Here is a 135,790-nt window from a genome sequence, read left to right as displayed (position 1 = left end):
GGCATGAATGTTTATAGAGGTACTATTAATAATCACCAAAAAATAACAAGAGAAATAGCCAAAAATTAGAAACAACACAAATAGCCTTCAATAAGTGGTAACTCTTATACATCCATGCAATGGAATATTGTAGAATCTAGGTTTCGGGTAAACAAGTGTTAACTGTAAAATTCTTTCAACTTTTCTGTATCTTTGAAATTTCATAATAAAATATTCAAAAAAATTTAACTGAAATCCTTTCCTTCAAACAAACAAAAAAAAGTAACAAAAAAAAAGCCTTCATGAATCCAAGCCAGCAGCTCTTATCTGAAACTGAAGCACACCACATGCTTTCCACATTTGGTAAGAAGAACAAGGTGACATAAGAAAATTAATCAGGGGAGAACCTTGCTGTCTTTCAGATAATTTGCAGAGCTTTGCTTTATTGTTTACCAGAAGAAAAAGTCACTCATTTCTCAGAAGACGAGAATCAGCATTTCTAGACTAGTAAAAAGAGCCAGTTACCTATTCCTTGATTTATTTGTAAAGTTATGTGGGCAGGTGCAAAGAAAAAAAGAAAAAAAAGAAAAGAAAAAAACAAGTACAACCATATTCCAGGAGCCCTTCTTTTATTTCCCAGGTTGTATGTTGTGTATTTTATCAAGGATATAGCAAAGGTCCTTTTGCTCTACCCCTCCTTTCCCAGTGCTCCAAATCCTATCCCTGTCTCTTCGTCATATTAAAACCTGAAATCCATTTATAGATCGGAGCCTTGAGATATGGCTTTGATCCCTGCTAGGTAGGAGGTAGACTCTTTAGTGCAAATGCAAGATCTAAATGCATATAGGGTGGATTTGAGTGGGATGAAAGTCTTGTGGGGAGACTGCTTAAGTTCTTTGGGTGTCTAGTGAGGAAGGAGAGAAGATGAGGCACATTTCAATGATTCCCACATTTATCTGTACAAATAACAGGAAAAGGCTGCTGCATGTAATAATTTTTTTTATCTAAAGTGAGTCTCTTGTACAGAGCATATGTAGACAGGATCGTGTTTTTTATCCATTCCATCAATTTTGTCTTTTAGTTGTGAAGTTTATTCCCTTAACATTTACAGTAACTGCTGGCAAAGAAAGGCTTACTTTTGTAATTTTCCTTTGTTTCCATTACTGCCTTTTTTGTGATTCACTGTTCTTTTTTCCCCTAGTGTTGATTTACTTCTTGTTTCTTTTCCTCTATGTTTTTAAATGGTTTTGTTGTAGTCACTCCACGGATTGCAACTAACCCCTTAACTATAGCAATCAGGTTTGAATTAACAAAAACTTAGTTTCAATAGTATTAAAAATACTGCTGCCTTGGGGATGCTGATGAGGAAGGATGACTTGAGCCCAGGAATCTGAAACCAACTTGGGAAACATAGGGAGACCCTGTTCTACAAAAATTAAAATTTGGACATGATGGCTCATGCCTGTAATCCCAGTTACTAGGGAGGCTGAGGCAGGAGGGTCACTTGAGCCCAGGAGTTCCAGGCTACAGTGAGCTTTGTTCATACCACTGTACTCCAGCCTGGGCTATAGAGTGAGACCTTATCTCAAAACACACACACACACACACACACACACACACACACACACACACTGATGCTTTATAGCTTCATGCCCTCTTTATGTTGTTAGTGTCACAAATTGCATCTTTACACATTTGTGTGCCTATTAAGATAGATTTATAATTATCTATTTATTCACTTGTCTTTTAAATCATAAAGGGAAAAAAATAGGATTTACAAACCAAAAATGTTCAATGTTACTGGCTTTTATGCTTACGCATGTGATCACAACGTGAGTAAATCCCACTGATCATGATATGTAATTCTTTTTCTATATTGCTGAATTTTACTTGTTAATTTTTTGTTTGTTTGTTTGTTCATTTTTTGAGACAGGGTCTAGCTCTGTTGGAGTGCAGTGGAATGATCACAGCTCACTGCAGCCTCAACCTCCTGGTGTCAAGTGATCTTCCTACCTCAGCCTCTGGAGGAGATGAACCACAAGCACGTGCCACCATGCCTGGATGGTTATTTTTGTTGTTGTTTTTTGTTTGTTTTTGAGAAAGAATTTCACTAGGTTGCTAAGGCTGGTCTCCTGACTTCAAGGCATTCACCTGCCTCAGCCTCCCAATGTGTTAGAATTACAAGCATGAACCCTCGTGCCTGGACTTGTTTGTTAATATTTTTAAAGGACTTTTACATCTATATTCATGAAAGATAATCGTCTGTAGTTTTCTTCCTTTTCCTCATTCTTTCTGTATTTTTTTTCTCTTTTTTAAAAACAATTTTTGTTTTATTTTGTTATCAAGGTAGTTTTAGCTTTGTAAAATGAATTGGAAAATACTCCCTCTTTCATTATCTGGAAAAGACTGTGTGGAAATGTGTTAATTCTTCCTTAAAATTTGGTATATAGTTCCTCAGTAAAACCATCTGGGCTTGGAAATTTTTTTGGAGTTATAAAAATAATAATTCAATGTTATTACTAGTTATGGGATTATTCAAATAACATATTTTGTATTAGGTAAATTGTGATAATTTATGTTTTCCAAGATAGTGGTCCATTTAGTCTAAGTGGCCAAATTTATGTATATAGACTTTCTTCCTAGTATTCCCTTATTATCCTTTTGCTTTCTGCAGGGCCTGTAGTGATATCTTCTGTTTCATTCTTCATATTAGTAATTTGTGTGTTTTCTCTTTTTTGTCAGTCTTGGTATGCATTTGTCAATGTTATTTATCTTTTTAAAACACTAGCTTTTGATTTCATTTTTTTCCATTTTTTCCAATTTCTTTGACTACTCTTTGTTATTTCTTTCTTTTTGCTTAATCTAGACTTATTTTATTCTTAATTTAGGTACTTGATGTAGGAGTTTATTAATTTGAGACTCTTCCTCTCTTTTAATCTATATATGATCTTTCCTTTCATTAACAATTTTGTAATCTGGAGTAGACACCTTACACCAACCAAAGACCCCAGCTGACTTTAATGAAAAGCTAGGATTGAGAGGATAGTAGATATTGGTGACATAAAGGAATTGAGGGTGCCACAGCAGAATAGCATGAGCTTTAGAGGCACTGACAATACAGTTGGGAACTCCAAACTGATACATGAGATAATGAGTGCCTATTACAAGAATACCACTAAGTGTTAGCTTGAGTTGGTCCAAGCTCTAGTGGTAGCAGGAGGAAGGAAAAATTGAGTGAACAATCACAAGAAGGTGGTCATTTCTGGTGAAAGAGCCCTATCTGCCTGACAGAAGATCTTTATATAGGAGCAGGGAGAAATGGGGTTGATGAATTAGGGTGGGGCCAGATATAAATGACCTGAAAAATCAGAAAGATTTGTACTTGATGCGGTAGACTGATGGGTTGACATTCACTGAAAGTACCATATGAAAGAAAAGGCAAGCTGCATCCATGTTAGGTTTCTGCCCTCATTCCTCTAACAAACTGGTAACAAACTGGTTGGCAGCTGCAACTCCCCAGGCATGGTAGTTGGAATAAGGCAAGGCAGAGAGCCATCTGCATAGGAGAAAACATACCCAGAAAAGTGGTGGAGATAGGAGTAAAGAAAAAACAGAAAAACTAACTTATGGAAACCTAAGAACTCCAGGATTAGGGGATCAGATATAAAAAGATAATCTTTCTAGAGGAAAAGAGTAGTGCTGCAAACACACAAGAAATAATAAGATCAGGTTTTTTGCAGAGCTATTAATGACTGATTTTATACCTTATGTTTCCCCAAATGCTTAGTACTCAGCCTCATGCACTGATGATGTTCACCACATTTAAGCAGGAAATAAGCGATTTGTTTTGATTTAGCTTGCATGATCCTCAAGCTCATAAAATATGATTAAGTGATATAATAACACCATCATAAAATTGGTTATTGAGCATCTAGTACATGCCAAGTACTGTTACTAGACTAATAAAAAAGCAAAATAAAACTCTTGTCAGTGGGAATGCAAGACCTTGACCAAAATAGTTCTTAGATGTTTAATACCATGTACTTTTAGGGTAGGGTATATTCCTTAATCTTCCCAGAAAGATTAATAGTGTCTGTAATTTCAACTTTCAAGAGCAGATACAATCAAGAGAGGCAGTATTGCATAATAGTTAAAAGCATGTACTTCCAAGTTTAGCTGCCTGTGTTTAAATCTCTGCTGTGCCTTACTTTCAGTTCAATTGTGGGAAAGTTACTTACCTTCTTCTCTCTCTGCATTACTCAATTATCAAATATAATAACAATACTACCTACCACCCAGGTTGTTGTATTTAACAAATTAATATAAGTAAAATACTTCATTAGCTCCTGGCACATTTTAAGCTTTTGGTTAATGTTAACTGCCATTATCATTATTACCCAGCCTCTCTTAAAAATCTACTTTTATTGATATTGGTTATTTATACCAGTTAGTTGCATATAGCCCTTAAACAAAAGTCTTATTGACTATAAATATACTGTTCTTATAGCTTTATGATAACTACTATCGTCCCTCTGTCCCTCTTGCTTAGCTGAGATGAATACACAGAGATTTTCACAGGCTTTGGGGTCCGATTGCCTGGGTTCTAAACTAAGTTCTACTTTATACTAACATTGTGAGCCAGAACAAGTTATTTCAACTCACCATACCTTGGTTTTCTCACCTGCAATCAGGAATGATGTTATCTACCTCATAGGGTTGCTGTGAGGCTTAAATGGGATAATGAGTGTAAAGTATTTGGCACAGTGCCTGGCACAGAATAAGTGGCACACATTGTAACTCTGGAAAGGGAGAGAAGAGAGGAACTAAAAGTCTCTCCTCCTGCTCAGAGTAGGAGCTCTGGTGTGGGTCAAAAATAAAGCAGAGTTCTGGAGTCCATAGAGCCACACAATTAGACCACCCTGCTAGGGTGGAGTATAGGAAATATAAATAGAACTGGTGTAAGGCAAACAAACCCTTGCTTTCTTTTGGCTCTCTTGGATCCCTTCTTTTCTGCATAGTTTGCTCTTTTTACTCTTTCTGATCCCAAAGGATCAGAATGGTGCAGGAAGACACCATTCCCCAGCTCGTGAAAATTTGAGCAGGATCAGGGTGCAGCTCAGGGGAAAGGAGACAGAGAGTCGGTGTTGTTCATCTAGATCTTATAAAAATGAGAAGGAGAAAGAGGGGGAAAGGGAGTTTAAAAAAAGAGATTAAGAGACAGAGAGAAAACATGAGCACTTTTTTCCATGTTCTCACTTATTTTCTCCTTTTTGGCCAAAATTTTAAGATCCATTGAACTAAGATATGATGTGAGATGAGCTTGCTTTCTTGTGTGGACCCCAAGCTAGATGGGAAAAGGAGTCTTTGGCAGTGTTAAGAGAGTTCCCTCAGTGCTATTTATCTCCTGGATACTATAGAGATTTTTTAAATGGCCACAAATTCATTGTCACTCTTGCCATCAAGAAGTGGGAGCTGGTTGCCATGGTTAAATGGTGGTAGGGTCAACTTGACCTTATTTCAGAGATGGAAGAACAGAAAGAGTAAAATCAACACTGAGGATAAAATTAATACTTTATTCTTAAGTGATCCTGTGAGGAGGAAATGTCAGGTGAACCGAGATCAGTTTCTGAAACGATCTGTATTTCTCTTAGTCTTGATAATTTACCTTTGTCCACTCTAGCTCTGGAGGGAAAACTTCAAATGCTGGTTTCTTCCCACCATCAGCACAGCTGCCTTCTCCTGTAGTTTCATGCGGGCTCACTTTGCAAAACTGGAATGGTGACAACCATGACCACCTCATCTCAGAATGCCTGGAAGGGCCACTGGGGTTGGGGCAAACTGAAAGGAGGAATTGGAAATATCCAAGGAAGCCAATGTTTACCACCTGGTTTTCAATCACAAACTTCATTAATCTGAAGGAACTTGAGCTATTTATATTTACAAGGAGGCACTCAAGGTCAAGTGTTCACTGTTAATTAGAATCCTAGAACTTTGGGACTTAAAAACCTTCAGAAGCCACCAAGAGATTCTGGTTGAATCTTTCATTTTGCTCATGAGAAAACTGAAGCTCGGGGAAAGGAAGTCACTTGGATAAATTTATTAAACCACAGAGTGGCAGAAGCAAGGAAAGAAATCTGGTTTTCCAAGTCTAAATCCAGAGTTATTTTTACTACATCAGTGCCTCACAGATTTCAATATGCACACAAATCATTTGGGGCTCTTTTCTAAAAGGCTACTAAGGAGAAACAAAATTGACGTACCCATACCATCACATTTCTTCTTATCTTTTATCTTGTGTATGTTGATTTCACCATTTTTCTTTGAGATACACACTGCTTGCTTTTTTTTTTTTCATTTTTCATCTCCTTATTACCCCTGCTTTCATTTGTCCATTTTTACCCTTGTCTTGGTATTAGCACCAGTAATTGACAAAATAGGCACAAGAGAAAAGATAAGAAATGTGACGGCATGGCTAACTCAATGTGCTTTTCCTTCATGGCCTTTTGCAAAAGGTTTATTAAAGGTGGAGGTAGAAACTGGTTTCAAAACAAGCTTGGGGGTTATTTCTGGATTTCCTGTCCCCTGTATCCATGGAAAATCCAGAGCATGCAGTATGAATATATAATACTGTGCCCAGTTTTATTCTGTGGTTTGGGAAAACTGGTCACATTGCTTTGTAACCACACCACATATATTTAAAGGCTATAGCTATGCAGTGGAGTTTCAGTCCAAATGATTCAAAAAACTACCTCAATCTTTTACTTTGTCTGTAGAGTTCTGGGTGATAGAGAGAACTAGATAAACAGGGAAACTCATGACTTCTATTTAAGCTAGCCAGGACGCTCACATTAAATGGGATTATTTTTCTTCCCAATTTTAGAAGATAAAAGCTCACATGGAAGCTACTTCTCTTCCTTCCCAGCTCTACGACTCATGTGACATTGCCTTAGGTAGTTCACTTCCTTCTCAGGGCCTCAGTTCCCTAATTTGTAAAATGAAGGACTGGACTACTTCCAAAGCTCTTATATTCCAGTTACCATCTTCATTCCTTGAACATGGTAATTGGTGCACAAGATAAAGACAAGATAAGAAATCATCTACTCTGACTATGTTCTCTTACTTCCTAACATAGAAGGGGCACACAGATTTTCATCCACAAGGACTGAAGCAATGATGCCTTTTTTGGTTATCCTTTAGTTACCCAGAAAAATAAACCAACCAGAACTTTTCCCTTAGCCACCAAGTGTTCTGGTAACCTGTGTTTTCCCTCTGAGAAGCTTTTCTGCCAGTGTCCTTTATGCTTGTAGGTGACAAGAAGCAGGACTAGGGGTAAGAGTGGGAGTAGCTGGAGTCTGGACTCAGTGGGCTGCAGAGTAATTGACAATCATGTATTCTTATTAGGTTTCAGGAATGACCTTGGCCATTTATGAAATATAACTGATGCCAGAGAATGCTTAGCAGTTCTTCAGAAAAGATTTACATTAAAATTCCTGCATTGCCATTTTACAAAAGAGAGCAGAGGGAAGGGAAACATCAAGCTAAATTTGACCCCCTCACCTTATAATTCCGACCTTCGAGGGTTTCTTTGGTGAAACAGTGCTATGCCTTTCTTGTGCATAGCGGGCACTCAATTTTTTTTTTTTTTTTTTTTGAGAACTGGCTTCAATACATCTTGCCTAAGAAGAAAATAAAAAGCAAAATTATATGATGATATATGGATGAACCCAAAAAAGAAAGAAAGAGAGGGAGAGAGAGAACAAACAAATCCCAGAGAGGTCACAGGGTCAATCTTTCACATCTAAGGAAGTAGAAGCTTGAGCCAGCTCAGGCAGAATTGGCCATGTGATGTTTTTAAAAGTCCATATAAGGAAATCTCAAGCTTCAGCCTGTCAGTACGGCCAATTCTGCTCATGAATTTTCTATTTCGCTTGATACTTCTGTTTTCTGGAGTTATAAAAGGAGGAGTGCTTCTTCTTAATAAACTTCCTCTTCCACAGCGGTATGGAAAGGAAGCATAGTTGTAAATAGGAGTGTTTTTTTTTTTTTTTTTGAGACGGAGTTTCGCCCTTGTTACCCTGGCTGGAGTGCAATGGCGCGATCTCGGCTCACCGCAACCTCCGCCTCCTGGGGTCAGGCAATTCTCCTGCCTCAGCCTCCTGAGTAGCTGGGATTACAGGCACGCACCACCATGCCCAGCTAATTTTTTGTATTTTTGGTAGAGACGGGGTTTCACCATGTTGACCAGGATGGTCTCGATCTCTCGACCTCGTGATCCACCCGCCTCGGCCTCCCAAAGTGCTGGGATTACAGGCTTGAGCCACCGCGCCCGGCCCGTAAATAGGAGTTTTTAAGTGTGGCAGAGCAAGCCCAGAAACCTGGATTTTCAGCCTAGGTTATGTTCTAACTAGCAGAGAGTGTCCTTGGGCAAATAGTCCTTCTACGGCATTTTATTTATTAATCTGGAAAATTAAAGAAGGTCAGAGTATAAAATCTCTACATTCTCTTCAGCTAACCCAAATATGTATTGCTTTTCTTTTTCAACTTTTATTTTCGATTTGGGGGTACATGTGCATGTTTGTTACATGGGTGTATTGCATGATGCTGAAGTTTGGAGTACGACTGAACCCATCATCCAGGTAGTGAACACAGTACCCAATAGGTAGTTTTTAAACCTTTCTCTCCCCGCTTATAGTCCCCAGTGTCTATTGTTCCCGTCTTCACGTCCATATGTATCCACTGCATATTTCGTTCTTGAAATGTTTGTGCTGAAGCACCCTGGAATTTGATTTCCAAGCAACTAATGCTGCCATCTTGTGGTCAAAACAAGTTTGTCTTTTAGTTCTAAAGATGGCTCTCCAGCTAAGACACAAATGATGACGTGCATTCATTCAGCACGTTATCATCGCTGTATGTATGCATGTATATCTATATATGTATATCTGTCATCTGTTTATCTATATCATCTGTTCATCTATGTATCTATTTTTCTTTCCTATTATTAATTTTTTTATTGAAGTATAACATATATATAGAAAATTGCACCATTAATAAGGATGTTAAATTTTCACAAATTAAGCATATCTGACACCCAGATCATGAAACAGGACATTATCAGATCGATCCCACAAGCCCCCTTGTACCCTTTTTTAGTCACTGCTCCCCACCTCCCACCCACACAATGAATTTCAGAAATGTAACATTGAGCAAAAAAAGGCCAGATATAAGAGTTAATACCTGCCCCCTTCCCTGGGTTATCACTATCCCAATTACTAACAGCGTAGATTCATTTTGCTTCTGTTTGTATTTTGCAAAAATTGAGTTCTCTATGTATTTTCATCTGGTTCCTTTTGCTCAAGTTATGTTTGTAAAATGTATCCATATTGTTGCATATAGCTGTAGATCACTCTTGTTGCTGTAGAGTATTCTTCAAGGGACTCTTAAAAATTGGTCTCTGGTGGCTGGACATGGTGGCTTACGCCTGTAATCCCAACAGTTTGGGAGGCCGAGGTGGGTGGATCACTTGAGCTCAGGAGTTTGAGACCAGCCTAACCAACATAGTGAAACCTCATCTCTACTAAAAATAAAAAATTAGCCGGGCATGATAGCATGCACCTGTAATCCTAGGTAAACTCAAGAGGCTGAGGCAGGAGAATCGCTTGAACCTGGGAGGCAGATGTTGCAGTGAGCTGAGATCGTGCCACTGCACTGCAGCCTGGGCGACAGAGCAAGACTCCATCTCAAAAAAAAAAAAAAACAAAAAAAACAAAAAAAAAACAAAAAACAAAACAAACAAAAAAAAAAAACGCCGGGCGCGGTGGCTCAAGCCTGTTATCCTAGCACTTTCGGAGGCCGAGGTGGGCGGATCACGAGGTCAAGAGATCGACACCGTACTGGCCAACATGGTGAAACCCCGTCTCTACTAAAAATACAAAAATTAGCTGGGCGTGGTAGTGTGCGCCTGTAGTCCCAGCTACTTGGGAGGCTGAGGTGGAAGAATTGCTTGAACCCGGGAGCCGGAGGTTGCAGTGAGCCGAGATTGTGCCACTGCACTCCAGCCTGGCGCCTGGCGACAGAGTGAGACTCTGTCTCAAAAAAAAAAAAAAAAAAAAAAAAAAAAGGTCTGTGATTAAATAAAAATTTTTTTCAGTATGAAAGTAATGTTTTGTGCATGGTGGGAAAGTTTTTTTTTTAAGTTACCCATAACCTTCTTCCCAAAGGTAGATCAACCATCATTAATATTTTGATTTATTTCATCTCAGTATTGTTTTGATATATTTTTACAACAATTAAGATAGTTGCATATAGAATTGTATATATACATTTTGTTACCTTAATAGTAGAATGCAAACATATCAGTGTGTTATTAAAAGTCCGCATGGATGTAATTTTTAATTTATTTTTGGTTTTGGAAGTCATTTTAAATAAATAACATTCGCTTACATTTGAGGTGCTCAAAATATTTTTTCTTTGTTTTACTATAAACAAACCCAGTGAACATCCTTAATTATAAAATGTTTTATGTTCTTTAGGTTGTTTCTTTTTAATACAACTTCAAAATTTAATAAAAATACTAAAAGTAGAATTTTGGGGACAAAGCTTTTAGAAACAGGAGACAGCTTCAGTTCGGGCCTACGATGCAGTCAGTGATAAGACACAGGGGGAGAAATTGGCACATACTGAGTTCCTAGTATACGTCCCAGCCATTGTACAAGGGGCTTAACTGGCAGTCTCTCATTTAATTCCCTGAAAAACTCTATGAGGTACATATAATCTGCTTTTTGGATGAAGAAAAATCAGAACTCAGGTTAAGTAACTCATCCAAAGGTGCACAAGGAGTAAAATGGCAGAACCGAGATTTGGACCCTTGACTGTCAGGCTACAAGGCTTGTGATCTTTTGACTCCACCACACTGCCCCTCAGAGTGCAGTTTGAATGATACAACGGAAATAGATCCTCTTCTCCAGTTAATCATCTCCACGAGCCTGTCACAGTTCTTAATAAACTGTACATGTTATCTGGGCAGGGCAAACTTCTATTTTTCTCAGCCATTACATTAAAGCAAGAGTATCAGAGTGGCTTTGATCTTCTAGCAAGGCCTAAGAATCGAAGTTGGGCCCCAAGAGTATGAGCAGTGTTTGCCTGAGAAGAGGAAGAAGCTGTTTCCCGCCTATGTTTGTACTTTTTGAATTTTCTCTACAGAAAGATGGAAATTTCCTTTTTTTCTCTTTTCCGTTCTACTAATGCATCCGAGTACTCAGTCTTCCCTGCCCCATCTCTCTGACTTTTCCCCAACTTAAATGTTGTAACCAGCTGGTGCACTACTAAAGTTCTCATCTCTCCTTTCTGCAAAAACTAAAGGCTCATGGCTGGGTTTTTGGATATCCTTTGTGGTCATTCCAGCTGCTTTCTAGTTCCACTATTCCTTCCTCTTCCTCACCTCCTGCGAATTACATCTTGTTTATTTCTCCAGATTCCATTCTGTTATCTGCTATAACTATTACTATTACTAATACTATTATCCGCCCCTACCACCAACTAATCTCCCAGGTTACCTGCAGCCACTTTGGGAAGCAGAGGGTAGAGTCCTGAGAGAAAGAAATGAGAGAGAGGAAAAAAAAAAATGTCAGCTAGGGACGGGCATGGTGGCTGCCTGTAATCCTAGCACTTTGGGAGGCCGACGCGGGTGGATTGTCTGAGCTCAGAAGTTTGAGACCAGCCAGGGCAACATGGCAAAACCCCATCTCTACTAAAATACAAAAAAAAAAAAATTAGCCAAATGTGGTGGCATGCATCTGTAGTATCAGCTACTTGAGAAGCTGAGGCACAATAATTGCTTGAACCCAGGAGGAGAAGGTTGCAGTGAGCAGAGATCATGCCACTATACTCCAGCAAGAGAGCGAGACTGTGTCTCAAAAAAAATTAAAAAGTCAGCTCAACGCAGTTGCTGCATGTTAGATAAATGTCAGGCAGCTGGAGAACAGCATGAGCACTAGAAATGACTACGATGAACACAAATGCCAGCCTGCCGCGCTTTGCCTTAAGTCTGAGACATGAAAGCAATGTTAGTATGTCCCTCCTTGTTCTGAATTGTCCAACAAGCAAAGCCTTTCCCAGATAGCTGTACTTCCCTCTGCCAAACTGACACCAAACTAAAGATGTCCCTGCAACATCCTCACCTTGATGCTAAAATTTGTAAGAAGTTTGGGGAACTAATTAGCATCAGACTCCTATTATTTTGAAAAATTATGCTAGAACAATTATACATCCATATACAGAAATAAACAATACATCTCAATCCTTATCTGATACCATATATTAATACAAAAATTAAAATGGATTATAGACCTAAATGTAGGTGCTAAAACTATAAAGGTCTCATAGGGAACCATAGGAAACATAAGAAACTTAACTCTTTATTACCTAGAGTTAGTCAAAGATTTCTTAGATACGACAAAGAAAGCGTAAGCAACAAAAGAAAAAAGTAGAAAAACTGGACTTCATCAAAGTTTGTTTGGCACAACAACATATTAGCCTAGAACAAATAGATAAATTGTGAGAAACACACAAATTACCTAAACAGAATCAGGAAGAAATAGAAAATCCAAACATACCTATAACAATTAAAAAGTTCGAATCAATATTAAAAAAAAAAAAAAAAAAAAAAAAACTGCGAGAACAGAAAAGTCCGGGATGAGATGGTTTCACTGGTGAAATCTACTAAACATATAAAGAATTAGGCGGGCGCGGTGGCTCAAGCCTGTAATCCCAGCACTTTGGGAGGCCGAGACGGGTGGATCACGAGGTCAAGAGATCGAGACCATCATGGTCAACATGGTGAAACCCCATCTCTACTAAAGGTGCAAAAAACTAGCTGGGCATGGTGGCGTGTGCCTGTAATCCCAGCTACTCAGGAGGCTGAGGCAGGAGATTTGCTTGAACCCAGGAGGCGGAGGTTGCGGTGAGCCGAGATCGCGCCATTGCACTCCAGCCTGGGTAACAAGAGCGAAACTCCGTCTCAAAAAAAAAAAAAAAAAAGAATTAATATCAATTTCTCTCAAACTCTCCCAAGAAACAGAAGAAAAGGGACCATTCTATGAAGTCAGTTTTACCTTGATACCAAAGCTACATGAAAACATCACAGGAAAAGAAAACTACAACTATCTCATGTGAATATAGGTATAAACATTCTCAATAAAATTGTATCAATCTGAATTCAATGGCATGTGAAAAGGACTATACATCATGAGCAAGTGGGATTTATCCCAGGAACAAAAGGGTTGTTTAGTATAAGAAAATTAATTAATGTAACATATCACATTAAAAGAAAGAAAGAATAAAAAACACATGATAATTTCAATTAAGAAAGGAAAAACATTTGAGAAAGTCCAGCCACCCTTTTTTGATAAAAGCTCTCAAAAAATTAAGAATAGAAGAGAACTTCCCCAGCATGTAAAAGTCATTTACACAAACCCACAGCTAGCATCCTCCTCAATGATGAAAGACTGAAAATAGTCCCTTAAAATCCGGAGCAAGACAAGGATGCCTCCTTTATTACTGTTAGTCAACGTTGTACTAGAAGTTCTAGTCAGATCAAGTAGGCAAGAAAAGAAATAAAAGGCATCCAATTTGGAAAGGAAAAAGTAAAATGATCTCTTTGCAGATGACATGATCCTATATATAGAAAATCTGTTGGGAGGCCTAGGCGGGTGGATCACGAGATCAAGAGATCGAGACCATCCTGGTCAGCATGGTGAAACCCCGTCTCTACTAAAAATACAAAAAATTAGCTGGGCATGGTGGCGCGTGCCTATAATCCCAGCTACTCAGGAGGCTGAGGCAGGAGAATTGCCTGAACCCAGGGGGCGGAGGTTGCGGTGAGCCGAGATCGCGCCATTGCACTCCAGCCTGGGTAACAAGAGCGAAACTCCGTCTAAAAAAAAAAAAAAGAAACAAAATCTGAAAGAATCCACCAAAAAACCTACAAGAGCTATAAACAAAGTCAGTAAAGTTACAGGTTAAAAGATCTACAAACAAACAAAAATTCAGTTGTATTTCTATACACCAGCAATGAAAAGGAATTTAACAAAACAATTTTACTTACAATAGCATTTTAAAAAATAAAATATTTAGAAATAAATTTAGTTCTTTGTAAATTCTGGATATCAGCCCTTTGTCAGATGAGTAGACTGCAAAAATTTTTTCCCATTCTGTTGGTTGCTGATTCACTCTAATGACTGTTTCTTTTGCCGTGCAGAAGCTGTGGAGTTTGATTAGGTCCCATTTGTCTATTTTGGCTTTTGTTGCCAATGCGTTTGGTGTTTTGGTCATGAAGTCCTTGCCTACTCCTATGTCGTGAATGGTTTTGCCTAGATTTTCTTCTAGGGTTTTTATGGTGTTAGGTCTTATGGAGGGGAGCACTACACACTCGGGTCTGTTGGGGGGAAATGGGGGAGGGACAGTGGGGTGTGGGGAGTTGTTGGGGAGAGATAGCATGGGGAGAAATGACAGATACAGGTGAGGGGAAGGAAGGCAGCAAACCGCACTGCCATATGTGTACCTATGCAACGGTCTTGCATGTTCTTCACATGTACCCCAAAACCTAAAATGCAATAAAAAAAGAAATAAATTTAATCAAAGAGATAAAAGACTTGTACCCTGAAAACTATAAAACATTGCTGGAATAAATTAAAGACCTAGTAAAATGAAAACACATCCTGTTTTCAATCATTAGAAGAATTAATATTGTTAAGATGGCAATATTACCCAAAGAAATCTACAGATTCAATGCAATCTCTATCAAAATTCCAATGACCTTTTCATAGACATGGAAAACCAAATTTTAACATTAGTATGGAATTGCAAGGGGCCCCAAATAGCCAACACAATTTTGAAAAAGTAGGACAAAGGTAAAGGATACACTTTCCTATTTATTCAGCCATCTAAAGACATGAAATACTGATACATGCTACAATGTCAAAGAACCATAAAAACATTACAGTAAGTGAAAGAAACAAGATATAAAAGGTCACATATCATTCCATTTATCCGAATTGTCCAGAATAGGTCATCCATAAAGACAGAACAAAGAATGATTGACGCCAGGGGCTAGAGAAAACGAGGAGTAGAGGTTCCTTTAGAGACGATAAAAATATTTTGTTACCTAAATGTTGCCCAGCATTTTAAATGCACTAAATGTCACTGAATTGTTCACTTTAAAATTATTAATTTTATGTTATGCGACTTTCACCTCAATAAAACTAAGTTTAAAACTTTTGTGCTTCAGAGAATACCATCAAGACAGTGAAAAGACAAGCAACAGAGTGGGAGAAATATTTGCAAATCATATATCTGATAAGGAACTTCTATCCAAAGTAATGAAATTTTATGGCTCAACATTAAAAATATAAATAACCCAATTAAAAATGGGCAAAATATTTACAAGGCAGTTCTTCAAAGAATATATGCAAATACCCAGTATATGAAAAGATGTTCAACATCAGTAGTCATTAGGGAAATGCAAGTCAAAACGACAATTAGATACCATTTCACACCAGTGGGATAGTTATAATCAATCAAATGAAAAAAAAAACAGGAAATAGCCAGCATTGACAAGGATGTGGAGAAATTTAAACCCTTATACATTGTTGGTAGAAATGTAAAATGATTCAGCCTCTTTGGAAAATAGTTTGGGAGTTACTCAAAAAGTTATACATAGAGTTACCATAAGACCCAGCAGTTCTACTCCTAGGTATATACTCAAAGAAATGAAAACATATGCTCACAAAAAGTGTAATGTACACATGAGTGTTCATAATAGCATTATTTGTAGTAGCTCCAAAGTGGAAACAACCCAAATGTTTAATCAATTGATGAAAGGATGGATAAAATGTGGTATATCCATAAATGGAATATTATTTACCTTTTAAAACACAGTTCAAGTCTGTAAAGTCTTTTCTAATTCTTCCTCACTCTGACCCTAGGGATCACTGATCACCCTCTCCTTCATGCTCCCACAGTATTCCATACATGTGTCTATAATGTTTTGCTGTATTCTTAAGAAGTGAAACTATCTACCACCACACAGTCTTCTGCTTAAATCAACATGATTTTACTCTTCTACTGTCTTCATCAACATAACTTCACTATTCTAGGAAACTTTTGCTTAGGAAACTGAAAGTTGCAAATCAACTTTATTGTACACTCCAGGGACTTGCTGAAGAAACGATCAACTCATCAGGAACATCAAGCAATAGTTACATGCAAAGACTCTTTGAACTCCACTCCTCAAAATCCTTATGTGCTGAGTCTACCAATCTTAAACTACTGTGTCATGATTCTTAATCAATTATAACAAAACCCCCTTCCCATTGAAAGACCTGCCTTAAACTTCAAAATTTATAAATATCCCAAATTCGCCTTCACCATGTGTAGACACTACTAAAGTCTGTTGAGGTAGTGCTACCCACTACTGCAAAGAGAATAAACTCAGCTTTGTCTCATCAACAGTTTGTTTTGGTGATATTTTGGAATAATAAGAAATCAATATTTATTTACATATTTATATCTCTCTATTAAATTTCTAGTTCCTTTAGACCACTGACTATGTCCACTTCATTTTTTCATTCTCCATATCTAACATAACCCTTGGAATATTATAACAAATTAAGTAAGAATGATATTGAATTAAAAAATGTGAGTGGCCCTGGAGGATTCCAAAACACTTTGGAGGCTACTGAAATAAAACAGACTTAAAAAGATGAAGGCTTAAATGAGGGCAGCACGCATGGAGAAGAGGGTGAAAGAGATTTAGAAGGTAGAATTAATGAGACCGCATAACAAAATGTGGTACATAAAAGAAAGAACAGAATTAAAACTGACTTTGGGGTTTCTGTCTTGGGTGACCGGTAGATACCATAATTCTTTTAATGTGGATTATTAATTTGGGAGGAATAACAAGTGTTAAGGCAAGATAATAAAGTTAACTTAGACATTTAAGTCAAACTCAATAGTATTTTCATACTTGTCTATTGCCATTCTGACTGCTTTCTGGTCCTGGTTTGACTGCTTTTACACACTTGATCATTATGTATGTGCTTAGCTCTCTCATGTTTAAAATGAGACTAAGTGATGTCTGAGTATTATTCCTTCTCTAATAGTCTTGTATAGAATGATGATACAGACCACATCTCATATTTACTGTGAATCAGTTATACAGGAGAACAACAGAGGGCATCCTCATATTAAAGGTAGACTCAGAATTTTAAAAAGCAGTTCCAAGAATGGATCATCATCATTCTCAGGCTGTAATGGATCTTTAAAAAAATCTTATCTTTGTAAAAAAATTTGTAAAATTAACAAAATAAATTTACATAAAGGTTTTAAAATAAATGGTTTGTCCTCACTATAGTTATGTAACCTGGATAGGAGCTAGATAATCCCACTTGATGAATGAAGAAATAAGCTCCGAGAGGCTAGCACAGTTTCCATGCTACCTGCCAGATGTTCATTTGAAGAAGATCTGAGAAGAGCATTTCCACAGCTACCTCTATAGGGGAAACAAATGACAAACGCATAGACAACTAAATTAAGGATATAATGCCAAAGAGAGACAAGTGCTAGAAAAAATATAAATCAGGGTAAGACTTTTTGTTTGGAAAGGGGAGTACTTTTACTTTAGATAACAGGGTCACTCAAAGCCTTTCTGAGAAGGTGACATTTGTGCAGAGGCCTGATTAAGGAGGGAAAGAAGCATTCCAGGTAGAGGAAGTAATGAAAAGGCCCTGAGACAGGAATGAGTTTGATGGCTTGGAGGTTAAAAAAGAAAAGAAAAGAAAAAAAACCAGTATGTCTGGAACAGCATGAGTAAGCGTGGGTCTAGTGGGCTATGGTAAGCAGTTTGGATTCTATTTCATGATAGGAAGTCAATGAAGGGTTTTGAGCAGGACATGGACAAGATCCATGTTTAAATCACCACCCTGTTTTGTGGGAAACTTGACTGACAGTCACATGAGTGGACGATCAGTTAGAAAGACAGTTAAGAAGGCTAATTAGGAGGCTACTGCAATAAACCTGGAAAGAAGAGATGTCGGTTTAACTAAGACAAGAGGGGTGGAACTGGGAGGAGGTAGTTAGATTTGTGATACGTTTGAAAGATAAGCCTGTCAAAACTTGCTAATGCAGGCTGGGCACAGTGGCTCAAGCCTGTAATCCCAGCACTTTGGGAGGCCGAGGTGAGTGGATCACGAGGTCAAAAGATCGAGACCATCCTGGTCAACATGGTGAAACCCCATGTCTACTAAAAATACAAAAAATTAGCTGGGCATGGTGGCGCGTGCCTGTAATCCCAGCTACTCAGGAGGCTGAGGCAGGAGAATTGCTTGAACCCAGGAGGCGGAGGTTGCGGTGAGCCGAGATTGCGCCATTGTGCTCCAGCCTGGGTAACAAGAGTGAAAGTCCGTCCTAAAAAAAAAAAAGAAAAACCACTTGCTAATGGGTCAGATGAGGAGCAGGACATAAAGAGAGGAACCAATGGTGATTCCTAGATTTGGGGCTTAAAAACACTTGGCCAAGCAAATAAGAATAAGGATGGGGGCCGGGCGCGGTGGCTCAAGCCTGTAATCCCAGCACTTTGGGAGGCCGAGGCGGGTGGATCATGAGGTCAAGAGATCGAGACCATCCTGGTCAACATGGTGAAACCCCATCTCTACTAAAAATACAAAAAATTAGCTGGGCATGGTGGTGCGTGCCTGTAATCCCAGCTACTCAGGAGGCTGAGGCAGGAGAATTGCCTGAACCCAGGAGGCGGAGGCTACGGTGAGCCGAGATCGTGCCATTGCACTCCAGCCTGGGTAACAAGAGTGAAACTCCGTCTCAAAAAAAAAAAAAAAAAAAAAAAAAAAAGAATAAGGATGGGTTTTGGGAGTGGTGAGGCTGGAATCAAAGGTCTGTGCTACATCTACATGAATATACTAAAAACTACTGAATTGTACACTGTAAACGGGTGAGTTGTATGGTATATGTATGAATTATATCTCAATAAAGCCACTGCCAAAAATCAGTATTTGTTAGACCTATTAGCTGCTTCTTAGCCATCTAGTAAGCAGCTGAATACGTAATTGTAAAGTTCATGGGAAAGGTTGAATCTGGAGATACAAACTTGGAAGTCATCAGTATGTTGATGGCATTTGTTTTTAGTTATCTACTGCTCTGTTAAAAGATACCCTAAAACTTAGTAGCTTAAAGTAACAATAAATTATTACTTCTCATGGTTTTGTGTTTCTCATGACTTGTGTAGCTGCAATTATCTGGAAGCTCAGCTACAGCTGCTACATGCGTGTCCGGGGCCTTGGTGCCGGCTCTCATCTGGGGTGTCCCAGTTCTCCTTCATGTGGTATCTCTTTCTCTCCATATGGTCTCTTATCATTTACTTATGTACTACAAGCTTCATATATGGGACTTGGCTCACAAGAAAGCAAAAGCAGAAGCTTCTAGCCCTCTTAATGCTTAGTCCTGAAATTAGCACTTTCTAATTTCACTGCATTTTAGCATATTCTATGGTTCAAAGCGAGTTACAAGGCCAGCCCAGATACAAGGAGGAGGAGAAATGGACTTCACCACCTGGTAGGAGGAACAAGGTACACATACAACCATGTGAGGAGTTCTTGGTGGCCATCTTTGTAGCATCACAGTATCTAAAGTCGTGAGATTGCAAAAACAAGCAATGGGAAAAGGATTCCCTAGTCAATAAATGGTGCTGGGATGTCTAGCTACCCATATGCAGAAGATTAAAACTGGACCCCTTCCTTACACCATATTAAAAAATCAACTCAAGATGGGTTAAAAACTTAAATTTAAAACCCAAAACTATAAAAACAGTGGAAGATAACCTAGACAGTACCATTCAGGACATAGGCACAGGCAAAGATTTTATGATGAAGAGGCCAAAAGCAATTGTAACAAAAGCAAAAATTGACAAATGGGATCTAATCAAATTTAAGCACTTTTGCACAACAAAAGAAACTATCAACAGAGTAAACAGACAACATACAGAATAGGAGAAAATTGTTGAAAACTATGTATCTGAAAAAGGTCTAATATGCAATATCTAGAAGGAACTTAAGCAAATTTACAAGAGAAAAATAATCTCATTAAAAAGTGGGCAAAGGACATAAACAGACGCTTTTCAAAAGAAGAAATACATATGCCAACCAGCATATGAAAAAAGTTCAATATTACCGATTATTAGAGAAACACAAATCAAAACTGCAATGAGATACCATTTAACACCAGTCAGAATGGCTACTATCAAAAAGTCAAAAAATAACAGGTGCTGGCAAGGTTGTGGAGAAAAAAAGAGTGCTTAAACACTGTTGGTGGGAGTGTGAATTCGTTCAAACATTGTGGAAGACACTGGCGATTCCTCAAAGACCTAAATACAGAACTATCATTAGACGCAGCAATCCCATTATTGGGTATATACCCAAACGAATATAAATCGTTCTATTATAAAGACACATGCACATGTATGTTCATTGCAGCACTATTCACAATAGCAAAGACATGGAATCAACCTAAATGTGTATCAATGATAGACTAGATAAAGAAAATGTGGTACATATACACCGTGGAATACTATGCGGCCATAAGAAAGAAAGAGATCACGTCCTTTGCAGAGACATGGATGGAGCTGGAGGTCATCATCCTTAGTAAAGCAGGAACAGAAAACCAAATGAATCTGATTAATGGAAATTTTATTCCAGGAAACAGCTTTACTTTAGTCTCAGCACTTGCTTATATGATTTTCGGAAACTGTACTTTTCACTTTAAAGTAATCTTCAGGGTCTTTAATGATCTTTTCAGCACTGATCTCTAATTCCCCATTCTCTTATCTGAAAGTAACAACAGGAAACCTAGTTTTAATAAACATCAACAGAGGAAGAAAACAAGCCTATTAATTTTGCTTTTTCTGTTTTAAGGCAAGAGCTTCTGCTCATCCAGGATGGAAATAAGAGCCTAGACTAGGAAACTTATGCTTCATTGGTGACTTAGGGCCTAGGGATGGAAGGGTCCAAGGTGAGTAGTCCAAACCTATTTCCTCTAGGGCCTAAAGGGAAAGAACTGTTGTTTGGGTGATAAACTCAGCCTAGTGATTTAACAATAAGTAACAGAGAAGGAAAAGATCCCTAAGGGAGGCAACATGGAGTCTGAGAAAGAGCCTAACTTTCTAAGATAAGCCTCTGGGGCAACAATCTACTCCTATGTATATTCATCCTCCAACACACATGCCAAGCCAAGCTTGGTGAGAAACACACAGCCCTGTCAGTCGGTGCCACAGAATCATTAACCCAGAGAGGAAATTATAAACACCAGTATTCAAACTAAACAAAAATGTCATTTATTCATTAATCAAACAAGCATTTATTGAGTGCTATTCTAGTTGTTCTTTAACCATAATGTACATCAGAAATTCTTTTCCCAGCCTGTCTCCTTTCATGCATTGACTGCCTATTATCAACCTTCCTGAACATGGTTGCTATATAGTTAGAATTCATTAGTAGTCTGGGATTGGCTGCCTTATATTGTTGGTTTATTTTTTGTATCAATTAAGATACTCTTCACTGTAAATAACAGAAAATTCAACTCAAACAGGCTTAAACAATACTGTAGAGTATTCATTTCCTATTGCTGCTGTAACAAATCACTGCAACCCTTAAGACTTAAAACAACACAAATTTGTTGTCTTACAGTTCCAGAGGTCATAAATCTGAAATATATCTTTCTGGAGTAAAATCAAAGTGTTGGAAGAGCTGCCTTCCCTCAGGAAGGAAAATTCCATTCCCTTCTACTTTTAGCTTCTAGAGGCTTCCCACAATCCTTGGCTCATGGACATGTATCACTCTTACCTCCGCTTTCATTGTTATAATTCCCTGTGACTCTTGACTCAACTGCTTTCCTGTTATGAAGACTTTTGTAATTTGATTGGGCCCTCCAGGATAATCTTCATTTGATCCTTAACTTAATCACATCTGCAAAGTCCCTTTTGCCATGTAAGAGAATATATTCACAGATTTCAAGGAAGACGACATAAATATCTTTGGTGGGCCATTATTCTGTCTACCATATGTAGTTTACTGGATTACATATGGGGGGGTCCAAAGTTAGAGCAGACTTTGTAGTTGGTTGATTTAAATATTTAGAACTGTTATCAAGAACAATTCATCACCAAACAAATGGACAAAATTTAGCTGGGCATGGTGACATGTCCCTGTAGTCATAGCTATATAGGAGGCTGAGGCAGGATGATTCCTTGAGCCAAGGAGTCTGAGGATACAGTGAGCTATGATTGTGACATTGTACTACAGCCTGGTGACAGAGTGAGACCCTGTCTCTAATAACATAAAACATAACATAACATAATATTAAAAAATAGGAAAGAGTATCTAAATGGTCAAAGATCTTGAATAAACATTCCTCAAAAAATATATAAAGAAGCAGTAAATGCATGATAAGATGCTCAGCATTACTAGTCATTAGGAAAATGCACATCAAAGCCATAATGACATACTACCTCACAACCATTAGGATGGCCACTCTCAAAACAAGAAAAAAAACCCAGAAAATAACAAGTGTTGACAAGCATGTGGACAAATTGGAACCCTTGTGCATTGTTGGCTGACATGTAAAATTGTGTAAAATGTGAAAACTGCCATGATGATTCCTTTAAAGATTAAAAATGACCCAGCAACTCCACTTCCTTGCATATACCTCTAAAAAAATCACAAGCAAGAACTCAAACAGATATTTATGCATCTATGTTCATAGCAGCATTATTCACAATAGCCAAAAGGTGGAAGCAACCCACCTGTCCATCAACAGATGAAGGGATAAACAAAATGTATATTCACAAAATGGAATATTATTTAGCCTTAAGAAGGGAGGATATTTTGACCCACACTACATCATGAATGAACTTTGATGACATTGTGCTAAATAAGCAAGACAGAAAATGACAAATAATGTATGATGTCTTTTATATGAAGTGTATAGTATAGTCAAATTCATAAAAACAGAAAACAAAATGGTGGTTGCCAGAGGCTAGGGGAGTTGGAAATATGAGAGGTATTAATTAATGAGGACAGAGTTCCAGTTGAAAAAGATAAAGTTCTGGAGATAGATGGTAGTAATAGTTGCACAACAATATGGATGTAGTTAATACCACTAAACTGTACACTTAAAAATGGTTAAGATGATAAATTTTGTCAGGTGTGTTGGCTCACACCTGTAATTCCAGCACTTTGTGAGTCCGAGGCAAGCGGAACATGAGGTCAGGTGTTCGAGATCAGCCTGGACAACATGGTGAAACCCCCGACCCTACTAAAAATACAAAAATCAGCCAAACACGGTGGCAGGCACTTGTAGTCACAGCTACTCAGGAGGCTGAGGCAGAAGAATCACTTGAACCCAGGAGGCAGAGGTTGCAGTTAGCCAAGATCGCACCACTGCACTCCAGCCTGGGTGACACAGCAAGACTGCATCTCAGAAAAAAAAGAAAAAAAAAAAAAAAGATAGATTTTATATTCTGTGTATTTTACCAATAAAAAAAGCCACCAAGGACCCAGATTCTTTTTCTTCTTCTCCTTCTTCTTTCTCCTTCTTCTTCTTCTTCTTCCTCTTCTTCTTCTCCTCCTCCTCCTCCTCTTCCTCTTCCTCCTCCTCCACCTCCTCTTCCTCTTCCTTCTTTTTCTTCTTCTTTCTTCCAGAGTCTCATGCCGTCACCCAGGTTGGAGTGCTGTGTTGTGATCAGGGCTCTTCTACCTAGATCTCCGGGACTCAAACAATTCTCCCACCTCAGCCTCCTAAGTAGCTGGAACTACAGGCATGGGCCACAGCACCCAGTTTTTTTTTGTTTGTTTTTTTTTTGTTTTTTTTTCCTTTAATTTTTTTTTTGTAGAGACAGAGTCACTATGTTGCCTAGGCTGGTCTCAAACTTCTGGTGTCAAGCGATTCTCCTGCCTCAGCCTCCCAAAGTGTTAGGATTACAAGCATGAGTCACTGCACCTCGTCCAGATTCTTTTTTATTACTACACTCTGTTATCTAGAGTATCCACTGCTTTCTAAAGCTAGAATCTCCTCATGGTCATGATAGACTTGTCAACAGCAATCAGAGCCATATGTTTTCTTGCTTACAATCAAGGGAAGAGCCTTTCTCCTAAAACCAAAGGCAGTACTCCAAAAGCGTCCAATACACCTTTCCTTGAATTTCAGGCAGGTTGAGTATCTGAACCATAGCTGGTAAATGAGATAAATTTATCCTCAGACCAATTGGGCTCACCCTTTGAGTTGAAATCAGTTCTCCAACTTGCATTGCTGCAATTCAATACAAGAGGAAGAAAATGAGTCTTGGGGAGTCAACTACAATATCCACTACTTCCAATTTACAACTTGTGTAGCAATCTCAACTCAAGTGCACAGACTAAGATACAAAACCTCTGTGCAAATTCAAGCTATCCTTCCAGCTCCTTCACAGCTGTTTTATTCAAGTGACTGCAACAGTTTTCTGCATTTCATTTCTGATGACTCTTGAGATTTCATCCTATTGCAACAGGAAAGGCCACATCTATGGGGGACAAAGGGAGTGAGTAGAGAAGGCATCAAAAGAGGCCACATTTATATTTGCTTCCATATGTAAATGTGGATGTGCCTGAGAAGTGCCTTGAAAAGAGGAATTCCTGGAGCTAAACCAAGAAGTGTTGAATCAGAACCTTATGTGAAAATTGTTATTTCTCTTAATGAATTTGTATCTTAAGAAATTTCCTAGGCAATTCTGATATTGAGCCATGGAATATGCGTTGAGAAGCTTTGGCCTTACCTTTACTCAGAATTGCCCTCGGTGCTATCAGTAGAGTAATAAAGATGATATGGATCACACTGTTGAGGAGTTTACAGTCTATTTGAGAGAACAGACAAATATAACAAGACAAAATAGGTGCTGTAGGGGAGATATGAATAGAATTCTATGAGGCTGATACTGCTACAGGGAGTCAAAAAGCTTCACAGAGTTTTCGGCTATAGTGAGGTAGAATTACAGGGGTGCATGCACATTGAAAAGAGAAAAAGAGAGGAAGGATTTCAATAATTCAGACTACCAAGAAGACTTAGTGAGTCGCAGAATTATGTGAGCATGAGACGGCAGAAATATATTTGCAATTCTCCCACAGGATCTCAGTTCCTCACTTTTGCAATTTTAGCATCTCGCCACACTGCTCTGAATGTGATTCTAGTGCTTAATGATACATATTTTTATGTACATATTTATCTACAAAGTTGTATAAACAAAACAATGCAATTTGGCCGGGCGCGGTGGCTCAAGCCTGTAATCCCAGCACTTTGGGAGGCCGAGGCGGGTGGATCACAAGGCCAAGAGATCAAGACCATCCTGGTCAACATGGTGAAACCCCGTCTCTACCAAAAATACTAAAAATTAGCTGGGCATGGTGGTGCGTGCCTGTAATCCCAGCTACTCAGGAGGCTGAGGCAGGAGAATTGCCTGAACCCAGGAGGCGGAGGTTGCGGTGAGCCGAGATAGCGCCATTGCACTCCAGCCTGGGTAGCAAGAGCGAAACTCCGTCTCAAAAAAAAAAAAAAAAACAATGCATCATGTACTTTGGGGTGTTTCATACATATTCCAGGGTAGTTATGACTATATGTAGTTAAATATTATATTGCTGCCTTTAACCTGAATCCCACATTCCCATCCTTCCCTCATCCTGGCACCTTAAACAGCAGTTTTAGAGGAGGAGTGGCAGTTATCTAGATGGAAAAGTGGACAGAGAGATTCCAGGCAGAGGAACCAAAATTGTTAGCCTAACACATTTAGGGTATAGCCACCAGAAGTTCAGGAAGGCTCTCAGAGGATGTATGAAGTAATATGGCAGGAGAAGTGATCAAGCTGGCCAGATAGAGTCAGATTAATAAAGAAAATGCTAAGAAATTTGTCCTTTAAACAGATGAAAATGAGAGCCAATGAAGGAGTTTAAATAAGTGAATGACACATTCTGCCTGCACATTCACCACAGTATGGATGAGTTATACCATTAACTTATTCCCTCTCCCAAGAGTGTTTGCATCACAATATTTAGCTGTGATCGTAGAAGAATGGCCTTTTCCTGCTAAAGGTATTCCAGGTATCCATTAATCTAAGCCAGAATTTCTTCAGAAGTAAGGAGGGCTTCACATTGCTCCTGATGTTACATAGCGGAGGGGGGGGGTTGGGGGGGCGGCGGGGGGGGGGGGATATTTAGTCTCATACTTTTCAGTTCCTGTGCTCAAAGATCAGCACTCCCTTGGGCTTCCTGTTTTTGTCTGAAGCATAGTGAATTGTAACAGTAACATAGGGAATTGTAACAGTAACAATTCCCTAGCTGAACAACAGCAATAACTTAAATGGGCTTCCTGGGTTCCTCTTAGCTTTGCAGAGTCAAGTCGCTGAGTTGGCTGAGATCTGGCACTTAGAAAATCTGTAGAATGATTTCAGAATACAGCATGGGCTAAATGGGTCCCTGGGCCTGAGCCAACTTCCCAGAGCTCTGGTTCCAAGAGTTACTGTTTGCAGGATGCTGGCACTTACAATCCCTTGAGGATGGTATATTTTAAGAGCTAGTAAAAGCCTAATCTGAAATTTTGGAGGTTTATTCATTACATTGTGGTCAAAAATTATGCTTGCTTGTGCCCTGATTATATCCAAATCTCTTATCAATTGACATGGCAGAAGGTAGAGATAAAAATACAAATAATTACCAGCTCCCATTCACTTCTTCTGCCTTTTTTTTTTTTTTTTTTTTTTTTTTTTGAGATGGAGTTTTGCTCTGTTGCCCAGGCTGGAGTGCAGTGGTGTGATCTCAGCTCACTGCAACCCCCACCTCTCAGGTTCAAGTGATTCTACCTCAGGCTCCTGAGTGGCTGGGATTACAGGTGCATGCCACCATGACTGGCTAATTTTTGTATTGTTAGTAAAGACGAGGTTTCACCATTTTGGCCAAACTGGTCTCGAACTCCCAACCTCAGGAGATCTGCCTGCCTCAGCCTTCCAAACTGTTGGGATTACAGGCTCCCAATCACTTCTAAATGTTCATTCTCCCTTTAAAAATATGTCACCAGGCTAGCAGTGGTGTCACGTGCCTGTAATCTCAATGCTTTGGGTGACCGAGGCTGGAGGATCACTTCAGGCCAGGAGTTTACGACCAGCCTGGGCCACATAGCGAGACCAAAAATAAAGAGACAAACATGATGCTATGCACCTCCCTACTTGGGAGGCTGAGGAGGCAGGATCCCTTGAGCCTAGGAGTTCAAGGCTGCAGTGAGGTATGATCTTGTCACTTCAGCAAGACTCTGTCTCTAGAGGAAAAAAAAAAAAAGATGTTACCATCATTTCTATATCCTGATCGAGCATAAAGTCATAGTATTTTGTGGCTGAAAAATATTGCATGAAGTCATTTTGTCTATCCCCCACCTGTAAGTAAAGCTAGACTTAAAATCACTCCACACTGCTGAGTATCTAGTCATTTCTTAGTGATCCAGTTGAAAGTTTAACAATCTTTACTACCAATAATGTTTGCAATGTCTCTATCCTAAATCCCCCTAGCTGCAATTTAATCTTCTGTTTTTTTAGTCTTCAGCGGGAAGCAAGTACATTGTACATCTTCCAGTTGCTAACTGGTCATATGCCATCCCTGTGGGTTATCTTCTCCACAGATCTCATTCTTTTAAACATCCCTCACCAATGTTATGTGTTATCCCATTAATTGACTCTGTTAATCTTGTAAAAACTTCAGCAAATCATCCTTGTGTCTCATAAATTGAGTAAATATGACTGATATGGTTTGTCTGTGTCCTCACCCAAGTCTCATCTTGAATTTTAGCTCCCATAATCCCCAGGTATCATGGGAGGGACACCATAGGAGGTAATTGAATTATGGGGGCAGATTTTTCCCATGCTGTTCTCCTGATAATGAGTAAGTCTCGAGAATAGGTCACAAAATTTGATGGTTTCATAAAGAGCAGATCCCCTGCACATGCACTCTTGTCTGCCGCCATGTAAGACATGCCTTTGTTCCTCCTTTACGTTGCACCATGACTGCAAGGCCTCCCCAGCCATATGAAACTGTGAATCCATTAAACCTCTTTTTCTTTATAAATTACCCAGTCTTGGGTATGTCTTTATTAGCAGTGTGAGAACAGACTAATACAATGACCAACAACAAAAAAGAAAATTCAAAAATATGAGAACATAATGGAAAAAGGGTGAGTATAAAGGGAGTTTTTTCCATTTCTATTATATATACCATTGATGTTTCATATGATATTTAGTGTATGTTATAGAATATATGTAACACATGTGCACAGTAGAAAACTTAAAAAACATAAAAGAGTATAAAGAAGGAAAATAAAAATCTTCAGGAACCTGATCATCTATTCCTAAGGGTTAGAATTCTCTTTCTCTCTCTCCGTCTTTCTTTCTCCCTCTCTCTCTCTCTTTCTGTCTTTCTCTGCCTTTCTCTCTCTCTCTTTCTCTCTGTCTCTCTCTGTCTCTCTGTCTTTCTCTCTCTTTCTCTTTCTCCATGTGAGTGTGTGTGTTTCCTCAAACAAGGATCATAATCTATTTGTAGTTATATATATTGCTTTGTATTTCATGGGCATTTTCCATATAATTATCCACTCTCAAAATAGCACTTCTTAGAGGCAGTACAGTTTTCCACCTTATAACTATAACTTAGCTCACTTAATCACTCCCCCATCACTGGGCATTTAAATGGTTTCTAATTTAGCACCACTTATATTAATTCATTCTTGCCTCACTATAAAGAAATATCTGAGGGCAGGTAATTTACAAAGAAAAGAGGTTTAATTCGCTCATGGTTCTTCAGGCTGTACAGGAAGTATGGTGCCAGCATCTGCTCTTGGTGAGGCCTAAGGAAGATTACAATTATAGTGGACAGCAAAGGAGGGAGCAAGTGCATCCCACGGTGAGAGCAGGTGTGAGAGAGAGCATAGGGAAGGTCGCAGATTCTTTTAAACAACCAGATCTCACATGAACTAAGAGCAAGAACTCACTCATCCCCAAGGAGATGGTGCTAAGCCATTCATGAGAGATCTGCCCCCATGATCAAATCAACTTCCACCAGGCCCCACGTTCAACACTGGGAATTACATTTCAACATTAAATTTGGAGGAGACAAACATCCAAAGCATATCATTTTGCCCCTTGCCCCATAAATCTTATGTTCTTCTCATATTGCAAAATATAATCATCCCCTGACAATAGTCCCCAAAACTTTTCGACATCAAATCATCAAATCTAAAATCCTAAGTCTCATGTGAGACTCATCTCCTTCCATTTAAGAGCCTATAAAATCAAAACAAGTTATTTATTCCCAAGATACAATGGTGATACAGTTATTGGGTAAACATTACCATTCTAATAGGGAGAAATCAGCCAAAATAAAGGGGCTATAAGCCCCATGCAAGTCTGGAAGCCATCAGGAAGGTCACCAAACCTTAAAACTTCAAAATAATCTCCTTTGATTCCATGTCCCACATCCAGGCCACACTGGTGCAAGAGGTGGGCTCCCAAGGCCTTGGGCAGCTTCACTCCTATGGCTTTACAGGGCTTAACCCTCATGGTTGCTCTTACGGGTTGAAGTGGAGTCTCTGTAGCTTCTCCAGGCTCAGGATGCAAGCTGTTGGTGGATCTACCATTCTTGCCTCTGGGAGGGCAGTAGCTCCCTGCCTACAACTCCATTAGGCTGTGATCCAGTGGTGATGTTGTGTGGGTCCTCCAACTCCACATATCCCTTCTGTACTGCCTTAGTAGAGGTTCTCTGTGGGGATTCCACCCCTGCAGCAGGCTTCTTTTGGGCACCCAGGCTTTCTTATATATCCTCTGAAATCTAGGGGGAAGGTGCCAGGCCTCCTTTACTCCTGCAATCCACATACCTACAGGTTTAACACTACATGGAAGCCACCAAGGTTTCTGGCTTGCACCTTCTGAAGTGGTGGCCTGAGCTATACCTGGGCACCTTTGAGCTGAGGCTGGTTCTGGATAAGCTGGGATTTGAGGAGCAACCTCTTGGGGCTGCATAGGTCAACAGGGCCTTAGTCCTTACCTCTGAAACCATTATTTCCTTCTAGGCTTTTAGGCCTGTGATGGGAGGGGCAGAAGCCAAGATTTCGGACATGATTTAGAGGTCTTTTTTCCATTGTCTTGGATAGTAGCACTTGGCTCCCTTTTAGTCACAATGATCTCTCTAGCAAGTGGTTGCTCCACAGCCCACTTGAATTCTTCCACTTCCACAGGGCCAGGTGGCAAAGTTTCCAAACTTTTATGCTGTATTTCCCTTTTAAGTATATGTTCCCATTTTAAGTCATTTCTTTGCTCCTGTATCTGATTATAGGTTGTAAGAAGCAGCTAGGCCATCTCTTGAATGCTTAGAAATTTATTCCACCAGATAAACTAGGTCATCATTTTTAAGTTCAAACTTCCATAGATCCCTATGGCATTAAGACAATGCATCCCTCTTCCAACCTTTGCCAATTACCCAGTTCCAAAGCTCTTTGCTAGGGCTTACCAGGGGTGACCTTTACCCAAGTTCCCAATAACTTCCTTATTTCCATATGAGACCTTGTCATCCTGTCACTGTCCGTATTTCTATCAGCATTTGGTCACAACCATTTAACCAGTCTCTGAGATGATCCAAACTTTCCCTCATCTTCCTGTCTTGTTTTGAGCCCTCCAAACTCTGCCAACCTCTGCCCATTACCCATTTTCAAAGCTGCTTCCACATCTTTAGGTATCTTTGTAGCAATGTCCCACTCCTCAGTACCAATTTTCTGTATTAGTCCATTCTTGCATCACTATAAAGAAATACCTGATGCTAAGTAATTTATAAATAAAAGAGGCTTAATTGGCTCACAGTTACACAGGCTGTATGGAAAGCATAGTGCCAGCATCTGCTTGACTTCTGGTGAGGCCTCAGGAAACTTACAATCATGGAAGAAGGAAAAGGGGAAAAAAATGCATCATATGGCGAGAGTAAGAGAGAGAGAGAGAACAAACAGGAAGGTCCAAGTCTTTTAAATAATCAGATCTTGTGTGAACTCAGAGTGAGAAATCACTCATCACCAAAGGGATGAAACTAAGCCATTCATGAGAAATCCACCTCCATGATACAAACACCTCCCACCAGGCCCTACCTCTAACACAGTACATAATATTTCAGCATGAGATTTTGAGGGATGAACATCCAAATCATATTACCATTACTAAATAATACTATATTAATATCCTTTTACATAAAACTTTGTTTACATTTCTGATTTTTTTCAGAAAGAAGTGCTATATATAAATACATACATATATATATATATATATATATATATATATATATATACAGTTTTATGATCTCCATAATCTGTGAATCTGTGATTGATTCAAGCTTTCACATCAGATCTCTGGATAATTTTTTTGTAAGATGAGTTACTGAATGAAGTATTAAAACTATAATCTAGTAGAGGAAATTGGTTATTGAATATATAGTTACAGGATAACTATAACTCAATGCTACAAATTAGTTTGGGTTGATGGAGAAAGGAGCAATCAATTCTGCTGGGAACTTTGGCAGTGGTCTGGTCCTCATGGTTTTTTGCTTATTTCCTTAGAAATATAGGGATCTCAGAGTCTCAATAATCCTTGGTCAGTTGGTGTTTCATACAATATCATTTTAACTTTAGTGTGATTTCTACTATTGTTCTTGAAATTTTCATTCCTACAGTCAAGCAAACTTGACATTATTTTGCCCACCCCCCCCCAAGAAATATATTTATAATATGGAAGTGGGAGAAAAAAAAGGGAAACCAGATAACAAGTATTTCTAGTACAATGGCTGCTCTCCAAGAGGAAAGGCCCTGGTTCAGTCACATCAGTCCAATGCTGTTGTGTCCTTGAACATTACTGTGATCCCCACCACCAGTTAACTGTCAATTAGCTTCTGAGGTGGCAAAAAAAAAAAAGCTAATGTTCAGAAGAAAGGACATGGAGAGATTAGAGACACTTTCCAGTTGCCTAATTGACAAAGCAGGGCTGTGGAAAACTACAAACAGCCTGTAAGAGGGCATTAAAAAGATATTCCATATATCAGGGTACAGAAGGGTTCTGAGAGGGCACTCAATGTCTGTGCCCAGTATTTCCACAGCTTTGCAGAATCGCAACTAAACCAAAGAATCCCTCTACCAACTGACTTTTCCTAGAAGAAGACAATAGCTAGAGGCTCGGAGTAACAGAGGTAATTTGTGACCACAAGTTTCTTTCTAGATGGGAGCCAAGGGGCTATGAGTGAAACCGCTAACACCTGTTAGGAAGTTCATTGGCCTAATGCCTTCAAGAGCTGTGGATGGCCAGGGCCCTTAAAGCAGATGGACCAGCAGCCAATCATCTGATAAAGCTGACATTGGATCCTCCACACAAAACAGATTTTTTTTCCAATGTGCTTTAAATACTATCTAGCTTTCTGAAAAGGCTCAATCCATTGGAACAAGAGGAGTTATAACTATGATTTTAATACAGGCAGTCCTCAGCTTACAAATGAGATGTCTTCCAAAGATTTAGTGACTTGGAACTGAAAACCCATTTTCCCATAGATTTAATGCTATACATTAATTCTCAAGTTTCAAATCTGCCCATTTAAAAAAGCCTATTAATCCTCCAGTATAGCTAAGGTGTAATACTATAGTATCAGTTGGAATTCTCGCTTCTGGTTAATAGGGGCCATGTAATACAGAAGGGAAGAGGAGAAGGCAAAGAAAGAGGAAGAGATTCCACATTGCCTTCCCCTCCCTTGGGAATAGTGCTGGCCTGCTTGAGACAAATTTTCAAACATGCCACATGGTTTCTGAAAAACACTCACTTCCCTTTCTGTACAGTTTCCAGGCCTTTTAGACTATCCTAAGTCCCAGAGCTTGACAGCTTCCCAAACTCCCTTAGCATCTCCAGTCTCCTACGGCTTTCAAATCTCCTATTCGCCCTCACCCTCCATCAAGTTAATATTTCCTTGCAGACGTCTAAAACCTAGCTCATTGACCTTTATTCCCAGCCTATTCTGCTTTCTGATTTTCCAAGCTCTGTCAGTAGAAATAAAATTCTTATTCATTTAAATTAAAAAGCCCAAGGTCCCTCTTTGACTCTTTTTCCCCCTTTCTTCATGCAGCTTATCAGTCAAACATCTTGGTTGATTCATCTTCTGGAAAGTCTTTGTATATCACCATCCTTGTTTAGCTTTTCATCAGTATAAGGGATTCTTTTATAGCTACATTTTGAGAATCAGTATACATAATCTTATTTGAACTATAGCAGCAGCCTCCCCGACTTACTTCATTGCCCGGCTCCTCCCTTCTTCCCCTTGCTAATAAAGAAAGCTTTGTATGACATAGCCTTAATCACCTTTTCTCTCTTTCCCTTAAATCTGTTAATAGTTCTCCCAACACCTTATAGCTAGTTATCACATTTAGTTTTCACAACTCAAACATGACAAATGCCTCTATTCCCATTTTGGAAATTAGAAACATTATTTACTGGAAATCACTGGCCTGTTTAGTGACTCAGCCTAGATTTGAACTCAGGTACATTTGTTTCCAAAGTCCATGGTCTTTTTCCTCCATATCATATCACAATATAGTCCAAATTCCTTTTGTTGGTGATCAAAGTCTTCCATGATATACCTCCATTACTTTTTCATTCTCTCTCACACCACTCCTCCTTCTACCCACTCTGTTCCCATGTGTAAAGACTACTTGCCACTTTTCAAACATACCCTGTACAAGTGTACCTTGTAGACATTGCAGATTTAGTTCTGCACAGCCACAAGAAAGCAAATATTGCAAAAAAGAGAATCATGCAGTATTGGTTTCCCAGTGCATGTAGAAATTATGTTTACATTATAATATAGTCTATTGTGTGCAATAACATGTCGAAAATGTATACATACTTTAATTTAACAAATACTTTATTGCTAACAACAATCTAAGCCTTCAGAGAGTCATAATCATTTGATGGTGGAAGGTCTTTCCTCAGTGTTGATGGCTGCTGACTCATTAGTATGGTGGTTGCTAAAGGTTGGCGTGGCTGTGGCAATTTCGAAAAATAAGACAACAGTGAAGTTTGCTGCATCAGTTGACTCTGCCTCTTACAAAATATTACTCTGTAGTATGCAATGCTGTTTGACAGAATTTTATCCACAGTAGAACTTCTTTCAAAATTAGAGTCAACCGTTTGATAACAGAATACTGTAAGTATACTTAACAACAATTTATTGTATACTTCAAAGTAGCTCCAGAAGAGGACTTGAATTGTACCCAACACATAGAAACGACAAATACTCAAGGTGTTGGATACCCCCAAATGCCCTGATTTGATCATCACACATTTTATGCATGTAGCAAAATATCACATGTACCCATATAAATATGTAAAATGTTATGTATTGATAAAAAATTTGAGTCAGTTCTCTCAAACCCTGCCACTGTTTTACCAGCTAACTTAATGAACTATTCTAAATCTTTTGTGGTCATTCCAGTAAATCTATACCAGGAGTAGATTCCATCTCAAGAAACTACTTTGTTTATCCATGAGAAGCAACTCCTCATTTATTAAAATTTAATTGTAAGACTGCAGCAATTCAGTCACATCTTCGTACTCAACCTCTACTTTTAGTTTTCTTGCCATTTTCACCACATCTGCATTACTTCCTCAACTTGAAACCTTGAACCCTTCAAAGTCATCCATGAGGGTTGGAATTAACTCCTTCGAAATTCCTGTTAATGTTGATATTTTGACCTCCTCCCATAAGTTATGGACGTTCTTAATGATATCTAGAATGATTAATTTTTTTTCCAGAAGATTTTCAATTAACTTTGCCTATATCCATCAGAGAAATCATTGCCTGTGGCAGCTATGGCCTTATGAAATGTATTTCTTAATAAGACTTAAAAGTCAAAATTACTCCTTGATCCATGTGCTGCAGAATGGATACTGTGTTAGCATGAAAAAAAATATTAATCTTTTTGAACATCTCCAGCAGAGCACGTGGGTGACTAGATGCACTCTCAAGAAGCAATAATATTTTGAAAGAATGTTCTGAGCAGTAGATCTCAACAATGAGTTTAAAATAGTAAGCCATGCTGTAAACAGATGTGCTGTTACCCAGGCTTTGTTGGTTCATTTATAGAGCACAGGCAGAATAGATTTAGCATAATTCTTAAAGGATTATTGGAGTGGTAAATGAGCATCTACTTCAAACTTAAATTCACCAGCTGCATTAGGCCCTAACAAGAATTGACCTGTCCTTTGAAGCTAGGCATTGATTTCTCCTCTCTAGCTATGAAAGTCCTAGATGGCATGTTCTTCCATTAGAAGGCTGTTTTATCTCCACTGAAAATCTGTTGTTTAGTGTAACCACCTTCATCAATAATCTTAGCTAGATCTTCTGGGTAATTTGCTGCAGCTTCTTCATCAGCACTTACTGCTTCATCTTTCACTTTTCTGTTATGGAGATGGCTTCTTTCCTTGAACTTCATAGACCAACCTTTACTAGCTTCCAATTTTTCTTCTGTAGTTTTCTCTCCTGTCTCAGTCTTGAAGAATTATGGGCTTGCTCTGGATTAGTCTTATGGCTTAAAGGAATGTTGCGAGTTGTTTGGTCTTCTATCAAGGCCGCTAAAACTTTTCCTATGTGAGCAATGCAACTTGTGTTAGTCCATTCTGACACTGTTGATAAAGACATAACTGAGATTAAGTAATTTATAAAGGAAAAAGGCTTAATTGACTCATATTTCCACATGGCTGGGGAGGCTTAAAAATTATGGCAGAAGGCAAAGGAGGAGCAAAGTCACATCTTACATGGTGGCAGGCAATAAGAGCATGTTCAGGGCACGGATGTTTATTGCAGCACTATTTACAATAGCAAAGACTTGGAACCAATCCAAATGCTCATCAATGATAGACTGGATAAATAAAATGTGGCACATATACACCGTGGAATACTATGCACCCACAAAAAAACGTGTTCATGTCCTTTTCATGGACATGGATGAAGCTGGAAGCCATCATTCTCAGTAAACTAACACAGGAACAGAAAACCAAACACTGCATGTTCTCACTCATAAGTGGGAGTTGAACAATGAGAACAAATGGACACAGGGAGGGGAAAATTACACACCAGGGCCTGTCAGGGTGTTGGGGGCAAGGGGAGAGAGAGCATTAGGACAAATACCTAATGCATGCAGGACTTAAAATCTAGATGATGGGTTGACAGGTGCAGCAAACCACCATGGCACATGTATCCCTATGTAACAAACCTGCATGTTCAGCACATGTATACCAGAACTTACAGTATTTTACAGTAAAAAATAAAAAAAAAATTTAAGAAGTAAAACTGTTTAAAAAATCCTTGAAAGAACAATAAAAAGCAAAAAGAGCATGTGCAGAGAACTCCCCTTTATAAAATCATCAGATCTCATGAGACTTATTCACTATCACAAGAACAGCTTGGAAAAGGCCCACCCCCGAGATTCGATTAGCTCCCATCAAGCTCCCATGCCACATGGGAATTATGGAAGTTAAAATTCAAGATGAGATTTGGGTGGGGACACAGTTAAACCATATCAAGGATATTTAGCTTTCCTGTCATTCATGTGTTTACTGGAGTGGCACTTTTAATTTCCTCTGAGAACTTTTCCACTGCATTCACAACTCGGATAACTGTCTGGCAGAAGAGGCCTAGCTTTTGGCCTATATCAACTTTCAACATGCCTTTCTCACTAAGGTTATTTCTGGCTTTTGATTTCAAGTAAGATGTAAGACTTCCTTTTCCTTGAACACTTAGAAGCCATTGTAGGGTTAGTAGTTGGCCTAATTTCAGTATTGCTGTTTCTCAGGGAATAAGGAGGCCTGAAGAGAGGGAGAAAGATGGGAAAATGGCTGGATGATGAAGCCGTCAGAATGCATACATTTATCTATTAAGTTTACCATCTTATCTGGGTGTGGCTTGTGGTGCCCCCAAAAATTGCAATCGATAACATCAAAGATCACTGATCACAGATCACCATAATAGATATAAGAATAATGAAAAAGTTTGAAATATTGTGAGAATTACCAAAATGTGCCACAGAGACACAAAGTGAACACATGCTGTTGGAAACATTGTGCTGATTGTAATGTTCAATGCAGAGTTGCCACAAACCTTCAATTTATTTAAAAAGCAGTATCTGCAAAGTGCAATAAAGTGAAACTCAATAAAACAAGGCATGCCTACATTCTACTGCCTTTGACCATGCCTTTTTCTTAGATGTTGAATCCTTTCTTTATCAAGGCCCAACTCAAATGGTACTTCCTCCACACAAAGCCTTCCCTCTCCCAACCCCGTGCACTTAAAAATATTCTCAAACACTAGCTAAAAGCTCTCATTTTTAAAAATTACCACACTACTAATATTACTCTAGTTCATGTGACACATCAATTTTAGTTTGTATTACAGTTATTTGATTGGGGGCTATCATCCCAACTACTACTTTAATGTTGAGGACAGGTACCCAAACTTTTAACCTTCAGTCCTTGCAAGTAAAGGTGTTGAACACCTCTCAGTCCATGAGAGGTGTTCAGTTAATGTTTAATAAATGAGGCCGGGCGTGGTGGCTCAAGCCTGTAATCCCAGCACTTTGGGAGGCCAAGGCAGGTGGATCACGAGGTCGAGAGATCGAGACCATCCTGGTCAACATGGTGAAACCCCGTCTCTACTAAAAATACAAAAAATTAGCTGGGCATGATGGCTTGTGCCTGTAATCCCAGCTACTCAGGAGGCTGAGGCAGGAGAATTGCCTGAACTCAGGAGGCGGAGGGTGCGGTGAGCCGAGATTGCGCCATTGCACTCCAGCCTGGGTAACAAGAGCGAAACTCTGCCTCAAAAAAAAAAAAAAAAAAAAAATTATTAGTGGAAATTAAGATTGCAAGGTAAAATAAAGCTGAATGTCATCATGAGGAGTTTTTGTTTGATTAGAACTAACCCAGAGTAGTTTAATCAGAGGAGAGCCACAACAAAAACTGTGTTTTTAGAATGACTAATAAAGATTCAAAATGCAGGTTAGAAGAGAGCTGTGCTGAATAAAAGTCTCATCTCTGCTATGCATTAACTGTGTGACATTGATAAATTTCTTTAAATGTTCTAATGGATACATTATAATCATACTTATTTATGGGGTACAATTTGATGTTACAATATATGTATCTGTTGTATAATGATCAAATCAAATACTTAACATATATTCATCACCTGATTTATTTATCATTTATTTGTGGTGAGAACATTAAAAAACCTATTTTGTGGCTATTTCGTAAAACACAATAAAGTATGTAACTATTCACCATAGTTATGCTACTGTGCAACAGAATAGCAGAACATATACCTCATGTCTAATAGTAACTTTGTACTCATTGGCCAACCTTTCACCCTCCCCAGTCTCTGGTAACTACTGTTCTACTGTTTTATGAGACTATTTTTGTTGTTGTTTAGATTCCACATGTAAGTGAGATCATGTGTTATTTGTCTTTCTGTGTCTGGCTTCTTTCATAATGTTCTCCAAGTTCATTCATGTTGTCAAAAACGATGGGATTTTTATTTTAATGGCAGAATAGTATTATATTGTGTGTATATATATGACATTTTCTTCATCCATTCATTTGTTATTAGACATTTAGGTTAATTCCGTATCTCAACTACTGTAAATACTGCTACAATAAACATGCAAGTAGAAGTATCTTCTACGCTGTTCATTAATAATTACTATTTTTTTTTCTCTACATTGACACCTACCCTGCTCTCTAACCTGCCCAGAATATCTACCCAATTGGTTCTCAACAATGTCTATAAACCAGAATTACCCAAGGAATACATTTTTTTTTTTTAAATCTAGATAACCCAGTCCTATCCCAAATCTACTAAATAAGAGTTCCTGGATATAGGGTATGGGTAGTCACATATTATGAAATAGTTTTTTCTATGAGTTTTGAGGCATAGCTGAGGTTGAAAACCACTGCCTTAGCCTCAACTAGATGAATTTTATCTTTACAAAAGTTCTGTGAGATATGTACTATTCCCATTTTACAGATGAGGAAACTTGAGGCTCCTAGCATTTCCATGATTGGCCAAAGGTCACACAGCTATGAATTTGCTAAGCTAAGACTTAAAACCAGACCAATTGCTTCAAAGGACGTACCATTTTTATTCATCACACCAATGAGCTGTGCATAATTTTTCTCAGTGCCCTGATATAAACCTCTTTCAAACCAAGTGTCTTGCTCTAATAGTTTCCATCCCTCTCTTGGTCTTTAGTTCCATCATATTGATATTTTTCTACTTTTAAAAATCTATCCATCATTTTCCTGGATAGAAAAGATGGAAGCAACATAGGTACTGAGTAATTCCATAGTCTCCCTATATTTTTTGCCATTACACTATCACATTATCAATCTTAATCCACAGATATATACTCTCCTTTTCATGTGACTGTCTGCCACCTGTATGTCTTCTTTTGATAAATGTCTATTCACATCTTTTGCTAATTTTTAAATTGGATTATTAGATTTTTTTCCTCTTGAATTGTTTGAGCTCCTTATATATTCTGGTTTTTAATCCCTTGTCAAATTGATAGTTTGCAAATACATTTTTCAATTATGTGGGTTATTTCTTCATTTTTTATTGTTTGCTTTGCTGTACAGAAGCTTTTTAACTGATATGATCCCATTTGTCCATTTTTACTTTGGTTACCTGTGCTTGTGGGACATTGCTCAAGAAATTTTTGGCCAAATCAACATCCTGGAGCTCTTCCCCAAAGTTCTCTTGTAGCATATTCACAGTTTAAGATCTTAGATTTGTCTTTATTTTGATTTGGTTTTTGTTTATGATGAGAGATAGGGTTCAGTTTTATTCTTCTGCATATGGATATCCAGTTTTTCTAGCACCATTTGTTGAAGAGACTGTCTTTTCTCCAATATATGTACTTGACACCTTTGATTTTTTTTAAGGTGGATCTTTATTTTATTACTACTATTATACTTTAAGTTCTGGGGTACATGTTCAGAACATGCAGGCTTGTTACATAGGTATACACGTGCCATGGTGTCGAAGACAGTGTGGTGATCCCTCAAGGGTCTAGAACTAGAAATATCATTTGACTCAGCAATCCCAGTACTGGGTATATACCCAAAGGATGATAAATCATTCTATTATAAAGGCACATACACACATATGTTTATTGTGGCACTATTCACAATAGTAAAGACTCTTTTGTTGAAAATGAGTTCACTTTAGATGTATGGATTTATTTCTGGGTTCTCTCTTCTGTTTTGTTGGTCTATGTGTCTGTTTTTATGCCAATACCATGCTATTTTGGTTACTATAGCTCTATAATATAATTTGACAATAGGTAATGTGATTCCTCCAGTTTTGTCCTTTTTGCTGAGGATAGCTTTGGCTTTTCCGGAGCTTTTGTGGTTCCATATAAATTTTAGGATTATTTTTCTATTTCTGTGAAGCATATTATTGGTATTTTGATAGGGCTTGCATTCATTTTATAGATTGTTTTGGGTAGTATGAATATTTTAACAATATTAATTCTTCCAATCCATAAACATGGAAAATCTTTCCATTTTTGTTTGTCCTCTTCAATTTATTTTGCCAGTGTTTTATAGTTTTCATTATGGAGATCTTTCACTTCTTTGGTTAATTCCTAAGTCTTTAATTTTATATGTGGCTATGTAAATGGGATTACTTTTTTGATTTCTTTTTCAGATTGTTTGCTATAGGCATATAGAAATGCTACTGATTTTTTTATGTTGCTTTAGTATTCTGCAAGCTTACTGAATTTTTTGTATCAGTTCTAATAGTTTTTGGTGGAGTCTTCCAAGTACAAGATCCTATCACCTGCAAACAAAGATAATTTATCTTCTTTTTTAATTCAGACACCCTTCATTTATTTCTCTTGTCTAATTGCTCTGGCAAGGACTTACAGTACTATGCTGAACAACAGTATTAAAAGTGGTTATTACAATTTTAAAATTACACTTTTAATCAACTCCCTCAATTTGCCAATGAAGAAACTGAGGTCCAGAGAAGTAAATTGACTTGCCCGAAGTCATACCGCATATAGTAAATCAAGATCTAAAATTAAAATTTTCTCATTTGAAGTCCAATCCTCTTTCTAACACATTCAATATGGTAAAGATGGAAAACAGCACCATGTTCAGAAAGTTCTGGAGAAAACCCTGGTTACAAGAGAGAATAATAATATTAAGAGTTAATATATCTTGAACAATTACTGTATGCCAGGCTCTTTTACTGCTTACTTCTGGCTATGCTCTAGCTGTTTTAGAGTGGCTTCACCTGAATTCAAGTACTACACCTGCATCACTCACATGTCTTTGAGTGTCTCTGGAGCACATCCAGGCTCCTGGCCTCTTCGCCTCCACTTCTGTTGCCGTAATTCAGGTCTAGATTATCTTTTTCTTTAAATCACAGCTTTATTGAGATATAATTTGCGTATCATAAAATTAATGCATTTAAATAGTGCACATACAAGGGTTTCTACTATATTTACAGAGTTGTACAACCATCCCTACAATCTGATTTTAGAATATTTTCCCCATGCCCACTAGCAATCACACCCCATTCTTTCCTCTCTAAAGCCTGGGTAACCACTAATCTACTTTGTGTCTATGAATTTGCCTTAGACACAAAGTAGATTACGTGGACATAGGGAGGGGAGCATCACATACTCGAGTCCGTTGATGGGGGTAAGGGGAGGGATAGTGGGAGGCAGGGTTGGGAGGGATAGTGTGGGGAGAAATGTCAGATATAGGTGATGGGGGGATGGAGGCAGCAAACCACCTTGCCATGAATGTACCTGTGCAACAATTTTGCATGATCTGCACATGTAACCCAGAATCTAAAGGAAAAAAAAAAAAAAAGAAGAAAAAGCATGCAAATAATACTTTTTTAAAAAAATAAATGACTCACAACTGTAATCCCAGCACTTTGGGAGTACAAGGCAAGCAGATCACAAGGTCGGGAGTTCATGACCAACATGGTGAAACCCTATGTGTAGAAAAATACAAAAATTAGCTTGGCATGGTGGCGTCCACCTATAATCCCAGCTAGTCAGGAGGCTGAGGCAGGAGAATCTCTTGAACATGGGAGGTGGAGTTTGCAGTAAGCCGAGATCGCATCACTGCACTCCAGCCTAGGCAACAGAGTGAGAATTTGTCTCAAAATTTTTTTAAAAAATTAAAAAAATAAAAATAAGAATAATGCTGCCTACTTAAAAGCTGGACCAGTATGTCTCAATGGAGCTACAAACTTTATGCTAACCAAAACTACCATTGTATACTTCTAAACACCCCCAGGAGTGTGGTAAATGTTCACTGAGAGCCACTGATAGTCCAATGTGGCTTGAGTACAGGGTATATGGAAGAAGTGGCAGGCAGTGCCTAGCTAAGGAGCTTCAGTGCTATCTAGTAGTTAGTCCTCTTCCAAGTCTACAGTTCATGGACTAAGGTCTCTTCCCTTGAGAAAATCTGCTACCTCCCTGTAAACAGAACCTTTCCACAAGATCCCAAGTGTTAGCCTAAGATAAAAAGCCCTCAAAAATTAAAGTCCTGCGCAATTCCATCTCTCACCATTGCCCATCCTGTGGAAGGCTGACCATCATACCAAGCTGTGGCCAACTGAAGTGAACAAATTTGCTACAATCATAAATACACAGCTGGAATATGCAGTTCTATAGTGAACAAAATGGGTCATTAAGCATGCATTAGCAGCTGGTAACCTACACTTTAAAACTGCTGTTAACCTCCTGATAAGACATTTTAAACACTCAATAAATAAAAGACACCCTTAAGAATGGTGTGAATGTATTTGTATGTTCTGAAGCTCTCAAAGTGAGAATGATTTAGTTTCATCAGTGTTTTTAATCCTTACAACTCCTACCTTTTCTACATTTATCCACCACTCATTTAAGAGAGGCACAAACATCCTCATTCTCATTTCTGAGAAGCACTCTCAGGAGGGAGTTGGTTAACAATATTCAAATAACAACATTTCAACATGCGTAGGGATATTGATTGGGAGGTAGAAGTAAAGGTCTTCTCCCCAACTCTCAAGGTCAGCCAACTCCAGTACAGTCTAAGCAGCAATAATGTTTTCTGGGCCTTGGGAGAAGGAAATCTGTGGGCTTTGAACAAAATAACAGCCACACTGTTACCTTGGTTAGGTTGTGGTCTGAGAGTACTCAGACAAAGCTCATTATCCCAGTGTATTGGTGAGAGAGTTTAGTGAGGTTTTTAGCTGCTTCTATTTTAAAGACCCTTTCCTGAATATGTTGCAATTATACTGCAATCAGTCTACCTTCTCTTTGTGCCTCCATCTCATTCACAAATTAAAACAACATTTTCTGGGGACTAGTTTACTCAAAATTGTAATTATTGCTTCATTGATTGCAAACCATGAACCACCCACTTCTCTTAAATGCAGACAGCTGGGCCATCTGTTCCCTATGAATCATGTAAACAGAGAAGACTTGACAGAAAGATTTAAACACTTTCCAACCTGGTTCTGCCTTATTTCAAAAATGCAATCAACTGTCCAGAGACTTAACAGATGTAATAGTTAAGATTTGACCTGCCAACCTGATCCTCTCGTGTAACATAGAAAGTTCTGGTTAGACAATGAGGCCAAAGCCTCCAACCTTGTCATATTTGTTCTTCCTGCTCATTTAATTAAAAAGTTTTAAAAGTTATATGGAAAATACACAAGAAATAAAAATTCTAGCAGTACAGAATGGTACAAAATGACAAGTAAAATGCTCCCTTTCTGCCCCTTGCTCCCAGATAAATCCCTTTAGACATTTGACTTTTCCATTTTTAGTACTGTTGATTAACTAGAGCATCTAGTTCTTAGTTTATCAACTTTAATCTGTACTGAGACTTCCCACTAAGAAAGATGATACGTTTGGCTCCCTCGTCCTCTCTCTTGATGTGGCCAAGACCCTAACTCATTAATACTACCTCTCCTTTTTTTCCCCTTGAAATTTTTATTATAGCTTTTAATTTTTATATTGCTTGTATAAACTTCAAATAATACACGTAAGCCTTTATTTCTTAATCCATTTGCTTGGTTTTTATTTTATTATGTTTTAATGCAGTCAAATTTAATATTTTCCTCTTTATAGTTTACATCTTTTGCTTTGTGGAAGAAATCCTTCCTTGCTGCAAAATTACAAAAATATTCTCCTATGCTTTATTCTAAAAATTTTGTCTTATTCCACTTAAGCCCCTAAACCATCTGGAATTGATTTCTGTATAGAGTGTGAAGTAGAGATCCAATTTGACTTTTCCCATATGGATAATCATTTGCTTCAGCACTGTTTATTAAATATTCCAAGCTTGCCCTACAGTTTTGCAATATTACTTCTGTTATATATCAAGCGTTATACACTTTCGATAAAAAATTTGTCTCTAGAACTTGTATTCTGTCCCCTTGGTCAATTTATTCAATTAAATTGTATTCCTTGGGGTCACCACACCCTCTGACTCTTGGTTGTCTCTTTCTTAAACTGGGGATAACGATATCTTACCCTAAGTACCTCAGAGAGTTAGTGGAAAGTCAAAGGAAATAACACATGCAAAGACACTTTGACAAATGGAAAGTATTATTCCAGTTATGAAATCATAACATGCTAGCATTAAAGTTATTTTAGATATCACTTCTTTAAGTCCTTTGTATTTACAGAAAAGGAAACTGAGGTTTAGAGCAATTGAGTAATCTGCTCACATGGAAGGTTTCATTATTATGCTCCTAGAGTATGCTTCCTGAGGCCTCAGGCTAAAGTAAAGTGCATTTTATCTGATCCCACTAAAAGATCAAGTCAGGGACTTAATCTCCTAGGTCTGTCTGTTGGATACTGTTTACGTTTTCCCCTAAATATGATGTAATCGCTGAAGTTTGATACATTACTTCCTGTGCCTAATGGCCAATTTCAAGGTTGAATGGTACAAATGCAATCTTGCATAAGTCACCTCTGATTTAACAGCAGAAATTGATATACATCACAGCCACTTAACAAATGACATCTATCCAGTTGGTGTCTGTCACACAGCTATTGTATGTTAAATGTAAGGAACAAATTAGGTGATTTATATTGCTACTTTATGTAAAACAAGGACATATATTTATAAAAACTGGCCCATCTACTAATTGGCAAACACACTTGAACAAGAAGACAAAAGTTTGATTTAAACATTAAATAGCAATAAAGATAATTAAAAAAACTTTCATTTTCATTTAGTTAGAAAAAAATATGTCTCAGTCGATGACTGAACTTGGGGAGATAGTCTACAAGCAGGAAATAACTATTAACATACGATAAAGTGTGGTTATAAAAGCATTATTTTTTTTACTGTTAAATATGTCATTTACAAAGAAAGATTAAGCATGCCTATAGTTTAAAGATTAATACTAAAAGATAAAGCAACCATTTCTGTATCTATCACTCAGATTAAAAAATAATATATTAATGCCTGAGAGGCCCTTGGTGTACCCTCTGTAGCACCTCTAAACTCCCAGGGGTAACTACCACCCTGTATACTATGCTAATTATTCCCTCACTTTTGTTTATAATTTTTCCTGCCTATATATGATTTCCTAAAAAATGCATTGAATAATTCTGCCTCGTTTTGAAAATTACATAAAAAGGAATCATACTCTTTGTATTCTTTTGGCATTATCTCCCTTCATTTGCATTGGAAGTTAATTGGCTGAGCCTTAGAAACTTTTTAAAAAAATTTAGCTATGTGATAGGAAATAGAAAGAAGAAGAAGAAAGGAGAAATAAAAATAGTGAAAGAAAGAAAAACAATCATTTAAACAGTGTTGGTGATTTTTTCCTCCATCTAGAGTTGTTAAATAAAATGTAGGACACAAAGTTAATTTTAATTTCAGATTAAAAAATCAAAAATTTAAAATATAATTACTACATTTTCATACTAAAAAATTATTAATTGTTTATCCAATATTCAAGTTGAACTGGGCTTCCTGTTTTGTTCTGTTTTGTTTATTAAATTTGGCAGCCGGCCGGGCGCGGTGGCTCAAGCCTGTAATCCCAGCACTTTGGGAGGCTGAGGTGGGTGGATCACAAGGTCGAGAGATCGAGACCAACCTGGTCAACATGGTGAAACCCCGTCTCTACTAAAAATACAAAAAATTAGCTGGGCATGGTGGCACGTGCCTGTAATCCCAGCTACTCAGGAGGCTGAGGCAGGAGAATTGCCTGAGCCCAGGAGGCGGAGGTTGCGGTGAGCCGAGATCGCGCCATTGCACTCCAGCCTGGGTAACAAGAGCGAAACTCCGTCTCAAAAAAAAAAAATAAATAAAATAAAATAAAATAAAATAAATAAATAAATAAATAAATTTGGCAGCCTATCCTATCCCATTCAATGAGCCTGCACCCAAGGTGAATGAAGGTATGGAAAAATGTAACTCTTGTTTTTTTAAGTATTTTCCAGTATCATGTGACAGTGTTATATGTAAGTCCAGTGCTCAAACATAGAAATAGTAAGGTTTTCCAATGCTGGAGGGAAAACTGACTTACTGGGAGATACGTTGCTCTCTAACATGGCACCTTCCTCAATTATTTTTGAAGGTAATTTTGATTATGCACAATTATATCAGGAGATGCATTCGGTTACTAGTAACAGAGACCTAACCACAACATTTGAAAAATCAGATTTCACTTCCTCATATGGAGGAAGTCTAGAGATACGCAGTGCAGGGATGATGTAATGGTGTCAAATGTTATCAGAGACTCAAGCTGTTATCTTTCTGCTTTGCCATCCTTAATGCTGACTGCCATCCTCAAAGTAACTTCATGTCCATTATGGCTGCTAGAGCTCCAGTCATCTAGTTTGCATTCCAAGCAGGAATAGAGGGCAATAGGGCATTCACCAGCATTCTGTCCAATTTTCAATAGCTTTACTGCAAGTCTTTCCTAAGAAGATCCACTTAGATTCCATTAACCATTTCTAGATCAGAAATATAGATTTTGATAAGCACATTACTATCCAAAAAAAAAAAAAAAAACCTTCAGGGTTGGGTCCTGTCATTAATGAAGAAAAGTAGATATTGGGTAGGCAATTAGTAGTCTCTGCCACAGTGATTTTTGCCTTATCAACTGAATTAAAACCCAACTCCCACGTAAGATAGGACTCCACTATTTACTATTTACAAGGAAAATTTCCTAAATTTTCATTCATTGCCTTTTTGGATCATAAAGAATCAGTCCAATATTAGCATGTTAGAAAAACAATGAACAAATCTGTCTATGTATTTGACATGTATTTTATTCCAAACTACTACACTGCTATAAATAAGTAGCCCTTTCATTTAAATACTACACAAGTAATATACTTTGAAATGTTTAAGTACTAATTATTGGCACTAATAAATTCAGCCAATCTAAGAAATACTTTAACTTTATCAATAAATCTTAACATCAAGTTTAGTACCAAGAAAAAATATTTAAAGGATCTTATAAATAATCCATGTACAGGGATAATTGTCATGTTTCCTAAACTGTTTGGAAGATGATCAGAGGTATGCACGAGCTGTGCTGCTTGTTTGTCTGACATAGAAGTGTGTTGGATACTATACCTAAGCCCTTTAATTCATTAGTAAACTATCATATCCATTTGTGGGTTTCCAGAATCCTTATTTACTCCCAGGGACATCATTCAGTCCTTTACCTTCACCTGAAATGTGTAGAGTGATGCACTGTAAATAAAAGACAAATGCATTCATCATTTAAGCAGTTACAGAAAGAGGTAAGGAAAGAAATTGAAATAATGAGGTAAAACTTAATTTTAGAGCTATTTGTATATTCAATTTACTAATGATTTCCTGCATAAGCAAGAGTTTTTTCTATAGCAAAACTAGATACTCCATAGTATAACTGCTGGCTCCCTAATTCCCATCTTTTCCAAGTGTAAGAGCCAGTTCTGGAAACAGGATTACCAACTACTCCATCATGTTCTCCCCCAGTAGCCTCCAAAGCAAAGTCCAGGAATAGAGTTGTGAGCATCACTGCAGTTCAGTACTTAACTCCTACTTCCACACTCAGATTCACCAGCCTGCACAGGTGGCTGCACATGCTATGTACTCCAACTACGCAGCTATATCTCACTATTGTCAAAGAGAAAAAAACAAAAATGGCATTTGCTTCCACACATTTTTACCTTGATTTTATGAGATTCCCTCAGCCTGGAGTATTCTTCCTGCATCTTTACCAAACCGGACTCATTTTCCAAGGCCCACATGAATGATTAACTCTTTTGTAAAGCCATCCCTAATTTCCTTAGGCAGAACTAACTTAACCCTCCTCTATATTTTCACAACACTTTGCTTAGCACTGATAACTCTGTCTAGCATGAATTTCATTCTGCTTTGTATGAAGAATGTTTATAATTGTCTCTTCGACTAGACTGTGAACAATTTGTGATAAGGGGGCAGATGTTAGTTCATCTTTGTTCAAGACATAGACTCTCTCAGCCCTCATGGCTCTTTATTCTAAGTAGTCTTCATCCCATTAAATTATTTGGGGAAAAGGTAAACAGTCATTCTTTTTTCTTATCCACCACAGATAAAACATGCATTGATTGAGTTAAAAGTCCTTCAAAGACCTAATACACCAGGAGCCAGTGTTATATTTAACAAAAGAGTAGGTAGGTGTGGTGGTTCATGCCTGTAATCCCAGCACTTTGGGAGACCGAGGTGGGTGGATCACTTGAGGTCAGGAATTGGAGACCAGTCTGGCCATCACGGCAACCCCATCTCTACTAAAAATACAAAAATTAGTCAGGAGTGGTGGTGCATTCCTGTAGTCCCAGCTACTTAAGAGGCTGAGGCAGGAGAATCACTTGAATCTTAGAGGTAGACATTGCAGTGAGCCAAGATCTTAACACTGCACTACAGCCTGGGGCAACAGGGCAAGATCTCATTTCAAAAAAAAAAAAAAAAAAAAAAAAAAAAAAAAAAAAAAAAAAAAAAACAAGAAAAGACTATCTGTGCTTCATCCAATTGAATGTTTGTATTGTAAGCCCAGAAAGCCCTCCTTAAGATGTACCACTAAAATCTAACCTAAAAACTGTATTATGGAAGATCTCCAGTGTACTCCTTAGAAAACATTAGCCAACCACCACTAAAATCTATGCTTATGTCTATTACTTATTGCTCAAAATCTGTTCTTGTTGTCTTCATGGAAAAAAAGGGAGATTTTAAAATGTGTGGAGCATAGCTTACCCCATGTTATCAGCCAGCTTCATAATCAATTGGTGTCTGGGCTCAATCCTAGAGGTGAAGTTAGATGAGTAGCCACATATTTCCAACACACAGTTGTTGGGAGGGCCACTATGTTGATGTGGCTCTTATTCCAGTCTGGTAGGGCTCAAGGGAGGAGAAACCTACCCAGTCATAAATTGCGTTTCCTTCTTTCATTATTTCAGACACATCCTTGCAAAAATCAAACCTCTAAAATAAGCACTTTGAATCAGTTTAGTCTACTGTCTGGGCCCAGTTGGGACTCTGGAAACATAAGTTCTACAATGAATATCAAGGTATTCACACCTACAGTCCTTTTGGCTGAATAACAGAAGAGACTGGATGGGGAGGTGCAATAATAAGAAAAATGTTTAGCAGTCTCTGCTTCTTCTTCAGCCAGGCTACCAGACAAGCCTCTAAGTCCCCAAAGTGATTTGTACTCAGTGTCACTTGTGTTCCGCAAACCAAACCTCTTTTAATGCGGTGAAGTAAAAAGATGGGGGTGTTTGAAATTTGATAAATCTGAGCTTAAATCTTGGTTTTATCATTTATGGAAGCTGACTACGTGAGATTGGGACATATTATTTAAGATTCTTGAAGTATTTATTTTTCAACAGTAAAATGAAGTTGTCTACCACACAGGATTATTGTAATGCAACACTGAAATGATGAAGAGCTCAGCACACAGGAAGCATGCATTTAATAGTAACTGTAATCCATGATAATGAGTTGTCAGCAAAGGCTGATGGGTAACAGAGAGTCTTGCCCCTTGAGTATTTGGTACAGTTTTGGATTTTTGCATGAATTAATAGGTCACATTTTTCTCTAATAGCTATGGAATACTAACCAGTGCCTGTGAGGTTAAATTCCAAGTGGTTTGATTTTTTTCTAAGAGCTTCACAGTCTTCATTCAGCCTCAATCTGAAATCTGAAATTCCCTTTAGTTCCAGCTTACAGATCAGAAAAACTGAAAGCCTTTTATGACAATTAAACTTTTACGGAGAATTAAAGAAGAATCTGGAAGCAGGTTTTGTTATAAACAAAAAGAAAAAATAAACAATGATGAAGATATTGGGCCATAGAAAAAGGCTAACATCAAAGAGTAGGGATGAGTAAAATCAGAAAAAGAAAAGCCCTATGTATAAGCTTGGCCTATATCAAGACTCTTAGGTAATAATAATTATCATTATTAAATATTATGTGTCCTGTACTGTTTTAAGCCTTTACATGGATTGTTTCATGAAATAACCCTCTTAGGTTATTACAATTACTATTCCAATTTTGTAAATGAAAATACTGACGCACAGAGAGGTAAAGTAATTTTCCAAAGTCATTTATTGGCAGAATTAAGATTTGGATAGAGGCTAGCTGGATCCTGACCCTGTGATTTCAAGCTTCACTACGATATTAGCTGACATTTGATAAATGTTGATGGAAAAAGGTGCAAGACATAGTTTTTGTTTGTTTGCTTTTGTTTTTTCGAGACAGAGTCTCACTCTGTCACCCAGGCTGGAGTGCAATGGCATGATCTCAGCTCACTGCAACCTCTGCCTCCCAGGTTCAAGCAATTCTCTTGCCTCAGCCTCCTGAGTAGCTGGGATTACAGGTGCGTGCCACCACACCCAGCTAATTTTTGTATTTTTAGTAGAGACGGGGTTTCAACATCTTGGCCAAGCTGGTCTCAAACTCCTGACCTTGTGATCCACCCACCTTGGCCTCCCAAAGTGCCGGGATTACAGGAAGACACAGTTTTAAGCACTTCTCATTAATTATCTCATAATGATTTTTCAACAATCCTTGGGAGCCAATAACATTATTAACCCTATTTGACAAATTAAGAAATGAATTCTCAAGGGGTGAAAGAAGGGAAATAACTGAGTGTGGTGGTCCGTGCCTGTAATTACAGTATTTTGGTAAGCTAAGGAGGCAGGATCACTTGAACCCAGGAGTTACAGGAGTTCAAGTCCAGCCTAGGCAATGCAATGCATTGAGATCCTGTCTCAAAAAAAAAAAAAAAAAAAAAAAAAAAGGAAAGAAAGAAAGAGAAAGAGAGAGAGAGAAAGAAAGAAAGAAAGGAAGAAAGAAAGAAAAGCAAAGAAAGAAAAGAAGCAAAGAAAAGAAAGAAGCTATGATTCAGAATTAAGTTACTTGTCCAAGTAACATAGCAAGTCAGTGACCCAGCCAAGATTCAGAACTGTGCACAAATCGTGCAGAAGTATTTCTGATGTTGGATTTTATTGTATTTGGAATATTCACAAATATATATATATAATATATATAATACATATATATTATATATATATAATGAGATATACTGAGGATGGGACCCAAGTCTGAGCATGAAATTCATTTACATTTCATATATACCTTATGCACATAACCTGTAGGTAATTTTATGTAGTATTCTAAATAATTTTGTTCATGAAATAAAATTCTGTGTTAAGTATGCATGTGTACAATTTTCCACTTGTGCTGTCACGTTGGCAATCCAAAAATTTTGGATTCTGGAGCATTTTACATTTTTGGATTAAGGATGCTCAATCTGTATTAAGCACATCTAACAGATGAGAAACTGGTGACCGGTGGCTGAGGTGCCACAGCCACTCAGCAGAAATAGGTTCTAAATTCAGGGTCCCTAAATTTTTATTTGTGCTAGGCTACCTGACCCCTTACCATAGAGACTGTCCTGTGGTTTAGGACTTCAGTTTTCAAGGCCTTCTGTAGTTCTCCCTCTTTGTCAAATAGGTAACTCAAAGGCACATTTTTAGTCTTTGGGTATTTTTTTTAGTCTTTGGTTATTATACAACAGTTTGGTGAATTATTTGCTGCTCTTTCCTGGTATTCCAAAGCTAACAATTTCTAAAGAGTTGATCTAAGAAAATTATAAGAAGTAAATAGCCTTAGAGTGTTCCTCTCTAACCCTTACCCTCTTCTTCTTCAGGACTTCCAGGAAATATGTTGGCAATCAAAAGAAACTGAATAATTTAGCCAGGACCAGGTAACAAATTTCCTTGAAACTATTTTAAAAGTGACAGATGAGTACAAGTTCCTGTAAAGCACATGTTATTTCTTCCTTAATTGCTGCCTAACTAAAAGCAAACAATACTGAGAATCTTTCTCTTTTTTTGAGTTGTGGTCTCGCCGTAGCACAGTGACGTGATCATGACCCTTTGCAGGCTATAATGCAATGACATGATCATGACTCACTGCAGTCTTGAACTCCTGGACTCAAGGTATCCTTTCACCTCAGCCCCTGTGTAGCTGGAACTACAGACACGTGCCACCAAGCCCAGCTAATTTATTTTATTTTATTTTTGTAGAAATAGAGTTTTGCTATTTTGTCCAGGCTGGTCTCAAACTCCCTGCCTTAAACGATCCTTTTGCCTCAGCCTCCCAAAGTGTTGGGAATACAGGCATGGGCCGTGGCACTCAGCCAGTATTGAGAATCTTATCTCCAAAATGCACTACCTCAGATGGCAGAAGAGGTTGTACATATGCCTATTAAATTGGCCTGCTGAAACCTCGTTTGCTCAATATTAATTAAGAGATGCTAATATAACCCAGCATCTGTAAACAAGCCGGTAAGATATCTGTGGATACTGGGATAAGTCTTTCCTATTTTTATAACCCTTATAGTTTAAGTAGTTTATGGTACTTTTAAAAACACTGTAACTTAGCCTTCTAACATACCCAAGTTATAAGAAAGGGGCAAATCTTTAGTACTTCCTATTTGAATTTTAAAAAATTTAGACACAACAATATTAAACAAGACAGGTTTCCAAATATTCAACTCACTCCTATGTCCTTAAACTACACAGAGGGTCAACATAGCAGAACTGATTCTAGGTAAAAATACATAGGTGAAATTTGTCTCTGGGACTTTCTGCATTTTTCTTTACCCATTCAGCAATTTTCATGCCCTTTCTGTGATTCTCTCCTCCTCTGCCCAAATGGCGTAATGCTAAAATTCTTGAATTATGGCTTCTAATATGGATCAAATCTATACTTTGTGACTCCTTTTCCACATCTCCCAATCTAGACATTACCTGAGCTTCATTCCAAAGGACTTCCTACAAACAGTGTCATGTAGGAAAGCAATCAGATGACCTGACAATCCCACTTCTGGGAATGGATGTGACAGATATAAATTACCAGGTGGTAAAAACAGATGTAGGAACATGTAAGGGTAGAGTGACCAGCTGTCCCAGTTATCCCAAGACTGAAGAGTTTCCTCGCAATGGGACTTCCAGCACTTAAACCAGTAAAGTCTCAGATGACCTGAAACAAATTGGCAACCCATGGAGTATTGTTTATAGTAAGTAAACAACAGAAAAAAGAAAACTAAATGTTCATTAATAGGGTAATACTTGAGTAAATTATGAGGGGTAATTTTATAGAATTCTGTCCAACTACTTTAAAATGAGGTAAATATTATATATTGAATAGAAAAGATGACTACAGGAACTGTCAAATGAAAAACCAAATTATATAATGTGTCTAGTATGATACCATTTTGGTGAAAACATTCTAAAAAGACAATAAGTTAGAAAAGTAACATGATCGGCTTTACACCGTAGACCCAATCCTTAAAATGAAAAGAAAGTAACCTGGCATTTAAAAAATCCATTTTTGTATTGGATAACACAGGGATGACTCATACGTTCTGAGAGGTCATTAGGGCAATAATCAATAGTTCTATTAACTCGTGTCTAGGAATGTGGAAAAATGTATCCCAAATATATGAAAGAATAGAGAAATCTGGAATAACAGAATTATAGTGTCATGTTATACCAGAAAACATGTGAGCTTTCAAAGACGAATGTAAAAAAAAAAAAATAGAATGAAACAAACAGGTATGATTTTCCATTTCTTGTAAAGTAGCCTAAAAAAAAAAAAAAAAACAAATACAATGTCCAGTGATGGACATTTTAAATAAAAACAATGTAGAGCTGTTTGGATTTGATGATGGAGTGGATCTTTGATATAAACAAGTTCACTGTATGTTATATACAGAAGTAAATAAAAGTGGTTAGAAAACTTCAGTGAGGGGAATACAGTCAGTGCAGAAACTGAATTTTGTGAATGAAATATGTCGAGGACATATCCAAGACTTTGGGGAATTACCAATATCTCAGGACGTATTTCCCTTGAAGGTTAAAGGTCATTAATATACAAAAAGAAAGAAGAGTAGAAATTAACTACACCAAAAGAGTACAGGTAGCTCTTGATGATTAATGGGAATACAAGCTATTTTGGTTATTCCTTAGTAATCCTTTTTGTTTTCCAAATTTATCTAGAAATGGAATATTGTCTTTTTATAATCAGAAACAAAAAGCATTGAGTCAGCTCCTATCCATCACTGGAGGGAACATAAGGAAATGGGTTGTTCCAATACAGTGTAAATTAGCAACCCCTCTTTAGAAAGCAATTGGTTGCATCAAAAAATTTTTAAACTTGAATATCTTCAACCCAATAATTCTACTTTTCTGTACAGACATATATAAGGACAAACATTGTAATTTTATTATAATAGCATTTTATTTTACTATTGATGAGCAACCTAGTGTTCATCAATAGGTTATTTATTATATAAATTAAGGTACATACATGCTTAGGAATGAATGGAAGACATTTTTTAAAACAAGATATTTGTGCATGTCATGACACAGAAAGCTGTTGATATAATGTGGTTGAATGAAAAAATGCAGAACAATGTGTGTGTAATCTTATTTTTGTATCACACGAGTACACTTACATGTTCATAGAAAAATTCTAGAGACTAAACTGTTAACAGTGGTTACTTCTGTAGACATGAGGGGAAAGAGTAGAGAGGACGTTCCCTTTATATATTTACATATTGCTTCAAGTTTTCTTTTTAAATCATAAGCATGTATTATCTTGTTAAAAAGCCTTTTAACCCAAAGTAAGCATCTGACAGAATGGATAAATTATAGTATATCTGTAAAATAGAATACTTAGACATTAAAACAGATGAATTATAGCCTTACATATCAACATGGATGAATCTCAAACAATGTTGAGAAGAGTTTCAGAAAAATATACACAATGTAGATCCATGTATGTAAAGATCCAAAACATGCATAAACCCTAAACAACAGTGTTTAGAGATATACACATGAAAAAGAACAAGGGAATGACAAACACAAAATTCAGAGTAGTAGTTACTTCTGGAGAGGAGGACACTTCAAGGATTTGGGTTAATTCTGTTTTTTAGGCTGGGGAGTCAGGTAAATGAGAATTTACTTCATTATTATTATTTTAAAAATATGCATTATGTTACATACGCTCTCATATATACAATAGATTTCATACATGTAAAACTAAAAATTTAAACAAAAGAAAAATATTTATTTTGTTCATAACTAAAAATTTAAACAAAAGAAAAATATTTATGTTATCCTGAAAAAAATCATTACACACACACACACACGTACAATCAGAGAAACTGATTCATATTAACATGTTGGAAGCTGATTGGAGCTATAAAATCTGACCTGGGAGCAGATACAATTTAGCTGAGGCTCTATAGACATGCAATATCCTACCACCAAGGAATAAATGAATAACATTTTAGATTTTAGGCAGTTAGAAACAAGTCAGGAGTATTTTAATATGGATTGGACACAAGGGATATTATTAGTGTTTCCACATTACATTACAACATATGGGGAGCAAACCCCTTCTCTTAAATGGTTTACGGAGTCAGTGACTTTCTAAATCTTCAGGTTTAGGACCAGGAAACCATTTGAAAATGATGCCTAGACTTTCTCACATCTATACAAGGTTTCTTGGATGCCCAACAAAGTCTCATATAACTTGGCTAAATTTTTTATTGAATTGAGCCCAAATATTTGAATTGATAGCCTCCTATGATGACATGGTTTTTGACATGTGCATTCTTCCATGGAACATTCTACTGTGAGTTTCTATTAATTAAATTTAACCTAAACAACACCAAATATTCCACCACTTTATTTCCCTCACTACCAAAGGAGGTAAAATAGAAAGGAAAAAAGATTTTAATTTGCTCAGACATTCTGGTTTTGTTGCAATGATTTTTAAAAATTTTTTGTCCCTTAATTGATACTTCCTTTTAGTAATTAAAGTATGGCTATAAATAAGGATGAAGCCTTTTACATTACTTGACAATGAAGGGGTCAGGCTCTCAGTCTCATATTCATCAGCCTGAGATGGGAAGCGGCAGCACGATAGGGTAAACCCATCTGTCTTTATTAAGACTTGGCACCAAGGGAGCACAGAAAAGAGAAGAGCTCATTTAGTAAATGGCAGTTCCCATTCTGCAAAGCGATGGAAAATTTACTGCACTGTCAGCAAGAAAAAAAATAATCCACTCAGAGAAAGTTGTTACATTAGGAAGATTTAAAGAGAAAGACCTTTTCTGTAATATTAGAGAGGGTAAAATTTTCTACCTAATAATACATAACTAAGTAGAAAAAATTCTTCTCCAGGCCAGCATTGCTCATGTTGCCTTTTCTTTCTCTATGGCTCCTTCCTCTCTTGACCCATTCCTATCTTTTCCATCATTTTATGCTAACAACAAGCCCTAGCTCTATCCAAAGCCTTCCCTAATTTCAATCCAAACTAATTTCATTTTCTCGCTGTCATATTTTCTAATGGGGAGAATTTAGCATTCTAACAGTTCAGGCTTTTACTATGTTGTTTCTTGTATTAGTTTGCTTTGCCATACTGGATTTTTAAAAAGTATTTTGTAGGCAGAGACTGTGTCTTAAACATCCTTGGAGCTCCCTTTAACATCTGGCAGGGTTCTTGGCACATAACAAGTGTTTGACAAGTGCTTATTCCTTGATTTCTTCTGATCTAAATCCCATCATCCACAGTAATCATCTTCATTGGTCGAAAACCTGAAAAAAAATAGATAAATTGATTAAACTATTACAAATTATTTATTGAAGTAATATACAGACAGCATCAAAACATAATAAAATGCAGGCGGGCTTATGATGGAAAACAACAGACTTCTGCTCCATCATGCCACAGGGCATATGTTTGCTCTCCAGGGGCAACACCTTTAACTTGTTTAAAGCTGTTTCTTATAGTTACTGCCTCTACGTAAAATGCCTAGACCACTGGATCTTACTGGTTTCATTTATTTTCCCCTCTTCAATTCATCTAATATAATTATATAGTTATGTTGGCTCCTATATCAGTTATTTTAAATTTTAATTTATTGGATATATAACTTTTATGACATGTTCCTTCAACTCTCTTCCTTTTACTTCTCAACTTTCTTCACGTGTACTTTTCTATTGTATTATTTCTATAACTACAGTTAGCTTAAAATTAGTCACCAGTGTTTACATTTTTGTGACTATGTCAATAGTGTTCACTTCAGGGACAATAATTATATTTTCTTTTTTGTACAGGTTTTCAGTGTTTTCACAGATTTTCTAATAGCTTTTCCCCCCACTCTGCACTATTTGCCTGAGTCATGTCCTCAGCTTGTTGGTTTCTTTTCAAAGTCTTCGTTGTAGCAGGTGAAAGCCCCCTTTTTTTCATGGAAATTCACTTCCCAAGGCCTCAAACCTCAGGCTCCATTGTAGGCCAGTTACTCTTTAGACTTACTCTAAAGCTGCCATTCTGGGACTTCACTGCTTCCCAGGGTTGGATCTGCTCTTTTCAGTAATTCATGTCTTCCTCTTTCTTAGTTTATTTCCTCTTTTTCATTGGACTAAATCCTCAACTTTCCTTTAAAAGTATTTGTTGCAGAGCAATTTCAGGAGTCAACTCATATCTGAAAATGCTTTTATTTTATTCTCACACTTGACTGATAGTTTAACTGATTATAAAATGTTGGGCTGAAAAAAAGTCATTTTCCTTCACTGTGAAGATATTGCTTCAATGTTGTCTCACCTGTGAGAATGATTATGAGAAATCTGATGTCAATATCATTTTAATCTCTTTGTAGATTACTTGCTCTTCTCTCTGGAAGCCTTAGGATATCTCTATACTTTGTATTCTGAAATTTCACCCCAACATACATTGGAAAATTATCTTATATCGTTTCTTTGATAATTCCGTCTCCTTATTCTTCCTCTCTCTTGAATTTCTATTAGTCAAGTGTTAGACCTCCAGGATTACCTTCTATCTTATCTTCCTTTCTTAGTCTTTTTGTTCTACTTTTTAAAAATATTTCCTCAAGTCTGTCTTACAACTCTTCCTTTGAATTTGATCTCTGCAATCATATTTTTATATTTTTATTTCCAAGAGGTCTTTCTTGTCCTCTTAATATTTATTTTCAAATATCCTATGTGTGTTATATGAATGCAATGTTTTCTTGAATCTAAGTATACTAATTCTAGTGTTTTGTCTCTCTTTTCCTTTTTCTGTCTTAACTGTCTTTTCTTTTTTTCTGTTTGTTTACCATTCTCTTTCATGTTGAAAGTTTTCCTCAAATATCTGCTAATCATTGATATTTTCTTTACATTGAAGAATGGTGCTATAAAAAGTGATTGGAAGCTTTATATACATAAGTAGGGAGTTGGCCATTTTGTTCAGGGGTTGCCAAAATACAGAAAGACGGATGATTTTTCTCTTGGAGCTCCTCAATTGCTTTAAAGAATAACACTCTAATTTTTTGGCACTCATGGAGGCTATAGCCCACTACAGGGTATTCTGTACACCAGATTGAGGAGGACAATAGGAGGATTAGCTGTGTAAAAACAACTTCATCCTCCTCCTTCAGTCTTATATCTCACCTGGTTTCTTTGTCAACCCTAGCATTTATGCAGGGAAGACTGACTTTCTCTTATTGTGTCAACCCACTTAAAGTATTCTAAACCGTGGCCTCTCCTATTCTTCTTCATCAGTTACCACTGCTTTATCTGTTTTCCAGCTTTCATACAACCTTCATCAATCAATGATCCTTTTCTCATTTTCTTCACTGTTATGAGTTTATATCTTTTGTATTCCGTTGCAATACATGTGTATAATCTATATTCCATCATTAACTCATTGAAATACACAAATTTATTTCAATTACAACTTGAGTTCCCACTTTGCAATTTTTTTCTATTTCTTCTGAGCGTAGAGCACTAAAGAACATCATACTCATTACTAGGAAAACATTGAATTGATTTGGCAATAAAAGCCCATTTTACAGTGTAACGGACTGAAACATTAGAACAATAAACTTGTCTCTCTCTCTGTCTCTCTCTCTGTCTCTCTGTCTCTCTCTGTCTCTCTGTCTCTGTCTCTCTCTCTCTCTCTCTCTCTCTCACACACACACACACACACACACACACACACACACACTTTACTTTGAGACAGAACTTCGCTCTGTCGCCCAGGCTGGAGTGCAGTGGCACAATCTCAGCTCACTGCAACCACCGCCTCCCAGGTTCAAGCAATTCTCCTGCCTCAGCCTCCCAAGGAGCTGGGACTATAGGTGTGTGCCACCATGCTCAGGTAATTTTTGTATTTTTAGCAGAGACAGGGTTTCTCCATGTTGGCCGGGCTGTTCTTGAACTCCTGACCTCAGATGATCTGCCTGTCTCAGCCTCCCAAAGTGCTGGGATTACAGGCATGAGCCATCATAGGTATTTATATCTTAAGCAGAATTTCTGTACATAGACCAAGAGTGTCTGGTATGTTATTTAGTACAGTCAGCTCATGAGATACCTGTCTGTTTGTTCCCTCAACGTAGTGGTTCTTTAGATTCTTAAGGTGGGGAGCTTGTTAAAACTGCATATTCTCAGGCCTCAGTCCCCCGAGTGAAAAGCACAATGTGGTTAAGAACCGCTGGCACTGTAAGTCCAGCAACAGCAAGTTGAACAATTCTCATTCCCTTTTTCTCCTCATTTCAATCCCTATTCTTGCTGACTCCAAGAGTACATGACAACTTTTAATGGAAGTGTTTTTCCAAGAGTAGTTGCTTCATGGCTAATCTAGCTTTTAAACCATACTACCTCAATAAAAATCCACCAAGCAATAAGCAAAAAAATCGACAGGTTCATTTGTGCTGAGTGAACTCACTTGCCCAAAGTCATCAATGTGAATGATGAAGATGGGAACAGTATTTGGATCAATCATAGTATATAGTCTAAGCCAGAGGTTGCCATTCCTTATAAATGTCTAAATCTATAATGAAAAGGTAAGAAATTACATTATAGCAGTGCCAGAGCTTAGCTACCAGAAAAAGAAAAAAAAAAAAAAAAAAAAAACCCTTCTGCAAGGATGAAGCAAGCAAATTACTTGAATTTTAACAATGTGTGCTAGGTTTTATTGGGGGCAGGGGGTTATTTTTAAAAGGGAAAATTAGAATTCTAATTTAGACAATCCAACTTTATTGGTTCACTGTCTTATTTTTAAGGTCTGCAAGCCCTTGTAGAACTTTGTCATTTTTACCCATAGGGAAATCAGAAGTGAGCCAAACAGAGCTGCTGATTTGCAGATACTAGAAGTAGATCTTAGACATAGCTTCAATAGTAGGGCAGGAATATGATAACCATGGCTAACAAGACAGGTTTGGAGTCAGACACACCTGGGTTAAGAGGTTAGGCTCCATCACTTACTAGTTGTGTGACCTTGAGAAAACCACTTAACCTCTCTAAGGTTCAATTTTCCCCTTCTGCAGTTTCTTAAGTAAACCAAGCTCTCTCAAGCTTTGGTGCCTCTGTAAAGGCAGCTCTCTCTGCCTTGAATACCACTCACCTCCTTTAAGTCTGACTAATTCTTACTCACCCTTAAGGTTTCAAGTGAACACTGCCTCCTCCTGGAAGCCCTGATTTCCAGGTCAGAGTTAGCAAATGTTCTTCTGTGTCTTCTCTCCAAGTGCCCTAAACACATCTTCAATCATAATAAATGTACGGTAATTGGTGGGTTATAAAAATTTGTTACTTTCATCATTTAGGAGCCAGCAATCTAGAGGGCACAAGCCAAATCTGACCCATAGCCTCTTTTTGTGCAGCCTTCAAAATAAGAATGGTTTTTGCATTTTTAAAAGGTTAGTTACCAAAAGAAGTAGAATATGCAATTGAGATTGTACGTGTCTTTTAAAGCCTGAAATATTTACTATCCAGCTCTTTAGAGAAGCATTTGCTGACCCCTGCCATAGATCATAAGTAATTTGAGGGCAAGAGCTATGTTTTATTTCGCTGTGTGTCCTATTCCTAGCACAATGTGTGACGCATGAAAGGAATCACATGCTTGTTGAAAGTCAGTACAACCAGTATTTTCTAAAATATTATTTATCATAGAATCAAAACACAACTTTATTTGGTCTCCTCGTGTTCCAATAAAATGTACCCCATTGAGGTAAGCTTTTCCTGACCATAGATGGAAGTTTAAATAGAGCACATGATTTTCTGCTCACTTCTTCAAAAAATAGCCAGTCCTTAGGTCACTCTAAGTCACAAAACGCAACCTTGATTTAGTAATTAGAATGTATTCAGTCCAAGATATTACTCAACTTGCTCAATCTTTACTCAATGATGAGACCTTGTTTCCCACTAAGCCCATGCTAAGGCCTGTAGTGATGGCTAAATGCCTTTGGAAAAAAATGAAGTGATAGGTTTTCTTCTTTCTCTCTGCCCTTGCCAGTTTCTATTTGGATCCTCACCAGCATGGAAATAGGAGTAGGGAAGAGAGGTAAAGTATTGGTCGTTTCTTCCTTGGTGGAGTGGCTTCCTACTTTCCATGTCTTTGGCTCTTCTATGGGTTCTCCAAAGGCCTCCATCACTGAAGACCCTTCTCCTGTAATTTAGGAGACCTGAGTTGATGCATTTCTATTTAGGTTGATAGTTAACAACTCTTTCCTCAGCCTCTAGGAATCCAGCAGTTATCTTCAGCTTCCTGTTGATGGGGTCCTTCCTCCCCTCTAGATGACCGTATTGAACAGCGTTCAGGATGACCCTAGCCTGAGTGTCTTTCTTGAATGGCCCCCCTTTGGTTCCTAGGAAAAAAATCAAACATCCCCCGCCCTAACAGACTCAGAATGAAGGCCAATCCCAACACAGTCAACCCTGTTCTCCTGCCAAGGGCCACATTAGCTTTCTCAGAATGGAGTACACTTCCAATTCTCTCCCCCTCTACTACGGGGAATAAATGTCAAGCTCTATGAGTGATCCAGTGAAATACCCACGAGGCTTCTACTCCTGTGGAAGGTGAAGTGCAGTCTTGGCCTGGCAACAGCTCTGGACAAAGAAACGTTTTCACAAATTTCCCTTCCCACTCGCTTTCACAATCTAGCTCCCTTTTATTTCTTGGAACCTCTTCTGGAGCACTTCCACTGTAAATTTTGTATATGATGACCTGGCTTTGGAATTCCCAACTAGTCATTTATTATGTCTCCCTGGAAACTCGAATTTAATATTATGCTAAATACAGATTATTTTTTCTAATTAGTTAAGAAAAGATCAATTATCCGTGGTGAAACCTCTGGTTAGATTCAAGTAGCCTCATCGTCTATTGACATTTGCAAATTTGAAACAACATTAAGATTTGCTGAGCATCTGTACTGTATGCTTTAGAGATATTTTCTCATATGACCCCTCTTTTATAATTTTCCCTCTTTTTATAGGTAAAAACTGAGTCTCAGAGAAATTAACTGACTTTCTTAAGGTAATCCAGAAAATATAGATCAAAGCTAAGGTGAAAATCCAGGTCAATATATCAAAGTCCCTGATCTTTCTGCTACACCATGATCTTTGAACTTTTTCAATAAAATATCCCAAATAGCAGAGGAGAGTGAACCTGTATCCCTGGGGAAGTCTGGGTGGCCTAAAGAGGCCCTGCCACACATGCAAAATTTCTCTGAAGTCTCAAGCTTGATCATAACAATGCATACATTTGCATTCTATTCTATGTGTTTATTAGCATATAAACTATGTTTAAAATTATCACTTAAACTATCTATGTTCTCCGTGTCCAAATATTTGAGTAAAATCAATCATCTAGGAAAATATACTATGTTTATCCTGTACTTTCTTGAGCATACTACTCCAGTTTGAGAAACACCGGCATATTCTACTGTTTGAGAAAGAAGGCACTAGAATATGCTGGTTAAGGCAAAGATTTGAAGGACAGCCTCAACTCATTTTAACCCCTAGAATGAGAGAAATGGAAAGGCATAGTATGCAAGAATTGTGAAGGAAAATCTGGGAATAAAGGGAAAATAACTCCAGTAATTCCTTAAAGATGGGCATGATTCTATAATTAATACTATTGTGATTACTGACACCATAATAAAAGTTGTTTATGATCATGTGTTGTTGGATGAACAATGCACTAATGATGGTATAATATTGGAGAAGTAACATGGGGACATTCAGCTGTTTTTAACCTGGAGGCCATGGAGCAAAGAAATTATATGCCTATTTCTGAGGAAGCGGAAGGTCTATAACTTTCCTTAGACTCTAAAAGGAATCCAAGATCCACAAAGGTTAAGAACCACCGCTACAGAGAAAAAAGCAGAGATTTGGGGATTGCATGGCCTTCTTTTCCAGTGCTGGCTCCAGGCTTCCTAAACTGCATAATATGCTTTCTAAGTCTCAGGTTCCCCGTTTGTAAAATGAGGATCATAATACCTAAATCACAGGGCTGTTGTGAGGATTAAATTAAGTTCTTTATGTTAAATGCTTGATATAGAGTAGGCACTCAATAAATGTTAATCTCCTTCCTCCTGCCACAATCTATAAAAGATGATAAGGGCCTTTGACTACAGGTGGATGAATAACTTACAGTGAAATATACATCCTGGCTAGATATGACTAGTTAGAAGACGTTCTACTTTATTCTTAGAACATCAACCAGAAACTCAGGCTGATGTTAAATTTCCACAAAATATTTAAATCAAATGTATTAAGTTGGTGCCTGAAAAAAGTTTTTCAAACCTAGAAATTTACGCATGCATACATTCTGTTTGTAAAGATGGCATTATTGAAGCATCATCACATTCTGGAATGTTTGGTTTCAATTCTAAGCATATATTACTGTGAGACCTAGGATGAAAAATCTCTTGAATTTAGCCAGAGATTTGATCCTCTTAAATGACATATGAAGCAGCTTTTATAAAGATAAGGAGCTTCAGCTAGTCTTACAGATTCATGAGGAAGCCTCGAAGGGGTTAAAGTAAAAAGCTTATACAAACTTGGCTTCTCAGCCTCTCCTATCTCCTCCCTCTCCACACTGCTGAGACAGAGCAGAGCTGAATCACTACCTTTCCTGCATACTCTAAACTGTTGCCTGCGAAAGAGGAACTGGGGACTTCGACTAATTCAGGCTGCTTCCATTCAAATGTTCCAGAGGGCAGACACACATCCAAACAGACTTCTCTTTGCTTTTCAGAGCTTATAAGGAGCAGGCATCTGAAGCTGTAAGTGGTAACTGGCATTTTAAGTAATATTTTAAGTAATAGAAGGTGTGTTTCTGTTTTTCTGGAAAGGGATTATTCTTTAGGAAGATGAAAGAGAAACCATACTTTGCATGAGCATAGTCTTGCTTCTTTGGCAAAACGAGGCTTTCATTCTATTTTCCAGCTATTCCAGAGATTCTCCTGAACAAGTTACCTGTTGGTGCAAGCTTCAAAAGGGATACTTAAGTGATCAGTTCTATTCATACTGTGAGCCAGGAGAGGTAAGAGATATTTGGAAATATTATGATGTTATTCCGGGTGAAATATTATTATTTCATTTCTCGGCAGGTATGATAAATAGGCACCAATTGCTGCAGAAGATACAGCAACCCCTACTTGAGCAAGCTTATTACTTAATGGCTCCAGCCACTGAAGAAGCACCTGCTGCTGGAATTGTTTTTTCATAGAGTGATGTGAAACTAGATACACTTATCTCTTAGTTTTTTCTCCTCAGCTAGGAATAAAAATATAAATAGAATGTATTAACTCTTAAAATCTGATAGCAGTTGACAGTTTTGAATTTCTTTTCTGAATTGTTCCACTGAACATTTTCCTTAACTACTTGGTGAGATTTCAGCTCTGAAATTATATAGGCAGGTGCCATGCAGAAAAATGTAAAATTACCAGTGGGTGGTTCCCAGAACCTTATCAAGTTAAAGAAAATAAAACTTACTACTAGGAGCACCATGAGAACCAAATAGAAATCAGGATACACTTATTTTATATCTCTAGCACTTAACAAAGTGTCTAGAACTTGACTGGCACTCAATAAATGTTTGCCAAAGAAATATTAATCTGATTTTGGAGTCCTGTATAGAACTTGGTTGCTCCTGTTAGAGATAAGTTTCACTCAAGGAATCCCTCTCAGGCTTGATCAATGCAGAAGCTATTCCCTTATCATTTTGGGGAACAAAATTCTTGATCTGAGAGTGTATGTCATTTTGCTCCTATGAAGTTACATATACTATGCTGATGCCAAGAATTAGTGAGAACATGACATTTCAATGTTCATATCAAAAACACAAGACTTTTTTTTTTTATTACTAAGGTTTTTATTTACCAAATTAATTACAAAATATGCAATCAGAAAACCAAGGGTACATTCATGTCACTTGTGGATATTTTGATATACATTAGAAGTGAAGTAAACCAGATGTACAAGTTAATATTGGACATTGGCCAGTTATTAAATTGAACTTTCACTTTTCTGTTTCCCCTAAACTTCTCTTCATCTTTTTTCTCTCTTCTTACTCAGTATTACCTCCTTCCCTTCCTTCTTGTCCTCATAATCATTCATTTCCTGCCCCATTTTGTCTCCATCCCATATCCCTCATCCTCTTTACTCATTTCTTACATTTCTTTCTTTTCCTCCTCTCTCCCTTCCCTCTTCCTCTATCTTCCTTTCTTTCTTTTCCTATTTCTTTATCCCATTCCCCACTTCTCACTCTTTTCCTTATCCTTCAACAGCTTTCAATCACTTTTACAAAGACTAGAAACTCGCTTTTATTGTATGAGCTTTCCAGAAAGAACTGCAGGATACTAAAATAATTCTTTCCACAAAAATCGTATCCTTCAGAATTAATAGCAGTTGAATCCTTTTTGAAATTGCATGGTTGTTTTTCTTTCCAAATGGTGCAGAGCTTTTAACAGAGCAATCATATTGTCTGTGCAATTCATTAATTAGTTAGCAAAGAGAGCCATGGCAATACTGTTTAAAAAGCTTTTATGAGAAGCTGTCATAGATAAAGGACCACAGTAACAAAAAAGAGGATTTCCCAATATCTAACTTTGCATTTACGCATTTCAAAGTCCTTAATGGATTTAAGGAATTAAATTGATAAACCTCTCTGAATTGACTAGACTGTTTGGTCTCCTGCAGACTATAGAGGCTTTAAGAAATATATGATTAGTTAGTTTTCCAAACTTTCAAAGGAAATGTTTAAAGAAACTGACAACTGTATCTGAGATGATTGTTTTCTAAGTTTCTCCATGCTTCATAGAATTCCAATAAATAATGAATAAGTATTCAGATCTAAGGAATATTCAGGGTCAATTGTATAGGAGGCAGAAAATGTACTATCAATTGTTATTGAAATTATCTGTAGACACAAGTGAACTTTCTAAAACTTAAATTTAAAATCTAACCCATCCTATGTAGTTTTACTTTAAAATCTTGTAACTGAAATAGCACTTCATTAATAAAATTTCTAACTGGGTGATAATTCCTTAATACTAAATTATAATCTGGAATTTAGTCTCCAATAAGAAATTCAACAGTGGGGGAAGGGAATAAAAATAAAAGAGAAATTTATGTTCCTATCGAAGCTATCGTAGCAATCGGATCAGAGACAAGACTGTGTTTCTCTTCAAACTGTCAATGTTAGGTATATTTCTTCAGTCATACCCATGCATTTATTCAATAATTCTTAAGCAGCTACTGCAAGCAAAGCTGTATAAGGGATAGACTGCTGAAAATGACTCTCAAGAATTTTGTAAATTAGAATTTAGAAGAAAATGTATCAAATAGATAACTACAATATTTGGTAAATTTAATTCCTCTGGAGAAATACAAAGCATGGTGGAAATAAAGGTTGGGGTGTAAAGTCAAGATCAGCTTCATAAACTGAATCTTGAAGAATTGTAGTATTTTCTGAAGACAGAAGGAACTGGTCAAACAAAAACATGGAAGCAAGGAAGTAGGTAAGAGTGAACATTACAGTTTTATTGGAAAGAGGGTATTGGAAGGAATTAAGGTAAGCCAGCCAGGGCCAGGGCACTGCCAGCGTTAAATGTCAAGCTAAGGAGAATGGTGTAAAATCCAAAGGCAACATGTGGACTTCCAACATTTTATTCCTTTTTCCTTTTTCATTCTATTAGACTAGTTATAAACAAATTGTATAGTAATAAAATATAGAATAAAAAACAAGTTGAAGATTACACACAGATTACAAGCTGAATATTATAAAGATTATAAAAAAGTTTATTTTTTATAAAGTTCAAAACAAATAATACTAACATTTTTTATGCATAGGGGAGTGTGTGTGTGTGTGTGTGTGTGTGTGTGTGTGTGTGTATAAAAGGAAAGTAATGAATTACAAAATTCAGAATATTCATTACGGGTTATTTCTATAGAAGGATAGGTAAGAGGATAAGATGGGAGGAGCATAGGTAGATGTCATATAAACTATTATTCTAAATCTAAAGTTGTAGATGTTTGCCCACAGGTGTTTGCCCATGGGTGTTCAATATATTATTAAATACGTGAATAAGAAAAGGGCTCAGATTTACCAGTGATGACAATGTGCCATAAACCAAGGAATATGACTTACCTGATTCTTTGTATTTGGGGTTCAAAGGGGAATACAAAGATACTATAATACTATAGAGATTTCTCCCACTTGGCTTGCACTAGCAGTGAGTGTTTATTTTTCCTTACATTTCTTTTCTGGAAGGCAGGTGAAAAAGTAACTTAGGAGACACCTGGGTGAAAAATGTATTAAGCCCTTATCTCTGGGTTACTATCATTCTTAAGGAAAGGAGCTGCTGAGAGAAATGGTGAGGAGGAAGGCTAGTCGGACTGACAACCTATATATGAAGCATTTTGAATACATAGTGAGGCAGTTGAACAATGTGGGCTGTCTGGGACTGTTTTGTCTGGGACTGTCTGAGTCCTGATTTGAAAGTGCTCTGTTCTATTTGTAGACTGGTGCTTCTCAGCCCTGGCTGCACATCAAAATCACCTGTGGAGGTTTTAAGCAATGCAGATGTTCATGCCCCACACAGAGCTACTGAATCAGAAACCCTGAAGAAAAGAATCAGGTATATATATTTTCAAATACTAAGTAATACTGAAGTACAGCAAGGACTGAAAAACGTTCCCTGAAGAGTGTGCTTAGAAACAAGTGGGTAACTTGTTACAAACATTGATTCCAGGATACTGTCTCCAGGGATTCTAATCTGAGAAACAACGGAAAGGGTCTGGGAAAAGGTCTGTGTTTGTATTCATAATAAGCACCCTCTAGGTGTTTCTGGTGAAGGGGTTTCCCTTGACTGCTCTGAAAAACATTGCCCCAAAGGTTCCAAAACACTATGGTTTCCACATGATTATTCCATATACTTGCTTCCTAAAAACTGCCATGAAAATGTTACATAAGCCAGGTGGCTTAAAACAACAGAAATTTATTCTTTCAGGCTTGGAGTATGGAAATCAGGAATCATGGCATCAGTAGGGCCATGCAATCTGAAATCTGTAGAAAAGACTCCTTCCTTTGCACTTGGAGCCTCTGGTATTTGCTGGCAATCCTCAGCATTCCTTGGCTGGTAGATACATCACTCTAATCTCTGCCTCTGTCTTCTCCTTGTATGCCTCTGACTTCTCCCCTTCTTGTGACAACACCAGTCATTAGATTAGGGCCAACCTAATATATTAACTTGATTATATCTACAAGGTCTTATTTCCAAATAAGGTCACATTCACAGTTACTGGGGGTTAGGACTTCACCATTTTTGGGTGGGGGCGCTGACCCTTTTCAATCCATAACACTGTTTTAAATGCTTTTAAAAGTAGAGTCTACAAACAACCAATGGATAGATTAGCTGTGTTCTTTACCTGGGCTATCTAGAGAAAAACACAATAATGGACTCTCAAAGCTCAGTATGCAAAGAAACATTTAAAAAGCTTGTGTTTAGTACACATATCCCTGGGCCTTGATCCCAGATAATCAAAAGTCTAAATAGCTGTACTTGTAAGGATAGCAAAAATGGTTCCTAGACCATTTCCAAATAGAGTGGAAAGATATTCTCTCTCTCTTTCTGCTCTTGTTTCTTATTAACCAAGTTGTTCTGTATGGGCAATAGGAACAGTAAGTAGGTAGACTAAGAAAAATATGGATTATGGAAAGTATGGTAATGTGGGCTAGGGTATACAAACTTTAAGCTTAAGTGCTCCCAGGCTGGGGGCAAATTGAAGGTGATAGAAAAAATAATGTGACTGTTGGAGCTTTTTCCATGAATTGTCTTTGGGTATATTAACAACAGACAGAACTAGGCTACATTGTTAGCAATCTACTATTGCACATAGAAGTGTGACAGGTGATAGTTGTTTATATTTTTTTATTTTAGTCACCCGTATTCAAAAATTCATGTTTAGAATGGCAAGTTGAAGCATTTTGGAAGACTTCAGCAGTAAGTACTTGACCCTTTTAGACAGTGGAATGTTTTTGCCAAGAAAAAGAAGGTTCTATCTTTACCAAGGATGAAGCATGCATTTATTTGCTCAGAATAAACATACCCTCTCAGTTCCTTTTGGTCTACAACTATTGGGGAGAAGATGTCGATTTCCACCCCATAGATCTAAATGAGAGAGAACAAAAACAAAACTGGGGAAAGCCTGCATTCCTGAACATTCCCCTGATTAATTAGAGTAATAATTGTCACTGGGATCTGGAGAGTAAAAAACAAATCCTTAAATTTAGGATTCCTTTGTCTCAGTGCTAGGCTTCCCTAGGTCAACTGCATCAATGATTCTTAGTTTTGACCGCACTTTGAAGTTACTTGGAAAAGACTTTATTACTTTTTTTCTATCTCTCTTATTTAGATGGTGGTGTAAAAATAGACATTTTCCCCAATGTTTGTTGACCAGAAGGAATTGAAAGGGTATGCCTATTCTGAACAAATAAATGCATCCTTCATCATTGGTAAAGACAGAACCTTCTTTTTATTGGCAAAAACATTCCACCATGTAAATAAGGTCAACTATTTACTCCTGAAGTCTTCCAAAATGATTTAACTTGGCATTCTAAACATGAACTTTGAATATGGGTGGCTATTTTTTAAAAATAGCAATTCTTGGGTCCCATCCTAGACCAATAAAGTCTTAATCTCTAGAGTGGTGCCCAGGCCCCTACTGTGGAGATTATGATTCAAGAAATCTAGGTTGGGGCCCAGGGTCTGTATATTAATAAATACCCCCAAGTAAATCTTATGATCAGATGGTTTAGAAAACATTATTATAATCTAGGTTAGTTATTAGTTGCTGTTTAGTGATCCGATTTTTTCTTTAACCTTTTAAAAGCTATTTTTTACACAGAAGAAAAAGCATTCTAAAATCGGTTTGTTTATAGCAAACCATTTTGCAGTTTATCAATTTTTTTTTTCAAAATAAATTGCCATTTGTTTTTCTTAGAGACAACTGACTATTTTACTTTTGTTTTTGATTTTCAGGAAAATCAATATCTGTTGAATAATCTAAAGAGCCAAATCTTCTGAGCCTGGGCCTACTGCTGTCAGCAGCTCTGAGACCTCCCTCATTTGAAAATTACCAGGTCTGACAACACTTTCCCTCCAGCCTACAGGGAAGGATATCAACAAAGCTACAGAAAGCTCACGTTCTCTAGACTTACAACCCTCCAGCTGTGCAGCTGAGCAGGAACCTTACAATCTCCATCCTTAGAGAAGGTTCAGAAATCAGACAAACAGGGTGAAAACTCACATATGCTGAGCCTGATATATACAAAAGCCTTCAGAGAGTCTCCTCACAGAAGAGCCCAGTTAAATCCACATAATTAGTCCACACATCTCGATTAGGTATAGGTAAAACGAGCCCTTTCTCTGTCTACCAAAACAGAGCAAAAGATTGACATAATACTCTAAAAGATTATTGTTCTAATAACAGTATTATAAAGCAGTTTCACCCATATTTATTTTAATCAGTATAAAAGTAGGAGTGTAGAAAATAAAGCTTTATTTATATTTTTAAAAATTGATTAAGAAGCTTTGATAAAACCTATTCGAGGGGTGATTGCTGTGCTGAAGGATAGAGAGGGTGTGGCAATTGTCAAATTATAGCATTACCATTTTCTGCTTCTGTGCTATTGCCTTAGCTCTGAGAGTGACTGGTTTCTATCAGATTGTTAGAATACGTCCAATAAATTTAGAGACAGTCTAAGTGACTGTGAAATGCCTCAAGGGCAATAGAAATCAAATAGAAACACATACCAACTCAAGTCTTGAGTGATGACGGAGGCACATTTTAGATACCATGGAAATCTCACTGGGCGTGCCCATTTTCCCACTCTGGCAACAGAGGTTGATACCTCTTCAGATAAGTATTCCAACCTGTACATGTATGTGGGCTTATTCCTGAGCCTCCTGGCCATTCTCCTCATCCTGCTCTTCACAATGCTTCTTCGGCTTAAACATGTCATCTCACCCATCAACTCTGACAGCACAGAAAGTGTTCCTCAGTTCACAGATGTAGAGATGCAGAGTCGAATCCCCACTCCTTAAAGCCAGGATGAAGGTGAGCTTTAGTGGATCTGGGTAAACCCTCATATATGGATGTCCAGGAGAGCTTGCTTTCTTGCATGAAGCTTCCCATGTAGGGAATCCACAAGTTGTTCATTTAACAACAAGCTGTTCATGTTTTCTTTGTGTTATTCTTCATCTTTACTCTGCTTGTGGGCTATCTAAAACGTTTAAGACTCACTATGAAAGGAATATAGAAAATGACAGCTGGTTGGGAGGGCTGGTTTCCATAGTAACCAAACAGCGCCTGGGCCTTGCACAAACCTCAGACCACAGAAATTCATACGCAGTGGTTGTGAGAAACACAGGGTCTCTGGAAGCTCCAAACACAAACAAAGAAGATTTGCTTTTGAAAGGGCTGATCATACAAAGAGAACATCCCCAGAAAAGGAGAGGTCTTGATTTAGTGTTTTGATTGGAAAGAATCACCTTTATAAGAAGTTAAATTATATCAGAGGTTAATGGAAGGGACCACGAGCCCTTTCCCTGAACAGCAGTGATTTGATCATCTTAGGCCATCAGGTTTGTCCTAAATAAAAGAAGAGATTTAAAGAAACTGTTTCAGTTTAACGAGTAAGTTTGCAAAAAAGAAGTTTCTAGTAAACAAGCTCATCTAGAGAGAGAAAAATGTTCGTATTATATCCATGTTAATTCTATATCCATGCAGCTTCTTTGTCTCTTTCTTTCTCCCTATCACCCTCTCAGATAGAGTTGCACACAAATATGAGCTTTGTTTAAAAGGCGCCTTTGCAAACAAGCCTCAACTGTACTTTAGAGCAGAAATGAAATGATTTTGTTATTCTGTTGTTGAATGTGGCTTTGGACAAAACCTTCAAGCCTTCTGAGTCCCAGGGTTTTTTTGTTTTGTTTTGTTTTGTTTTTTGCTGAAAAACGATTAGAGAGCTATTTGTCATCATTAAACTCTTTAGATCTGAGTATATTTAAAAAAAAAAAAAAAACAATGAGAGACAAAGGAGGAAAGGACTAAACAACATCCTCCAACTAATCCTTATCGAGATCAATGTCCTCAAATGTCACATTTGTATTTCCCAGAGAATGTTCTTCCCTTCCTGATCCCTGCCGAAAGATGAAGTGTTTTACTTATTATCTGTAAGAGAATTGTATTTTGAAAAATGCCATTCTCAAAAATTCCATTCTGCTAGTAGTGTGGAGATAATTTAATTTTTAAAACTAACTTTTCAAAGGGAAACCAAAGGAGATGACTACCATTTACAAGTTAGAAACTTTAACTGATCATATTCTTGCCACCAAAGGATGAGTACACCTGTGTTAAATTCTACCTGCTAAAACGAAAAATAAGTTATCTCTTGCACCTAAAGGGGGATCATCAAATTTCACAAAATGATCTCTCAGGAACTGTAACGGTGATAAGACAGAAATTGAATAGATGTTAGATTAATGCCACCTCCCCCAGACATGTAGCTCTTCATAGTCTGTAACCAATTTAGATTGGCCCTTTTTCTCTGATCTAAATCTAGGTTGGTAGTGAAATTCCCAAGTGCTTTCCACTTTTACACACAGTCATTTGTCAGTGCTCCCCTCTCCAAGGGGCTGCAAGTGTAAAATCCCCACGTGCAGAGCTAAACTTAGCAGTAAGGCTGACTGCCACACCTGTTAGAACTGTGCACTGTCAGAGATGGGAGCTGCATTCTGCACCATTCAAAACAAATTAGTAGGTAGGCCAAAACTTGGACAGGGCATATATTTTTCAAAACTCAAAGTGACTCACATTATTACACCTTGGTGGTCTAAGTTGTGTGTTTATTCAAGACCCAGATTCAGTGGACCCTTTAAAATTTGAGCTTTGGCAGCCAAACACGGACTTCATCAAAGGCTGGCAATAACCCTTTTTAAGAACACACATCTTCCCTCTTTCCAGGCTCTCCCTTTTGTGCCCACAGTATTCGAATGCATTTTACAGCTCAGAAGTCAGTGGCTAGATAAATGAAGGAATTGATTATACTTTCAACTGCAATGAATAGCAAGGTACAAAATACCTTGTTGCTGAATCCAATAGAGATGCAGACTGAAAATCTATTCTCTGCTCATCTGACCTCCCCAACCGAAATTTCAGGAGAATAAAACTGCTTTTTAAGCAATGACTTGGATGAAGATTTCTAACTTATGATTAGGTTGCTCACATGGAAAACTTCTACCCTCTTTCATCACAACTACCCCATAGGGATCCAGATCCACACTGAGCATTAACCAAAGCACACAACACAGATTACACCAAAATAGCAGCATAACTCCCCCCCACACCTAATTTGCAGTGACAATATAAATGAAAATACTTTTAAGCAGATGTGTCACTATAATGACTCACATGGTATTTAATCTTTAGGAAAATAAAATGAATGTTTTCATTGTAGCAAACTTACTGTAAAGAAAAGAATTTTTACATTATATTTATTCCCCAATGTATTAATTAACATATATCGCTGATCAAAAAGGCAGCTAGAGTAACCAGAGGGCACAATTTGAATTTATCCTTCTATTCGAAATGCTGACTTGGATTGCTTTCCCTCACCCCCACTTACTCCAAAATTGCACATTAGCTCGTATATAAACAAGATAGGTTATTTATATATGTGTGTACTCTGTTTTAAGATGAAAAGAACAATTCTTCATTTTTTATTATGCTGAACCATATGAAATTGCCATTTTTATAGGCCAAAAAAACCTCAAATGTCACCAACTTCATAAAATTCAACCTAATACAAAGACTCACCACATTAATTCTGTAAATAGTAAATATGTTTAAAAATAATCCAATTTTTTAAAAGATACTTTGCATATATTTCAGAATCATGGGTTGTATGAAACAAAGTATATTGTAAAAGGCTTATGTATTATGTATTAAGCAGAAAATATGAAGGTTAATCAGTAAAGATGAATTCTTCCAACCTAACCTTCGCATGCATGCCAAATCTGAAGCTTTGGACTCTGAGTTTGAGTGCTGCAGATCCCACCATACTTACTAAGTAGGTATAAGGAATTAATTTTAATACATTTCAAGTTATATTTGGTAATACATTTTATTCACTTGCATTTGTACAAAAGAACTTTTTTTAACAAAATGAAGAATTGTGTGGAATAAAAAATTGGGTTTCTTTTGTTTGAAATCATTAATGTTTGAAATATATTCATATTGCACAAAAATGGAAATATATTTGCATTAATATTTAGCATGTTATTTTTGATCCCTGGACAATAAATGGTGACTGGTTTGCTGATAACATGTATCTATTGTCTGAAGGATGTAAAGAGAATGACATTAGTCTCTTCATCCCAATAGAAATTATAATGACTGCACATTGTGAGAGTTTTATGATTTGGAGGTCTCATTATTTTTTCTTATTCCTTAACCTCCCAGCTTTGATTCTCCACTTGAAAACTGATTCATGCATTGGTTTGGTTAGTAGTAAGTTGTGAAAAGAGAAATGAATGATTTCCAACTGTCAATAAGACTGACCTGAGGGAAGATTGAGATAAGGTATCTAAAGTGCCAAGAGCCTTCCACCACGTTCCTCTGCTGATAGGATTTTTCTTTTTTCTTTTTTTTTTTTTTTTTTTTTGCTATTAAAAGTTTGCTTTATTTTGTTGCTGAATCAAGCACTAGCTGCTAGTTACAGTTAGTTTTATTGTGGCTTCCGAACTCACAGTTAGCTTAGCCTTATCAATAACCAAATAATAAACTAGGTCCCAATGGTTATGTCCACATCTAGATTGTTCAGGTGATCAGGAACTCTTTTGTTTGTGTTCTTTAGCCTTTAGTTCTTGCTTATATCTCCAAATGCGAACAAGCTGAGAGGCTCCTGCTGCCCCCACAAAGAAATTAACAGCAAACAGACTCCAATTTTTTGGAATAATTACGATTGAGTATCTTGACCAAATAAACCCTGTAGCCATCAAAACAGTGGATTGAGCTGTGCTAAGTTTTTCTGTGGGTCTGGCCGTATCAGCTAATCCAGCACACACCAACCCCCATTTCATAATTGGAGCCCAGAAAAAAACTGTTCTGAGACCTGCTGGATGGTTATACAATGGCCTCAATTTCTCCGGAAGCATCAACTCCACTTTATCAAAGAGCCGGTGGTAGGTGGCCCACAGGCCTCAGGCACTGATGGCCAACATCGCCGCCGAGGGACAGTGGGCAGCCGGGTGGGAGTGTGGCTGTGTTCTCGTCCCTGGCTGACAACGAAGGGCAGCTAGTCACTTTTTCTTGCCAAGGCGCCTCTTGTCCCCCTCTTGCCTGGAGGGGGCTCTCCCCGCTGTGCAATCAGGACTTTTTTTTTTTTTTTTTTGAGACAGGGTTTCACTCCAATCACCCAGGCTGCAGTACAGTGGCACAATTGCGGATCACTGCAGCCTCATTTTCTAGTCTCAGGCAATCCTCTCACCTCAGCCTCCCAAGTAGCTGGGACTACAGGCACATGCTAATTTTTATTTATTTATTTATTTATTTATTTTTTTAGTAGAGGCAAGGTTTTGTCATGTTGGCCAGGGTGGTCTCGAACTCCTGGGCTCAAGTGATTCACTCACCTCAGCCTCCTAAAGTGCTGTGTTTACAGGCTTGAGCCACCAGGCCTGGCCAGATGTATATATATTTTTAATGTAGCTTCCATTTTGTACTTTCTTCATTTGATCCTCACAGTAACCCTGTAAGTAGTGAGTGGTGATAACATGAAGTCTGCTTGACAAAAGAGAAAACAGGTACAGAGAGATTTGTGAGGCATTGGTGGTTACACAGAGGCTGAGTCGAGATTACACTGTAAGGCTTTGGACTCCCGTTTTAATACTCACTCCACCATGGTTTTCTTTCTGAGCACTGAAGAGATATTTCAGAGCTATTCATTCTATAACACTCCAAGTTCTGCAAACAACAATTGAGCTCTGCGGGTGATTAACTCCTTGAGTCCAAGAATTCAAAACAAATTAATATAATTCTGCCATTATCTCTTCAAATAATTGTATAGTCTGGCAAGACACATTCACAGACTGAGGGAAAGTTTACACAAAGGCAATCCCTGCAGTTTTAATTTACATAAATGAAGACAACAGGCAGTAATATGGATGAATTATCACGCATAATGCAAATCCCAATCATCTGATCATTGGATTTAATGTTCACAGTCAATGCAAGTTCTTCATATGCATGATTGTTATCTCGCCCCTTGCCTTCCAGAAATGAGAACACCTCACCTTAGGTAAAGATAATGTTCTTCTTTACAATCGTATGATGCTTTGAGTACACAGCAATTCCATTTGTGCTCTAGAATAAATGCTATGACATTAAAAAGGGAAAGAATTGTCAACTAAAAAAGTTTACTGTAGCCACAAAGATAAATTGTTGAAGGAGACAAAATATGGAACATACTTGGAGTAGAAAAAGGAAATACACATAATAAATATAAGAGAGGGGATTTTGAAAAACAATGAGGAATTCCAGGTATTCCAATTCATTTTGACATCAAGTATCTATTGACTTAATCAAACCTATATGTGGAGAAGAATAAAAGAGACAGTTTATACAACGTACTGGGCTAGGCTTTGCAGGAAACTAAAGTTTGCAATCAAAAAATTTACAATCCGGCAAAAGTGACAAACACTGAAATTCATTCATTCTTTCATTCATTCAGTAAACATTTATTTGGCACATAGTCTATGTCCCAGTGAAGGTTATAGCCTACTAGGACGGATAACACCAACCGGATCATTGCAAGAATACCGTGTCATAAAAAAGTATAAGGTGCCAGGGCACTTATAAAGTGGAAGGGAGGTTTCCTAACCTGGCCTAGAATGGCAGTGGCAGGGAAGACATTACTAAATTTATATAGCATATATATATATATATATATATATATATATATGTATGTATGTATATATGGTAAACTGTAGTGAAGGAGACAGTAAGGCAAACATTCCATAGAGAGAATGGCATGTGTAAAGATTCTGAGATGAAATGAACTTGATGTACTTGAAGAAGCACAGGGAGTGAGGAGGGAGAAGTTTTCAGAAGCCTGGAAAGGTTGACAGGGACCAGAACATTCAGGCCTTTGTGGGCAGTGCTATAGACTTTTTACTTTATTATAAGCATAGAGAAGAGAACACTGGCAGCAATACGGAGGATGGATTGAAAAAAGGCAAAAGAGGGCAGGGAGGCCAGCAGAAAGGCTACAGCAGTGATTCAGGAGAAGGAAGAAGTGGTTATCTTTGTGATAGATTTACGAGATGAAATCAGCACTATGGAAAAGAATTTGGAAGTTCCTCAAAAATGAAAAACTGACCTATCATATCATTTAGTAACCCCACTGCTGGGTATATACTCAAAAGAAAGGAAATCAGTGTATCGAAGAGGTATCTGCACTCACATGTTTATTGCAGCATTGGTCACAATAGTCACGATTTGGAAGTAACCAATGTGTTCATCATCAGATGAATGGATCAAGAAAATGTGCTGCTTATACACAACGGAGTACTATTCAGCCATAAAAAGAACGAGAGCCTGACATTTGCAACAACATAGATGGAACTGGACGCCATTATGTTAAGTGAAATAAGCCAGGTACAGAAAGACAGACACCACGTGTTCTCACTTATTTGTGATATCTTAAAAGCAAAACGATTGAACTCATGGACATAGAGAGTAGAAGGATGGTTGCCAGGGGCTGGGAACAGTAGTTGGGGGTGGAGGGGAAGATGGAGATGGTTAATGGGTTGAAGAGAAATAGAAGGAATGAATAAGACCCAGTATTTGATATCACAATACCTAGTATTTGGTAGCACAACAAGGTGTCTATATCAGTAATAACTTAATTATACATTTTAAAATAACTAAGAGTATAACTGGGTTGTTTGAAACACAAAGGATGAATGCTTGAAGGGATGGATATTCCATTTTTTGTAATTTGGTTATTACATAATACATACCTTTATCAAAAATTCTTATTTACCCCATATATAATACACCTACTATGTACCTACAAAAATTAAAAATTTTTAAAAATCTGAAAAAGAAATAGAAATGAACAGTTATTTGAAGAATTTTTGAGCATGAACCAGAGATGAAATGTAAATAATACAAAGGAGAAAGAGGCCTATCAACATGGCAAGAGTCTGGAGACCAAGCAGAAAAGTAACCAAAGAAGGTTCTTTTCTCAGAAGAACAGCAATAGTAAATGCTCAATTGTAAGTCTTTTGCTGTAATGCTCTAAAGTATAACCCTCCACCATAACTGAACCTTCACTAAAGTCTGAAACTCACATAGCTTAGAGATAGCAGTAGTTTGGTTGAGTGAAGGGATTGTGATGATGTCTTGAGTGGTAATGTGGTAGATAAAAGAGACCACACAGAGAGAGAAGACAAAATATAGAACAAAAATGGTAAATTTGGTAAAGGCAGGAACTTCCATCCAGAGGCAAGTGAGAGAAATACGTGACTTTACCCCAACCTTAGATTTTAAAACTCATTAGAGGCCTGGAGACAGGCTAATTAAATGTCTAAACCAATCAATCTCTTCAACATTTAACATTTCAAACTACCAGAATATCCAATATTTGTTCACCAATCTAATAAACATGTAGGTGATGTTGAAATCTGTTAGCTAATTCCAACGTTATTTATACTCTAGAACTTAGACTCATAAGTAGAGAATGTCCTGAGGAATAAGATATTTACTTTCAACCTTTGAAGAATTTCTGCAATGATGCAGAACTAGGACCAACAAGTAGAATTTAAAGAAGTAGAGTTTATGGGAAAGAATTTTGACTCACTGTATTTCTAGTGACAGAGCCCCCAAAATACGGCATATTTTCTTGTAAAGTAGAACATTATTGAAACAGTGAGAGGTTAATGGACATAATAAAGATAATTATACTAACAATAATTGATACATTTTGAAGATTTATTGTATGTCAAGCTCTGTGCTTAATATTCTACATGCATTCTTATTTAAACTTAACAAAAGCCTACAAAATATGTATTATTATTCCCATTTTATCTATGAGACATTGAAGTTCAAAACGATTAAATAAGTTACCCCAGGTCACATAGCTCATAAATGACACATAACTGAGATTCTTACCCATAGCAACTGACTCCAGAACCTATATACTACCATTATGCTATACTGCCTACCAAATTCTATAGAAGTGATTTTTATATTTGCTTGGAAGTTAGATCAGATGAGCTGGGGATTTTGTAATTCTTAGATTCTCTTTGTGTGTGTAAATGTGTATAATACAATATGCACACATACTATATTTGTGCGTATATCTTTGTAATATGCACACATATTATAAAAGATATACATATATTTATATAGCTCCATTAATATCACACACACACACACACACACACACACACACACACATATCTACATCTACATACATAAAGCACTAGAGAAAGAAACTCCTTAATCCAAGGAAAAGATGAGAAAAAGATGGCTCTCTCAATAGCAAAATTCAGCACAATTTAAAATCAATACAAACGGAGAAGTGATTTGTAAAATTTTGGTTGACAAGACATGAAAAGTGGCGAAGTTACTATGTTCTAAGTGACCAAGTCCTATAAAGTTGACCTAGGTAGAACTAGATAGCCTGGAAGCTATGATTGAGATGTAAAGAAACGTCAACTACATCAATTATACTGTAGGTAGACTGTCTATGATGCTGAATCAGAAAAAAATGAAATCTATACAACATTTATTTTAATGAGAGAAATAATTGGTCTTTGTTTATGAAACAAAAGCACTATTTTTTTAATTATGAAAGATCTTAAGCCTGTAGAAAAATGCAAAAACAATTAGGAAAGAAAAACCATTTTACCTGTGAACCTACTTTTGACAATTCTTAACATTTTGCCATATTAGCTTCCGATTTTTTAAGAGATATAAAACATTACAGGCAGAGTTGAAGCCCCTGTATATATCTCTATGATCCTATTCCTCTTCCCTAAATTCTTAGAGCTAAAATGAGCTACCCCTACTACCAGCTTGGACACTGGGGACTAAATTTCTGTACCCTTCTACCCCATATACCTAACTTTCTACATTAAAATGAGTCTTCCAGGACACTCTTGTGCAGGAAGGTGGTTTGATTGTTCATTATAGGAACTTCCCAAAAGAATTATCAGCTTTGCAATGAAAGTGTCAACCAACTGTTTGTGCCTTAACACTCTTGGAATATCTCTCCTCAAAATCGTCTTCTTACTGTTTGCACTAACCTCAAACTATGATATATACCCAATCCTAATGAAGTCCCAATATTGAAAGACCAACTTTTAAACAAACTTTGAATTCTCAATAAATTCTGACCTTGTCTTTTCTCCTCTGAGATACTACCAAAGTTTTGAGAAGTTGCTGTGCTTTCTTACCACGATAAGCAAACAAACTCAACAGGTTATGTCAATAATATTGAAAGAACCAGCATTCAACACTACTATTTAGAATCTGGTTTATCACTATAATGTATGATTTAATTTGTTTTACTACATATGTATGTATCTTAAAGGGTCATTAATTTTCACCGTTGTATTACATTGCATAAGCATGTTTAATCCATTTTCCTCATGAATATTTTATCTGATATTAATAGAGATATCAGCTTTCTTCTGGTATTTGCCAGATACACATTTTCCATTCTTTTACTTAAAGCATCTATGTGTGTGTGTGTGTGTGTGTGTGTGTGTGTGTGTGTATGTGCCTATGTGTCTGTGTGTCTATGTCTGTGTGTGTGTGTATGTGTTTTGAGACAGGGTCTCACTTTGTCACCTAGGCTGGAGTGCAGTGATGCAATCAAAGTTCGCTGCAGCCTCTACCTCCTGGGCTCAAGTGATCCTCCCGCCTCAGTCTCTCAAATAAGTAGGACTACAGGCACACACCACTACTCCCAACTAATTTGTTCTCATTTTTAGTAGAGATGAAGTCTCAGTATGTTACCCAGGCTGGTCTTCAACTCTTGGCCTCAATTGATCCTCCCACCTTGGCCTCCCAAAGTGCTAGAATTATAGGCATACCAATGTGTTCTTATATTTAGGTATATATCTGACAATTAGAATATTAATTGGGTTTAGCATTTGTATTTTAAAATGTCTCTTTTAATTGCTGCATTCAGCCTGTTTATATTTATTAGGATTACCAATTTATTTAGGTTTCTTACTATCACTTTGTGATTTTTTTCTTTGCTTTTTTCCTCCACATTTCATTCAGCTGCTTGAGTTTTTAATTTACTTTTATTCTCTCTACTGATTTGGGAATCAAATACTCTATTTTTATTATTTTAGTGACTAACCTAAAATATTAAGATATTTTATCATACTCATTGTAAAGGATAAAGTGCATCAGTATGTCTAATCTGTTCTTTTGTAACATAGGACAACATATTAGAATTTTTTAAGTCCAATTTCTTTCCTCCTATCTTCTATATTACTCTTCTTGAGCATTAATTTCCATTTTGTTCTTTTGTTTTGAGTAAAATAACAAATGAATGAATCTCAAAAACATGCTAAGTAAAGAAGTCTTAGACAAAGAGCATGCATTTTATGCTCCCATTTATATAAAGTTCTGGAACTTTACTGTCCAATATGGTAGTTTCTAGGTACATATGGCTATTGAGCACTTGATATGTGACTAGTCCAAATTAAGATGTACTATAAGTATAAATTGCACATTGAATTTTAAAGACACAATATTAAAAAATGTAAAATATATCATTCAAAATTTTCGCACTGATGACATGTTGAAAATTATAATCTTTGGGGATATATTAGATTGTATAAAATACAATATTTTTATTTTATTTTATATTGGTACATAATAGATGTACATATTTTGAGGTACACATGATAATTTAATATATTCATATAATTTGTAAAGATCAAATTAGTATAAATGATATCCATCACCTTAAATATCTTTCAAATGCCTTTTCTTAATGCTAGAAACATTCCAATTATTCTCTTCTAGCAACTTTGAAATATACAATAGATTCTGTAAATTACACTCACCCTAATGATTCATCAAACACCAGTCTTATTTCTCCCATCAAATTATATGGCTGTACCCATTAATTAACCTTTCTTCATTCTCTCATTCTCCCATACTCCTGGCCTTTAATAATCACCAATCTACTCTCTATCTTCATGAGATGCACTTTTTAGCTCTCACATGTGAGTGAGAACATACAATATTTGTCTTTCTGTGCTTGGCTCATTTCACATAACATAATGACCTCCAGCTCCATCCAAGTTGCTACAAATGACATGCTATCATTTTTTATGGCTGAATAATATTCCATTGTGATATATACATCACATTTTCTTTATCCATTCAATTATTGACAGGCACTTAGGTTGAATCCGTATTTTGGGTGTTGTGAGTAGTGCTGCAATAAACATGGGAGTACAGATACCTTTTCAATATAGTGATTTCCTTTCTTTTGGGTATATTCACAGTAGTGGAATTGCAGAATTATATGGTAATTCTGTTTTTAGATTTTTGAGGAACCTCTCTAGTTTCCTGTAATCACTGTTTACTTCCTAATAGCTGTTTACTTCCAATTGACACTCCTATCAATAACGTGTGTGTGTGGCGGGGTTCAATTTCCTCTACATCCTTTTCTTCATGGTTCAATTTTGGTAGGTTGCATCTGTCCAGGAATTCACTCATGTTTTCCAATTTGTTGGCATACAGTTGTTCCTAATAGTCTCTAATGGTTCTTTGTATTTCTGTGGCCTCAGTTGTTACATTTCCTTTTTCATTTACGATTTTATTGATTTATATCTTCTCTCCTTTCTCTTAGTCTACCTAAAGATTTGCTGATTTTTTAAATCTTTTTTTTTAAACAACAACTTCTTTTTTAATTAAACTTTCGTATTATTTTTAATCTAAATTTTATTTTTTCTTTGATGTTTATTACTCATTTCCTGCTACTAATTTTTTTTTCTAGTTCTTTAAGGTGCACTGTTAGGTTTTTTAATTTATTGACATAGTATTTATTGATATTAACATCTCTCTTAGTGCTGCTTTCTATTTATTGACATAGTATTTATTGATATTAACATCTCTCTTAGTGCTGCTTTCTATTTATTGACATAGTATTTATTGATATTAACATCTCTCTTAGTGCTGCTTTTGCTATATCTCATATATTTTGGTATGTTGTATTTTCATTTTCATTTGTTTCAAGACATTTTTAAATTTTCTTCTTAATTTCTTCATCGAGCCAGTGGTTGTTCAGGAGCATGTTGTTGAATTTCTACATGTCCCTGAAGTTTCTAAGGTTCCTCTCATAATTGATTGCAACTTTTATTCCACTGTGGTCATAAAAGATAATTGATATGATTTCTATCATTTAAATTTTGTTGATAATTATTATGTGGCCTAAAATATGGTCTATTCTGGAGACTGTTCCATGTGTTGATGTAAAGAAAGTATATTCTGCAGCAGTTGGTTGAAATATTCTGTAAATGTCAGTTAGGCCCAGCTGGTCCAGTGTGTACTTTAATTCAAATGTATCTTTATTGATTTCCTCTCTGGATGATCTGTCCACCCCTGAAAGGAAGATGTTGAAGCCTCCTATTATTGTGTTGTATTCTATCTTTCCCTTTAAACCTATGCATGTTTGCTTTGTATACTTGGAAGCTCTGGTGTTGAGTGCATAACTATTTATAACTGTTATATCCTCATGCTAAATTGACCCCTTTATCATTATGTAGTGACCTTCTTTGTCTCTTTTTACAGTCTTTAATTTGTAGTCTATTTTTATCTGATATAAGCATAGTTACTCCAGTTCTTTTTTTGGTTTCCATTTGTCCTCGGGGATATTTAATTATTTACGCATTCCTGACGCTTTCCATGGGATGAATCAGGGATAGCTCTCCTGTCAGGGAACCCAAGATGCTGGGGAAGCTGATTGTCTACCTCTATCTCACTTTTGCCAGTGAAGAAACCATGAATCAGGGCAAAGTTTTCCATGCATGTGGTGCTGGGCAGATTGAGTGGAGGGACATTGTGAATATGGAAATCCTATTCTCTTACCATTTTCTCAGAGTTTTTTCACTTCCGTATGGCCCTGGGAAATGTCTCGTCCTTGTATTTGAACTCTGAGATAGTGCTGGTGAAAAATTTGGTACTGTGTATTTGTTCTGGTTTTTTTATTTTTTTCTATTAGTGAGTAAAGCCAATTTGCTTCTACCCTGCCATTTTAGAATCAAAATCCAACATGCAGTATTTACATTAACATCACCTGTTTCTTTTCACCTTTTGAATCATGGCTAGTAGAAAACATAAAATTATACATGTGGCCCTGTTTTTTGGCTAACATTATATTTCTATATGATAGTGCTATTGTTAAAAAAGGTAGACTTTTTTAGTGTGAAAATATCTAAACAGTGGTTTATTTTGGGAAGGTGAGGGAAATGACTGGGAATGTCAGGAAGAAAATTTCTGGGGTGATAAGTGGCTTGATGGAAGAGAGCATTATGTAGGTTTTTAATTTGTCAAAATCCGTTAATTTGTACACTTAAGATTTGTGCATTTGAAGCCGGGCATGGTGGCTCAAACCTGTAATCCCAGCACTTTGGGAGGCCGAGGCGGGTGGATCACGAGGTCAAAAGATCGAGACCATCCTGGTCAACATGGAGAAACCCCGTCTCTACTAAAAAATACAAAAAATTAGCTGGGCATGGTGGCACTTGCCTGTAATCCCAGCTACTCAGGAGGCTGAGGCAGGAGAATTGCCTGAACCCAGGAGGCGGAGGTTGCGGTGAGCCGAGATGGTGCCATTGCCTGGGTAACAAGAGTGAAACTCCATCTCAAAAAAAAAAAAGATTTGTGCATTTGAATATTGCATCTTTTTCCTTGACAAAGGGCTAAAAAACAAATATTAGACTATAATTAATAATGTGCATGTGCCGGGCGCGGTGGCTCAAGCCTGTAATCCCAGCACTTTGGGAGGCCGAGGCGGGTGGATCACGAGGTCGAGAGATCGAGACCATCCTGGTCAACATGGTGAAACCCCGTCTCTATTACAAATACAAAAAATTAGCTGGGCATGGTGGCGCGTTCCTGTAATCCCAGCTACTCAGGAGGCTGAGGCAGGAGAATTGCCTGAACCCAGGAGGCAGAGGTTGCGGTGAGCCGAGATCGAGCCATTGCACTCCAGCCTGGGTAACAAGAGCGAAACTCCGTCTCAAAAACAAACAAACAAACAAACAAACAAACAAAATAATGTGCATGCTGAAGTGCTTAAAGTGAATTGTATTGCTATTTTCAATTTGAAGTGCATCAACAAACAAGAAGGTTGGTGAATGGATGAAGAAACAGTGATATAATAAAGCAGATATAACAAATTGCTAATTGTACAATCTAGAGCATGGTCATACAGATGTACATTGTACAATGCTTTAAATTTTTCTATATGTTTGGAAATGTTCAATATTAAATGATAAATAAAATAATACATGTATGTAATTTTAAAAATTAAACAGGATTTCTGCTTCCAGTTAATGGAGTAATAGGTATCAGATTTACTCTCCTGGTTACCACAAACAAAAAATAAAACAGAAACAGATAAAATATATGAAATAATGCTTTTCAAGGCACTAGACATCAGAGAATGAAGGACATTAGTCTGGAGCTATGAGAAACAAATTAGGTAATCTCTATGATTGCCCTAGCTTACTGCCTTAAGATATTTTACAGGTCATGGCATAGAGAGGAGGTATTAAGTTAAAGGCTACTAGACTCTTGTTGAGGATATGGAGCTGAGAGTCCAGGGAGACTAATAGAGCTAGAGCTAACAGGACAGAGACAGAACCCCAGATATGTGCAGAGAGCTCCCCTCAAGTATTCAGCAAAATATTAATCAGTGCATGTATGAGAAAAATCTACCTAAGGCCAGAAAAAGAACAATGTGAAAAAATTATATTACAGGGTTCAGTGCCATACACTCGCAGAGGGTCAGAAATAGTGCCTATTCCCAACAGTGAGATTAGAATAACTAATAACTCACAGGGAATTGGGTAGGGTAGCAGGAAGGGCTTGCCTCAGTAGTGAAAAATTAGCCCTAGTCTGAGTTCTGCTTTGAAGCCACCTAATACACCATAAAAATAAGACCTAAAAGGATCTAAGTGTTTCTAAGCAACTTAATTGCATCCAAGAACAAAACTCAAAAAGATTTACAGGAATTCACATATATCTAGCACCCAGAAAGTTAAAATTCACAATGTCTAATATCAAATCAAAGATTACTAGGTATACAAAGAAAAAGAGACATATGACCCATAATGAAGTGAAAAAAGGTCAATAAATCAAAATTGACCCATAACAGACAGAGATATTAAAATCATTATTATAATGTAACTTAAATGTTTAATAATTAAATAGATATATGAAAGAGATAAAAAAGATGACCCAACTTGAACTTCTAGAGATAAAAATGATAACGTTTGAGAAGAAAAAAAATCACAGGATGGGATTCATGGAAGACTAGCCACTACAGAAGAAAAGGTAAGTGCATTTGAAAGTACAGCAATAGAAATTACACAAAATAAAACACACATAGAAAAAAATATTGACAAAAGAAAAGAGCATTAGAAGCTATGGGACAATAGTAAATGACTTCATATATGCACAGTTGGAATCTCTGAGACTGTGGAGGAAAAAAAAATTGAAATAATGGCTGAAAAATTTCAACATTAATAAAAAATATCAACTCGCAAATACAAAAATCTCAAGGAGCTCCAAGCCCAGTAAGTGTGAAGAAAACTACACTAAGATACATTATAATCAAATTGTTCAAAATAAGTGACAAAGAGAAAATCTTAAAAGCAGACAAACCTGTTACATAGAGGGGAACAGAAAACAGTGATGTCAGATTTCTTGTCAGAAAAAGAATGCTAAGGCAAAGACTGTGGACATCTTTAAAGTATTTTTAAAAATTTGTCAGCCTGGAATTCTATACCTGGCAATATATTTTTCAATACAACATAAAGTGAGGCAGAAGGGCAATATCAGATGAAAATATTGATTTAAACAAAGAGCAAACAGAAGAGCACAGGCATTGGTAACTAGATGGGTAAGTATATAAGACTTTTTTCTTATTTCAACCTCTTTAAAGGACCGTTTAAACAATAATGATAACAATGCATTGTGGGATTTGGAACATATATATAAATAAAACACGACAACAATAGCATAAAGGCTGGGAGGGAGACCTAAAAATATATAACTGTAAAGTTTTTATACTATATGTGAAATGGTATAATTTCACTTGAAGGTATACTGTAGCAAGTTAAATGTGTATAAGACTTAACACAACCACTAAAATAACAAAACAAAAATGTTATAGCTACTAAGCCAAAAAGGAAGTTAAAATGGGATCACAAAGAAAAATTGATTAATCTAAAAGAAGGTAGAAATAAAGGAAAAAGAGGGAAAAAATAGATGGGACAAATAAAAACAAATAATGAGATGATGGGCTTAATCCTAACCATATTAATAGTCATATAAATTTAAACGGTCCAAACACCCAAATTAAAAGGCAGAGGTTGTCATATTAGATACAATATTAAGACACAACTATAGTCTGCCTGCAGAAAATGTACCTTAAATATAAAGTAAAATACACTAAAGGTAAAAGGATAGAAAAGATATAGCATGCTAACACTATTCACAAGAAAGCTGGTGTGACTGTATTATCTGACAAAGTAGGTTTCAGAATAAAGAATACTACCTGGTCTAAAGTAAAACATTTTATAATGGTAATGGTGTGTATTTATCAAGAAGATGTAATAATACTAAATATTTATACACTGAAAAACAGAATTTCTAAATGTGTGAAACAAAAACTAATAGAACTACAAGGAAAAATAGACAAACCCATGATGATAATCTAAGAATCTATATACCTCACTCTCAATAATTGATAAAACAAGTGGATAGAAAATCAGCAAGTATGTAGCAGATTTGAACAAAACTATCAACCAACTTGACCTGATTCACTTTTACAGAACACTCCACACAACAACATTAGAATGCACTTTATTCTCCAGAAACCAGGAAATATTTACTGAGATAAGCCATATTCAGAACCATAAAACAGGCCTCTGTAAGTTAAAAACTATCCAAATCCTGCATAATATGTCCTCTGAACACAATGGAATTAAATTAAAAATTAATAACAAAATGATCTTTAGGGATTCCCATGATATTTGCAAATGAAATAACACACTTTTAAATAATGCATGGACAAAGAAAGACTCAAAAAGAAAATTGGAAAGTGATTTTAACTTAAAAATGAAAAGACGGCTGGGCGCGGTGGCTCAAGCCTGTAATCCCAGCACTTTCAGAGGCCGAGGCGGGTGGATCACGAGGTCGAGAGATCGAGATCATCCTAGTCAACATGGTGAAACCCCGTCTCTACTAAAAATACAAAAAACTAGCTGGGCATGGTGGCGCATGCCTGTAATCCCAGCTACTCAGGAGGCTGAGGCAGGAGAATTGCCTGAGCCCAGGAGGCGGAGGTTGCAGTGAGCTGAGATCGCGCCATTGCACTCCAACCTGGGTAACAAGAGCGAAACTCCATCTCAAAAAAAAAAAAAAAAAAAGAAAAAAAAAAGAAAAGACAACATATCAAAAATTGCAGGATGCTACTAAAGTTGTGCTTAAAGAAATGTTTATTTTAAAATGCCTATATTAGGAAAGAAGAGCAGCTTCAAATTATAACATTATTTTCTATCTTGAAAACTAGAAAAAGAAGAACAAATGAAACCTAAAGGAAACAGAAAAGGAAATAATGAAGATCAGATTAGAAAACTGTGAAATAGGCCAGGCGCGGTGGCTCAAGCCTGTAATCCCAGCACTTTGGGAGGCCGAGGCAAGTGGATCATGAGGTCAAGAGATCGAGGCCATCCTGGTCAACATGGTGAAACCCCATCTCTACTAAAAAAAAAATACAAAAAATTAGCCGGGCATGGTGGCACGTGCCTGTAATCCCAGCTATTCGGGAGGCTGAGGCAGGAGAATTGCTTGAACCCAGGAGGCAGAGGTTGTGGTGAGCCGAGATCGCGCCATTGCACTCCAGCCTGGGTAACAAGAGCGAAACTCCATCTCAAAAAAAACCAAAAAACAAAACTGTGAAATAAAAAACAGAAAATCAGCTGAAAAAGTCAATAAAACCAAAGGCTAATTCTTTGAGATCAATAAAATTGATAAACTGCTAGCCAAATTTTTCTCAGGAAAAAAAGAGAGAAGACACAAATTACAAATATCTAGAATGAGAGAAGTGATGTAATGACAGGATCTATAGATATTAAAAAGATAATAAGGGAATACCTTAAACAATTCTACTCCCATAAATTTAATGAATTAGGTGAAGTGGGAAAATTCTTTAAAAGATGCAAATTATCAAAGCTTAATGAAGAAGAAATAGATAACCTGAAATAACAACCTATATACATGTTATTGTGTGTGTGTGTGTGTGCATGTGTGTGTGCACGCGTGCACGTGCATGTGTGTGTGGGTGTCTGCGCCTGCGAGAGAGAGAGAGACAGAAGTTAAAATTCCAGTTTAAACTCTTCTCACAAAAAATCTCCAGGTCTATATGGCTTCACTGGTAAATTCTTCTATACCTTTAAAAAACAAGTAATACCCATCTGGACAACATGGCAAGACCCGGTCTCTAGAAAAAAAAAAAGTAAAAAAAAATTAGCTAGGCGCCGTTCGCAGTGGCTCACGCCTGTAATCTCAGCACTTTGGGAGGCTGATGCAGGCAGATCAGGAGGTCAGGAGATTGAGACCATCCTGGCCAACATGGTGAAACCCCATCTCTACTAAAAATACAAAAATTAGCTGGGTGTGGTGGTGCATGCCTGTAATCCCAGCTACTCAAGAGGCTGAGGCAGAAGAACCACTTGAACCAGGGATTCAGAGGTTGCAGTGAGCCAAAATCACACCACTGCACTCCAACCTGGCAACAGAACAAGACCCCATCTCAAAAAAAAAAAAAAAAAAATTAGCCAGGCATGGTGGCACAAGGCTAAAATGAGAGGGCTTGAGTCAAGGATGTTGAGACTGCGGTGAGCCATGTTTGCACCACTGCATTCCAGCCTGGGTAACAGAGTAAGACCTTGTTTCAAAAACAATAAAAATAAATAAATAATCCCAATTCTCTACAAATTCTTCGAAAAAATTGAAAAGAAGAAAATACTTTCCAACTCATGCTATGAGGCCATCATTACCATGATGAAAAACCACACAAAGACATTAGAGGAAAACTTTATGTAGGTCAATATCCTAATGAACATTTTATACGGGAGTGCTGAGAAGGAGGGAAGAGCATGGCTCCTTTAAATGATACAGAAGTGGGGATAGGAACTGCTGGATAGAGAAAGGCTGTTCCCGGGCTAGTGCTCCACCTCCATGGACCTAGGTTAGGACAGGCATTTCTTGCCCAAATGTTGCATTTCTCAAGACCACCTTGGCCTGCCATGCCCCCATCCTAGGCATATAAAAATCCGAGAACCCTGTGGGCAGACACAGAAGTGGCTGGCCGTCGTGAGGAACACATCAGTGGGAGAAGACACAGGTGGCTGGTCATAGAAAGCCGACCAGCAGAAAAGCATGCCGACCGGTGCCCAACCAACAGCTGGTGGAACGACGTGGAGTTTGGCCAGAGCAAGCAGAGAAGAGTCAGGCCACCAGCCAAATTCCAGGGGAAAACCATCTCCCTTCTGACTTCCCCATCTTCTGAGAGCTGCTTCTACTCAATAAAACCTTGCACTCATTTTCCAAGCCCACGTGTGATCCAATTCTTCCGGTACACCAAGGCAAGAAACCCCAAGATACAGAAGGCCTCTGTCCTTGCAACAAGGTAGAGGGTCTAATTGAGCTAACACAAGCTGCCTAAAAGGGCACCCTATAACAGAGGCCCACTGGGGCTTCAACTGTAAATAGACACCCCTAGACGCTGCCGTGAGGTCAGAGCCCCAGAGCCTGCCTCTCTGTATGCTTCACTAGAGGTCTGAGCAGCGGGGCACTGAAGAAATGAACCACAACCCCCTCGCATGCGCTGTGAGGGGGACAAGGGAACCTTTCTGATTTCGCATTATGAAGAAATTCATAATAAAATTTTAGCAAATTGAGTTCAGCAATATGTAAAAAATAGAATACATAGCCGGGCGCGGTGGCTCAAGCCTGTAATCCCAGCACTTTGGGAGGCCGAGGCGGGTGGATCACGAGGTCAACAGATCGAGACCATCCAGGTCAACATGGTGAAACCCCGTCTCTACTAAAAATACAAAAAATCAGCTGGGCGTGGTGGCACGTGCCTATAATCCCAGCTACTCAGGAGGCTGAGGCAGGAGAATTGCCTGAACCCAGGAGGCGGAGGTTGCGGTGAGCCGAGATCGCGCCATTGCACTCCAGCCTGGGTAACAAGAGCGAAACTCTGTCTCAAAAAAAAAAAAAAAAAAAAAAAAAATAGAATACATCATGATCAGATGGGTTTTAGCCCAGAAATGCAAGTTTGGATAAACTTTTTTTTTTAATTGACAGTATTAAAAAAAACTAAAAAGGAAAAAAATATATGATTATTTTAATAGACACAGAAGCATTTTACAAAATGTAATAGCAGGTCATAATAAAAGCACTCAACAAACTGGGAAGAGAAGGGAACTTCCTGAACCTGATACAGTTTATCTACCAAAAACTCACTGGTAACATCCGATTTAACAGTAACAGACAAAGTGCTTCACCCCTAAGATCAGGAATAAGACAGGCAAATGTCTGCTTTTCCATTTGTATGCAACATTCTAGTCCATGTAATCAAGTAAGAAAAAATAAATACACAAAGACATCCAGATTGGAAAGGAAGAAGTAAAACTATATTTTCGGATGACATGATTGCCTATGCAGAAACTCTGATAGAATCTACCAAAAGCATCTACTAAGACTAATAAATGAATTTAGCAAGCTTGCAGAACACAAGATCAATATAGATCAATTATATTTCTATATAATGGCAACAATCTATTGGAAATTGAAAATTTAAAAAAATAACATTTTCAATAGCTCAAAAATACCAAATTTCTAGGACTATGTAATAAATGATGTGAAAGACCTGTACACTGATAACTGCTAAACATTGCTTGAAAGAAATAGAAAACATAAATAAATGGGTATTCCTTGTTCATAGTTTGGACAACTCAATATTGTTAAGATGACAACTCTTTCCAAAATCGATCGACAAATTCAACACAATCCCAATCAAAATCCAGCAGACTTTTTTTTTTTTTTTTTAGAATGAATGTATGAAGGGACTGCTCTTCATTCCATAGCAACCAGGCACAGTACCAGCAACTATGCTATTATCTGACTTTTAAAAATTATTATTATACTTTAAGTTCTGGGGTACATTTGCAGATCGTGCAAAGTTAGTTACATAGGTATACACTTGCCATGGTGGTTTGCTGCATCCATCCCCATTAGGTATTTCTCCAAATGCTATCCCTCCCCAATGCCCCCACCCCCTGCTATCTCTCCCCTAGCCCTCCCCACTCCCCACAAGCCCTGGTGAGTGATGTTCCCCTCCCTGTGTCCATGTGTTCTCATTGTTCAAAACCCACTCATGAGTGAGAACATATGGTGTTTGGTTTTCTGTTTTGTTTTGTGTGTGTGTGTGAGGGGGGAGGAGAGGGGGAATTGTTGAGCAGGTTTTAAACATCATAAGGAAATGCAGAAGATCTAGAATAGCAAAAATAATTCTGAAAATAAAATTGGGGGTAACATCTGATTTTGCAGGACTTTGTCAATTAAAATAAAATATATTTTTTAAAAGCTACAGTAATAAAGACAGTGTGTTATTGGCATAAAAGTAGACAAATTGATTAATGGAACATAACAGAGTCCAGACATAAACCCACCCCTAATACGGACAACTGATTTTTGACAAACATGCAAAATCAAAGGAGTAGAGAGAGAAAAGCCTTTTTAACAAATCCTGCTGAAACAATCAGATGTCCATATTTTGCATGATATACAAGAATTAACTCAAAAAGGATCTTTCACCTAAATGTAAAACGTAAAACTTCTAAACAAAACATAGAATAAAGTCTTTGTGACCTTGGGATAAGAAAAGATTTATTGAAATTGACAACAAAAGCACAGTCCAAAAAAAAAAAAAAAAAAAAAAACACAGTCCATAAGAGAAAAATATGATAAATTGGATTTCTTCTAAATTAAAAACTTTGGCTCTTCAAAAGAAACTGATAAGAGAATGAAAAACAAGCCACAGACTGTGAGGAAATCTTTGCAGAGCATGTAACTGACAAATCCAGTATTCATAAAGAACCCTCAAAACTGAAGAAAAAGATAGCAACTTACCCAATTTTAAAAACTGGAAAAATATTTGAATAGTCATTTATTTGAAGATGGATGAGTGAAAAATAAACCCATAAAAAGTTGTTTAACATCATTAGGGCAAGGTAAATTAAAACCATACCACTACACAGTTACTAGAATGTCTAAAACAAAAAAGACTAACCACATCTGGTGGCCTAACAAACACATTTTAGCGTGGTAGATAAGTTTACTATCTTGATTGTGAGGATGGTTTTATGAAATACTTACATGTGTATATTTAAACAAGTTCATATATATATATATATATATTCCAATTATGCACTTGAAGTATGCGCAGCTCTGATGTGGAAATTCTCCTCATGTCTGGTGATCCTTGACTGGATGTTCACACTTAAGAATAAGACACTGAAAAGCTATGTTTACTCACACGTGTCACTGCAGGATGATCAGACATCAGTTCAAAATCCTTAGCACAGGTAAAAAAAAACACTTTGCATCACCTTGTTTGCTCTGTTTAATTCTCAGACCCCACTCCTTTCTCTTTCACAATATACTGCAGATAGGTCACATACTGATACCCCATCCTGAAAAGTTTCTTTCACCTCTGTATCCTCAGCATACTGCCATTTGCCCCTTAATAAAACTGGGCCCATCTCCATGATTCAAGTCTATCATTTTCCTTAATATCTCCCTAGAATACGGTTAATAACTATTTCCTCTGCATGATTTTGGTGGTTATAATTACTTATATTCTTGTGTTAAATCCCTGCATTGCAATACATTCATTTGTATATGCATGAGCTCCTGGAGGGAAGACATTCATCTCTACATCCTCAGTGACTAACCCAAACCCTGGCACATAGTAGACATTCAGTAATACTGGATGAGTGACTGCATGGCTAAATGTCATACTCTGACTATCATACCGCACTGTCTCTGATGCTTACAGCTGGATTTGCTCACTGGAATGTCTAATTCCATGACCTGGCCCACCTACTCTGTCTTTCAACTAGATGCAGTTCGTCTTGACTGGATCCTGCTTGGACCTAAAATATATGAAAGACTTACATAAACTGTGAACATTTTAGTTGTTATTACTGGGAGGTTACTTTCAGTAAACAGGTTGTTCACTTATATGACCTAAATACGACACTAACAGTGTTTTTACCGCTTTACTTGTCAAATCATTTTCTCATTCTTCAAATGTTGAATTCTGAAAATGTGATTTAGTGCAGCCTAAATCAGTGAGTTTTTATTTTACATGTGGAAAAGAAGGATAATCATTGTTGATGAAAAGAGCCAAACTGTAAAATATTTGAGGCGTTTTATTCTGAGCCATATATGAGGGACAATGGCCTGTGACACAGCCCTCAGGAGGCCCTGAGAACATGTGTCCAAGGTGGTTGGGGTGCAGCTTGATTTTACACATTTTAGGGAAGCATGAGACATCAATTGAATACACTTAAGAAATACATTGGTTTGGTCCAGAAAGAGGTGGGTTGAAGGGAGCTTCCTGGCTACAGACACATTTAAACATTTTCTTGTTGACAATTGGTTGAGTTTGTCTAAAGATCTGGGATCTGTCTAGGTTAAGATAAGAGGTTGTGGAAGCAAAGTGTGCAGATGAAGCTTTTAGCTAGCAGGCTTCAGAGAGAATAGGTTGTAAAATGTTTCTTATCAGACTTAACATCTGTGTTGATGTTAATGCTGGAGAGGTATAATTAGGCCCGTTCAACCACCACTTCCCCTCTTGGCCTGAAACAGTCTCTCCTGTTAAATTTCAAGAGCTCTGGCTCAGGAGGAAGTCCACTCAGATGTTGTGTTACCTGTTGACGGTGTTCAGGTTCTTCGTGTTTTGAACAAAGAACTGGACAAAATACACAAAGAAAGCAAAGAAAGAATGAAGAAACAAAAACAGATATTTATTGAAAATTAAACCACACTTCACAGGGTGGGAACGGACTGAGCAAGTGGTTCAAGGGCCCCCATTACAGAGTTTTCTGATGTGTAAACACGCTGTAGAGGTTGCCCATTTGGTTACTTGGTATATGCCCTATGTAAATGAAGAGGATGAAGTCAAGTTACAAAGACATTTATTCAGTATGTGCCCTATGTAAATGGAAAGGATGTTACTTGATGTGTGTGGCCTATGTAAATGGAGAGGATGAAGTGAAGCTACAAAGCCATTCAGGTTGCTGTCATAGCTTAAATGTTTCCTTTTGATTTAGTTCTAGGAAGTCCTTAGGTTCCCTGCCTCCAGGCCCTACTCTTTTGCCTCAGTTGTGGGTGGGGGGCTTAGAATTTTATTTTTGGTTTGCATCATGATACATTTGGAAGAAAACAAATGTTTCTTTGTAGCATATGCTCCTATGTTCTGCAGTGAGCAGTATATGCATACCTACCCACAAAGGCTGAGGAAGCAGAGAGGTTGAAGAAAGAGGCTGATAAATCCAGTTTCTCAGAAGAAACATCTAATAGGGGCTTACAAACAGAAGAGATGTCTCTAGCAGCAGAGACATTATGGATCCTCACACCAGTCCTCCAGAAAGTATTCTTTACATGGCAAACTTTTTTTTTTCCTTTCAGTAAAATGGTAAAACATATGCAACTGGTCATGTCTCAGGCCCTTTTATAAAACTTGATCACTGGGAAAGTTAGACAGTCATCTTTATGGAGAGGCTTATCTATGGGCATTGTTTTGTCTTGAGTGGTTATCTATGCTATAAGCATTGCTTCTTGACTTTGCTGCGAACTGCCTTGTCTACAGGAGTCAAATGTCAATCTTTATGGCAGTTTTGCTTCAAGACTGCCTTGCTTTTGCTATGCAACAGGCTGTTTTTCTACAGTCATTTTATAATCTTTTTCATTTGCTAGTAGATATTTGGGTTCAAATAACTCCATTTACTTATAGTCAAAGTCATTTTGCTTGATCATTTGTTAAACTGTATATTCACTTTGCTCAATCATTCATTTAACCTTATATGTATTGTTTCTACCAAGGTAAGTTGTTATGGAAATAATAGTGATGTCACAAACTTAATACTGCAGCACAATATTGAAAGTAGAAAAAATGAAAATGTAGATAATAAAGAAAAACTGTGGCTTACATTCAGATACATATGATAATTAGGGAATACCATATAAAAATTTATAAAAGCAGGATTTATATATACTGATGACTGTTTTATGAGAATGTAATGGGAGGAAGCTTTCCTAACAGCTATGCTCATTTATATTGGATGCATGTATATATCAATCAATCATGATTGATTCAAGTATATCAATCAATACAAGGTAGTTACAGAGTAATGACTAATGTGATAATAATGAGACTCTGAAACAGAGGCAATTGAATATGCATCACTTGCTTTTCATATGTAAATTCCATTACTAACCAAGCATTACTGTTCCCTAGTATTTCTATATAACACTATGATTAATATGAGTATCATGATAGAATACTGGAGTAAAATAGTCCTTATGTTGCATTTACAGATTTATAAGAAGCAAAAAAGTCCAGACTTATATCACAGCAGGAGAAAATCTTCCATACCCAGGCACTTAACAAATAGTTTAGAATGAGAATGCAACCAACAGATTTGTATGTAATCTACAATTCAGCTATAATTTTCTGGTGGATATTAATGTTTCCTTTTCTCCAGGAGTACGATGTGCAAATAAACTCTGGATTCAAATGAATGTAAATATTTGTATTCTTTTATATCAAGTTATAACATCTGGCCACTTTGCCTAGAATAACTACAATAATAATAAGCAGGTAAATTTACCCTTTAAAGATTTGCTAAATGTTGTGCCTTTCTTTTACTTATCAAGAGAATGGGAAAAGAAAGAGAATAGAGGCATCCCAATTAGAAATGCTTCCTGGTGACCTAGAATCAAAACGTTAAATTTTTTTGTTCAATTTATTTAACAGTGCCAGTCAACAACAGTCACTTAAGTCTGTGCAGTATATAATCCTCTAATAAGCACAATGGAAAGAAAACTTGAGTAGGCTCCATTACTACCCTCAAGTAGCATATGTGTGCTGGATAAGAAAAACGTGATTAAATGAAGGATCATAAAAACATTCACAGAGATTTTTTTCATCTCTCTATTGACAGCATTTGCTCACGTCAAACCCAATGGAGATATTTTTTACTGCCCTCTCTCCCATACATCCAACCCATCAACAAATCATGTTAGCTGTACCTTCCAAACATGTCCAAATAACTCACCACTTCTTCTTACCTCCATAGCTAACATTTTGGTTTGGGCTACTATCTTCTTTTACCTAAACTATGGCAATAGTCTCCTTAGTGGCCTCTATGCTTCTATTCTTATCTTTCTGTAGTCTCTTTTACCCATATGATAGCAAAAGTAGTTTTAAAACTAAATCAACTTATGTCACTTCCCCACTGAGAATATTCCAAATGAGTCTTATCCCAATGGAATAAAACCAAACTCATTACAATTGATTTCAAGACCCTACCAGATCTACCCTCTACCAATCTTTCTAACCTCATCTCCTAACAATTTCTTCTTCCCTCTACTGCAACCACACTAGCCTCCCTGCTGTTCTTCAAACACATCATGCTTGAGAGACCAAATATACAGACAATGGCCAAACCATATAAAAAAAATAGAACTCTGACCCATGACATGCAGAAACCAGTCCAGGAAGTCAACTAACTATCAAAAAATCAGATTTGTAGGAAGCCAGACTACTATCTCTAGCAGCCAATCCAGAAAGCCAAACAATAATCTCTGCAACAGGCAGCTCAACATAGTCAGGACTGATTAGTACCTTACAGCTTTCCTACTTTTTGCTCCCACTTCCAACTTAGGACCAACCAGAGAAAGCCAAATATACATCACTAGCTGACCACCTAGGATGTGTTTCTAGTTAGCTTGCCTCCCCATGCCAACAGCCTCCAATCAGAGCATATCTGAAGCCATCCCTTTTTCTCATGACAAAGCTTTCCTACTCTTCTACCTACCATTGAGTCTCTGCCAAATGCAAGTAATGGTTACTGCTGACTCCCAAGCTATAACAAGTTCTGAATAAATAGCCTGTGCTTGTTCTCATTTGTGTAGTCTCATTTATTTCCAGATGATCATTGTGCCTCATGGTCTTCAATCTTTCTGTTACTCTACTTGGAATACACTTCCCCTTTGCATGACTTGCTCACTTAATGAATTCAGGTGTCTGTTCCAAAATGACCTCCTCAGAGAGGCCTCCCATGGCCATCCTATCTAAAATACTGTTCTCAGAACAATTGGTTCTAATCAGTGATGTTCGAAAAATGTATGTTGGCTGGAAATATTCTATATGTAGCTCTGCCCTTGCACAAAAAGGGTATAAGAACCTGGTGAGCCAAGCAGCCCAATACCTTCTAAGGAGCACTCATGACAATGCCAAACTTTATCTGGGCCCTGTGCTCCTGGAAGGCAGCAACAGTTAAGAATTTTCCCCACTCTTTTTTTTTTTTTTTTTTGGGACGGAGTTTCGCTCTTGTTACCCAGGCTGGAGTGCAATGGCGCGATCTCGGCTTACCGCAACCTCCGCCTCCTGGGTTCAGGCAATTCTCCTGCCTCAGCCTCCGGAGTAGCTGGGATTACAGGCACGCGCCACCATTCTCAGCTAATTTTTTGCACCATTAGTAGAGACGGGGTTTCACCATGTTGACCAGGATGGTCTCGATCTCTTGACCTCGTGATCCACCCGCCTCGGCCTCCCAAAGTGCTGGGATTACAGGCTAAGCCACCGTGCCCGGCCTTCCCCACTCTTTTATATCCTTGCTAACCTTAAAGTACTACTCTGCTCTCAAATATTCTTAGATAAGATCCATTTTCATCCTTCTCAGGACTCCCATATGCCTTGTGGATGACTCCATTGTTTACCTGCCTCTATAAAACTCCATGCCCGCTTCCTTTTCATGAGGATGTCCCACGTTAATGAATATTCTCCCTATTGTAGTAGCCTCAATGAAATTATCTCCTTAATTATCCAGTGCATTTTTTCTTTCACACCTAGAATTCTTTCCCTTCTTGTAATGCCCCCAACTCCCATTAAAAGGAAGGATTTTGTTCCATACCCAAATAGTTTCCAGAAGTTTACTGTCAGAACATTTGCTTTAGGGTGAAACTTTCATCCAAGATGCTTATTAAAGTGCTCAAAAATATGGAGCAGGACTTTTCTGAGCTTATTGTAACAGGTTGTAAGACTTTGTTATGCCTGCTTGCTAATAAATGTTTATATGTGTGGGATAACTCAGTCTAAGACTTCCATTCACTGTAACATACCACGTAGCAGCAAGATTGTGCAATGTGAAGACCTACAGCCCTCAACTTCTAGATATTCAAACCTAACCTTTGTGGAGGTCAAATTGGCTTAGGTCAGGTTACAACAAAAATATGATAATAAATGGAAATTACTTGTTCAACATACATTATTACTAATTTAATGTGTACATATCTTTTAATTCTTTTTCTTATTCTTTTTTTATTGTCTGATTGATAATGAAAACTGAGATTATCTAACACCCACACAGCTTACCATCTACATTAATATGACTTTATTCTTTCACTGCCTTCATCAGTGTAATTTTACCATTCCAGGAAACTCTCAGAAAGATAACAGTTGCAAATAAACTATTTTTACATTCCAGGAACTTCCTGGAAGAACCATCAGGAAAGTCTTGAAAGTCCATTGGTGGACTGCTTGGCCCATGCTTAAACTATTATAGCATGATACTCATCCAATCATAACCAAGCTTCTTGGTTATTAAAAGCTTCTTGGTTATGATTGAAAGACCAGACTTTACAATCTTATAAACATCCTAACTTCCTAACTTCACCATTATAAATGGTGATCATTAAAAAGTCAGGGAGCTGGGTGCTGTGGCTCACGCCTGTAATCCCAGCACCTTGGGAGGCTGAGGCAGGCAGTTCAAGACCAGCCTGACCAACATGGAGAAACCCTGTCTCTACTAAAACACAAAATTACCCAGGTGTGGTGGTGTATGCCTGTAATCCCAGCCACTCGGGAGGCTGAGGCAGGAAAATCACTTGAACCCAGGAGGTGGAAGTTGTGGTGAGCCAATATAGTGCCATTGCACTCCAGCCTGGGCAACAAGAGCAAAACTCTATTTCAAAAAAAGTCAGGAAACAGCAGATGCTGGAGAGGATGTGGAGAAATAGGAACACTGTTAGACTGTTGGTGGGAGTGTAAATTAGTTCAACCATTGTAGAAGACAGTGAGGCAATTCTTCAAGGATCTAGAACAAGAAATACCATTTGGCCCATCAATCCCATTACTGAGTATATACCCAAAGGATTATAAATCACTCTACTATAAAGACACATGCACACATATGTTTATTGCAGTACTATTCACAATAGCAAAGACTTGTAACGAACTCAAATGCCCATCAGTGACAGACTGGACAAAGAAAATGTGGTACGTATACACCATGGAATACTATGTAGCCATAAAAAAGAATAAGTTCATGTCCTTTGCAGGGAAATGGATGAAGCTAGAAACCATCATTCTTGGCAAACTAACACAAAAACAGAAAACCAAACACCACGTGTTCTCAAGTCATGAGTGGGGGTTGCACAATGAGAACACATGGACCCAGGGAAGGGAACATTACACACCGAGGCCTGTCTGGCGGTGTAGGACTAGGGGAGGGATAGCATTAGAAGAAACACCTAATGTAGGTGATGGGTTGATGGGTGCAGCAAACCATCATGGTGTGTGTATACTTATGTAACAAACCTGCACATTCTGCACATGTATACCAGAACTCAAATTATAAAAATAATAATAAAGAAAACTAAAAAAAAAAATAGAATAAATTGCTGAAAAGAAAAACATGCCAAATAAGAAATCAGAAGCCATAAAGAAAAGAGAGAGAGAGAGGGAGAGAGAGAAAGTAGCTAACAAAGACAAATGTTGAAGAAAGATCATCTAGACTTCCATTTGGCAAATTTGGACATCTTTGGTGGATTTAGCAAAAACAGTTTAGTAGTGTGGTAGAGGCAAAAATAAATGATGTAATCCTCATAATCTATTTCAGAGGAAAATGATACATTTCAATTATATTACTGACTGGCAAGTTTCATGTTGAGAGATTAATGGTATATTGATTGGAATGTCTCAAGAAGACTCTAATGAAATGAATAGTCAGTGAAAATATATGTGTTCAAGTTTGCATTAACCAGAATCTTGGCCATAGAATGCACTCAACAAACAAAATTTAAATTGATGATAACATTCATTTGCTTCTCTCTCTCTGTTTGTGTACATATATACATAATATATAGATGCTTTTTATTTTGTATATCTATACATACTTTTCATTTTGAAATAATTAGAGATTCACAAGAAGTTGCAAAAGAAATGTACAGCAAAGTCCCATGTATCCATTCCTTGGCCTCTTCCAATGTTAACTACTTAAACCACAATAATACATCATAAAAACCAAGAAATGTATATGGGTACAATCTATAGATCTTAACCAAATTCAAGATATACATGCATAATTTGTCGTGCATGTGGCTCAGTGCAATATCATAGTATATGTAGCCTTGCATAAACACCATTGCAATCAAGAGATTCAAATGTACCATTGCCACAAGATTCCCTTTTGTTACCCCTTTATAGGCACATGTGTTTCCTTTCTCTCCATGCTTAACTCCTGTCAACCACTGATCAATTCTCTATAATTATGCTATTTCATGAATGTTACATAAATGGAGCCATGGACTATCTATCCTTTCAATACTCACTTTTTTCACTCAGCCTAATTTCCTTGAGGTTCATCCAGTTGCTGGGTGAATCAATAGTTCTTTTTTTTAATTACAAGTAGTGTTTCATAGTATGTATGTACCACCAATTGTTTAAGCATTCACCATTTGAAGGTCATGTGTGTGGTTTTTAGTTTGTAGCTATTATAAACAGAGCTGTTATGGACATTCATGTAAAGTTTTTTATACGAACATAGGTTTTCATTTCTCTGGGTGGAATGCCTAGGAGTGTAATTGCTGGGCTGTAAGTTGCATGTGTAGTTTTGTAAGAAACTGCCAAACTCTTTTCCAGAGCAGCTGTGTCATTTTATATTCCCACGGCAATGTATGCATGGGATATTGGGATGTATAATAAGATGTATATATATAGTCTTTAGAAGCAGAGTTTTCTGGCACTCAGCTCCCATAACCCTTAGAATCTCCAAAGTAATGTGTCTTTTTGCATGTTAATGAGATGACTGATGGCTGGGGGCTCCTGGGTACCCTCAGGATAGGGGCTAGTTGCCAGGTGAATTAACTCTGTGATTAAAGCGCTGGAACTTTCAGTCCCACCTCTCACTTCAAGGGAGAGGGGCTGAAAGTTGAATTGATCACCAATAACCAATATTTAATCAATCACGCCTATGTAATGAAACTTCCAGAAAAACGCCTGAGGAATTTCTTGAGACCCACAATCAAACCTGTTTAATCCTAAATGGTTCCTGTTAAGAATTCCTTTGTTATTTTGCCATGCTTTAAGGCCCAGGAAAAGCCTAGGCGAAACTCTTGGTGGGCTTTTGTTACATTCCAGCCTTTATATAAGGGCACTAGATTTTTCTTAGCTTTTAATATCTAACTTAACCACTCAGTCAGTACTGAAACAGTTGTTATGGAGGCCTGCAATAGTGAGACCTGGCCTGCCACAATCCCCACTGTTAATTTACACATGATTTCTACCATGCTTGTATGTAGGCAGATGGGGCGTTATAATCCTTCTGGTTACTCCCTGCTGAAACAGGGACATCGTTATGGGGGTACTGAATGCAGCACTGGAGTAGAAAAGGTTGATTCGGTAGTACTCTCTGTTCTGGGGGCTTAGAGTCAGTGCCTGCTGAAACATCTAGTCTTCAGTCCACGGGGCTTTAAGAAAGCACAGCTTAGGTTTTAGTGACTTCTGATTAGTAAAAAAAAACATGGGGGAAAAGAAAAAGAAAAAGAAGAAAATTTTATTTTTGCATGTTATCCAAACTGCAAAAAAAAAAAAAAAATACAAATTGAAAAACATCAGGCAAGACTAGAATTTAACAATAGTTATACTATTATTTTTGAAGCATACTTTTTCTCTCTCTAGTTTCCCATTTTCATTAAGAGACAAATTATGGTAGGATTGGTTTGCTTTATTATACGTGGCCTGATTATTTGTACACAGTACAGCAAGAATAATTATTTTTCACATAGGCCTTTAAAATTGGCTTTGATGGAACTTTATTCCATACAAGGAATCTAAGATAAGACTTTTTAAAGGTGAGCCCAGCCATGGATTTGTAACACCAAATACCTGTAAGTTGGGTGAATTCCTGTCCTCTTGAGGTTCCATGATAACTTGGGGTTCCTGGTCTGTCAGATAGTGATGTCCTTTCCTTCCCACCAATCAGAAACCCTGTACAGGGACTATGTATGTACACAAAATGCGAGGCCAGTTTTCCAAGGGCTTTATTGGATCAAAAAGTCAAGTTTGATTTGTTAAAGGAGAACATGCCATTTCAGCCAAAACCTTGGTAAAATAACCAGTTTTTCCATTTGTGTCCTGTTACAAAGGAAAACAGATTCTTATTGCACTTATTGCACAATACTTATTGCAATACCGTATTGCACTTATACAAAACTTCTTGCCACAAGTTAAGTATACTCACAAATGGTTCCCAAATTCTGGAGAAACAGGTAGAAAGAAACAAGTATGCCCCAAATTTTTTTTTCCATAAGAGTATACTTTACTTAATTGTTAAAAGCTGTTAATAGATCAAAAGTTTCCTTGACTCTGAAAAGCAAAACAAAGGATTAGCAACATTTTAAGCAAAAAGTAAAAAATATCACTTTAGTCTTCTATTAGTTCAGTTCATGTAATTAATTCCTGTCCTGCTTGATAATAATGAACATTTTAGCTCTTCAAGAGTCCTGAACTTTTTTTTTATCCTGATGTTATAATCCTCAAAGTTATCAGAAATATTTATTCAAGAGCACCTGTTAGAGCTTTATAGCTGATTATAAAACCACCTTCTAAAGAGGAGCAAAACAAGATAATTGTTTATGGATGACAAAAAATGTAAGGGTAGCCATAGTTAAAGACACAATTAACAAAGATATCTGTTACCTCTGTGGCACACAATAATTTAGCATAACAATTATAATTATTACTGATAATGTACACTTATATATATCAGAATTTTAGTCGTTTTTCATAATTTTGGAACACATACCAATAAGCATATTTACACAAACACAGCCCAAAGAAAACTAGATACCATTTCATATTTGAACATGCTCTCTGTATAATTTTTTTACCAAAGAAGCCAAAATTTCACCATTACACTAGTGTACTATGAATGTTAAACCCAATTTTTATAAAATCTTACAGACGTATTTATCCAATTTTAATGTTTCACTATAAGGTAAGATTCTAAATTTTAAGTTTGTCTATGAGTATTTATCTTATTATATTTATCTAATTATTTAATTTAATAATTTACTTGGACTATTTATGAAAACTGTGATAGTCATAATTTAAAGTTACGAAACCATCATTGCAAAATTATAACTGAGACAGTGAAAATGATCTGACCGAACTGACTCCATCTTGCTTCTAACCTAGAAGCTATTCTTGTTCATTAACTTAGCTTATAGTTTAGCTTTGAAGCAAAGATGATAACAGTTGTTTCCAAGAACAAACTTTCTTCATGTGTGTGGACTAGCCTTCCTAAGGCCACAGGATTAAAAGTTAGGGTATTTCACTAAATAATTCAAGATGCAGCTATCTTCATTAAACCAATATTAATGTTTCATTTACTAAAGAATTACACAAGCAAAGATCATTCTGTTTGGGCTGAGTTACAGTTTTGTAGCCTCTATGCCAAATTTTGACACCTTATAGTACTTGGCAGAGCTAAGTATGATGTTGCTTGATCAATAAATGCAAAAAAAGTTATGCTGGAAACTCTTGAGACATTTCTACTATTACTTTACCAATAATTTTTAAAGCTAGCTTATTATTAAAGATTTTACTTAAGTCACATAAACTTGAAAAAGCATTTGACTAATCTTTCCTGTTTTCTGTTAAAGTATTTAGGTGCTTTTATTTTTTTTGTGAGCCAATTTATTAGAACTCTTTTATATATTTTCGGTAGTGAAACATGGTATACACAAGACATAAATATGTAGACATATTAGACATGCCAATAAAAGAACATTTTATAGATTTATGAGACTTCCTTTTTCCTATCTTTTAACTAGATCTTTGAGATCTGGGTAGAGCCCACACTGAATCCTGGGTTCTTAAAAAGGGAGAATTATTGTGAGGCTAGACCATGTGATGCTTTTACAGTGCACTTAAAAAAAAAATCCCTAAATAGATTTCTAAGTGTCTAAATTATACTTTTTTCTTAAAAACCCCAGAGTAGCTTCTGTTGTAATAGCTATTAATGAAGAAAAGAGAATTCAGTCAACTGAGAAGAAAAAAATTTTCCTCAAAAAGACAAGGTCCTAGAGAGAAATAAACAAAAACAAACCCATGAAGGTCTTTTAAATACAAACATGCACACATACATATACACACCTTGTTTGTTAGTTTTAATTAAGCTGACTTTTAACCATTGAAGCCCTAAAAATGTTTTTCCTTCCCAGAGGCCTCTCAGCAGGAATGGACCCAATACCTCCATTTTCAAGTTTACATGGTATCAAAAGAAATAAGCAGATACACAAACAAGTGGAGACAAAGTTTGGACAACTGAAAGGGGAATGGACTCAGGTAAAACAGACTCAAAGCCAACTCAAAACCTGATCTCAACCAAAATGCAAAGCAGGGGTATGAGTGAGCCATATTGTTTCCCTTGGTGGTACTGGACAAATGGTTTAACAAGCCCAGATGGGAAAACAATAGGCTCCTGACATATTCCAGAAAGAGTTAACTCACCCTTTGAGCGTGTCTGCTCCTGATCTCTGTTCTCCACCAGTAGTGAAAAGCACATGAAGATTTGCACAAGGAATAGCCTTTTGGAGGGTCTCTGGGGGAACCTCACCTGGTAGCTGTTGGATCCTCCTGAAGCCTGTCTTATCTCAAGCTGCTAGCTGCTGAATGCAGCACTGTCCTTCTCTACTGGCTGGCTCACCAAATTTGTTCCCAGACCAAACTGAGGGTTGGGCTACTATTTCCCATGGCCCAGTAACGAGATGCAGATGAACTGGGGAGGAAGAGAGTTTTTATTTCTGTAACTGGTTACAGGGAGAAGGCCTGGAAATTACCATCAGACCAACTCAAAATTACAAAGTTTTCCAGAGCTTATATACCTTCTAAGCTATATGTCTACATGTAAGGGTGCATTCATCTAAAGACATCAGTGATTAACTTCTTTTAATCTATAACTAAGGTCTGAGTCCTGAAGATCTTCCGCTAGAGCCTCAGTGAATTTACTTAATTTAAATGGGTCCAGGTGCTGTCGTGATTACCCTTATTTCATCTCCTGCTAAATCACGGAGGTTTGAGGAGTTCCTTCAGATCTCCAATAAACTTCTTTAATCCTAAATGGGTCCTGTTAAGAATTTCTTCATTATTTTATCATGAGTTAAGGCCCAGGAAAGGCTGAGGCAAAACTCTTGATGGGCTTTTGTTACATCCTAGCTTTTGTATAAAGGCACTGGCTTTTAATATTTAACTTAATCACTCGGTCAGTACTGAAACAGTTGTTAATGAGACCTGGCCTTCCACACTTTCACATACACATTTTATCATACGATAATGTTTTAAAACATAGGTTCAGTGTGTTAAAAATCATAAGTATATTTTAGGATGTGGAGTTGATATTATAATCTTGGCTTTCCATATTTAATCCTTTCTCTAATGCCTTTTTCACCCAATATTATCACTGAGGTGAATAATAGCTAAGTGTAAAAAAACAAATTGAAAGGGTGAAAAGGACAAAGATCAAATCAAATGTGAATGTAGATAATCATATTTTAAATTTCATAATTAATTTAACATGTACAGTCTACAAAAAGATGCTGGAAGCGATAGATTTGTCCTGGATTAAATCAAGAGTACCCAGGGATAAAAAGTGACATTTAATAGAATTATTACTATAAGTATATCTTATTTATTAAGATGAAAGAAGTTCACATTTTATCTGAACTTCTGGACACATACTGAGCAACTGCAAAGATGTTTAAACAAATAAATCACCAGAAGCGTTTCATCTAGGTTAATTCCCTTCAATTAGACAAGAGCTTAATAGATAAATTCATCTTTACAGAGCCATCAGTATTTTAGAACAAAATTCAATTCGATGAATGAAAGAGATTCAATTCAAAGAAGAGCATAAAGCAAGAATATAGCAACCAGGAGGTCTATTTGTGCACCTAGTACTTTGAGGAAGCCTGTAGAAAGGATGTTAAATCTTCAGTTCTAGATTGATGGATGAATACAGGTATGGATAGATGGAAGAGTATATTATAAAGCCAGTAAAGCAAAATGTAAATTATAGAATATAGGTGGTGAGAATATGGGTGTTCACTGTAAAATTATTTTACGTTTTCTGTATGTCTGAACATTATAACAAACTATTGGAAATAAGAAGAATCCTCAGTTCTGTATAAAAACTCATAAAAACATACTGTATTTCCCCTGTGACCATAAAAGACAGTGGTATATATGTGTACATGTGTGTGTTTTACCTGACATGCTAACCAACTTACAGTACTTATTTCAACATTTTATCTCCAATACAGCATGTTGGACTGGAAAGGATAGTGGAGATGGTATTCCTTCATGACTGTCATTTACACTTACTCCCATGGTTATATAGGGGAGCATACTCAAGATCAGTCAGAAGAGAGTGTGCTGGGAGCTCCATATCATCAGTCTTTATAAACATGATTCCAGAGTTTCAGTTATGAGTTCATCCAGCCAGACCAATGGCAGAGTTCACCACCTGTATGGATGATAGATGGTCCACATTTCTTACAAGGGAAGAGATAATGAAAAGAAAACATTCCTCAAAAAGATACTTTTTACTTAGGATGTACTTGACAACATATTCCATTATATGTTCATACCCTCAAGGAAAAAATGGTCTCAAAAGCATAATTATTTTTTCTTATGGAATATTACCAGTTCATAATCTCTGGGGTTAATAGTCAAGGCCCTATCTAGAAGCAATCTGGCTAGAGATATAGAAACAAATTTGAGAAATGGTGATTACGTAGGGAGGTAAACCATCAGATGCAATCAGGTATAAAAGTTCTGTGAAGGGAGAAAAATTTTTTGCTGTTTCTGTTCACTGCTATACTCCCAGTACCTAAAGCACAGCCTAGTACATAATAGGTGCTTGATAAATGCTTTATTGACTGATTCAATTAATGAATTCTCCTCAATTTATTAGATTGTTAGGACATTGCAATGAACTGAATTGTGTCTCCTTCAAATTCCTATGTCAGAGCCTTAATCCTCAATGTGATGGTATTTGGAGATGGGGCCTTTGGAAGGTAACTATGTTTAAATTAGGTCATGAAAGTAAAGTCTTCATGTGGAGATTAGTGCTCTCGTAAGCAGAAATAATGGTGGTGCACAACCATAGTCCCATCTACTCATGAGGCAGAGGTGGGAGGATAGCTTTAGTCTAGGAGGTCGAGGCTGCAAGAAGCCATGATCTCACCACTGCAATGGGTGTTCCAGCCTAGATGGCAGAGTGAGACCCTGTCTCACAAAAAAAGAAGAAACCAGATATCTTTCTCTCCTCCACCCCTGCCCCCATCTCACCATGTAAGAATACAGCAAGAAGGCACCTGTCAGCAAGCCAGGAAGAAAGTGTTCACCAGGGAACCAAATTGACCAGCACCTTGGTCTTAGACTTCCAGCCTTCAGAAGTGTAAGAAATTAATTGAGTTATTAAGTTGTTTAAGCCATTCAGCCTGTGATATTTTGTTATGACAGCTTGAGCTGACTAATAGAAGCATGAACCATGTATGCCTCTCATCAATTAAAAAGAACCAGACAGTCTAGCCCAAACTAAATCGCCATATGTTAAAATGAGAATCACAGTGCGATACAATATTTCTTGTCATACGTTTGTTAAGATTTCATTCTCTCAGCTTCCAAATTGTTAATTCAGTAATTTTAACAGCTTAGCACTCTGTACTAGATGTGGTATGTATTTTGAAAAAGAAAGAACAAGGGGAATTTTTACTTCCAGATATTTAAAAGACTTATATTCTTATTTGTCATTTTAAGGCATTTAGGCAGACTTATGTATATTCCAATTGACTATTTTATACAAAAAATTTACCAAAATTTATATTGCTATGCCTTTTGGATGACTGATAGAGCTCTTATGAATCAGGAAGTATCAGTGATTGCTATTCCTGAAAAAGAAGAGAACTGATAAAGTTGGAAATTTTTATTGACTGATATAAAGCTTATAATTTATTATTTATTCATTCAATCATTCAATAGGTATTTAATGAATAGCTGGGATGTTCCAGGCACTGAGATCAGCCCTAAAATACAAAACTGAGACTTGATCCATCTTCTAAAGGAGCTCAAACCCTAGTAGAGGAGAGTGAGACACAGATAGCAACAATCACCAACATAGTACAGTATAATAAAAAAGTGCCCTGAAAGAAGAATGGCATAATTGTGAACTTGGCCACTTTGCTGTTCTTTTTTTTTTATTTGCTGATTTTGTTAATTGCTTAACAAAAACAACCCCAGAACTATTAATGTAGGAACTGTTTTGCATATATGAACCAATTACAGTACTTCATTTTAATAAAAAATATGTTTTTTATTACTACATGATTAGTGCATGCAATTTTTTTAAATAAAAAAAGTTACCGATGAAGTATGAGCTTAAATAAACAGTACAATCTTTTAAAGAGTTTTATTGGAATATAACTCACATACAATAAAGCTTATCTTTTAAAGTATGTAACTCAGTGTTTTTTAGTGTCTTCACAGGATTGTGCAACTTGCAACACTAATTCCAGATTACTTTCATCTACCCTAAAAGAACCCTGTACTCATTAGCAGTCACTCCCATTTCTCTCTAAAACCTGCCTCCCAGCCCTAAGCAACTACTAATCTATTTTCTATCTCCTAATCTTGAACATCTCATATTAATGGAATTATAGGACATATGGCCTTTTTGTCTGGCCTTTTACCTAGCATAATGTTTTCAAGGTTCATCCATGTCATAGAATGTATCAGTACTTCATTCTTTTTCACAGCTAAATAATATTCCATTATATGGATATACTACAATTGATGTGTCCACTTATTAGATTATGGGCATTTATGTTGTTTCCATTTTTTTGGCTATTATGAATAGTGCTGCCATGAACATTTGTGTAAAAATTTTTGTATGAACATGTATTTTCAATTCTCTTGAGTATATACCAAGGAGTAGAATTGCTGGGTAATATGTAACTCTATGCTTAACTTTTTGAGGAGTTACCACACCATTTCCCATGGTGGCCACATCATTTTACATTCCCAACAACAGCATATGAGGGTTCTAATTTCTCCACATCCTCACCAATACTTGCTATTATTCCTCTTTTTGAGTAGAGCCATCCCCATGTGTGCAAAGTTGTATGTAATTGTGGTTTGTTTTTGCTTGTGTTTTATATTTAATTTTTGTGGATACAAAGTAGGTGTATATATTTATGGGACACATGAGATATTTTGATGTAGGCATACAAAATGTAGTAATTACATCATGGAAAATGGGATATCCATTCCCTCAAACATTTACTCTTTGTGTTACAAACCAAGCAATCATAGACTTATTATATTTTAACATATACAATTAAATTATTTTGACTATAATCACCCTGTTGTACTATCATGTACTTGATATTATTCATTATTTCACACTATTTTTTTTTGGTAGTAATTTACCACCACCAGCTCCCCTCCTGCACACTGCATTACCCTGTCCAGCCTCTAGTAACCATCCTTCTACTCTCTATCTCCATGTGTTCAATTGTTTTGATATTTACATGGCACAGATAAGTTAGAACATGCAATGTTTGTCTTTCTGTGCCTGGCTTATTTCACTTAACATAATGACCTCCAGTTACATCCATGTTGTAGCGAATAACAGAATCTCATTCTTTTTTTATGGCTGAATAGTACTCCATTGTATAAAATTACCACGGTTTCTTCATCCATTCATCTGTTGTTGGACACTTAGGTTGCTTCCAAATCTTGGCTATTGTGAACAGTGTTGCAACAAATATGGGAATGCAGATATCTTTTTGATATACTGAATCTTTTTGGGGGGGTATATGCCCCGCATTGGGATAGCTGGATCATATGATAATTCTATTCTTAGTTTTTTGAGGAACCTCCAAACTGTACTCCATAATGGTTGTACTAATTTACATTCCCACCAATGGTGCATGAGAGTTTCTTTTTCTCCACATTTTCTCCAGCATTTGTTATTGCCTTTCTTTTGGAGAAAAGTCATGTTAACTGGGATGAGATGATATCTCACTATAATTTTGATTTGCATTTCTCTGATGATCATTGATGTTGAGAACATTTTTATATACCTGTTTTCCATTTGCATATCTTTTGAAGAATGTCTATTCAAATCTTTGGCCCCTTTTTAAATCAGATTATTTGATTTTTTTCCTACAGAGTTATTTGAGCTCTTTATATATTCTGGTTATTAATCCCTTGGCAGATGGATAGTTTCCAGATATCATCTCCTGTTCTTTGAGTTGTCTTCTCACTTCGTTGATTGTTTCCTTTGCTGTGCAGAAGCTCTTCAGCTTGATGTGATTCCATTTGTCCATATTTGCTTTGGTTGCCTGGGCTTCTGGGGAATTCCTTAAGAAATTTTGATATCTGCAGGGATTCTGGAACTAATCCTCCAACAGGTACCAAGAGATGACTGTGTAAATTGTCCAAAATATTGGCCATTAGTCACATACGGTTATTGAGTGATTTTAAATTGACCACTGTGACTGAGGAACTGGATTTTAAATTTTATGTAATATTAATCAATTTAAATTTAAATAGCTACATGTGGTTAGTTACTGTATTGGACAGCAAAGCTTTAGAGGGAAGGCTGACATAAAGCAAAAGATCAAATAATGACAGTATTAGATAACAGTTACTGAGAGGTCATACGTGCTAAGTACTGTTCTAAGACTGTACATGTAACAACTTCTTTAGTCCTCATGATAACCCTATGAGCTAGGTACTACTACCGTATCCACTTTACCAGTGAAGAAATTGAGAAACAGAGAAGTTAAATAATTTGCCTGAGTTACACAGTTACTAAATGCCAGAGCCAGGATTAGAACTCAAAGGCTCCAGAATCCATGCTCTTAATAATTTCACAAAACTACTAATTGTTAAATCATAATAAGTTCACAAAGCATATCAGTCAAAGCTGGAGTTTAGCATGTCTAAGACCTACAGGGAATCCTGTCACATTTATCCCCCTGGCTTTGACATAACAAAGGGAAACTGAGCAGAGATACTTTTTTTCAAATTACTTACATTTATTATGGAATTACTCAGCATAAGAAAAGATTATATAATATAAATTTGAACCTAAATAAATATTCCTATTAATACACACCACAGTCAGGCATATTTCTTTGCGGCAAGGGTAAAAGATATCTTAACCTTTATCTTAGGTTTAACATTTAGATGGGTGCCCGCAATTGCTGACTGGTTGCTTTTAGGGTGTGGATGTACTTTCTTCCTGTGGTTACTTAGGCCATTGTTGTGGATGAGCTCTGGTATGAAGGCTCTTTGCAAACGAGCTCAGGAGTCTCCAGCTAGAGGCACAACATTCAAGCCTTAGAAGAGTGGAGGGCTGCATAAAGTGTGGCAGTGGAAACACATGCCATCAAGCTACGCATCCTGAGGGTTCTTAGACTTAGGAAACCTTAATATATTTGTGTTATGTATGCTAATTGAGTGCACAACTAGCTCTGTTATTTCCAACCTTCAGTATAGGTTTCACATATATGCAAATTAGGCATACTGTTAGATTGATGCTAAATGTGATTAGTGCCCCTCTGGCTATGCTATGCCCACCTGGGTATAGCTTTTGTAAAGAGGTAAGGTAGGCAAACCTAATATTGATCCTGATTATATATAGTGACACTTTTTGGGATGTAAGCAGCCCTTCTGTGTTGGTACTAATGAGGTGTTGTGACCAGAGCTGGGACTTAGAATTATAATTCACACACACACACACACACACACACACACACACACACACACGCTGTAGTTACCAAGGAAAAGTACTGGGTTCAAAGATATAGGTAGTTGATATATAGGAAATAAAATATGCAATAGTTCTGGTGCACATGAGTTTGTAGACTGAGAATCGTATTCACTATAGTTAGAAAAACAAAACTAGAATAAACAGTAGTCCAAAATATACATGAAGAACACTGTGAAAACAGAGATTTGCAAACTCAGAGTCAATGTTATGAAGAGCTTTTTGGAATTTCAGCATAAATAATGGAGAGCTGTATTCAGAGCATCTTGGATAACGATGCCTCTGAGGGGCAGTTCTTACAAAATTTTGCTGCTGCCTTTTGCTCAGAATAAGTAGAAATAGTTAGCAGCCACACTTAGAATATACATTGTCGACACACCCCTTCTAGTCACATACTGTTTCTTCCCATAATTCTCATGAACAAGTTTATTTACAAAACAACATCTATAGGCAGTCTAATCGAGTTTTGAAAACAAAGATAAGCACACACACAAGAAATACCAATTAATATTTGAACAACAGATAGCATGTAAGAAACTTACCACAATCTATAAACACAAAAACTAACTTCTGAAGAAACAGAGTAAATATAGCAAACGAAAAAAGACTTAAGTATAAGTCATGTTCTCAGAATGATAAGAGAAATGATCGCACCCATGAAAAAGGAAAATGCTTGTTAAACAGAACAAATGATAGGTCCTGGAAACTACATAAATGAAGAATAACCAAAATAAAGAACACAATGGATATATGAAATAAAAATAAAATCCTAAGCCCCCCAACCAACTGCATGGACCCCTCTTGGCCAAGAAGACCACAGAAAAACTTCTAAAATTAAGTTTCCTGGCCATGACAAGACGGGAGGTCAATCTCAGCCAGCATATGCCCTTCCTCAATAACCATCACTAGACATTTTTTTCATAAGGGTTAAACAGAAACCAACCCTAGAAAGCAAAGAACAGAAGACTCTATCACCTAACTGCCTGATGTTGCAGCCAGACTCCCCTCCCTTTTCACGGTTTTGATATGACAGCTCATCAGCTTACAAAGCATTCCTTCCTGATAAGTGACCATCAACCATGGACTGGTTCTCGTCAGTTTATGAATGCTGAGCACAGAGCACCTTGGTGCCCTAAGTTTCACCTTTTTGATGTATAGAGCCTAATTTTACTGCATTTTAATGTTAAGCCTCAAATCTAGTAATGTTCACTAAGAGTGAACATGGATGTATGATTACTTATTACGCATGTGTGTGACCCCTTTTATGCAGGGGAATGGGTGACTCTGTCTTGCAGATGTTCCAGGTGCCAGTTAAAATGGCCACCTAGATTTGTGCTGGAAACCTGCAGTGCCAGCTGAAATAGCTGCCCACATTTGTGCTGGAAACCCACAGCGCTTGTTGGCCCAGTGGGAATCTCCTGGTCTGTTGGCTGTAAAGACCATGGGAGAAGTGTGGTATCAGAACCGGAGTGCTGGAGTGGCTGGAAAAGTCCTGAATGGCCTCCACTGGGTAGGAGAGGGCGTCCTCCAGCCCACTGAACTTCCGGGGTGAGGCAGCACCCTACCTTGCCATGGTTTGCCCTCTTAGTGCTACACCGACTGTCCAGCCAGTCCCATTGAGATGAACCTGGTACCTTGGTTGGAAATGCGGACATCACCTGCCTTCTGCATCACTCTCGCTGGGAACTGCACCCTGGAGCTGTTCCTATTTGGCCATCTTCTTCTAAATCTGGAAGTTTTATTTTTTGTGGTCAAAACCGAATGATATTGCATAAGATATCACTAAGATTATATTTAGTATTAATAATACACTGATGTAAGGATAAAATTTAGCATTGTCTTTGGAACAAGACTTGCATGTAGTATTAATGAGAGCGAAATGGCCAGGCACAGTGACTCACGTCTGTAATCCCAGCACTTTGAGAGGTCGAGGTAGGCAGATCATGAGGTCAGGAGTTCAAGACCAGCCTGACCAACATGATGAAATTCCATCTCTACAAAAACTACAAAAATTAGCTGGGTGTGGAGGAGCATACCTGTACTCTCAGCAACAGGAGACTGAAGCAGGAGAATTGCTTGAACCTGGTAGGTGGAAGTTGCAGTGAACTGAGATTGCACCACTGCACTCCAGCCTGGGTGATAGAGCCGGACTCCATCTCAATTAAAAAAAAAGTGCAAAATATTTTTGGTAACCTTCTAAGTAAACTTCAAAAAAAGTGAGGGGAAAGGAAAAGACATTCAGTTTTCCTCATGCTATCTTTATTAGGTATTTTGATTGCTTGGGAAATGGAGTCTCTGCTCTATCAAAGAGTAAAATTTTGCTTATTGAAACCTTGTGAATTATTACTTTGGCTAAATAAATAATTATTGTTTGACAGTAACTTGTGATTTTATATAATTTTTTAAGATAGGATTTCACTCTGTTGCCCAGGTTGGAGTGCAGTGGCACAACCTTGGCTCACTGCAAGCTCCACATCCCGGGTTCAAGCAACTCTCATGTCTCAGCTTCCCAAGTAGCTGGAAATACAGGAGCACACCACCACGCCTGAGTAACTTTTACATTTTTAGTATGGGTGGGGTTTTGCTATATTGGCCAGGCTGGTCTTGAACTCCTAGCCTCATGTGATCTGCCAGCCTCGGCCTCCCGAAGTGCTGTGATTACAAACATGAGCCACCACACATGACCTGTGATCCTACTTTGATCAAATATTTTAAAATTTTGATATTTGACCCTTTCCAAAACCAAATTTCATATTTTAAATTCGGTCTTTTTTGACCTCAAACTAAACTGTTAGATATTAAGGCAGCTGAAAGCACAAGAAAAACATATTGGGCTTATTTAGTATGTTAAAACCATACAGAAAACATTGTCAAATAAGTAATAGTGTCTAACTTTCTGTGAATTAGATTTGTATAAATATATTAATATGTGTTCTAAAATCGTATGAGATTCCTAAAAGTTCTGATATGTCTTGGTATAGATTATCAGTAATAATTATAATTATCATGTTAAGTTGTATGTCACAGAAATGATGAATTTCTTTTTATTAATTGCATCTTTAGTTATGGCTATTCTAAGCCTTTTTCATCCACAGACAATTATTGTTTTACTTTGGGTCTTCTGAAAAACCTGTTTAGAAATAGCCACAGTCCAACATTTACTTCTTCTTAAGGAAAATTTGTGGAAAAGACCCTGACAAGTACTCTTGAATACAGGTTTCTGATAACTTTCAAGATCATGCCATTAGACTAGATTAAAAACTGCCAGTACTAGCTAGAAAGCTGGTGTGTTCATCAAGATTGCTAACTCAACATCATGTAAAACAAGAGTTAATTGCATGAAACTAAACTGATAGAGGACTAAAATGCTTTTCTTAGTAACTTTTTGTTTTACACATTGCTGATTCTTTTTATGTTTTGTTTTCCAGAGTCAAGAGAGCAAAATTGAAACATTTACCTTTCTCTCTACCTAACTTCTCCAGAATTTGGAAACTACTCCTTAGTATTCTTACTTTATGGCAATATAGTTATTTGCATAAGTTCAATAAGTATTTTCTTTTGCAACATGACACAATTGGATATACCGGTTATTTTGCCAAGACTTTGACTAAAATCATTTATTTTCAGTTATGACCAAATTGCTTTGAGGAATTAAAATTGCCTTTATAGAGCCAAAAAAAGCCTCTTGTAAATATTGACCTGCTACTTTATCGATACAGTTCTTTACTAGGTTTCTGACCTTGGAGTAAGTAAAGAGTGTCACTTTCTGACAGACTCACGGACCTCAGAATATTATAGGCCCTCCAAAAGCGAGTAATTTGCTGGATTCATACAGGTATTACAAAGTCTGATGGTGAATCCTTAGCTTGGATTCATAGCCTCAAGCCTTTTCAAAGTCTAAACTGAGATTCCTTTTAAAAAGTTTCCAATAGACTCAGTGTGATGGTTCATGCCTGTAATCCCTGCACTTTGGGAGGCCAAGGCAGGTAGATCACTTGAGGTGAGGGGTTCAAGACCAGCCTGACCAACATGGCTAAACCTCGTCTCTACTAAAAATACAAAAATTAGCCAGGCATGGTAACACACACCTGTAATCCCAGCCACTAGGGAGACTGAGGCAAAAGAATTGCTTGAAGCTAGGGGATGGATGTTGCAGTGACCCGAGACTGGGTCACTGCACTCCAACCTGGACAACAGAACAAGACTCCATCTCAAAAAAGAAAAGTGTTCTAGAATGTCAACTATAAGAGAGGTATTTATGGCCAATCATTATTCTTGCTGCAATTTATGCAAGTAACCCCTGGTAAAAATGAAAAACCAGACCAGGTGTGGTGGCTCACGCCTATAATCTCAACACTTTGGGAGGCCGAGGCGGATGTATTACTTGAGGTCAGGATTTCAAGAGCTTGAGACTAGCCTGGCCAACATGATGAAACCCTATCTCTACTAAAAATTCAAAAATCAACCAAGGGTGGTGGCATGCACCTGTAATCCCAGCTTACTCAGGACGCTGAGGCAGGAAAATTGCTTGAAGCCAGGAGGTGGAGGTTGCAGTGAGTTGATATCATACACTGCACTCCAGCCTGGGCAACAGAGCAAGATTATATATATATATATATATATATATATATATATATATATATATGAAAAAAACTAGAAAAAAAATTATGCTTTAGAAAAAAGCTATAGTAGACCTGTTATTAGATTCTAGCCTTGCCCATGGTTTTTGATTCTTTAATAATAAAATTGCCTATGGTTTGAACTGAATCCTGAATTCTTTCCTGGATACGAGTCTACAAACTAATATTTCCAAATTTTTCTTCTATTTTTCTGACATGAAATCACCAAAAATTAAAACTGTATTTTTCTTGAAGCCCTGCAAACTAAAGCTAAACAACTTAATATAAATTTCAGGAAAATCACCACAGTAATTTATATTTAACAGCCTTTGTGCCTACTGTAGAATGGGCTGGTCAGAAGGTTCAGTTGAACAACTGATTCAAGCTACAATCCAGAAAAATCTGTCAGATTGCTACAGCAATCTGAAGATACTTCAAAGACTCTAGAAAAACTAGTTTATAGACTACTTGAGCATTAACCTTTGTTTTTTCTTCTGTTTTCATAGAGGTGCCTCTTATTAAAGATTCATTTGTCTGCATCATATACAGAGATCTAGCTCATCTGCAATGCCCCCTCATGGAATGGGACACAACTGTTTAACCGAGCTGTTTTATTCTTAGGACTAAGAAACTAATTAATGGAGATATGAGATAATGTATTTGATTGTTTTATCCCAATTTGTATTTTCCTCTCCTTTGTCTATCTCTTATCTAACAAACTAACCCAAATCTCTTCAGAACTATCAACATGGCTTTCATGTGAAACATTTTGCTTGAATCCAGGGGGCAGATGTTACAGTGAGCCGAAACATTTTGTAGTTTCAAAGTGAGGACTGAAGGAAATCAAAATATTTTATCATGAAATATATTTCTTAGAGATATTTTGAGATGGCTGCTCAGAGAGCCAGCAAGCAGAAGTTTTCCTGCAAAGCTATCTTTTTGGGAGAGGTTTTTATCTATACAGACTCTTCATCAATTCTTGCTAGGCTTTTCCTTCTCTGAATCTTGCAAATATTAACCGAGAGTCTGACACCTTTCAGGATGTGAGAGAAACACTTACCATTTATTCTCTTTGATGGTTCCTACCTATGAGATTCCATTTACATACCAAGACCACCTTTATCAGCAAGGCCTCCTCTTCTCTTGCTCCCATAACTTGTCTCACCTCTACAATCTGATTTACCACAACACCTAGTTTTGGCCATGTTCTAAGCCCCCATTCCTTTCTTTAACCTCAAAATGGTATGTAAATTTCTGCATCTGATTGGGGTGTAGAATTAATCACTCTGGTTCCCCTCCTTGTGCACATTAATATATTTATATTCCATTTCTCCTGTTATTTTTCTTTTGTGAGTTGATTTTTCAGCAAACCTTCAGAGGGCAAATGGGAAGCTTTCCCTGGGACCCTCCACCTTCAGGTACATAAGAATACTCTCTTAAGTAAAAAAAAAAAAAAAAAAAAAAAAAATCCATGGATGTCACTATCACTTGGGAAAACATTTGCCTATTTTGCAACTGATTTCTAAGCCAGTTTATGAGTCATACAAAAAAAATTAAAAAGAATATTTATAGTCATATCACATATATAACTGATGGGAAAATTTTCATCAGTATACAGGTAGTACTTATGGGTATGAAAACTAAAGACATGAGAGCAGATTCAATGAAAATCATTAAAGTGCACAATTAATTCTGAGTAAATTAGCAAACACCTAGACTCAGTCATTAATAAATTGTGGTATAAGAAATTGGCATTGAACGTGGCTGGGTAATGTGCCTAAGTGAAACTTCATGGCATTATGGTGAGTGAAAATAGTAACTGACATTTAAAAAACCTGCAGATTGTGAAGTGAAAAATCCTAAAAGTAACCTGTAAAACAAGTAGGCTAAAAATTATGCCAGTTTTGCTGAACTTTCCCAGATAACATCACATCAGAAATCACAGAAAAATTAATCAGCCATAGAATACGATCTTACTGTTCTCATTGTGATGCCATTTGCTTTACCACCCATGTGATCCAAAGGATTTTTGTCTACAGAAGAGTTGCCACTCTAGATCTCCCTTGTGGTTGATGAAAGTGTTTTCAAACTAGATAGAGGTAATGGTTGCATAACATTATGAATGCACTAAATTTCACTGAATTGTACCTTTTTAAGTGGTTAATTTATGTTATGTGAATTTCACCTGAATTTTTTAAAAAAAACTACCACTTCCTGAACATCTGTGTTTTACGTACTTTGCTTGGCCTTAACATACAGCATGCTACTCTCCCAACAAACCTGGAAGATGCAGATTATTATCTCTATTTTCCAGATGAACAGTATGGGGAATGCATTTAGACCACAGCACCCCTTATCACATATATGATTTTAAAATATTTCTCCCATTTATAAGTTGTCTTTTTACTCTTTTGATTGCTTCTTTTTTTTTGAACCGAAGTTTTTAAGTTTGATGCAGTATTATTTGTCCATTTTCGCTTTTGCAGTTTGTGCTTTTGGTGTCATATTCAGGAAATCACTGCCAAATACGAAGTCATCGAGTTTCTCCCTAGGTTTTCTCTAGAAGCTTTCAAGTTTCAGGCCTTACATTTAGGTCTTTAATCCACTTTGAGTTAATTTTTGCATATGATGTAAGGTAAAGATCCAACTTTATTATTTTCCATGTGGATATACAGTTTTCCTAACATGATTTGTTGGAGACTATCCTTTTCCCATTGCATAGTTTTGGCACTCTTCTCAAAGATCATTTAACAGAAGGGTTTATTTATTGGCTCTCTATTCTGATTCACTGGTCTGTATGTCTGTTTTTATGCTAGTAACATACTGTTTTTATTAGTGTGGCTTTGCAATATGTTTTTAAGTCAGGTAGTATGAGGCCTCCAACTTTGTTCTTTCTCAAGATTGCTTTGGCTTAGCAGAATCTTTTGAGAGTACAAACAGATTTTAGATTTTGTTTTAGTTTCTGCAAAAAAATGCAATTGAAATTGCTAGGATTGCATTGAATCAGTAGATTACTTCAGGTAATATGGACATTTTAACAATATTATGTCTTCTAATCCATGGAAACAGGATTTATTTCCATTTATTTGTGTCTTCTTTAATTTTATTAATGTTTTTCAGTTTTTAGTGTACAAGTACTTTTTCCTTAGTTAATTCCTAAGTGTTTTATTCTTTTTGGTGCTATTGCTAGTGGGATTATTTTCCTAATTTCCTTTTCAGATGGTTCATTACTAATGTAGAGAAGTGCATCTGATTTTTGTATGTTGATTTTTGTATCCTGCAACTATTGAATTCATTTACTAGTTCTTAATTGTTTTGTGGAGTCTTTAGGGTTTTATACATAACAAGCATGTCATTCGGTGAACAAAATTTCACTTTTTTCTTTCTAATGTGGCTGCTTTTATTTCTTTTTCTTGACTAATTGCTCTGCCCAGGACTTCCAATACTATGTTGAATGTAAGTGCTATGAGCTGGCATCTCTCTTAGCCCATTTTGTGTTGCTGTAACAGAATACTTGAGGTGGGGTAATTTACAAAGAAAAGAGGCTTATTTACCTCTCAATTCCAGTGGCTGAAAAGTTCAGGAGCATGGCACTGGCATATGCTTGGCTTCTAGTGAGGGCCATGTGCTGTGTCAAGACATGGTGGAAAGGCAGAAAGGCAAGTGAGAATGTGCAAAGAGGCATGCAAGAGAGGCTGAGCTTGCTTATGACAACCTACTTTCTCAGGGAACAATCCATTCTGGTGAGAGTGAGAACCCACTCACTCCTGAGAGACAGCATTAATCTGTTCATAAGGGCAGCTCCCACTTACTTGATCCAAAAACCACCCAATAGGTGCTACCTCCTAATACTGCCATATTGGGAATCAAAGTTCAACATGAGTTTTGGCAGGGGCAAACAACATCTAAACCACAGCAGCATTCTTGTCTTGTTTCTCATCGAAGAGAAAAAGCTTTCAGCTTTTCACCATTAAGTATGATGTTAATGGTGGGGTTGTCATTTATGACGTTTATTATGTTTAAGTAATTTTCTTCTATTCTTGTTTTGTTGAGTGTTGGAAATTGAAAGAGAGAATTCTGTCAAATCCTTTTTCTGCATCAACTGAGATATCATGGGATTTTTTTTTTTTTGCTCTGTTGATATGGCATATTGAATTGATTGATTGTTTTATGGTGAACTGTCCCTATATCCTAGGGGTAAATCCCATTTGTTCATGATGTATAGTCTTGTATGATCCTTTTAATATGCTACTGAATTATGTGTGCTAGTATTTTATTGAGAATTTTTGTATCAATATTTATCAGTACTTCTCTTATATTTTTGTCTTGCTTTGGCATTAAGGTAATGCTGGCCTCATCAAATAGGTTTGATAGGGTTCCCTTCTCTTCAATCTTTTGGAAGAGGTATGATCAACATGTTTAAATTAAAGAAATAGAATATTATAAGTAATAATAAAGTACATTACATGCATTAAGGGTAAATAATTTTGTGAGGCTTTTGTTTTAGTTTTATAAATATAGACATATGCATATCTGTGGGTGCATATGTATGTTTCTGTGTGTGTGTGTGTGTGTGTGCACATGTGTTGGGTAATAATGCATAAACCATTTTCTTACTGAGGATGTATTATAAGTTACTCATGATAGTGTCATTTCTCTTGCCAAAATTTGGTTTATAAATGGGTAAGTGATGCAATTCTAGACAATGAGACATGAAATAGAGTCTGTTAACTGAAGAAGTTATCTATTTTATTTTTATGGTTTAAAAAGGACATAAGGAACAGAAGCATTATTTTGTTCTAATCCAACCTTTAGGATCTTTTGGTGAGTAGATGATATCTGAAGTGCTGCACCCACATTATGACTATGTGGTAAGTAACCAGTTACTGAAGATAGCACATTGAAAAATAACAATGGACCTGGGTCTTAATGACATTGTAAAATCTCTCTAGCAACCACTCCTGAAACTGGAATGCACTCCAGATTTTCTGTTGTGTATGATGAAAGAAATTTGTTTCCTTAATTTTTAGCCACTTTTAATTAGATTTGTAATTCCTGTTTCATTTGATGTTAAGTGCATCAATAATACAGATATTTAATTTGTCTTTATAGTCTCCAAATTACTTGGACATATTTGGTCATCTAGAAATCTTGATGATTAGAATTCAATTTTACTGTGATCAACAACAGCAGGGTGCCAACACAGAGTGTTTCTGAAATTTTGTCACAGGTGTTGCAATACTTTTTTTTTTTTTTTTTTTTTTTTGAGACAGAGTTTCACTCTTGTCACCCAGGCTGGAGTGCAATGGTGCGATCTTGGCTCACCGCAACCTCCGTCTCCTGGGTTCAAGCAATTCTCCTGCCACAGCCTCCCGAGTAGCTGGGATTACAGGCATGCGCCACCATGCCCAGCTAACTTTTGTATTTTTAGTAGAGATGGGGTTTCACCATGTTGACCAGGATGGTCTCAATCTCTTGACCTCGTGATCCACCCGTCTCGGCCTCCCAAAGTGCTGGGATTATAGGGGTGAGCCACCGTGCCCGGCTGCAATACTTTTGATTAAAAACAATATTGATCTGCTTATTTTTAGAGAAAAAATATCCCCAATACAAATACTAGGTTTTGTGTATGCAGAAAGCTAAAACTGAATCAAAATAATTGAAGAGCTATCATGTGCTAAGCATCACTGAATACAATTATAAAATGCCTAAGACTGGCTTTATCCTCCTAATGTAATTTTAATCTCTTTTGTAAATTAAATGACCTTGATTTTTAACCACTGTATGCTCTGTGTCTAGAACAGTCCCCGGCACTAGAAGGTGCTCGGTATCCATTTGTCAAATTAATTAAATGGATATAATAAAGTCATTTGACACATGATTTAAATAGTAGAAGCAATGTCACAAAGTAGTGAACAATCAATGCCAAATGAACAGTATAGACAAGTGTGTGCCATTTCATTTTTTCTGTTTTTTTTTGTCATTTGCGTTTATATTTTTCTTTACATTATATTATAATATTTTTTCAATGTGTGTACTGATTTGTGCTGATTTACTTGCTAATATATACTTAGCAGGGCTTTTAAGCTGAAATGTGTATAAAAATTAATATTTTATGATTTCTCATTTTACAAAGAAATAAATTAAATCCTGGATGGGTTGAGTAATTTTTCCAATGGGATGCAGGTAGATGGTAGTATCATATAAACTAGTCCATTAACAGTCACATAATAGGTGAAATGGCTATGGTACTATAGGACATGCCTTGCCTTTAAAAGCATTTCTTACATTACCAAAAAGATACTAGCTATTAAAGGTAAAGTCGTATAATTCTATAAGCAGTTTCGATAAATAAGCTATAGCTATAGAACATTTAGACAGTTAGAGACCAATAGAATAGATGCAAGTTCAGTCCTCTTCAGTTTTAGAGGCAATCCATAGAGATTTCCTCCAGTATTGCCCTGATTCTAGTCTACTCTTTGTCTTTGATTCTGATTCTGATTCTACTCTTTGCCCTGATTCTAGTCTGCTTTGTCCAGGGTTTGTTTTTCCTCCCCCAAGGATTGTATGATCTTGCTCCCTCTTACTGGACTAAGCCATACCTGAATTATGTTTTTGTCTCAGTCTGAATCTTTCCCAGAACCTAAACTTCGATTTTATCAAAGCTTCTTCTTGCTTTTGTTCCTCATGGATTTCTTCTGACCAAACAGTTCTCTTAGAAGTTTTGTTAAGAATATGTAGGCTAGAACCAGACTGCCTGAATTCATAATCTCATTTCTACTAGTTATTAGTCATATGATTCTGGGTAAGAGTCTTACCCTCTCTGTTACTCAGTGGTGATATTAATAGTTGTGAGAATTAAATAAAATAACATCTGTTATAAAAGTATTCATTGCAATTACTTCCAGTATTATTATTAACCCTAGTCAATTATCTATTAAGAGAAATATAAAACTATTTGGATTAGAAAATGTATATTCAGAGATTGACAGATAATAACTTTATAAATATCTAGTAGAGGGGAAGATAGAAGTCTTTTTCTAATTCCATTATATTTTCCCTTTTGTTCCCAGTTGCACCCTCTTTGTTCTCAACTGCACGAGTATACATTTCTGAGTTCTCATTAAACTACTTTAAATTGCAATTGAAGTATAAAACTTACTCCTCTTTTTGATAGACACAACCTACAAAGCACCTGAAATGGTGTTGTCTATGGAATAATCTCCGTTGATTGGTATTGCAATAACTAATTTTTACTTTTTGGAATCTTGTGATGCTCACAAAAACACAGAAAGGAAAGCCACTTGATTATTGTGAGATGTAAAGGTTCTTTAGCATTTGCTTATCGTATCCTGTATTAGATTATGAGTCATACAGAGAACTTCAAGTGCTCATCTACCATATTCCCAGGATCCTCTTGAAAATATCAGACATTTCAACAAACTACATTAACAAGAATTCAATTATTCCAGAAAATAATTACCTTTAGTTTACTATAAAATACCTTTTTGGTGGCAAGCAATTCATTGCAGTTGCTATTTGGTGAGAATTTCCAGATGAACCTGTGGAATAGAGGGCATTTCCGTCCTTCTCTCAGCTCAGCAACTTCCTGTTTTCTTGAAAAAAGTCTTTTTTTTCTGTATTAGCAATGCATTTATATTTCACTGCTCAATGGATGAAATGACTCCTTCGTGTACATGCTGTATAAACTTCTGACCTGTATCTCCGAAGACAGCCTAGGAAATACCAGGGAGGCAGCACAATATGCACTTCGGAGTACATTCTCTCTGGAACCTGATATATTTGGTTTTTTAGTCAATTTTTGCCATTTGTTACCTGGATAATCTTAGGCAAATTACTCATTATCTCTGAACTTTAGCTTTCTCATTTGCAAAATGGGATAATTACAGTACCTACTCATAGGACTGTGCTATGGTCTGGATGTCTGCCCCCAAAAACGTCATGTTGAAATTTGTTCCCAATGTTGGAGGTGGGGCCTACTGGGAGTTGTCTGGATTATGAGGGCATATCCTTCATGAATAGATTAATGCCTTTCCACAGGGGTGAGTTCTTGCTCTATTAGTGCTGCAAGAGCCAGTTGTTAAAAAGACCCTGGTACCTCCCCAACTCCTTTCTTCCTTTCTTGCCATGTGACTTCTGCACATATCAGCTCCCATTCACCTTCTGCCATGAGTAGAAGCAGTCTATGGCCCTCACCAAGAGCAGATGCTGGTTCCGTGCTCATGCTTCTTGTATAGTCTGCAGAATTGTGAACCAAATAAACGTCTTTTAAAATAAATTATCCAACATCAGGTATTCCTTTATAAAGCAACACAAAAGGGACTAACACAGACTGTTATAAAAATTAAATGAGATAATGCATGTTAAGTGATCTTAGGAGTACCTGGCATAATGGTGCTATGGTCTAAATGTTTGCGTTTCCCCAAAATTCGTATATTAAAATCCTAACCCCCCAGTGTGATAGTATTAGAAGGTGGAGCCTTTGGCAGATCGGTAGTGGGAGCAGAGCCTTTTTGGATGAGCCTTTATGCCCTTATAAAAGAGGTTCCATGGAGACCATTGTTTCTTCCACCACGTGCAGACACAGTGAGAAGGCATTCTCTATGAACTAGTGAATCTGCCCTCTATGAACCAGACAGGAAATCTGCCAGCAACTCGGTCATAGACTTCTTAGCCTCCAAAACTCTGAGAAACAGATTTCTATTGTTTACAAGCCACTCAGTTTATGGCATTTTTTATGGCAACCCAAACAGACTAAGACAAATGGTATTGCTTAATAATGATAGCAGTTAACTTATTCCTGCATGATAAGGTCATTGATTTTTTTTTTAAGTGTAGGTAATTCAATGTGCCATGATATTCACTTTCAATTAAATACTATTTAGGAGTATACTCACCTTTATTAGGAGCAACTAAAACATTCAGAAAAGGGGCCTGAAATTTGTTTTCCTACTTCTGCAGGATTTGTTCCTGAAATATGCTATCTTACACATAAACCAGACTTCATTTCTGCTAGTCTGTTGTATGATGCTCACATTGATCTTTGAAGCCTCCTACGAACTCTAGCTCCTACAGTTTCTTTAATACTATGATGTTTTGCTTCTTTAGCGTTTGCTCCAGGTTGACTCCTGGACTTCTGCTCGCCTCTTTTCTCTTTCTTCGGGTTGCTCAGAATGATTATCCAGGATCTAACCTTGCTGGCTAGGCTTCAGGGTCCTCTCTCATTAACAGCCTGCCACAGTGTGTTACGTACACTGAGTCAGGCACTCTTGGGGCCTGCCCTTTGTCAAGTCTCTGGTCTCAGAGGATTCAGCAACAAGTAACTATTATGTAGTGGTGCTATGGTTTGAATGTTTCTGCCAAAACTAGTAGAAATTTAATTGCCATTGTAATAATATTAAGAAGTGGAGTCTTTGGCCGGGCGCGGTGGCTCAAGCCTGTAATCCCAGCACTTTGGGAGGCCGAGGCGGGTGGATCACGAGGTCAAGAGATCGAGACCATCCTGGTCAACATGGTGAAACCCTGTCTCTTCTAAAAATACAAAAATTAGCTGGGCATGGTGGTGCGTGCCTGTAATCCCAGCTACTCAGGAGGCTGAGGCAGGAGAATTGCCTGAACCCAGGAGGCGGAGGTTGCGGCGAGCCGAGATCGCGCCATTGCACTCCAGCCTGGGTAACAAGAGCGAAACTCCTCCTCAAAAAAAAAAAAAAAAAAAAGAAGTGGAGTCTTTAAGAGGTGGTTAGGTCCCGAGGGCTCTACCCTTAAGAATGAATTAATACCAATATCTTAGGACTGCGTTAGTTATTGCAGACTTGGGCTCTTGACACAAGGATAAATTCAACCCCTATTTGCCTCTCTCTGTCTCACTTCCACCTCTCACCTTCTGCCACGAGATAACCCTCATTAAATGCCTGCAATATGCTCTTGGATATTTCAGCCTCCTGAACCACGAACCAAATACAGTAAACTTCTGTTGTTTATAAATTACCCAGTCTCTGGTATTCTTTTTTAGCAAGGAAAAATGGACTTAGATGCAAAATATACCATCACCCATCAGCACTGTTTCTTACCACTCTGTTATTCATCTAGTTTTCACACAAACCCCCTCTCTCCCATATGTAGTCTCTTTATTTACTGTCTATGGAGGTCTGCTAGCTGTATAAAGACAGAAATCATTCTGCAGCCATAACGTTATGTATGATGGAAAGCTTAAATGCATGCAATATGTGTGAATTAGTGTAAGTATATATCAGCTACATGGAAGAGGGGAAGCTACCTAGTCAGAAATATAGTCACTCTTAGGAAAGAAGGTGAAAATGAATGCTGTGTAAGCAAACAATTAATGTCCATGACAGAAAGTGAGTGTGGACAACTTATGAAACAAATCTCATTCATAATAGAAAATACATATATAGTCATGTGCCACATAATGACGTTTTGGTCAATTACAAACTTCATATATGACAGTTTGCCCATGCAATTACAATGTAGCTGAAAAATTCCTATTGCCTGGTTATGATGTAGCTATGGTAATCTCATAACACAATGCTTTTTCTGTGTTTAGATATGTTTAGATTCTTACCGTTATGTTATAGTTGCCTATAGTATTCAGTATATTAATGTAATATATAGATTTATGACATAAAGAAATAGGATGGATCACAGAGTCTATGTGTGTAGTAGGCGATACCATTCAGTTTTGTGTAAGTACACACTATGATGTTCACAGAGTAACAAAATCACCTAACATCATTTTTCTCAGAAGTTATTCCTGTTGCTAAGTGATGCATGACTATATTTTCATGTGAGTATATGACTATAAATGATGCAAGTTAAATATAATGTGCTGTCTTGGGGGTATAAAGTGCTCAATTATGAGACATACAAATGCAGGATACAAGTTGTCAAACTGGCAAGTTTTCAATCTGCAGCTATAAAATTTCTTCCAAGTTTTATCTTAGTGGACAGAATAGAAAAAGAGATGAATTCAAATGTAGACCTTCAAAATTGTCCTGAAAAGAGGAAATGTAACATAAAGGTTGTGGTATAATCGGTAAAGATTACTCTCAATGAATATTACTGCCACGTAGGCAATAGACATTCAAAAAAACTCTTATTGAATTGATTCAGATTTTCAAACAGATAAGCCTGGACTTCCAGTTCACTAAATAAATGGAAAAAACATATATGAACTCTCTTATTCTCTTTTCCTATCACCTCCAAAATTACTTATATTTTATCTAGTGTATTAATTATGGATTCACATTTGACTGGTAGTTATAGACACTGGAAAAATAAAAGCAGTTCCAACAAATTGGAGGTTTGTTTTTTTCTCATGTAGAATTCCTGAGGTGAGTACATACTGCAGGACTGGTATGGCAACACCACCATCCTTAGGCTGTGGCTTTGTTGTCTGTTCTCAAGAAGGCTGTGGAAATACCAGCTAATATTTCAGCTGGGCCTTCCTACTCCCTTTTAAGGAGCTTCATCAAAAGTTCTAACCAGTAACTTCTTCACATCTTTGACAAGAAGTGTAAAATACAGTCAAGCTAATCTGCTGGGGATGCTGGGAAATGTTTCCAAAACATTGCGACACTTTTAGTAAAAAAGAAAGGAAGAAAGGAAATATGGATATTGGGTGGGCAACTTCTTTCTTTTTTTTTTTTTTGAGATGGAATCTCACTCTGTCACCCAAGCTGGAATGCAGTGGCATGCTGTCGGCTCACTGAAAACTCTGCCTTCTGGGTTCAAGCAATTCTCATGTCTCAGCCTCCCAAGTAGCTGGAATTACAGGCACATGCCACCACACCCGGCGAATTTTTGTATTTTTAGTAGAGACGGGGTTTTATCATGTTTGCCAGGCTGGTCTCGAACACCTGACGTCAAGTGATCTGCCTGCCTCAGCCTCCCAAAGTGCTGGGATTACAGGCGGGAGCCACCTTGCCTGACCCGGGTAGGAAACTTCTATTCTCTGCTCTAGTCTATCCTTCTGACTATGAAAATATTTATACACATCTTTCTTCCCATGTATGGACCACCACACTTGACCTCCTCCCAACAGAGGTAATAATTTCATCTAATTACTGCATCCAGTAAAAAAAAAAGAAAAAGAAAAAGAAAAAAAATCAGTATTTCTTGATCAGGTTTGGATGTGATAGAGAATACCACAATAAAACTTCTATTCAGAAATAAGGGGATGCAAAACCTGAGCCCTAACAATCATCAGGTCATTCTGAAGTAGAATAGTAAAATTTGCTTGCATTGGCAGTAAATTCCTTGGTTATCCCATCTGGCAGTCCTTGAAATCTTCAAAATTTTCTGGGAGGATTTCCCTTGTCCATTGCCTTCTGTTTTCCTTGATTCTGCGTTTGCATAGTTATTACTCATACATTATCCTTCTGGTTACATCTCAGCTAAGCTTTGGGAATGATGTCCTTTCTGGAAGCCACACAACTTTGGGCAGCTTGCTTCCTTTTGGTACAGGTTCGAGACCCTGGAGATTGCTATTGAGTTTAACAGTCACAGATTGTTATAAAAAGGCTGGGGACTTTCTCAGAAATGTATTCTCTTAAAACTTAGTAGATTTCCAGCATATTTATTTCTAGTTAATTCATGTGCAGGTAATCATAGCCAAAGATCTTTTCTAGACTAGTGCTACTCAAAGTTACAGACAGGTGCTTAGACCAGAATGTAAATCAACACACTGCTTCCTTCACTGAGAAAATCTTGACATAAAAACGTCATTTGACATCACCAATCATAAAGAAAATGCACATTAAAACCACAATGAGATACCCCCTCACACAAGTTAGGATGGCTATTATCAAAAAGATAAGAAAAAACAAGTGTTGGTGAGGGTGTGGAGAAAGGGAAACCTTGTTGGTGAGGATGTAAATTGGTGAAGCCATTATGGAAAATAGTATGGAGCTTCCCCCAAAAAATTTAAAACAAAACCACCATAAGGTTCAACAATCCCATGTCTGGGTATATATCCAAACCAATTGAAATCAGGATCTTGAAGAGATATCTGTACTCCCATATTCATTGCAGCATTATTCCTAATAGCCGAGATATGGAAACAAATTTACATTAGTGAATAAATGGATAAAGACATTGTGGTATATGTACAAAGTGAAATATCATTCAGCCTTAAAACTAAAATTTTGCCATTTGCCATAACATAAGTAAACATGGAGAACATTATGTTAAGTGAAATAAGACAAGAAGAGAAAAACATTGCCTAATATTACTTATATCTAGAATCTTTAAAAAGCCAAATACATAGAAACAATAAAATGGTGGTTACTAGGGAAGAGAGGAGGGAGAAGAGGGTAGGAAATGGCAAGATGTAGGTCAAAAGGTGCAAAGTTGCAGATACGTAGTATGAATAAGTCTAGAGATCTAAGGTACAGCATAAGGGCTACAGTTATTTTATTGTATACTGGAAATCTGCTAACAGAGTGGACTTCAGGTGCACTTCCCACAGACAAAAGGATAACTTTGTGAGATAATGGATATGCTAATTTGCTTGACTATAGTAACCATTTCACTATGTATAACTTCATGAAAACATTACATTGTACACCTTAAATATATACAACACAAAAAGTCAGCTAAACTAAATGGTATGCATAGTGTCAAAGTTAATTTACATTCTGCTTCAAGCCCCTTATTTGCTCACTGATCAGTACCAAAAATTCATGAACTGACAGCCAGTCAGTGGACCACACTTTAAGTATCACTGATGTAGATAAACTTTCTAAGCCTGAGAATTGGGGGCTTTTAGCTGCTTACCTTTGCACACCATCCATTCTTTTCTTCTCCTTTAGCTTGATGATTACCACCTTCAGGACATTTGACACAATAAGCTCTGTTGAGAAAAAAAGCGCTATTAATTCGATCAGAGAATTTGTCCAGCAGAGTATCAGTCTTGTGGCTTCCGACTGGAGTACAAAGCCTTTAGCTTTTTCAATCCCTGAAGGCTACAAATTACCAGAATTTCAGTAAACGTAAATTTCAGGCCAAAGGCTGAAAGCGTCTCTCTTAGTACATTTATATTTTCTTCCATTTCTGCAGTCTGACTTCATCACTTTCTTATAAAACTTTTCTAAAAGCCATAAAAAGGAGCCCGAATATGTCAACTTCTGAAATTTCCTACCATTTTTCTTAATGCTATAGCTTTGGTTGACATTTGGTTTACAGTCTAAGGAATAGCAGGCAAGAGCTTGACCATGGTCACAAGCTTTCCAGACTACAGCTAGTGCTCGACTTACGTCCACGGTGGGGACCGCGGAATGGTCGTAACACGATTTGGTCGTAAGTTGAGTAGGCTACATGTACAGTTGAAATGGTGCACGCGGAGATGGTAGTGCTGCCAGAAGCTGGTCTGCCCTGTCATACACCCAGCTGGGCAACGTTTGCGCTGCCAGACGCGGAGCAGTCGTGGTTAGTGATTGCGGTCGTAAAGTCGAATGGTTGTAAGTTGCATAGGTCATAAGTAGATCAATACCTGTAAAATGATTGTGTCTTTAATATTCATTTCCCCATCTTTTCAATTCAGCCAATACTACATTTTAGATTCTGTTACTTGTAGCACCATTCTTCTGATACCAATTACTGTCTACATAAGGATTCTTAGACATAGACAGAAGAACCCATTCTACCTAATTTAAAAATTATACTTAGCTTAGTTTAATAAAAGGTATTTGATAATTCTCAGAATCACTGGGAGATCTGAAGGAACATACTGTAGACTAAATTTCTAGGAACAATACTCTAAACCTAACTATAGAACTGGCTTACTAAGAAAGTTGTTATTGAGACAGGCCCAAAAACTATGCTGTTTCTGCTATAATTCCAAGACAGCTGCCTCCATGGTTGATCCTAGAACAATACACCTTTGTTATTTTCCGGTAGATATCATCTTCTTACATGTGGTTACTACCATACATTGCTCACAACTTCCTTGCAGGTCTCACACCTACAGAACATTAGTTCTAAGGTCGAGAAATAAAGATTTTAGCAGGAAGCATATTGGGGTAGTGTTGAGTGAGCCAGTCTACAGTATCTGCCATACCTAGTCTTTTTCTTCCATTCTATCTAAGAGGAAGGAGTGTTTCTATCCCTTTTAATACCACATCTTCTTGAACTTTCAGGACCTGGATTCACCAACTGTTGTTGAATCTATTTTCTGTTTCTTCTTCATTATGTGTTTCCCCTCAATCCAAAATCTTTCCCTACCTATGCCTTCCTATCAAGATTTTTGCATTCTTTTTCTTTTTCATTTCCTCAACATCAAGTTTAGAGAAAGGATAATCTGTATTAACTATTCAGCCCACAGCAATTTAGACAGACCTGTGTAGTAAAAATTTTCTTGAAAATTTGAATGAATAAAAAGCTTCGATTTTGCCATAGCCTAAATGTAGAACAAAAATAGGAATTTACAGGATTTGCCAACACTATGATAATAGCATAGACTTGATGTTTATATTTACCTAAGAATAAGTAAGTTTCTTCATAAACTTTAAGCTTAAAGTTTACAAAGTGTAATTGGAGCAATATGCAAGGAATCCTTTCCTTCTGCTTTGGCCCATGTTCTTTAAAAACAAACTTTTTAGTGAGCATATTTGAGTACACAAATTACATGACAGATTAAAGTATATTGATAAATTTGTAAGCATGTGGTCTTATCAAGTATCTTCTAACCTCGTATTTTCTGAGCTTTAAACACAGGTAATTTATTTGTATAACCCTGAAATATACAGGAAAACGTAACTTTAATTTCTAGATCACTTATCCCCACTCTTCCAAACTACCATATTTCGGGTGACAAAGATTATTGCCTTGACCAATCTATAGTCAGCATCCTAAACCTTCTCCTTGGCCCATATGTAGACTTTTTTGTAAAATCCAGTTTTAGTAAAAAACCCTTGTAGGTCCGTTTAATAAAACCCCCTACCCTTGACATCTGATCACTCTCAATATCTGATATGGCTACTCATTATCCACTATTCCTCAGGCGATGTCTTATCACCCTGGTCTGTCTTCAGCAAGAATCCTGTTAGGTCAGTTTAGCCAGAATTCCTCTTTCCTCTGTTATTTCTTTTTAGTAATTTTCCATTCACTCAAGCCATCCTTCTTCTTGGCTATCCATTTCTACTTTTCTATAATATATTTGGAGTTGAGCTCAGTCTCTCTCTTCCCCTGCAAAATCTCATTGTAGTGATTCCCTATCTATTGCAACGGTCACAAATAAAGTCTCCTGTATTCTGCTTTAACAAATGTCATTGAATAATTTTTTCTTTAGTT

At 37.1% G+C, this 135,790-nt stretch overlaps 1 protein-coding gene and 1 pseudogene across 1 annotated transcript; one reads left to right on the top strand and one right to left on the bottom strand.

Moving 5' to 3' along the window:
• The first annotated feature begins 64,634 nt into the window (after nt 1-64,634).
• Nucleotides 64,635-75,199, top strand: SERTM2 (serine rich and transmembrane domain containing 2). The gene is made up of 4 exons (XM_074391861.1): nt 64,635-64,811; nt 64,975-65,071; nt 68,553-68,669; nt 71,073-75,199. The coding sequence occupies exon 4, from the start codon at nt 71,865-71,867 to the stop codon at nt 72,135-72,137; it is 273 nt and encodes a 90-aa protein (XP_074247962.1). The 5' UTR covers nt 64,635-64,811; nt 64,975-65,071; nt 68,553-68,669; nt 71,073-71,864; the 3' UTR covers nt 72,138-75,199.
• Nucleotides 75,200-75,729: 530 nt separating this feature from the next.
• Nucleotides 75,730-123,319, bottom strand: LOC101029172 (mitochondrial pyruvate carrier 2 pseudogene; annotated as a pseudogene).
• Between the last annotated feature and the right edge of the window lie 12,471 nt (nt 123,320-135,790).

The sequence above is a fragment of the Saimiri boliviensis genome, chromosome X, assembly GCF_048565385.1.
Source record: "Saimiri boliviensis isolate mSaiBol1 chromosome X, mSaiBol1.pri, whole genome shotgun sequence".
NCBI classification, from domain to species: domain Eukaryota; kingdom Metazoa; phylum Chordata; class Mammalia; order Primates; family Cebidae; genus Saimiri; species Saimiri boliviensis.
This window is presented reverse-complemented; position numbering and strand designations above follow the sequence as displayed.

Excerpts from the sequence above, each read along its gene's own strand:
- SERTM2 (XM_074391861.1), top strand. The coding sequence starts at position 71,865 with ATGACGGAGGCACATTTTAGATACCATGGAAATCTCACTGGGCGTGCC.